The sequence below is a fragment of the Argiope bruennichi genome, chromosome 6, assembly GCF_947563725.1.
Source record: "Argiope bruennichi chromosome 6, qqArgBrue1.1, whole genome shotgun sequence".
In the NCBI taxonomy this organism is placed as follows: domain Eukaryota; kingdom Metazoa; phylum Arthropoda; class Arachnida; order Araneae; family Araneidae; genus Argiope; species Argiope bruennichi.
In genome coordinates this window covers 100,906,181-101,025,845 of record NC_079156.1, presented here as the reverse complement: position 1 = coordinate 101,025,845, position 119,665 = coordinate 100,906,181, and the positions used below count along the sequence as shown (strand labels likewise).

The following is a 119,665-nucleotide window of genomic DNA, read 5'->3' as shown; positions in this document are numbered from 1 at the left end:
AAAAACATGCAATAAATTAATAATTTATGTTAAAAAATATATTTAATATAAAGAATATAAATAATATATAAGAAGTTAAAACAATAAAAAAAAACTTGTTTTCCTTTTCTGGCATTCTTTTATTATATTCTATTCCTTGAAACCTTTGCCTTCTTCAAACATTTTATAACCCCCCCCTTTTTTTGGAAAAAATATGATTGATTTGGCATCACTATCAAACATATCAACAATCATTAAAGAGTGATATTAAATGCGTTTCATTCCTGATATCAACATATGTATTGTGTCGCCATCTATTAATTGTTATTGAAACCATTGTGCATTCTTAAAATTGTTTCATTGGCGCGATAGCCAAGTAGAGTCTTGAGAAATTTGTGAAAATGTTGCCAAAATTAGTAACTTAAACAATCGCAAGGAAATTATTTTCGTTAATAAGTATGCTAATCTTAATATATTATCGATATTTCAATTTGAGCGATACTCTGAAAATTCGAATTTGACTCGATTCGATGTTACTGAAATCTTAATTTAAATAGAAAAAAAAATGATATTTGCATGAAAATATATCATATCGAAAAGGAATCCTACGCCGAATTTCATGGAAGCTTTTAGTACAAGTCCTATTATAATAAATAATGGTCTTCATTTTCATCTGTCAGATTCATATTCTTGGGCTAGTTTGAGGTTCGAACTCGCAACGTTAGGGTCCATAGCCGATTAACATAACCACTAGACAAAAGTAATCACTTTTGTCCGGAGGTTGTTATCTGGCTTATGAAGTTACCACCACATTCTCATCTCAAATTCATGCGTGTGAGGAGATCTTATTTTCCTTAAATATGAATTTGATCCACTTTAGAATCAAGCTGGAATTAATCCTTACTTGTAATTGGAAATGAGCAGTTGCTTCACATGGCAGTGTGTGTTTATAGAATAAACAATAATATGAAAGAATCTGATTTAATTATATCTAAAAGGTATATTACTTACAATATACATTAATGATATGAATCCAAATGATATCACTGTTACGTAATAAGCATTACGCGCATGCTAAATAACTTTTTTACTCCTTGTCGTGACGTCATTCCTGTATTAAACAATGAATTTCGAGATCATGATGAATATTATTTAGGGAATTGATTCCTATTGAATTAATTATTATTAATATTCAACTTCCAATATTAGATTAAATATCCGATATCTAATATTAATAATCCCATATCTTTGTATAAGAAGCAGAGAGAACTATTATTTTAAAGCACCAATACAAGAAAAAAAATATTATCTGAGTTCTTGTGAAACCGTTATTAATAATGAAAACGAAGCACTAATTCTTGTTCTGATGCCTATTCAGAATCTTTTCATATAAAACTGAAAATAAATAATTGTACTATTAGGTCACAAATAAAACAATTTAATATCAAATACCGAATATTCATTTTAAATAATATTGTATACTTAAATATGCACAGTAATCTCTGTTGTTAGTGTATTCGTTTTATACCCGCTTCCTAGGTCTTCATCTTTGGGCAGATTTTTTCCACTGTCTTCATTGCTAGGGAAATTCCAAGGCTGTACATCTGCAGATCCAAAAACACAAAATAATATTCCAGAACTCATGATGACTGCAATGCATAATAGAAAAATTTTATTCCATTGTTCCAGAGATTCCTGAAAGGGGAATAATTGACTTAGTAGTAATATCCAGGTTAGCACAAATTTATAAAAGCAGTGATGATTATAGCGGGAAAATTAATGCAGAAATGATTATATTGTATAATTTCATGAAATAAAATACTGCTTATATATAGTAATGATGACAAATCTAGGAATTATTACAAAGGTTAACTTTAACTACTTAAAGGTTAACTTAACTTTAATCATAACCAAATAACTACGTTCTACTTCATATTCTAAATACATACTACCTGTTGCAAAAATGCTTTAAGAGACGGAAAGAATAATATTTTATGTATTTTTAAGCCAAAACAATATGCTGTTGAAATAAATTTTAAACAGTCATCTGGTTCTATTTATCAGATTTAGTGTAATAAATTTGAGAAACTAGCATTTTGAATTTTAAAAAAATCACTATCTACTTTCTAGAATACGTAGTATAGAGAAAGTACAGTAATTGTCAAAAAATTCGAAATCGAGATCTTGACGAAACCATGTTTTACATCTCTCTGTATTCGAAAAACACATTTTTGGGAAATGTCTGTTTTTCTGACTGTCTATGTCAAAGGTAAATCTAAAACGCTTTGAGCTAGATGGTTGAAATCTAGTATACGGGCTTAACACTAATTATGGAGATTTCTATCAATTTTGAGTAAAATCTATTCGAAGGAAATCCATCTTCTCTTCTTTTCGAAAATATTTGCAATTTACTATGAAAAATAGTTTTGTAACTGTAATCACACTTCATGTTACTTACATCTAAGTAAATCCATGAAGTCATGATGAAAGATTTATGTGGAGTCATCAACTTTTGGTCAAAGATATTTTAAGCATTAGGGTAGGTTACCTACTTACAGGACTTTCAGGGGAAATTAATCTCGATTTTTGTTTCGTTTTGATAGAAAATCGGAAAACTTTTATATCCGTCAACCCTACCACAACCAGCAATCTATACTTATATAAAGCTCGATGTGTGTGTGTGCGTGTGTGTTGGCGCTCTACAGGCCAGATCGTACGACCTACAACTACCAAATTTGGAACACGCATACCTTGGAAGTCGGGAATGTGCTCCTGGGGTCCCTTTTTTTGAATTTTTAATTAAAATTTTAATTATTAATTAAAAACCGACTTTCCCGCCAAAAAATCTTTTCATTTCCCCACCGCCAAATGAGTAAGGCTTCAGTTTTTTCCCACGCTAACAATAATAGGCTTAACATATTTTCGGCCGATTATTTCAAATGATTCTGTTTATTTGTTTAGTGTTTGATGCATTTAAAATTAAATATTGTTAATTAATCGATCTTTCAGATTCCTTCTGAAGTACTTTTGAATTAAAATAAAACAGAATAAAGGAAATTAAAAATTTCTAATCTGCGTAGCATTGCCCCGTCAGACGTATAAAATTCACGCATTTGCGTTATCATAACTGGCGTTGAAAATTCACTCATGCGCATTGTGTTCTGATTGTTGACAACTATTTTCAACGGATGCGGACTTGATTTAAATTTATTTTTAGGTTAGTTTTATGCTTTTGTAATTAAATTGTATTTATGTTAGTCATATACATTTTTGTATACTCTTATAGTTTTAAGTACATCGTTTTTTAAGTAGTTTTTTTTTAAATCTGTTTTCAACCGATTATTTTAAACGACTCTGTTTATTTTCTTAGTGTTTGATGCATTTAACATCAAACATTGTTAATTAATCGATCTTCTCATGACGATCAGAGAAAATTTTGTTGACAAATTCTTGAGATATTACATAAATTAAGAAATATATTCTTCAGTGCCCATAAGGTTTAAATGCTCAGTGACTGTTTTCAGTAATTATATTATTAAAAAAAATGCTTTGTTTCAGTAAAAAATATTATTATATTAATTGCAGATTATCATTTTAATTTTAATTTAAAGCATAAATTCTACGGGAGCTAATAAATAATTAGACAGGTACATATTACGTTATGACCGAAGACCTTTATAATAAATTATGAGTGAATTATATGACTATCAAAATTTGAAGTTTCGAAATATTTTAATGAAGAAGCTATTAAAGTAGGAATTACTTCAAATATTTAATTATTAAAATTTTAACGAGCATTAAGATTGGAGAACCGGCTGGTCGCCAAAGGCGGCTAGTTATAAATAAACTTGAATACTTACTGTGTCATTTAATAATATTGATGCGACTTTCTAAGCATATATTGAAGTTTACAAATTGGCTATATTTGTCAAATTACTGATACAATTTAATCCAATGTATGATGCGCTGATACAATTTAAAATAATTCCGATGCACTGAAATATATGAAAATGTGTAAAATATGCAAAAACTCACCTCTTCATTTAACATCAATCCAGTGATAATGGGAAGCAAAAATGATGCTGAACTTGCAATGGTATTCGACAACCCGAAGAGACTTCCTACATATTAAAAAAAGTAAAAGTTTAAATACTTTAATACTTTTAATTCTCTAATAAGAAAGTATTTCATTGTTTTAGCTCATTTTTCATTGAACATATTCTAGTGGAAATGAATGATAATGTTCATTATTTTTTGCAGAAGAATAGACGAATTTAATAATTCATAATAAGAATAATTTAAGAATATTTTAAAAAACAATATTAAAATAATTAGTTAAAATAATTTTTAATTAAATTTAATTTTTATTATCTTTTAAAATAAGCCAAAATATACTTAAAATGCCTTTAAGTGAGGTAATACGTATTAACTGCATCTCACTGTAGAAAACTTTATCACATAACTATAAAACTTTGAAATTCTTAAGACACGTTATAGGCAAAAATTTAAAAAACTTCAGTAGAAATTATCTGAAGAATATAAAGTAGTAGCATTTTAAGAATAGATTAATTACTCCAATAATTTTTATAAATGAAGTTTTTAAATTTAAAAATTAAGAATCAGTTGCAACGAAAATAATTCATTTTCAACTCTCTCCGACCCTAAATTATTATTTTTAAGTGGAAAAAATTAAATATTTATCTAAAAAAAATAGAAAAGAAGCTTCATGATCAAAATTATAAATTTCCTCCTAATTAATTGAATAAAATTATTCATTCGTTAACAGACCATTTTGCCACGCTCCAATAACGAGTATCTGTAATAAATTTTACCATGCCATCATATGCTGCTTATTAAAAGCATGAGCGTGATTTACAAACTTCGAAAATACAAAATGCATCACAGAGACGGAAAGGGTTAGATGTACAGTAAAATAAAAGCTAAATATCTTTAAAATAATACCAGCAAATGTTGGCGACATATCAATTGGCGCAACCATGCATCCTGGAACAGAAAGTCCAATGAAGCTCATAGCAATTATCGAAAAAATATTACTCCACATTCTGTCGCAACCAGCAAAATAGATCCCCAGTACACCTCCAGAATATCCCAGAGCATCTGCAAACATAAGATAAAAAAAGATTGGAAAACTTAACAATTTGATATTCAGCCCAAAATGGGAGCAAAATGAAAATTTGGAACCAGCGGGAATGGTCTCCCCAAAACTTTCCAGCACACTGTCATAAACTTGTCTTGCCAGAGAGTAAAATTGGTAACTTTTGACGTGAATGTAGCATTTGTACTGAATCTATCGTGTCCTCCTTGGCGAGTAAATTGGCGATTTATCCCTAGAATGTGGTTAATCTATCGTGCCCTCCTTGGCGATTAATCCCTAGAAAGCGGTAAATCTATCGTGCCCTCCTTGGCGAGTAAATTGGCGATTAATCCCTAGAATGCGGTTAATCTATCATGCCCTCCTTGGCGATTAATCCCTAGAAAGCGGTTAATCTATCGTGTCCTCCTTGGAGAGTAAATTGGCGATTAATCCCTAGAAAGCGGTTAATCTATCGTGTCCTCCTTGGCGAGTAAATTGGTGATTTATCCCTAAAATGTGGTTAATCTATCGTGCCCTACTTGGCGATTAATCCCTAGAAAGCGGTTAACCTATCGTGTCCTCCTTGGCGAGTAAATTGGCGATTAATCCCTAGAATGCGGTTTATCGTGCCCTCCTTGGCGAGTAAATTGGCGATTAATCCCTAGAATGCGGTTAATCTATCGTATCATCCGTGGCGAGTAAATTGGCGATTAATCCCTAGAAAGCGGTTTATCGTGTCCTTCTTGGCGAGTAAATTGGCGATTAATCCCTAGAATGTGGATAATAGCATCCACAAATCGATTATAGTACATCGGATAATAGCATCCACAAAATTAGCAATAGCATTCTCAATTAGCAATAGCAAACAATAATAGCATTCTCAATCTATCGAAACGAAGATTTGTCACAAAACTATACTTGCAGTAAAAAGAAACCCACATGAAATTTGATATATTTAAGTGAATACGTTTTTGAATTATTACGTTCTGAAAGTACAGATAGATAGACAGACCGTAAACGGATTTGGCTAAAAAATGATAGGTGTTTACACAACTGTAAGTATAACATCCTTATATTGAATTTTTTCACCTAGCTCTCTTCTGTTTGTAATTATCGCGTTAATTTATATTCGAATAGCTAGACAGACGATTCAGTCTTCCTTTGAACAGATTTTACTCAAAATCTGATAAAAAGCTGCAAAATTGTTGTAAAAATTGTATGCCAAATTTCAACCGCCTAGCTCAAAGCATTATTGAGTTATCTTTCTCACAGACAGACAGATGCACATTTTCTAAAAATATGTTCTTTAGTACTCGGAGAGGTCTAAAACATGGTAAAAACCTTGAGTTCTAATTTTTTTGATGACTACTATACTTTCTCTATAAACTGCTTACCGAAAAATAAAAAAAAATCATTGCTTAATTAATTTAATCAGACTTGAGTAGAAAAGTATAAATTATTTTACATATGCAATTACATAAATGAACAATATACTATATGTTGTTGATTGATTGATGTTTCTGTTTTATAACAACGTACATTATTCTTTTCAACTGTCATTCCCAGATATTCCTTTTATGCCTCGCTGATGGAAACGGGATGGGGATGGTTTGCTTTCAGTAAGAGATCTTCATATAAATGTATGCAGATGATGGTACAAAAATTTCCCTTTAAAAGTATAGTAGGACTATATGGTGTTCACAGACTACGATTTTAATTCTTTTTCAGGCGTTTTTACAGAGAAAAAAAAGTATTTCTAGTATTGTCCAAATGATGCAGTGAACGTCGAGGTTGTAAGAAAACTTTCTATTTTTTTGCACATTTATCGTATATAAAAAATTTAATAAAAATCACCTATTTCTTGAGCATTTTTATTTCAGTTGTACCATATTTGCTTGCCACTGAGTTTAGTTGTATCGTATTTTTTTTTTTATTTCTGATATGGTAGAATTCACTTTTTTTTGCATTTTTCGTATTGTAATCCTATTCGGCATTTTGTAAAAATTAAAAGTATTTATATTATTAAACACTTTTATTTAATTTGACTTATTTGATACATGGGAAAATGGAGTTTTGATTTTTTTTCTTTCTAATATGCCAGAGATCAAATTTTTTAGCATTAGAATATTATCGAGAACAACACGATTTCCTAAATGTAATGATCGGGCATTCCATATTTTAATTAAATTTTAATTCAATTCGAGTGACATCATTTGGTATTAAATTTGACAGTAAAATAATCTCGAAATTTCACTGTATCTAAATAATGAATGAAAAGCCCAATATTAAAAATATTTAAAAGGAAATTGAATGAAATTTTCCTTTTTGGTACATCAATAATTATATGCTTTTGACAGCTATTTTTGCTAAATTTATTTAAACACTTATTTAATTCCAATTGTTTCATGTTTGTAAAGTTATAATTTTGCAATAGATTTTCCACTCATTTCCACTGATATGCTAGAATTTAGAAAGTTTACCTTTTAGTAAATTTTGGTTGATAATTTACCATTTACATTTTTTCAGATCTTAGTTATCAAATAGTATTTAATTTTTATCTTTCTAGTGACACCAACTAGTAATGAGTTTTAGGAAAATTGATTTTAAAAAATGGAAGAAAAAATAGAATAGTTTTTACTACCGCAAGCAAATTAAAGTATGCTTCCAAAAATTATTTTAATTAAATTTATTTTGCTGTAATACATGGTAATCTTTATATTGATAGATCCAAAAGAAATGAATTCACAAAAGAATAAAATAACAGTCAGAGGCAGGCATGATTTAATTTAAAGTTTTAAAAATATTAAGTATTCAACAAAAATTATGTAGTTGTTAACGAAATTGAATAATTGGCAGAGGCATTTAGAAATATAAATTATTTTTTAAGTATAAAAAAATCCACTATTTTTTTGTTAGTGTGGCAATAAACTGCCAAGCATGGCAATATAAAAATTGGCAAGTGTAACAAATTTACAGAACAAAATTTGTTAAGTCTGTTGCAAACTAAATAAATAAAAGTTTCCTTTTTATTAATTTATCATCAAATTATTTTTTTCGAAGCAATGTTTTTATTTGGGGACAGCAGCTGTTGGAAGAAATACTAAGAATTATCGTCTTATTAAAAAGATCTAATGCTAGTATACCATGAATTATCGTCTGATTAAAAAGATCTAATGCTAGTATACCATGAATTGTCGTCTGATTAAAAAGATCTAATGCTAGTATACCGTGAATTGTCGTCTGATTAAAAAGATCTAATGCTAGTATAAACATCAATTATCATCTGTTTAAAAAGATCTAAGGCTAGTATACCAATAATTATCGTCTGATTAAAAAGGTCTAATACTATTACACCAGAAATTATCGTCTGCTTAAAAAGATCCAAGACTAGTATACCATGAATTATCGTCTGATTAATAAGATATAATACTAGTATACCAAGAATTCTCCTCTAACGAAAAAAATGTAATACTAGTTGTTTTTTTTTAACTTTCTGTGCAAAAAGAAAAGTGATACTTACATAGCAGTGTACACCATTTTCGAGCTTTGTCTATTCCTATGTAGTTCTGTGTAATCATCCATTTTGATATCCAACCACCAATGAATATGAACAAAGCTTGAAATATAAACGGAATGGATGTTAGAATTCCATTCTGAAATAAGAAACATTTTTTAAATACACATCTATAATAAAAATAAAACAAGAAACGTATTTAAAATAACCAAATTCAGGAAAAATCATTGTTATAACTAATTTATATATTTTTATTTTTGTGGAATTAAAACATTTAGAATGAAAATATCGCTTTTCAGAGCTCTACACTGAGAGTAAAAGATCTTTTAAAGCTAGTTAAAATGATAAATTAATAAAAAAAATGAAAAATAAGAGTAGCCGGTGAAAATTGCAAATTCTAGTCCGAAAATGGCCGTTGCATCCTATAAGTAAAAAAATATTAACATTCCAATTTGCAGGAAGAGTGATAGCCTAAAAACAGCATCCTTTTAATGCATTGGAAATTAATTTTCGGTTTGAAGATAATGTTCCAGATAAAGATTGTTTTTTAATTACATTTTTAGCATACCAGAGGAGCGAAAGGAAAAGATTTGTTTAAACATTAACATTCTTTTTTAATTTTATTTTAGAAATTAAAAAAAGTTATTGCTACGGATTGTATTTTAAGTAAATTTTATAAAAAGTTGCAAAAAATATAAATTTTAAAAATTGCAAAACTTATGAACTGCACAAAAATAAAACTACTATTCCTGAAAAAATACACCTCTAAGTTTTCAAAAACTTTCGTGTTGTAAAATTCGTTTTGTACGCTAACAAGTTCTGATGTTAATGCGGAAAAATATTTTAAAATTCCGCTTAACTAAGTCAATTTGCTTAACCAAAACTCCGATAAATAAAGGGGAAGCTTAATAAAAAAAATTAAGTTATTTTCTAAGTGAGCACCTTCTAGCTAACTTTTATTTACAGAAGGGCTTAAAAAACACTCCCGACCCTCTATGACACATTAGCGGCCTCTCCGCTCAGTCAGTCGAGCCAAAATTTCAGACATGGTCGTTTGAAGGTATGTGCTCGAGATTATGATGATTTAAAAATGAAGAACTCAAAATTACGGTTAAAGAATTCAGAATAGATGCACCCATTTTTTTCCTTGAGCAGATTTGATCAATCTATTGAAGAAACCTTAATGGCGTCGGGATGATGAGCGTGTGATGAAAATTGCCTGCTTCAAGCACATACAAAGAAAGGCATTGTAAAGAACTAATGAGAACACAAGAAAGGAAAGGGAAAAAATAAAAAACTTTTAATGCAATTACAAATTTTCAATGTATTCACCTTCGCAGGTGACAACTCATTACATGCGAGAGATTATTGGCAGCAATGAAGAACTAACATAATAGGAGGAATCTACTTAATTTCGGGTTTTATGGCATCTTTCAATTATATCACATATCTCGGACCAGACGTGTACACTTTAGATTTCAGTTAATCCCAGAATCAGAAATCGAAAGGAGTAAGGACGAGGGATTGCAGTAGCCACGAAAATGAATTAATATTACAAATGTAATTCTGAATTAACAGTACCTCTTGTATTGGGTAGTGCAAAACGCTTTCAAGATAAATTGGCTGCACGGAAATTTGATGAGTTATTGCCCAGAAGTGTGAGAAAACTGCATAGGTCATCGCATAAACTGGAACAGACGTCAGAATTTTTTTCCATGGAGTTGGAGGACGCTAGGGCAAGAAAAATAAGGAATTATAATGGTGTATTTTTATTTTGTTATATATTGAATTGTAATTAAATTAAAATGAAGGAATATCTAATGGAAATTTTTTTCATAACAACATCGATGTATAAAATGCAATATGGAAAAAAAGACTTTTTAAAAAAAAGCAGATGATTTTGTCGTTGTTGTCGTGCCCATGCATACAGTGCTAGTGCAAAAGATTAGAGTCCTCCAAAGCAGATGATGAGCTTATGAATTTACCTTCAAAGACAAATCCGTTTCTTGATTTTGTACAATGTAGTTCAATTCTGACTTTCCTATCCTCGGGTGTACTCTGGGAGACTCAAACAAACAAATTTGTACACAGAGACAAAGAACTAATCCTAATCCTCCTGAAAAAGAATAAATTAACCATCAATAATTAAATTTAAAAATTAATATGCTTTAAAATATCAGTTAGCGCATACAATAAATCAACAGCATTATCAAAATGTTTGAAAATGAATATTCATAATATACGAGATATTTGATTATTTATAGAAGTTAAACATCGAGCCTTCGTTATATTTTTTTTATTTAAAATGCTCTGAATGATTACTTATATTATCAGCCCGTTTTGAAGCAATATCAGTTTTTTAGGGACGGACTTAGTAATTTGGAATAGCAGTCAGATTACTATTACGACACTTAGTGGCACTCAATTTCCAAACTTTCGCATTGCAACAGTAGAAGGCATTTCATCCATTACATCAGATTTAATTTGCACCAAATCATATTCTGGTTTAATGGGGTTTTGAGTTTGAAATCAGTTGACGTCGAAGTTGATATCTTACCACCTAGCTTCCATGGTTTCTAAATGTTCTGAAAAACATTGAAAATATCAAGTGAATTTTCCTTGTCGTTCCAGAACAGCAATGATTAACCAGTAAAACAGTATTTTCAACAATGAAACCTCAGAACCCTTTACATACCGCTGAAGATTACTAATTACAACGCTTAGTGGCACCCAATTTAAAAACTTTCGAACTGCATCAACTGGATGGTGTTTCATCCTTTACATCAGATTTAAATCGTCCCAAATCATATTCTGGTTTAATCGGATTTTGAGTTAAAACTCGTCTGGAATCGAAATCGATATCTTACAACCAAGCCTCCGTCTCTTCTACGTATTTTTAAAATATTGAAAACATCAAGAAAATTTTTCTTTTCGTTCCAGAACAGTAATGGTTTACCGGTAAAACAGCACTTTCAAGAATGTGCATTTCACGATCGAAACCAGTGTGCTCTCTAGATACCACAAAAGATAATTGTATTCAAAAGAAAAACCAAATGTTGGAAATTATCCCAGTTTCTATTGTGTGTTTCACTCCCTTCGAAGGACTTAATCCATTCGTTATGGGTAAAGAAATATAACTTTAATAAACATAATAAAAGATTAAAAAAACTTAATTAACTCTAATATCTTGTCATTAAACATATAGAATACTGATAGAAAATGGTTACAGAATATACAGTATTTTACATTTCCAAATAATGCATAGCGCAAGTGCAAAGTGCACGGTGTCCTTTAAGGCGCTGTTGTGAGTAACCCACTTGCAATAAAGATTCCAATTACAATTAAGTTCGGTTATCAAATAATTATGGTAACTAATATCAATTTTCAACAAATTATGTTCTTCATCCTAAGTCCATGTTAAATGAATGAATTTTGTAAAATCAAAGCATTATTTTCTGTTTTCTGTAATTATTCTATAAAAATTCCATTTAATTAATAAAACATCCATGGAAATTTTTGAAAAATTGATAAATATTTAATGAGCAATTGAGATAACATAACTATCTTTCAAAAAATAATACTATCTTATCACTCAGCATATGTATTACTTAACATTTTTTTTCACTACTTTATATTTATTTCTCCTTAGGGAATAAAAAAATAAAAAATAAAAAAAATGATCTTTGATAAATACATGTTTGGTTCAAAAACATAATTAGGTTATCTCGATTGTAAAGTAAGAAATTCATTGAAAGATGATAAATATTTCTTTTTTAATTATTGTATTTTAAAAAAGAATCTTTTGTAATTGAAACAGATTTTTAGCTAGACACGATGTCTTTTTGAAACTATACTTGTATGATGCTTATCTCAGTTTCATTTGCTTCCTAGTAATGATTTAATATACTAAACAAATTATGGAACCAACAGTTACTAGTGAATTGCTCTTGGATTCACCATAAATATAGTAGACAGATGGCCATCCTCCCAGGACAGACGAAGAACACAATGCACCAGAGGAAAAACAGCTTACTAGAGACCCAATAACTGAGCCAGCCATAATCAAGCCATTCAAGAAACCCCTTTCTGTACTCGGAAACCAGTTGGCAGAAAGAACTGAATGTGCAGGTGGCAACAGCCCCTAAAAATATAAATGTAATCAGTTCCATATTTATGAAATAGTTTTTAAGATTGCTTTTGTTCAATTTCGTATTTGCTTTTTTTTTTAATTTCTTTTCTTTTTTGTTAGCATATTTATAAGTAATGCCTTAGATGTTAAATATTTTATATAACCTTTATAAACCTTTTAAATCTATACAATATACATTTCATTTTCAAACTAATGAGTTTTCACCGCATTTTTCATTTTATCACTTTCATATACAAGTGTTAGAAATTTATAATTACAACCTTAATACTATCTTCAAAAATGTACAGTCTTTTAATGCAGTTACTCAGGTTTGTGTGCAATATGCTGCAAACAATGCGGAACTCATAGTCCAGTGCCCAAGAACAGTTACATTGATGATTTGAATAGAACCTTTAATATTGTTGTATCGCTTTATCCCTTCTTTGTATGCTAATGGAAATTTTCATCGTAACATTTAGTGAAAAAAATTATACTGTACAAAACAGTATACTGTAAATTGGGTTTTGTTTGCAACTGTTTTCACGACTATTGCGTAATAAGAAACATAGCTGTCAAAAAAAAAAATCAAATGTCACAATCTTATAGCAGGTTTGAACTTGCCATTCAGCTATTTGTTGTAGTTGGAAGATATGTGCGATTTCTTGAATATTTTTTATAACTAATCTGATATTTTTTTGTGTTAATAAAAGCGATAATGAGTGGAGAAATTTAGAAGAGAGGAACATTGAAGATTTTGTACTGAGTTTTACATGCAAATTTGCATGATGATGGATATTTCCATCATATTGCTTTTTCATTATTTTACATTATATATTTATTCTAGGAATTTTTTAATGTTTTTCCTTTAATCTAGAGCTTGAATTATATCATACTAATTTATTTACAAAAAAAAAAAAAGAAAAAAAATCATGCAAAGAAGGGTTAAGCATCTTGAGCAGTTAGATAGCCTACTCCAAGGAATACTTATTTATTTGTTGGAATCAAATCATAATCACAAAGGCTTAAATCCTAAACTTAGCAATTAAACAAAGCCCTCACACATTACTACAGAGATATTTTTCACTGCCTCCTTGTTTGAAAGTCCCAAACAGGAATAAATGTCCTGGTTGGTCCTGCTTTATAGTTAGCAGCTATAAAAACATATTAAACATTATGTTTTCTTAAAGTTTATGAAGTTAGTTGCTGGAGAATTCTTTTCCCTTTTATCAAATATAAGAATAGGGAATTCTTATAATGACTTTATGAATAGGAAAAAAAGAAATAGTAAAAGTAAATTTTTTTGTTAAACTTAGCAATTAAACAAAGCCCTCACGCATTACTACAGAGATATTTTTCACTGTCTCCTTGTTTGAAAGTCCCAAACAGGAATTAAATGTCCTGGTTGGTTCTGCTTTATAGTTAGCAGTTATAAAAACATATTAAATATTATATTTTCTTAAAGTTTATGAAGTTAGTTGCTGGAGAATTCTTTTCCCTTTTATCAAACATAAGAATAGGGAATTCTTATAATGACTTTATGAATAGGAGAAAAAGAAATAGTAAATATAAATTTTTTTGTTAAACTTAGCAATTAAACAAAGCCCTCACGCATTACTACAGAGATATTTTTCACTGCCTCCTTGTTTGAAAGTCCCAAACAGGAATTAAATGTCCTGGTTTTTCCTGCTTTATAGTTAGCAGTTATAAAAACATATTGAACATTATATTTTTTTAAAGTTTATGAAGATAGTTGCTGGAGAATTCTTTTCCCTTTTATCAAACATAAGAATAGGGAATTCTTATAATGACTTTATGAATAAGAAAAAAAAGAAATAGTAAAAGTAAATTTTTTTGTTAAACTTAGCAATTAAACAAAGCCCTCACGCATTACTACAGAGATATTTTTCACTGCCTCCTTGTTTGAAAGTCCCAAACAGGAATTAAATGTCCTGGTTGGTCCTGCTTTATAGTTAGCAGTTATAAAAACATATTAAACATTATATTTTCTTAAAGTTTATGAAGTTAGTTGCTGGAGAATTCTTTTCCCTTTTATCAAACATAAGAATAGGGAATTCTTATAATGACTTTATGAATAAGAAAAAAAGAAATAGTAAAAGTAAATTTTTTTGTTAAACTTAGCAATTAAACAAAGCCCTCACGCATTACTACAGAGATATTTTTCACTGCCTCCTTGTTTGAAAGTCCCAAACAGGAATTAAATGTCCTGGTTGGTCCTGCTTTATAGTTAGCAGTTATAAAAACATATTAAACATTATATTTTCTTAAAGTTTATGAAGTTAGTTGCTGGAGAATTCTTTTCCCTTTTATCAAACATAAGAATAGGGAATTCTTATAATGACTTTATGAATAGGAAAAAAAGAAATAGTAAAAGTAAATTTTTTTGTTAAACTTAGCAATTAAACAAAGCCCTCACGCATTACTACAGAGATATTTTTCACTGCCTCCTTGTTTGAAAGTCCCAAACAGGAATTAAATGTCCTGGTTGGTCCTGCTTTATAGTTAGCAGTTATAAAAACATATTAAACATTATATATTTTTAAAGTTTATGAAGTTAGTTGCTGGAGAATTCTTTTCCCTTTTATCAAACATAAGAATAGGGAATTCTTATAATGACTTTATGAATAAGAAAAAAAGAAATAGTAAAAGTAAATTTTTTTGTTAAACTTAGCAATTAAACAAAGCCCTCACGCATTACTACAGAGATATTTTTCACTGCCTCCTTGTTTGAAAGTCCCAAACAGGAATTAAATGTCCTGGTTGGTCCTGCTTTATAGTTAGCAGTTATAAAAACATATTGAACATTATATTTTTTTAAAGTTTATGAAGATAGTTGCTGGAGAATTCTTTTCCCTTTTATCAAACATAAGAATAGGGAATTCTTATAATGACTTTATGAATAAGAAAAAAAAGAAATAGTAAAAGTAAATTTTTTTGTTAAACTTAGCAATTAAACAAAGCCCTCACGCATTACTACAGAGATATTTTTCACTGCCTCCTTGTTTGAAAGTCCCAAACAGGAATTAAATGTCCTGGTTGGTCCTGCTTTATAGTTAGCAGTTATAAAAACATATTAAACATTATATTTTCTTAAAGTTTATGAAGTTAGTTGCTGGAGAATTCTTTTCCCTTTTATCAAACATAAGAATAGGGAATTCTTATAATGACTTTATGAATAAGAAAAAAAGAAATAGTAAAAGTAATTTTTTTTGTTAAACTTAGCAATTAAACAAAGCCCTCACGCATTACTACAGAGATATTTTTCACTGCCTCCTTGTTTGAAAGTCCCAAACAGGAATTAAATGTCCTGGTTGGTCCTGCTTTATAGTTAGCAGTTATAAAAACATATTAAACATTATATTTTCTTAAAGTTTATGAAGTTAGTTGCTGGAGAATTCTTTTCCCTTTTATCAAACATAAGAATAGGGAATTCTTATAATGACTTTATGAATAGGAAAAAAAGAAATAGTAAAAGTAAATTTTTTTGTTAATACATTTTAGTTCTCTTTTTTTTTTCTCTTTGAAAAGTTTTCATCGTTCTTCACTTCACTTGAGTTCTAGATAAAGCACTTGTATTCTAAAAGAACTCGAAATGAAGTTTAGAAGATTGGTCACCTGAATTCAGACAAAATTTAAAATAAGAGTCGGATAACTCTTTAGAAATGTTTTTACAAGATATCAGGTATTTTTTAGATATCGCATAGAATATAAGGTACTTAAAATCGAATCATCTAAGCTATCTAACTACCTATCTAAATTATAGATGGATACTAATATTGATGACCAACTATTAGTAAAAGGCATAAATTCTATATTCATGCTCAAAATTTAAATATAGTTTAAAAAAATCCTTTGTATCAAAAAAAGTTCTTTGTATCAAAAAAAGTCCTTTGTATCAAATATCGCAATAATAATAAAGTAAGTCAACTGCATAAATACAAAAATGAAACGCAAGATATTCTAAGATGTATGTACACACTTAAAACTTCGAAAATCGTTCAAAATATCGAATATTTTTTTATTGCTTAATAATGTTCTCTGATCCTTTAGCTTTCAAACGATACCAAGATGTTGTCAATATTCGAAATATGTCTCAAGTTATAATTATTTTTCTTGAGGTGCTTTCATTAAAAATCCTAGTTACGGTGTTTTTAAAACTCATTTTATGAAGAATGATATTTTTCCACTACGTTGCTTCATTCAAACAATCATAACTCAACAAGAAATGAACCAAATACTGTTATTTATATATCAAAATTATCTGTATTAAATAGCGGATGTTTTGTGCCTCAATCAAAGTTATATTTATAGAAATAAATGTTTAATAGCTGTTTAAAACTTAAAATTACAGAAAAAATCTCGCTTTTTCTATTTATCGTTGATGAAAAAGTTGTTTAAAAAAACTATACATTTTTATAAATTGTTTGAGGCAGACAACATGAAGACTCATATTAGGCATCATTTCCAACTAGAATTGTGTGTCCGTACAAATTAGAATTTAAGATATCATGTTTCAAAAAACATGCTAATTAGCTCATTAAATATTATTTAATTAATTAATAATTAGTATAATATGGTTTTTTCTCACTGAAATGAGTTTAAACATATATTAATAACCTTCTGTGAAAAAACTGGATTTTTAAAGTAAAATTAAAAAAAAAATCTTCAAGTGTGTACGTACACCTTAAAAAATTGTTCACTTATTTCAATAGTAAGTAAATCATACAGAAATAAATAAGTTATTAATAGAACTTGGGATTTCAAACGCAAAGAGGTGACATATATAGAGTTGAATATTTCAAAGGAATGACAAATCCAATGGTAAATAGAAGCTGTATCAACAAACTTTTAGAGTAAATAAAGTAAGCATTCATATGACTTGCTATCTGAGAAATACGTGCTTTAAATTATAGAGTTTCTATGCATTCGTATTGTAGTATTTCTATGCATTTGTATTTCAGAGTAATTTACAATCTATTAAACTCTTTTCATACAATTTACCTAGTTTATCATTACTTTTTTAATTCCTTGCCATGAAGTAGTGTAGTGGTCATTCTTTGCATTTGAGATCCCATATCCTATTGCAAAAAAAATTCATTTCTGTATACTAATTAAAATATTTTGCATCTAAAACTGGTTTACTTTTAAAATTTATAAATGACATTTTGATATGCTCTTTAGATTATACAATTCTCATTTTCCTCATCTAGTAGTATTTAATCTCTGGTATCAACAAATTACTACCATTTTCATGTACATTTCATTTGTTCAGTAGCTATATTAAAAAAAAATTACCTGGCCCACACCTCTCAGCAATTGCATGGCAATCATTAAGTAGCTGCTGTGCCAAGCTGCAAATGGACAAAGTATATGAGCCATAGACGAGAGAAAAAGTCCACCAACAATGGTAATCTTAGCTCCATAGGCTTCAGCTAGTAGTCCTCCAGGTATCTGGCTTATAACGTATCCCATGAATCCCGCACCTAATACGTAACCTTGTATTTCAGGACCCCAATTAAATTCTCCGTCATTCTAAGAAAATGTTTTACAATGAGTATTTATATGTATTAGCACATTTTTTTCCCATTTCATTATTGTATGCAAATAATGTTAAACATATACAAAAGCTATCTAAAAAGTATCCGACCTTGAATTTTCCTGTTTATAATAATGATTCTAGAGCGGCCCCACTGTGCACAGTAGAAGTACAGGGTGGTAAAAAAAAAACTTCCCCTATATATGAAACCCTAGCGGCCTACCCGCTCAACCAATCGAACCAAAATTTCAGACATGGTTGTTTGAAGGTATGCGCTGGAGATTGTGATGATTCTAAACAACGCAGAGCTCACGGTTACGGTTACAGTGAGAGAATTTTGAAATTTTCGAATGGCAACACCCACTTTTTCCTTGCTCAAATTGATCGGCGTATTGAAAAACCACAAATGGCGTTGGAACGATTAGCGTGTGACAAAAATTGCCACCGTAAAGCATTTGCAAAGAAGAGCATTATAAAGGACGAATGACAACACAGAGAGGAATGAGAAAAAAAGTTTTTATTGGAATGGAAAGTTATAATTACAGGTTTCCAACGTGTTCACCTTCGCAGGCGACAACGCATTGCATTCGGGAGATTGTGGACAACAATGCCGAACGTAACACGAAAGGAGGAATCTGTATAACTTCACGTGTTATGGCATCTTGCAATTCTGACATTGTTGCAGAATTCCGTTATTCCTGAATTGCAGCAACGAAATGTCATTAGGGACATTGTATGGATGCAAGATGGAGCTCCTCCACTCGTCGCCCAATGTGTTCGACCAGTGCTGCAACAACACTTTGGTGATAGAGTAATCTCTAGTAACTTTGCAGTTTCGTGGCCACCGTGATCCCCCGACTCACTCCTATGGATTTCTGGTTCTGGGGTTATCTGAAATCTAAGGTGTACACGCCTAGTCCACGAGATGTGTCAGAATTGCAAGATGCCATAACACTTGAAGTTATGCAGATTCCTCCTTTCATGTTACGTTCGGCATTGTTGTCCACAATCTCCCGAATGCAATGCGTTGTCGCCTGCGAAGGTGAACACGTTGAAAACATGTAATTATAACTTTCCATTCCAATAAAAACTTTTTTTTCTCTTTCCTCTCTGTGTTGTCATCAGTCCTTTATAATTCTCTTCTTTGCAAATGCTTTACGGCGGCAATTTTTGTCACACGCTAATCGTTCCAACGCCATTTGTGGTTTTTCAATACGCCGATCAATTTGAGCAAGGAAAAAGTGGGTGTTGCCATTCGAAAATTTCAAAATTCTCTCACTGTAACAGTAACCGTGAGCTCTGCGTTGTTTAGTATCATCACAATCTCCAGCGCATACCTTCAAACAACCATGTCTGAAATTTTGGTTCGATTGGTTGAGCGGATAGGCCGCTAGGGCTGCATATATAGGGGAAGTTTTTTTTGGACCACCCTGTAGATAACTAAATGTGCATGCTTGATTTTTCCCCCCCTTATTCGGGTGCGTCAGTCGCTGCTTACTGGTCCCTGAGTAAGGTGCTGTCATGAGATTTTTGATTTCTCTCAAGATAACTGAAGGTGTTGAGCAAAGAAACTGCATCAAATTTCGCCAAAAGCTTAGTGATTCTCAAAGGAAAACAATTCGTAAGATTCAGCAAGTGTTCGGTAACGATGCTATTGAGATAAAAAAAAAGGGAAGCAGTGGTTTAACCGATGCAAAAAGGACCTCACATCTTTGCAGACGATCACGAATGCAATACTGATACGCACCGGAAGGACAAACAGTGACAAAAGAGTATTATCACAAAGTTCTACGCCGACTCAGAGATGCAGCTCGGAGCAAAATAGCAGATCTCTGGAAGAAGAAAAACTGGCAAATTGCATTATAACATAGCTCCGGCTCATTCGTCATACCTGATCCAATTCTTTGCAAAACACGGAATTTCAGTCATCTCCCAACCTCTCTATACCCCAGATATGGCTCCTTGCGATTTCTAGTTGTTTCCGAAATTGAAGATGCCATTGAAAGGATCCTATTTTGAGAACAGCGAAGATATAATGCAGAATGCGATAACGAAAATGAACACCATCCCAAAAGAAGACTTCCAGGAATGTTTTCGGCAGTGGAAGGATTGGTGGGCTTAATGTGTGATGGCGCAAGGGACCTACTTTGAAGGGAATTAGGATCCAAATTTCGTCACGTAAGTAACGTTTCTCCTGGCCAAAAGTGGGATACTTGTTATACAGCCCTGGAAGAATGCTAGACGTAATTTTTATTTATAAAATAAGGCGAAATGTACGAATATGATATTCCGAATTAATAGATCATATTATAAAAAAATATTATGTAGTCACATGACATTTTCATATGAAAATTATATTTTTAAAGTTCTTTCCTTAAAATTATAATTACCTCTTATGAACTCTTTATTTACATCTCAAAAGTTAAATTAATTCTTTATTATGTGATAAATCAATACTTTAATGTAATTTTATTTGAGTTAAAATAGATTAAATACTTATAAAATAAATTTCTATATGAATATTTCATTAATAATTTCTGCTAATTATAGAAATCATTATCATCAACTACAAATTTGTATGCCGGCGTCCTGGCATAGGGGTAGCGCGCCTTCCCCGTGTTCTGGGCGTCCTGGGTTCGAGTCCCGATACGGGCATGGTTGTTCTTCCTCCGTTCGATGTGTGAATGTGCCCCCCTGTAAAAAGGGGTTGTGCAAGCGAATGAGATGTGTGAGTAGCTAAGACGTACTCTTGGCCCGAGTTGGCGCTACTAAAAACAAGAGACGCTCCCTTGGCTTAAAATCGCCAACTTCGTCAGCGAGCTTGTGCATGGCAAGTGCCATTAAAAACAACAACAAAAACACCGAATTTGTATAATTCGATACTAAAATGCTTACATTTAAATTACTTTGTAACGGTGATACAAAGCAAATATTTTAAAACTATTTTTTACTTTGTTTCTAGCTACGGTTTTTAAACTTACATTCCGAAAGAGTTCTGTTTCACTTTTAACGAAGAATTTTTTTTCATCATATATTTCAGACTTTTATCCGTGTAAACTAGTTAAATGTACTTGTAACTGCAAGAATTTCAATGATGCTAATTTAAAAATTTGAATTATCTTTCAGAATCTTAATAAATTTTGGCGTGCATTCAAACTAAATTGATGAAACAGCGTTTCAGTACGAAATTCTTCTTCTCAGACAAGGCTTAGTTTTTCTTCTTAACACTCTCATACATTCCTAGTTGTTCAATTTTTTTTCCATTTAAAAGCTTTCATAGGAAATACGATTCCGTTTAGTTTACAGCTACGAAAATTTCCGCCTCCTTGATCATGTAACTGCCATTAAGTTAATGTAATGAAAGATATTCATCAAAATAGGACTCGCATTCCGTCATTCTTCCTTTAAGTTTTTCTGGCTTTCAAGATGATCGTGGGAGCGATATTAAAAATTTTTGCTTGAAATAAATAGCTAATTTGTGCTTTATCTCACCAATTTGTCACCTCGTTATTGATTCAGTGCATGCTTATAAATTAATATTGTTTCTCCTCATACCAATATTCCCTCGGGGAGCACCTCCAAGTGAGGGTGAGATGATTCCGGTATGGTGGTTGGATCACCCCACCCTAGCGGGTACACAAAAAGGTGGGGGATCTGGTTCCTCCCATCGATGACGTGACGTACTTCCTTCGGGAAGGGTTGTACCGTGGCCGGATATGACCCTTTGGACTCAATCACAGTTCCCGCCAGTGTTGCTGTTGCGGCGGTCCGGTCATTTCTTTATCCGTGTGCCTTCGGGTGGGTCGGAGAGTCAGTGATATGACTTATCCTTATACTGATTGATTGACTTTTTTTTGCAGCTGATGTGGAAAACAATGGCAAAGAAACAAAAAGGAAGCTAGGGGAAGTATTTCACGATTTTCTTGATATTTATGAACAGACATATGCAATACAGGATTGTCATAAAACGCCCTTATGTGTTTGAAAACATTTACAGCATAAAGAAATGAGTGGTATAAAATGAAATTTAATATGCAAGCTGTGGAAGATATAGTGGAATAAATTCCACAAAATGAAAAAAAAATGCAATATTTTGTTTCACATAGCAGAGTATGGCATAACATAAATATTGCAAATGACTTAGGAAATCCCGATGTTGATTTGCAATAAAATACACTATCTACCGATAAGTTTCTGAACACCCATACAAATGAGGATATCTGAGATCCTCCGGATCTACATCCCGCCTTCTGTACTTAAATATCGTGTAGAAAACAGCATTGGCATTAGTCCCATGCGGGATACCACGAATTTTGTGAGCTGTCTGACTTTGAGAAAAGCGTGATCATCCTGTTGTTGTTTCGAATGGCACTTGCCATGGACAAGCCCGCTGTCGAAGACAGCCGATTTAAGCCTCAATGGGGAACGCCTCTTGTTTCAATAGTAGCGCCATCTAGGGCCAAGTGTACGACTTAGCTACACACACGTCACAACCCTTTTTACGGGGTGGACTTCATTCACGCATTTCATTCACTCAACCACAGATCGTAATTTAGACCTGAATCAGATAACGATCACCCCTGATCCAGGACTTTGTGACCACGACAGATTTAACGCGCGTCAGCCACCAAGCACGCGGGGAATCTTCGGCCCGGCGGGGTTCGAACTCGCAACCTAAGGGACGCGAATCCGATGCTCTACCAACCAGGCTATCCCGGCCTCTGATCATCCTATATCATAGAAATGACCGATCCTTAAAGGACAAATCTAGTGAGTTAAGCATTCCAAAATCGACAGTGACTTTTGTGATTAAGAAGTTGAAGGTGGGTGGTGATTTTGGAAATGTGTTTCGATCCGACAGACCCACGAAATTAAGAGATAGAGGCTGACAAGTGCAGTCGAAAGAAATTGGGTAAAACCGCACCAAACCGATGGCCCATATACTCTAGGAGTTCCAACAAGCATCCAAGATTGTTTTTTTGATAAATACCATTCGCAATGAAGTACATTTGCTTGATTTCCATGGTCGTGCTGCCATCCATATGCCTTTGACTACAAAATCCAATCGCCCTTTTTGGTTGATGTGGTGAAAGACATATTGAAATTGGACATTAGATAAGTGAAAACAGTTTCTTCGTAGTGAGGAATCAAGGGTTAATCTCTACCAATCGGACAACAGAGTCTGAGTTTGGCATGCATTCGCATTATGGTAATAATAAAATGTGGAGGAGATGGAATTATCGTCTGGGGATGATCCTCGTGCTGTGGTCCGGGAGCCTTGATCCCAATTCATTGTTAGCTCAACGCCACCTCTTACTCCACTTTTATGGATAATCCAGTGCTGTGGAAATTTTATGGGTTGGATCATTGGATTGCAGGATGACAAAGCCATTTGTCATGTCGCAAGGTCCACCATGAATTGGTATGATGATAATGGAATGAACCAACTGGACTGACCAGCTCACAGTACAAACTTGAACTCTTTAGTAAATCTCTGGGACGAGTTGGATCGCCGAATTAAGGAGTGCAGCAACCTTCCAAAGTCAGTGAAAGAACTTACATGTCTTCTCCAAGCCGATTGGAAGAAAATACCACTATTTATCATCCAAACACATGTGGAAAGCATGCCCCAGTGGGATAAAGATACAATTGCCTCAGGTGAAGACTCTACCAACTATTGAATATGAATAAATAGTATTTATCTCTTTCATCACAGGTGTCCAATTACTTATTAGCAGATAGTGTATTTTTCACACGGTATGTTTTCTTTCCTCTGTGTGCATTTTTAGCAATCGAACAAAAATAAAATATTGCATAACTCATTCTCTGTGATTTCTTTATAATTTTGTTTTACTTATTTTAGCTAAGATAACGCTAAATTTTTTATTATCGGTGACTCTTGAGGATAAATTACTGCTGCAGATTCTTTTCGCGTCTACCTCACTAGGCTTCCTAAGCAAATTGATTTTTATTTAACATATGCTTTTAAATAGGAGTAGTTATTTTATAACCAGCCTGTATTAGTATATGTTTGCATTTGTATAGATTTTATAGATAATATTTGCTAATACCTACAGTTTCATATGGTTGTAGAATTATAGTATGTCAAAATAATATTATTTTCAATATTATGATTATTTCTAATATTATAGAATGTACTTTCTAATGAGACTCTGTGAAGTTAACATAAATAACAGCAAGATAATAATCGTTAAGGATATCAATATTTTTATTTTATAAATTTCTATAAAAGAGTCTATTAAGTAGGTTAAATGCTGATCTACAATTTCAATTAGAAAATTATTTTAAGATAAAACTTGATGGAATGGGAAAATAATTAGATACCACGACTTAAAACACATGAAGGCAGTTGTTAATTAATACGAGCATTATTTGTTTTCAAGACTATGACATCACATTATGACATACGACAAAAATGACTTTAATATATCCATGATTATGATATCTCATGATGAACATTCAACAAGACTTACATCATGATTATGGCATATGGATTGACTGCATTATGCTAAATCTGACAAACTAAATAAAATTTAGTTATTTTCTAAGCAAAATAACAAGGCAGATCTCATGGGAAATGATTTCAATTAAGAAATAAGAGAGGAAAATAACATTTTGGAAATGACACTTTGTTTATAAATATCCTAAATATGAACGAAATATTTTTTTGTTGATTTTAATTCAACATTTCACAATATCTTATGAAGAGTAATTAGGAAAAATCCGACTAATATTATCATGCTAAATTCATACTTACATTTGGAAGTGAAGATTCGGCAGCAATAGATTCATTTATAGGACAAGATCCAAAGGTCAAATTAAAATTTTTCCTTGAGTTGGCAGCAGTATTGTTCACCATTGCCACAACGCTCATACTCGTTGCCAGTCTATAAGCATCTATCTCAAAGAACACGAAGAATTCTAATAGCGTCACTATGTAACGACATTGAAGCAGTGATTGCCACATATCTGAAATGGGAATTTCTACGCTCAGAGAGTGGTTTCTAGTCGTGAAGATAAATAATATTGTTACAAAATTTTTCTTCTACAAATACCGCTAATCAATCGCAACACATTTAATCGCTAGTTCAGCAGCTTGCTTGCTGTCTAATCCTCTCAAAATCTTATTTTGTCGGCGACTCCTACTGCTCTCACACACGACTTTTGACAATACACACCACTTCCCTCCAGCTTCAGAGTGTCTGTCTTTTATAGCTCCGGGAGGCGGGGCTAGAATCTCCAGACCAATCAGGACGTATCTGAGTGTATCTTGTTTCCTACTGGATGGATCATGAAACTTCTCGAACTTTCCAGTATGATCCATTTAGTCGCCAAACTCGCCAAATTCATCGCCAGGCCGCCAAATGCTCGCTGTCTATCGCCAAGCTCTGAGTTCATTGACGCACAGGGCAGATCTTACACAGGGTTTTAACGGTTTTTCCCAGGCTGATACTATTCGTGCCATGTAGCAAAATTACAAATTTGTAACAATATTTATATTTACAGACAAAAAGAACCATTGAGTTATTTTTAGAATTAGGAAATGAAATGATCTCATTTTTTTCATCTTTAGAAAAAAACTACCATACATTTTTCTTATATTTATATGTAATGTTCTACTTCATACACTAAGAAATAAATGATAACTCATTTCTAAGTTCATATGCAGTTAATAATGCACAAGTAATAATAAGACATGTTTCCTGGAAGATCACTTCCACAAAGCTGGAATGCCTGTCTGAAAGTTTATGAGCATAACTCAAGAACAGTTAGGAAATTTCGACATTAAGGTTATAAATTCCAAATTATTTTGTCTCCCGTACTTTATTGAAAAATGATGCAATGCATTTTGAACCTGCTGTTGTGCGTCATTAGTATGAGTAAATCACTTCACGTGACATTAAACATTTAACTATTTAATCGGTATCGTATCTGACATTTATTTAACCTGGCGACTGTAGCTAATATACAAATTTTAGAATTAAGACATGATATAAATACGTGTCATTTTGTTTGTAAGATGTTTTGGTTCGGTACTGGTCTCAGGTCCTGTAATGACCGTTTATGTTTTTATAAGTTATCTCCGTCATATCTGTAAATAGTTCATCATGTGCTCAATTTTATTTCCACTTAATAAATTGTGTTTAAATTAAACCTTTCCTTTTGTCGGACCCAATTTTTGGAGACTTTTTATTTGTCATCATTTCCAATGCAATACTCTAATATCAAGCGGCTGAATTCCCAGCCGTTTTATAAAATATCATTTTATCAAGAACTCCTTTGAGTTCAAATCATTTTATTAACGGTTCGTTTTAAGCAATAATAAGGCCGTTTTGAAACGCCATTTTGAACCACTGTCAGATGACTAGGACTAAATCTGAGCTGACACCTCACTCTCCAAACTTCTCTATACCAACGGGAGGACGGCTGTCCCCTACTGATTTAACGTGCATCCGACCCGCATACACGACGGTGTTTCGGTGGAATCGGGTTTCCCTCCGATTCCGAAACCGAGACCTTACCACCAGGCCACCGCAACCTCAAGAATCCTCTGAGATAGAAAGATCAAATCAAAACATGTTTTTTTTTTTTTTTTTAAATTGTGAATTTCTCATAAATTTGGAGTGAAATCCACATATAGGAAATTTCGGTTTGCTGATTGAGTGCAAAAAAATAATATAACTGCAAAATATAAAAACTAGATGGATTAAGTTTGGTAGACATATTTAACATCTAATCGCTAATCTACCTGAAATGAAATAAATCCGTCAACGGTTAAATGTCTGTAGATAGTACATTCACATGTAAACACGATAACTCAAAAACGCAGCGTCTCGTAGAAATGGAGTTGAGCATATACTAGCTTGTGACTAAATTTGCAGCTTTGTGCCTTAGTTTGGTTTCAAATTCTCGAGAAAAAGGTATCTAAAATGCATACTCGAGTTTCTTCAATATTCCAAAAGGTGGAAAACTCTTATTGCCAGATAAACATCTGAGCACTCATGGTATTCTCAGCCTTACCCAAGGTCTTAAATTTTTATGAGTAAGGGAAGAGTGCAAACTATTAGAAAGTGCGTGATAATTTAGTTTAGTTATAGTTATATTAACGTTCTGTTTTAAAGCAACACTACGCTTATTTTGGGACGGACCTCGTAATTTTGAACCACGGTCAGATGAGGAGGATGACACCTGAGCTGGCACACCCTCACCAAATTTCCATAGCATCGAGAGGAAAATACATGGCAGAGTTTCGGGAAAATATTCTCCGAAACTTTTATACTTCTTATAATTTATAAAAGATTTAAAAAGAGATATTTCCATCACACTATAAGAGGCTGATTAATATTTTTGATAATAATTAATAATTTTCAATAATAATTCATAATAAAATTCCATAAAGAAAATTATTCATAAAGATTTCATTTTCATCTTACTAAGATGCATAATGACATAATTATTGAGCATGTATCCACAAGATATATACAATGGTGGCCAAAAGTGTGGACATTTTTTGAAAGTTTCATGTTTTTCTACTTTGCGTGCTTGTAGAATATATTAATTTTCACTTAAATACAAATGTTTATATATCAAATTGAAGGTAATTTAATGTAACACTTAATAACAAAAACAGTATTACAATATCTGTATTACAAAAAAAGTTACGCTCATTTTAGTAGAGCAAACAAACACAAATAATTTTGAATAATGACGTGTTTTGTAATAAAAGCGTACTAGCTAATCACAAACACTGTTCTGAGGACCAGTTAAATGTCTGTAACTATAGTTTAGGTTATTTGGATGGCGAAAGAGTTATTGTTGTTGAAATATTTTGCAGAATGATGCATACTAGTACAATTAAATAGAGTATTGCTGTTTATGAATATTTTAAGTCCTTTTTTTTAATTAAACTAATTTTAAACAATGTCACCAACAAGAACTGATTGGACATCTACAAAAAGAAGCGGAATTGTCATATTGAGAGAAAATGGTCTCTCTTATACTGAAATTGCAAGACAAGTTGGTGGTTCATTGACTTGTTCTGGTGTATGAAAGTTCTGTTTACATTATGAAAAAACGAAATCAGTGGAATATAAGGCCAAATCAGGCCGAAAAGAATGCACAAGTGCTACTGCCGATAGAAAAATTAAATGGCTATGCCTTCAAGATAGAAAAATTTCATCAGATGCCATTAGATGTGAAATGAATGCAGCGGGTATTGCAGTAAGTTCAAGAACAATAAGAAGAAGATTATCAGGATTTGGACTACAAGCTAGAATTCCAAGGAAAAAACCATATTTAAATCAAAAGCAACGCGAAAAATGAGTTAAGTGGGCAAAAGAACACATTAAATGGTCAGAAAATCAATGGAAGCAAGTAATCTGGAGCGATGAGACTAAAATATCGCTCTTTGGTAGTGATGGTAGAAAATACGCGAGACGTAGAGTAGGTGAAGTGCTTCATCCTGATTACATTGAAGCAACTATAAAATCAACAACAAATGCCATGATTTGGGCATGTATGTCTGCAGATGGTGTGGGCCGAATTCAAGTGATTGACGGCATCCTGAATGCCAAAAAATACATCGAAACTGTCCTGGAATCAAAATTGATACCTTCCATCAGGGATTTCTTCCCCAACAAAGCACCATTTATTTTTCAGCAGGATTCAGCTCCATGCCACAGCAAAAGTATGCAAAGCATGGTTTCAAAATAAAGGCATAGATGTATTACCATGGCCAGGAAACAGCCCTGATCTCAATCCAGTTGAAAATTTGTGGCGACGTTTGAAAATTCTTGTACGAAAAAAACGTCCATCCAATAAAAGACAATTTATTGAATCTATAATTGATTCTTGGCACCATGTGATTACGAAAAATGAACTCCAAACACTCATTCACTCGATGAAAAGACGCTGTGAAGCTGTCTTAAAAAATAAGGGTTATATTACTAAGTATTGATTGTGTAAGTATCACTTTAAAAAAATGCAAATCCAAGATAGATTTTACTAAAATGAGAGTAACGTTTTTTGTAATACAGATATTGTAATACTGTTTTTGTTATTAAATTCTACATTAAATTACCTTCAATTTGATATATAAATATTTGTATATAAGTAAAAATTAATATATTTTACAAGCATGCAAATTTGAAAAACGTGAAACTTTCAAAAAATGTCCACACTTTTGGCCACCACTGTATGTTGCATATATCGTGTATAAATCGTATACCTGTAAGTCTGTACGTATTAGCAGTATAAATAGCTTCGGTAATTAATTTTTTGGTGTTTCATTAAGAAAAATTACTTTCTAAATTAATGAAAACTTACTTTTATGTTTTTTTGTAATTGCAGATGCATCTGATTCTCTAAGATCCTTGGGAAACGGAGTATTCTTCTGATTACAGCTCTTTGCAACGCTGGATTCATTGGGTAAATTAGGCCCTTCATTCATTTTAATATCCGTGAAATGTATTTACTCACTTCATTAAATGTTGTTATTTATGGAAATGGGAGCCTAGAAATGAAAACAATTTTTGAAATCTACAAGAACATAATAATCCTACTGTATCTGCGCATACTACCGTCGCGCCATCTGTATGAAAAACGTGTTCTTATGTAAACAGTCAGTTGAGTGCGAGCAGCCGGGAAGAGATGTGTGTACCATCGGCGCTCGTCAAATTATTGAGTGTGGGTTAAGAGTGAATTACAGTCCGCTAAATGAGCATTTATTTATTGAGTTTGAGTTCTTTTCATGAGCATCGACGACACCTAGTAACACTCACACATCATCATGAACATAAAATTACTACTTATCTTACAAATTGAATTTTAGTTTCTAGAAATTGATTTGATTGCATTTAAAAAGAAAATCTCATGAATCTGGTATTGAAAGTAGAAATAAGATCTAATAAATGCGTTTTCAAAATAATACTTAAAAATAACTCCCTATTATATAAATACTCATACACAGTTTATAAATTCGTTAAAAAAGATGACTATGTTTGTTTTGAAATGGTAAATGCATATGGAAATGAAATTCATGATGCATAAATATTAAAATACGATATTCAAATTTTAGATTTCGTTTTGTTCTGCATTTCTATTAAGTGACGTCACTTTCAGATAGCTCTACTAATTTATCGTTTGGTTTCTTATTTTTAATAAATAATCTCGCACCACAAAGGAAAACGAGAATATCGTTTGGTTTTTTTTCCCCGAATTCGTTTTAAATTTAATTATCATACTCTTGTAATATGCAATTTATGCTTATTCTTTGACGACTTTTTGCATACTTTATAACTGCTTTTTTTGGACAAAATTGCTTCTGAAAAGATCTCTATTATATAAATATTAGAATATAGCTTTAAAATCAAACTGCTCAAGAATCATTGGATTTTACGATAGCATTCAGAATATTCTAATTGTAGCAAATTTGCGACCGAATTATTTGCTACTACATATGTTATTTTCAACTACCGCAACATAAGCGATGCGTTTTAAAGAGTTTTCGCTTCAAAACAAATAGTCAACGCACGTTTCAATAATGCATCCTTGTTTAATGAAAATCACTATTACATACACTTTTGCTTTTACACACTTATTCCGATTTTTTCAGAAGCACGAAAAGAATGTAGTTGACAAGCTGATAGCTGTTTAAACAGACGCAATAACCGGATTTAGCTGAAATTTAAAATCGTTGTTTAATTTTAACAGCTGTTTCTAAATAGTAAATCTAGATTGCAAAATAGTTTAACTAGGATTGAAGGATATAATAAGATTTCTTTAAATAGAACTATTGGCCTGCTGACGCTTCTACTGACTATTAAAATATTTGACTAGATAGAAAAAGTGCTTTTCAGTGAAAACCCTAAATTTTATTTTATGATCTAAAAATAAAGACGCGACATTTTAGATTCTAAAGCAGCTTTAATATGTTTTAAACAGAAATGCAGATATACAGCCTGAGTAAAAACTTTAAGGCCAGTAACATTTTTTGAGAAAATGGAAACATATAAACTGAGGAATTAAAATACCATTTTATTGATAATTGTTGAGCTTAAATAAAAGTAAAAAAAGTAGAAAAATTAATTTGCAAATATTTTATTATTAGAAAATATTACAGAACACACAGATGAATATTTGAGCCTGAGTAAAAACTTTAAGGCCAACATAGAAAATAACATATAAGAAAAAAATTACAAATTCTTAGAAGGTTGTGTAGGAGCCATTTCTTCGAATTACTTCAAATATTCTTGTTTAGATGGATGAAACGAGGTTTTGACAAAGAGTGGGGTCGGTTTTATACCATTCATCTTCGATAGTAGATTTCAGCTCTGTTGTTGATGTAAATTGTCTCCCATTTGCATAAACTTTCTTGCTAAGTCACCCCAAAGGTTCTCGATTGGGTTGAAGTCAGATGATCTAGCTGGCCATTTCACAGTTTCAACATTGTTGACTTGGAACCAATTTTTTTGTGCTGTTACTCGGATGGATCGATGCATTGTCTTACTGATATTTCCAATTTTCTCCAGCAAGACATTCAGCATTTGACAAAAGACGATTTGTTAGGACATTTTGGTATCCTTGTGAATTCATTTTACCTGAAACGAATGCAATTGAGCCCACACCATTGTAAGCAAACCAGCCCCAAGTCATTACAGACCCTCCACCTAATTGGCACTTGGAGAATATTTCTTTTTCATTTCTTATATCATGCCAGTAGAAATTCCAGCCATCTGGTCCATCCAAATTCCATTTTTTTTTTCGTCAGAAAAAATAATTTCTATCCATTGGTTGTCCCAGGTCATGACTTTCTCGTCAAAGTTCAAACGCTCCATTTTGTGTCTCTGCAGTAACTGAGGCTTAGTCAATTTTGCTGTATAAGTGAACCTACCTGACCTTCTAATTGTGTTATAAATCGTTTTTTGACAAATTTTTAAACCTGTCGTCGGAATCAGTTTCCTGGTTGAGTAATTTACAGTAGATGCAAGTTGGCAAACTCTTCTTTCATCACGCGAAGACAAAGCTTTAGGTCTTCTCCCAGTATTTTTTTTACCATAATTGTCTTTCAATTTTAAAAAAAAATGTTGACTACAGTCTTTGATCTTCCTATCTTTATCGCAATAGCACGACTACTCATTCCTGTTGAAGACAAAGCTTCGATCTGTCCTCTTTTACGATCAGTTAACTTCTTACTTTTCGCCATCTTCACAAAGATCACCAATACTTCGAAGAAACGTATGTCAAATATGAAAATTGCAGCGTTGTCACAAGCTAGTAGTTGCAATGGTAATTACACGATTATATTATATTTATTTTTAAAAAAATGACTGGTGGCCTTAAAGTTTTTACTCAGGCAGAAATACTAGCTTTTTAAATAACCACATGTTTCTCATAATTATGTATTTACAAATTATGTTTATGGCATTTATTTCTTATCAATGAACTTTAATAATTAATATTATTTGAATCCCTTTTATTTCCTTTTACATTTTCTCAAAATTTTTTACTGGACTTAAAGTTTTTACTCAGGCTGTAAGAACATAATACGTAATAGCTAAATACGTAACAGCTAAAAACGAAATAAAAAATGATATTTTAAGCCAAAAGTGAATACTTTAGTTTTTTTTTTTACTTTCAAAAATATCAAAATAAAATATCTTAAACTTCTAAATCTCTACCAACTTAGCTACATTTTGCTTATTTCGGACAATTCTTTTAAAAATGACCGAAAAGGTATTTGTCCCTAGTAATATAAGTATATTTTTAAACGTCTTAAAAGGGGAATTTGATATTATGTTGTGCATTGTTTTGGTGTCATATGTTTTCTTATATTGAGAGCACAAATTTGGTGGAGCATATGCGCTCAATATTGCTATGATATTATAAAAGTCGTTGACAATTTTATTTTTTAAAAAAAAGATAAAGTAGGAGTTTCTTTTGCGAAGTAAGTTGATTTGCAGCCAAAATATGGTGATTTAGAGAAATTTTAAAATTTTTTTTAACTGTAGCAAAATATTGCATAACTACTAAGAACTTTAGTTACAATAATTATTATTTAGTTAATGATCTTTGCATATCTTCAGATTCAGTTGGTGCTAATTTTATTAATTATTATTTGAAAGTATATTTCATGTTTCTGAATATTTGACCATATTTCTTAGTGCTAAAATATCAAAGGATTATTTTACCGTACCTTTATGTAGATAACTAGGCTCACAATTCTTTCAACAATTTCTTTGGATTAGCATTTTTTTGAGGTACAATATCGTTTTTTTTTCATTTCCGGTAATTTACTCCAAATTTACTTCAATGAATTAAAATAAAAGGTAACTATTAACACATTGCGGACCACAGTCAACTGAGTAATATTTACCAGGGAACCACCAAAGGTCTTTTTTGTAATTAGCATTCGTTTGTCATATAAATGTTGAGTGACGTAATATTTGATAAAGTTGTTTTAATTTCATCAGCTTTCTGCAAATCCAGTTACATATTGAGATATTTTAAATTTGTATTATATTCGTGTAAGCCAAAAGAATTTAATATTTTTTATTCAAATTTATTTCAACTTGAAGAAAAGCATTTCCGATATAAAAAGAAACATTAGAAATTAGATTCAATGATTTAACAAAACAAAATTTTAAAACAATGTTTTCTTGGATAGAATTCTTTTGAATCCTTTTTCAAATTAACCTTAAATTCGCGCTCTTCAAATTACAAAATTTTTTTCACGACCTACTTCTTTGATAGAACTCCCAGTGTGACTTTTTTATTTGTCAAAAAAGGAAGCATCTTTGCCTCGCAAGAATTCGACTTTTCCAAACTTACGGGTCAAAACTCAAACTAAAAGCACAAATCAAATCAATGATTTTTATTAAGAGAAAATCAAAATCTTCTTCAAAAAATTTAAGGCAAACTTTTGAAAAGTGCAAATTAATGGAAAAATATACCTACAGTGCAGACGAAAACACATAGCTTTCAAAATTTTTTGGGCAAAAAAAGGATGAAACAATTTTTATAATTCTGGGAAAGTGTATATACAGCTATAACGGTTTGATCTTTCAGTACTGTAGGATTTTAAGATTTGAAATTTACAAAGATGTTGGTGAGTTTAATTGCTCAATACGTTCTGGTACGACTCACAGATTGCTACTGTTGTAAAAGCTTTGTGAACTTTAATTTTGTTTTCTTATATTCGTTCAGTAATATTCGATATTTAAATGATTTGTTCAAAGTCATATGATGAATATTTAATCCAATTAATTTATATACTATGCTTGATGGTTTGAGTAGAAAAATTTATGTCGAAAGAAAAAGTTGCAAAAGTTTCCGCGTTTATAGTATTATCCTGCTCGAATTTCTAAGTTAAAAAATGAGACTTAAAAGGTGATGATTTACCTGATTAACGTCGGCAAAATGAACAAATGCCCACACAGAGGAATGAATCCTTACGAACGTTAGTCTATACTCACTTTGATTCAGATGTTAATGGCTATACCACAGAAGCATCTTCTAACACTAATGTCTGACACATGATATTTGGAGCTCATAAATCGAAGTTCTGCGATGCGACCCTACAAATTATTTAATGTCCAACGTTGAAACGTATTCGCAGAAATGTATAGTGCCAGCATTACTCATTATTTTCAGAGGCCAACAAATGTGACCCATTTCTAAAATTTTCATTTTGTACTAGTTAAGAAGATTATATTGGTGGACAATTTTAGCTATTTGGATTTCAGAATTATTTAAAATGGTTTAATCTTTACAAATTGTTACTAAATCCTTTGTTTCTCGTTTCCAAACCTGAATTTTCTAATTCTTATTTCTATGTTTTTTAGGAGAGTGTATGGAAGTTAAGTCGATCCAGTACTATACACTCATGCGCTGTGCTGATTTAAATAATGTAACCGGAAAAAAATTATCTTGTAAATTCATCTGTAAAAAATGAGTTTTAATGATTACAAAACATTTTTAATTGATAAGATATAAGTTTCTGTATAAAATTTTTCCATTATAATCTTTCACTGTATGTAAGAAAAAATGTAACTGATGATACATTGTAGATAAAATTAATTTTTAAAAAATTGAATAAACTATGAACATTTACAAATATTTAAATTCTGAATAGCTCTTCAAATAAAATTTTACTTTTTTTCTTGACGCATAAGAGAAACTTTAGGATTATTGCCATGAAAGAAATCATTTGAATTTTCATTTCATTGTCCAATAAAAAAAATCATTTTTTAGATGCGAAGGATGTTTTAACTGTTTTGGGGTATCTTGAAATTACTTTATTAAAATTTGGTGTTAATTTTATCGATTGGTTCTTGTTTTAAATAATATTCAGTTTTGTCTGCAGCCGCTATTGTATGTTACTGATTTTAGTTTTTTATATTTGCTTGAAACCATTATTGTATGTTGCTGATTTTAGTTTTTTTATATTTGCTTGAAACCATTATTGTATGTTGCTGATTTTAGTTTTTTTATATTTGCTTGAAACCATTATTGTATGTTGCTGATTTTAGTTTTTTTATATTTGCTTGAAACCATTATTATATGTTGCTGATTTTAGTTTTTTTATATTTGCTTGAAACCATTATTGTATGTTGCTGATTTTAGTTTTTTATATTTGCTTGAAACCATTATTGTATGTTGCTGATTTTAGTTTTTTTATATTTGCTTGAAACCATTATTGTATGTTGCTGATTTTAGTTTTTTATGTTTGCTTACTTTTACATTTTGCCATTTTAATTGTATTTCAAAAAGATTATAAAGATTGGTATTGACTTTGCGAAGACCGACACCTAAATCAAAATTGGCAACCAAACTTTAGATTCCACTCAAAATCTCTAGCACTGCTTATATTGTTTAGGGCAATTGGCTAAAAGATAAAAATAATGTATGCAATTGATTGTACCATTAATTTGAACGATGAAGAAAGAGACTGTTAATCACCATGATGATTACTATTTCTGTTTTACTCAAATAAAAAAAATTTAATCCTTAAAAAGAAATCAATAAGAACGCCTTATACTGTAATCAGTAAAACATACGATCAGTAATGATTATCTATAAAAGTTTAAACATCATTGCCTGATAGTCCTCCATCAAACAATGATGCACAGAACTCTGAATTTAGTAGAACTTAATGAGAATGTTGATACCGCTACTTGTCCTTGAAGGAGAATTCAATGATTTGATGCAAGAACTTGGGTTGTCAAACAAAGTTCAAAAGTTTTGTCTTCGAGATTTATTGGGGAAATTAATTTGAGCATAAAATTAATAACTTATTTAAAGTAATGACAAATAGAGCCCGAAAGGAGATTTTATTATATTTTGGTCAAAATAGCGTAAATCGATAATCTTCAGGTTGTTTTTTCTCTTTGAGATAAAATATTAACCAGGAGATTAGAAATTTCTTTTTATAGATAATTCAAAATGGTATTGTATAGGGTGGTTATAATTAAACTTCCCCTACAAACAGCATCCTACAACGCAAACGGGTGAACGGATTGCTACGAAATTTGGTATGTAGACTGTACACGAAATGAGCTCACCGAATTTCAAAAAAATGTCCACCAGAGGGCGCGTTTTCTGGAAAAGCATTAAATTCAACACAATAAATGACCAAAACGGAATACAGAAACAATATTAACAATCCAGAATAAGAATTATGAGTTATAAAATGTAAAACCGGGAAAAGCTGTCAGTTGTAAATAAAAAATATTGAGATTTGCATGTTTGCGAAGAAGAGGAAACTTTATGCAGAAAGGTTAGGGTATGAAAAGTTTGCAGTTGATGCCATGTTTTATGCCCGTGCGATTTCTGGTTATGGGGCCACTTAAAAAGTCTGGTGTACCGTCAAGTGTTACGGCGTTGAATGACTTAAAGTACTCCATAACGCTTCATTTGCGAAGCATCACAACTGATCAGTTACGATCTGCTGTTGAACACATTGTCCACTGAGTAGAAATTTTGCAAATAAATGAGAGTAGTTACATGGAGACCTTTTCCTACATCATCCTAGACACGGTTAACAGCTACTTCTCCTGTGCAATTTGTCCTAATCTGTCCTTGTTTCTGCAAACTGAACTGTGTTTATTTTCCCTCAAACAGCATACTGTTATTTTTTCCTTGCCTTTAATTAATGTGGTTCGATGACAAGATGATCATAAACTAGTCAATAAATGTTAGTATTGTTTCTGTATTCCGTTTTGGTCGTTTATTGTATCAAATTTAATGTTTTTCCAGAAAAAGCGCCCTCTCGTGGAAATTTTGGAATTAATTTTTTTCGAAATTCCTTGAGCGCATCTTGTGTACAGTCTGTATACCAAATTTCATTGCAATCCATTTGTAGGATGCTTTTTATAGGGGAATTTTAATTATAACCACCCTGTATAACGGTATTCACCATTCTTCTACGACAATTCTTCTTTTCATAAAAGTAACGATGGAATTTCAGTTTTTAAAGATTATTTTAAAGAAGCTTTACTATCAGGAACGTGAGAGATATATTCCTGTTGATCCAAGGCCAACAAAATAGATGGTTTCTTTTGATGATTATAGAAGCAGTATATATTATCAGGCAGCCATTAGTTGACAGAAATAAGAATGCTCCCATCACTTTATATAAATCTTAACCTAAAGAAAGAATTCGTTAGGCCATTCGATAAAAATGACAATTGATTCCAAAGCATTTATAAAACATTTCTAGGCAGAAGCTACAGGCAGGAGTTTTTAATGTTTCTCAAATTCGAAATTTCGCTGAATTTCAAAATGTTTAGCATGTGTGATGAACACGGAGATTCTTCTGATAGTCATGCTTCATCATAGATATTCGATAACATAGTCATGCTTCATCATAGATATTCGTTAACATAGTCATGCTTCATCATAGATATTCGTTAACATAGTCATGCTTCATCATAGATATTCGTTAAACTCAAAGTGGAGAATTAATGCAAAATAGGCTTAAAAAATTTGAAAATTAAGTGTTAATACTAATGCCAAAGTAGATTTTCTACATAGTAATTTGAACAGATTTGCGGATAATCTAAAACATAGACATGAAAGTTTGTCAAAGACACATATGGTAGCAAGCTACTTCGGGATCCTCCAATGCGAATCTTTCAATATCTTCCATCAAAATTAGATCGTATTACAAATGATTTTCCATCGCGTAACTGAACCAACTTAGTTTTCAATTTATTGCACTTAATACAAGATCATGAAGTATTTTCCGCATTTCAAAACTGTATGCTGCTTCTATTAATCTGTTTTGATTTGTTGGAATCCATTTCTACATCTTATTCATCAATATCGTTTTAGTGCTTACTTTTCTTATATTTATCATGATATCATATGATATCTATATTTATTTATCCTTTGATTTATATACTACTAGCCGCCTTTGGCGACCAGCCGGTTCGCCAATCTTAATGTTCTTTTAAATTTTAATAATTAAATATTTTACGCAATTCCAACTTTAATAGATTCTTCATCAAAATATTTTAAAACTTCAAATTTTAATAGTCATATAAATCACTCATAATATTATAATGGCCTTCAGTCATAACGTAATATGTATCTCCCTAATTTTCTGTTACCTGTCGTAGAATTTATGCTTTAAATTAAAGTGGAAAGAATTAATCTGCAATTAATATAATAATATTTTTACTGAAACAAAGCATTTTTTTATAATATGATTTCTGATAACAGAGTCACTGAGCGTTTAAACTTTATGAGCACTAAAGAATATCTTTCTTAATTTATGTAATATCTCAAGAATTTGTCAACAAAATTTTCTCAGATTCATCATGAACAGATTGATTCATTAACAATGTTTAATTTTAAAGGCATCAAACACTAAGAAAATAAAATGAATCGTTTAAAGTAATGGGTCGAAAACAGATTTAAAAAAACTACTTAAAAAACGATGTACTTAAAACTATAAGCATATACAAAAAATATATAACTAACATAAATACAATTTAATTACAAAAGCATGCAACTAACCTAAAAATAATTTAAATCATCCGTTGATAATGGTTGTCATGTCAACAATCAGAACACAATGCGCATGCGTGAATTTTCAACGCCAGTTAAGGTAACGCAAATGCTTGAATTTTTTTACGTCAGTTGGGGTAACGCTATGCAGATTAGAAATTTTTAATTTTTTTATTCTGTGTTAATTTAATTCAAAAGTACTTCAGAAGGAATCTGAAAGATGGATTAATTAACAATGTTTAATTTTAAATTCATCAGACATTAAGAAAATAAACAGAATCGTTTGAAATAATCGGCCGAAAAATGTTAACCCTAGCCTCATTACTGTTGGGGAAAAAAATGAAGCCTTACTCATTTGGCGGTGGGGAAAATAGAAGATTTTTTGGCGGGAAAGTTAGTTTTTAATTAATAATTAAAATTCTAATTACAAATTCAAAAAAAGGGACCCCAGGTGCACATTCCCGACCTCTAAGGTATACATGTACCAAATTTGGAAGCTGTAGGTCAAATGACCTGGCCTGTAGAGCGCCAACACACACACACACACACACATTGAGCTTTATTTATAAGTATAGATTTGCACATTAGGACTAAGATGATGCTATGTATTGATTTACAGTTGAGACAATTTTAATAGTAATTCTGTGTTGTGTACATATTATCGCCTAAACTAAATTTTCAGTTCATCTAAAAAATTAGAACCGATATTACAAGCATTATTGCCAGATTTGGATTCAGTAAACGATATAACAGTGAAAGCGATAGATAATACGAAAAAAAAATTACTGAAGAATCATTGACAGTAAAATGTGTTGCGCAAGAAACTTCAGATTATATTGTTATAATTTGATCCGAATTATAGTATTATAACTTCAGAACATATTGTTATAATTTGATCCGAATTATAGCATTATAACTTCAGAACATTTTGTTATAATTTGATCCGAAGTATAGCATTATAACTTCATAACATATTGTTATAATTTGATCGGAAGCACAGCAGAACATTTAGAAATGAGAATCGCCTTTCTATAATTATTATCTGCTTTATTTGATGATCAGCTTGTTATCTGTAATATTAACTTTTATGCTAATAAACTTCTAACTCGAAATAAATAAATAATCAAATGCACACTTTTCATTCTTTATAAGGCTAAAAAACAAGAATTTAATAAAACCTAAACTTTTAAAATTAATTATCCATTTCTAGACATGCTTTCAAAAGAAAATATTTTTGTGTTAGCTGTTTTGGTTTAAATACCTACGCATAACAGAATTCCAACAGCAAAAAAGAGCCAAGATTTGTAAATTGCAAGATATTTATAACAACATCCACGTTAGATGAAAGAATAACTTAATTAATATAACACAAATATGACCTGAAAATAATACTAAATTTGCAAAATCAATAAGAAAATATGAAATATATCCTCCAAAAATGAACTTATTATAAGAATAATACAAATATTAAATTTTTACATTGATTTAGACTTTTTATGTTATATTTTAAACAGGAAAATTCATTAAGTGTTTCGATTTAAAAAATAGACTGAGAAAATAATTTACCGTAAAAAGCTTTCCATAGGGATTGTTTTCAAATCCTAACTTTTATTTATGCAAAGAGCCTGAATTTAAAATAAAAATCAAATTTGAAAAACGCATAACATCCAAAAGCAGTAAAAAAAAAAAAAAATGCTTAGAAGTTGATGCACCTGATGTATGAAGGAATGCAAGAAATAGATCAGAGTATAAACAGATCAGATAGTTAAATCAGACAGTATAAACAGGCGATTCTATGCTGAAGAAATTTTGAAAGTATCAAAATACACTGATGATTATTTACATATAGAACAGATGTTCAAAATAAAGGCAAAAATGAGAAGGAAAAAGTATAACGTGAAGTGGAAAGGTTTCGATAATCGGTCAAAATCGTGGCTAAGAGCCGCATGGATGAAGTGAACGATTATTATATTACCTGATTTAGCAAATCTAGAAGGATTACTTTCCAAACCAACTGGAGTGACCTCAATGAAACTTTCTAGTATACTCACCAATTCATACCCTCTATTCATAATTCAACCAGGCCTTATACCCTCCCCCGTCCCACATAAAATTATGAACCTTGATTAAAGCCACCAATGCCTTGCATGGCCTTAGCGAACAATAGTTGTGAAATATAACTATCTGACGAGAAGCTAGCATTTTAAATAAATCCATCATCCGAATATGCATTTTGAACGCTTTTTTGCCAACCGAATGAAACCGAAATCATACACGGAACTACCATTCCGTGTATAATTTGGGGTTTCATTCGGTTGATAAGGTTGATTCGGTACAAAGTAAGGTACCGAAGTCATACATGGAACTACCATTCAGTGTATAATTTGGGGTTTCCTTCGGTTGATTCAGTACAAAATAAAGTACCGAAGTCATACATGGAACTACCATTCAGTGTATAATTTGGGGTTTCATTCAGTTGATTCAGTACAAAATAAAGTACCGAAGTCATACATGGAACTACCATTCAGTGTATAATTTGGGGTTTCATTCGGTTGATAAGGTTGATTCGGTACAAAATACGGTACCGAAGTTCATCGGATTTTAGTCTGTTTAGTACTGAATTTACAATGTGTGTTCATTCTGTTAGTTTTTGGGCTTACATACGAAAGTACAGACGGTCAGCTCTTTCGGATAATTAAGCTTATCTAATTTTATCTCTGAAATACTCGCGAGATAAAGATTTCGTGAAACATACAAAAAATAAAATATGACAATATTCACAAAATCTAGAGTGGGTTGGGTATAAAAGGAAAGAAGGATTTTCATGTTCGAGACCCGAACGCCCTCCCGCTGGTTGGTGCGGAAGCTTAGAAAGGGGAATGCCAGTCCAGGTGTCATCCTCATCATCTGACCGTGGTTTAAGCTCAGTCCCAAAATAGCCTTAGTTATTCTTTAAAACGGGACGTTAATATAAAAACCAAAACCTTCAATAAAAATCATTCGCGATATATCAAGCGAAGCCGAAAGAAATTAAAGGAAACAGACATATTCTCGTAATACTTACCCGAGCGTGAGCATGCGTGAAAAAGGAATAAGACCTTTTTTAAAGTAAGATTTGCACGATTATCAACGGAATATAGTTCATTTATTGAATTTTTTCCTGCCGCATCTCTAAGTGATTAAACACCAATCGAATTTTAAGCAAGCAGAAGTGGCAAACCCTATCTCGATTTTACCCAAACACATCATTTGCACGTGGAATTAAAAAGAAAAATGGAACAGCAGGTGTTTGAGCTCAGGTGTTGTCCTCGTTATCTGACCGCGGTTCAAAATTACGAGTTCTGTCCCAAAATAGCCCTAGTGTTGCTTTAAACCGGTCGTTAATATAATTAATCTAAACTAAATTAAAGTAGTCATATATTTAAGAAAGAAAGTAGCCATGAGATCAAAAAGTATTTAGTACGTTGCTTTCAGCAAAACACTCGGGCTATATTTGAAATGCTTCAACTTTCCACATATATAGCTTCCAATTTTAATAAAAATTGTGGAAGCAATGGTTAAGTACATAAAAGATCATTTGTCTAACTAAAAAATTATTCGGTGCTATTGTCAATTAGTGTCATCTTTGATTATTGTCTGAATTAGATGCGAGGATAGTCTTAATCCTATGTAGTAGTAATCTAATCCATAATCCTTATTTTGAGAACAGAAGCAGAGGGAAAAGTAATGTATCATTGGTGCGTCATCTGGGTAGAAAAATGGATTGCTTATTTACGCTTAAGTTGTAAAATGAAGCAGTTCTTTAGATACAATTTAAATTTCAGGAGAAGCTATTTATGGAGGTTTAAGTGGCAAAGTCTATTTAGTAATAGACTAAGGAAAGTATATTTTCCATTCTAGTGGGCATAGTTAACTTGTTCTTTGATGGTGAAATTTTCGTGAGTTTCGAATTGATTAAAAATTTGTTTGAAAGTTCTTCGATCAAATCATTGAGTTTACGACTTTTAAGATCTCTGTGTAGAATATCATTCCGGATAAACCACTGAACACTGGTAATGATACGAAGTACTTTATTTTGCAAAATTTGAACTTCGTTTTGGTTGGTTTTAACAGCAAGACCCCAAATTAGAGCAAGATAAGTGAAATCAATGATTATAAGGATTAAAATCATTACAATACCTTTTAGAAAATACATACGGAGTTCAATGGCACAGGAAACTATTTTGCGCAAAGATGCAAGGAGCCACATTTATCAAATCATTAATCATTCATTTCATTAGGAATTCGTTTAATATTTTATCTGAATGTAATTTTCACACGATATACTGAAAATAAGGCACAGTAATAAAAGAATTTTATTACTATTCAAAAGCATAAATATTACTCTTAAGGTTCCAAATAATGAGGTTTTCGTTAAAAACTTTCAAAAGAATCAAACTGGTATAGGAATTTTACTGAAAATGGGAATGGGTGGACAATTAAACGCATATCCAGTTCGGTAACTGTAGCGGAAAACGTGGAAATTGTGAAAATGCTCATTGACGTAAAAAGTTTAAGAATAAAAAACGCTTTAGAATATAAGAAAAAGCTCTGAACATAAAAAGAAGGGAATAAATGAGTTTTACGAAAATTGTCTGATTGGTTTCTAATGAAAATTGAACTTATCGATCACTATACAAACAAAAAACTGCTCGAAAAGTAATTATACCTGCTTTAGAAAAGAATAAAATTCAATTTAATAACTTTTCAAAATCTTTTTATCGCTCATTTACAGTATATATCAATTTTGAATATTTAATTTCACCTCTTTCTAATTGTTTACCTCGAATACGGGTTTACAGTTTTCGTCGAAGAACACACAGGCATTACTTATAATATAATTTTCTAAATAATACAGATAAAATCATTTTTAATCCCTATTGTTGCGATGAAAATGGCGATGGAAATTTTCTCGGACATTTGAAAAAAAAACTGTGTGGTGATTTATTCGAACAGATGCACAACATCGTCCCGATAATTTTTACTGACAGTACACTTAATCATAAATGTCCCATATTTGTGGAATCGGATATAATATCACTGTCCGATGCCATGTTTAGAGGCTTTACTCATAATATATATAATTTGCAATATCAAAAACAATATTTCATTCTTATAATAAAATTTAAATTAAAAGGACAGGATTCAAATTTGATCTTAAGTTAATTCGCCAATTCCATTCGCATCGTTCCAGTGAACTCACGGAAATTCACTACACTGCAAATCCATCAAATAAAGTTCCTTTATGGTTTCCAATTTTTAAGCACGTCTTTGTCAACCTTAGTTAAAAACTTAAAATTTTCAATTCATCCATTTCCGATCTTAAAACAATTTTACTCGAATGAAAAAAAAAAAAAATGAACAGGCGTTTTTTTTTTACTTTTGCTTTTTTTTAATCTCGATATTATAAAAGAAACAGCATTTTCTAATTATTTAATAAATACTTACATTTCTGACGATGATTGTAACTTCTCTTCATTAGTTTCCAGAATATTGCGATGTAAAAAGTTGCCAGATTATCTAAAACTTCATCAAGAAATGGATGTCATTTCAGGAGCAGAAATATTTACGTCCTTTCAGCGAAAAACGTATGTCATATTCTAAATTAGATTCGTGCCATTTTATTATCAAGGCTGACCTTATTTTGAAAGTTGGACTGAAATTTACAAAAGCAGAACTAGAACTCATCCCAGAATTCCACAATGTACTGGTGGGTAAAAAAAAAAAAAAAAAAAAAAAAAAATAGAATAAGAGGGAATATTTGTTTCGTAGATAAACTTTATGCTCGTTCAAATAATCCCTTTATTTCTCACGATAATAAAGAGAATAAATAAAGCAGATATCGTTACCGTAGATCTAAACAATGTAGGTACTTTGGGATTATCCCGACTACCATTTTCGCCAAACCCGATATTATCGCCAAAAGGTAGCTTTGCACCAATAACCTCAAATCGCGCCAATAAAAGCAAAATATCTTTTCATTATAATGGCGCAAAAGGACGCATTTTCGATAGTTCTTTGGCGCATTTTCACGAGCGTTGATAGGTTGACGGGCTAATCCCAAAGTACCGCAATTTATATGGGCTAGCGATGTCCGAACCTCTTGCTAGTGGAAACTTTCTGGTTATCAAAAGAAGTAAATAAAACAGTTTTGACATCATCAAACTTTCATCAATTGATCAGCTGGTGTGGTCATCTTGCATGGCATTGGCGTACAATAGTTACGAAATATTAACCTTCGGCGGGAATTTAACCTTTTTACTGAAATTATCGTGCCATCCTTGGTGAGTTATTTGGCGATTACTCGTTGGCACACAAATTTGATTTTCGGATACACCCATGCAAGAAAATAATCTCCAAATAACTTGCCAAGGCTGACACGATAGTTGAAATAAAAATACTCAATTCATTCCAAATGGTGATATTTCGTAATTTTTGTACCCAAATATCATGTAAGATGTTCTCTGGCATGATAAGTTTATTAGACAGTAAGCGAGAAAATTTTAGGGAGACTACTTGCGGTGGTTATGATAGAAAATATTTTTTTTTTAAACTATAGGGCCAATTGTTACTCGTATGGACACTACAGCACTGATGATGCTGACAATGCAGATTTATGGTTATAGAACATGTGCCTGCTTCTGATTATATTATTATACAATAACCTATATTTCAGTGTAAATTATATAAAGAATTGTTATAAATTCAGTGTAAAGACTGATTTTTATGAGCAGCCATCATTGTCATATAATTGATATTTATCTGAAAAAATTCTTTGGAGTTCCCAATCAATCCTTTTGTTAAGAAGATGTGGCTTGCATATTTAATTCTACATTTGGATGAATTAATAAAATGAGTTGTCATATAGTGATTAAGCAAAATTTTAAAATTTTACTTGCATAAAATAAAATGAGTAAGGATTTATATTAATCGCCTTGATATAAATGACTATTTTACAGAATATGAACTCTCAAATCAAGATTTTGAATTTTTTCCACTACTATTAGATATACAGAGTACAGAACGATCAAGTTTTGCAACCATTTCATTTGCACATGAAAATACGAAATGTAAATATAGCAATTAAATATAGTAATATTATTATTCTTTACATATTTGAATGAATATGAAACTAACTAAAATTGTTTCAAAGTTGTATCCAAAATTACTTCTGAAAACTATTTATTTATTTAATAATCAGCGCCTGAATTAATCAGTAGATATATAATCTTTCAGAAAGATGTATAACAGTAGTTAGAAAAAAAGTATTACTTACTGGGTTTCAAACATCAGTTTAGAGAGTATTTTATATAAAAGAATATAACAAGAAATGTAAAACTGATATTTAAGAATATCAGCATTATCATATTTTATGTATTTGAATGAGCGTGAAAACGAATAAAATTTGTTTTTTAAGATGCATCGAAAATTATTAATGAAAGTATCAAATGTGTATTTAATTTAGTCAAAAAAAAATTGTTTCAGAACACTGTATTACTGCTTTTAAAAAATAATTCCTTGCAGAGGTTTTAACTTAACAAAATTTTGTAGATTGACATATATCAAAAGAAGGGTTAAATATATTTCAATATTTCTTTCTGCCTTCCATATATAAAGGAGCTTCATCTTGTTTTTTTAATCATGTGAGAACATGATATTGTTTTGGTTTGGGGTTCCCGAAGTCTCAAAATGGGTAGGAAGAAAATAAAGTGGATGGGTCGTAAGAAGTTATCGCCCGAAGAACCACAAAGAAGAAAGCGGGAATCAACGCGAAACAGCAAACAAATGCCTAAACCTAAAGAAAAAATTATATTAGAACACAGACCAAAACGTGATTTAAAACGAGAGGAACTTTGAATCAACAAGAGGGATGATGATAAATCAAAATTAAAAGCTGATCGAATGAAACACGGAGACAAAATAGCTTTACAATGGGAACGTAGAATGCATAAACCTTTCTACAAAGTGTTGCTGATTCTGAATCACAACCGTCAACTTCCAACGAAAAGCATATACGTTTGGATCAGGACTAATATTAGATAAAATAGGAAGATGATTATCGCCTGTGAAAATGCAAAATAGAGGTGTTTACAGGATGAGTGCCTGTCGTAAAATAAGCTCCCGCTCCAACTTTCGAGCCTCTTATCCTGTTGGATTGATACCACGTGACTAAAAAAAAATAATGTTCCCATCTGTTAACTTCAAATTTGTGATGACAGCGGATTTCATTTTTTTTTTCAATTTTATTTATTTATTGCTTTCTAAGAAATGAAGATACGATGGGGAAATTTTGTAATCATTAAAATAATTGCAACTAAAGAATTTGTTAATTCTGTCAACTTTTGAAATTGCTGATTCTGAAAAAAAAATGTCTGGTTTTAAATCTGTCTGTTAATGGGTATTCAATAAATTAAACAAGAAGCGAGGTAAGCAAATGAACTTTTTTCTACATTTACGACACAAAAAAAATGTGGTAATGTATCATATTTTTGAAGAAACGCATGAGTGACATCTATTTTTTGGTCAGCGTATTTTTAATGACGATACAAGGAGTCGCGAACAAATATATTTTTTTTTCAATAGAATTGGCGATTTGTACGAGTTTTGACAAACATTTATTTTCTTATTGATTGATTATCGGAATATTTTTGTGATTGTGATCAATAGCATATATATATATATATATATATATATTTCAGAAAAGTTACTAAAATGAAAAATTAAACTAAATTGGTTAACCGGATAATTTTTGTGGATGTGATCGATAGCGCATTTCAAACTAAATCTAAATTAGTCATTATTAGTTTTCTGAAATATATATATATATATTTCAGAAAAGTTACTAAAATGAAAAATTAAACTTAATTGGTTAACCGGATAATTTTTGTGGATGTGATCGATAGCGCATTTCAAACTAAATCTAAATTAGTCATTATTAGTTTTCTGAAATATATATATATATATTTCAGAAAAGTTACTAAAATGAAAAATTAAACTAAATTGGTTAACCGGATAATTTTTGTGGATGTGATCGATAGCGCATTTCAAACTAAATCTAAATTAGTCATTATTAGTTTTCTGAAATATATATATATATATATTTCAGAAAAGTTACTAAAATGAAAAATTAAACTAAATTGGTTAACCGGATAATTTTTGTGGATGTGATCGATAGCGCATTTCAAACTAAATCTAAATTAGTCATTATTAGTTTTCTGAAATATATATATATATATTTCAGAAAAGTTACTAAAATGAAAAATTAAACTAAATTGGTTAACCGGATATTTTTGTGGATGTGATCGATAGCGCATTTCAAACTAAATCTAAATTAGTCATTATTAGTTTTCTGAAATATATATATATATATTTCAGAAAAGTTACTAAAATGAAAAATTAAACTTAATTGGTTAACCGGATAATTTTTGTGGATGTGATCGATAGCGCATTTCAAACTAAATCTAAATTAGTCATTATTAGTTTTCTGAAATATATATATATATATATTTCAGAAAAGTTACTAAAATGAAAAATTAAACTAAATTGGTTAACCGGATAATTTTTGTGGATGTGATCGATAGCGCATTTCAAACTAAATCTAAATTAGTCATTATTAGTTTTCTGAAATATATATATATATATATTTCAGAAAAGTTACTAAAATGAAAAATTAAACTAAATTGGTTAACCGGATAATTTTTGTGGATGTGATCGATAGCGCATTTCAAACTAAATCTAAATTAGTCATTATTAGTTTTCTGAAATATATATATATATATTTCAGAAAAGTTACTAAAATGAAAAATTAAACTAAATTGGTTAACCGGATATTTTTGTGGATGTGATCGATAGCGCATTTCAAACTAAATCTAAATTAGTCATTATTAGTTTTCTGAAATATATATATATATATTTCAGAAAAGTTACTAAAATGAAAAATTAAACTAAATTGGTTAACCGGATAATTTTTGTGGATGTGATCGATAGCGCATTTCAAACTAAATCTAAATTAGTCATTATCAGTTTTCTGAAATATATATATATATATTTCAGAAAAGTTACTAAAATGAAAAATTAAACTAAATTGGTTAACCGGATATTTTTGTGGATGTGATCGATAGCGCATTTCAAACTAAATCTAAATTAGTCATTATTAGTTATAACAGATTGTCATTATTAGTAATTTCAATTGCTTGAGTCATTATTAACATATTAAACAATATATATTAATAAATAAAACATATATGTTATTACAGAAAAAGGTACTTAAATGAAAAAATTGAATAAAAAACTTTTAAATGTTGAATAAATCTAAAATATGTTGAAATGTGACACAACATTTGTTCGTTATTAATTAAAGTTAATTAAATTAAGCATCAAAATGCTTAAAGTCCGCTCAAAGAATGAGAAAGAGTTATCGCAAAAACACAACTAAATTTATAAAAATCGACACATTTTCTTTGGTCTAAATTTTTTTTAAATTTTATTAAATTTTAATCCAATTGGTTAATAAAAAGAGTTCGAAAATGCATATTAGAATGTCTTCACTATACAATGGTATGAAATATAAAACAAACTAAGTTGAAAAAAAACACTAAAATATTTTTTGAATGGTGCTACCATAATGGTGAATTTCATTATGCCAATTCAATCAGTAAAACCTATTGAACCCAAATATATATCGATAATATAATGATTCCACGTGCTGTTAAAATTTTTTTTCAGTTCAAAAATGTTTCTATAATTATAGACTTAAATCATGTACAGAAAAGGATTACATTTTTTTTTTCATATTTCATCAAAGAAATGTATCCTCTGTGCAAGTCGTACATTTTGTGTTGAAAGCTTTTTAGCAGCTACTAGATATACGATATTACTGTTTTAATAATCTCTGGTTCTCATAAGAATATGGCCCCGAAGCATATACGTGGACGAGTCTATTTTTACAAATTAAGAGACGTCAGCATGATTTTCATGTATTACATTTCAGTTCTCTTCTCGGTATCTCCCCCCGCTCCTCTCTCGGGAAATATACTTGTTTACCTGGATTAAAAGATATCGCTACTTCGAGGAAGTCAAGTCACCAACTCTTGACATCTGAATGATAGTTTTCATTTTGATATATGGATATCTCAAGACAACACACAAAATAAGGCGAGTTCGCAAATTGTACAGACTAAGTCTATGGCAAAGGATACCGACGTGCTCTGATTGGTTTAAGCCTTGGCATCTTTTTGGCAATGTTTTGCACTCATAATAGTGTAGTTTTCGCTTATTTGGCTCAAACCTTGTACCTTTCATTAGCTTTATGGAAGATACGAGTTAATATCAACACGATCTAATTTTTATTAATATAATTGTTTTCTTTAAATATTACTAGTAATACTACTAATACTAATTATTATTAATAATAATAAATATTACTAATAATACTAGTAATACAGGTAACTAATGTTGTTTATGAACAGAAGTATAAAAACTAAATGAAATAATTACTCAACATATAATGCAGCAATTAAATAATTCTTATTCTTCTATGATTTTCGTACCTTTATTAGATAATTTATGCAGTCATTGAAACTTGTTGCTGAACGTTTGTTACTTTCCCATCAACTACATATGGGGAGATGAATACTTAATACCCAAAACGAATAAATATGTAAGCTTTAACGGAATATGTGATTTCGTAGCTATTTTTTTTAGTTATATAAAAATAATATTAAGAAGAAACACACACAAAAAATATTTTTAATAAATTCCAATTTTTATATTTCCTGAATTTAGGTTTCAGGATTTGATCTTTTCTGCTGTATATGTGTTCCAGATTAATATTACATGTAAACTGTAAAAAATAGGGGGACGGGGATAAATTCCCAAATTTTATTTATTTTTATAAAAATATATTTCGGTATGGCATCTTTTTGGCAAAACATTGCCAAAAAGATGCCAAGATGCCAAGGCTTAAACCAATCAGAGCACGTCGGTATCCTTTGCCGTAGACTTAGTCTGTACAATTTGCGAACTCGCCAAAATAAGTAAGCTAATGCAAATAATACGAATAATAGGACTATCAATAATATAAATGCCACATAAATATTTTTTGAAACTATTATTTTATGCTAAAGTTTCATAAAAATTTTTAAAACTAAACTTCATTTTTTTTAAAGATTATGCTTTTCTTCCTCGAGGCAGAACTATTATCTGAAAAAAATATTGTTTCAAGATTTGCTTTAAAAATTACTTTTAGGAATAAGCCTAATATTTTAGAAAAGCTTTTAACATAATAAGAATTAGTTTACAGCATCAATTATTATAATAGTTAACATATTAGATAAAATTTATCAATATATTTATTTACTTGATATGTTTATATTAATTTCAAAGACAATCATTATACTACAGAAATTTTGTATTTACAGAATTCTAAATAAGACGGAAAAAATAATGGTGCAATATTGAAAGCTTACTCAGGTAGTGCAACGAAGAAGCGATAAAACATTTTATTATTGAACTTAGAAGTTGTGTAACAACTCAACTCTACCTTGATTATTGTCTTGTGTTCTAAAGATTTGAAATACGCATTAACGTTAGCTCTGTTAATCTACGATCATATATTTAAACGTTTAAAATATAAATTAACTGTAAATATTAAATGTTTGTATCGTCTTACTTTGTATTGAATTATTTTAACAAGAAGACACTTAATGTATGACAGCACGACTTCTTCAGTTTCGTTTTAGTCATACCATAAGGGTAATAATGCTTAAATACAGTTAATATTTCCTCCATCTCAAATCATAAAAATATTCTTGTGGTATAAATACTTTTAGAAAAATCACTTATTTGAAAAAAGCACCTATTTATAAAGCAAAAAGATTCAAAATTAAATATGTCATTTTTCAATATATATTTATTAAATAAATGGGAATAGAATGCAATTTGAGATGCAAAAGTATATGGATGGGGAGCAGATATTAAACTTAATTTATCATCACATAATACCTGCTTATTAGAGAAAAAGTATGCAACTAATTTTAATATTATTTTTTTGATAAAAATAATTGAATAAAATATTGAATTTCGTATCTATAATTTATTTATTCATATGAATGGGTTTTTTTCATTCAGAAACAATTAAATATGAATGGCTTGCTTTATGACATTTCCCTGACTCAGAAGACTTAATGATAAGCTTTCGATATGAGGATTGGTTCCCACTATATTGGAGGGTACACAAATGGTGTAAGGCCAGCTTCCCCCTACAGATGATGGGACGTACACCCTATGGGAGGGCGTGTGACGCGGCCAGAGGTAGCCCTTAGAACTCAACTTAGTTCCCGTCTATTTTGTCGCAACGTTCGATTATTTAGATTTATTTATGTGGCTTCAGATCGAGTTCTGTTTATGGTTTAAGACAGTTCCCCTAATATTTCTTAATATATTCATTATCTCACATAATTAAGACAAACAATAATAAGAATTAACAAAAATTTACATCATCTTTTAAATCATCTTTGTGGCATATGATAATATGTTAATTCTTAATATTATTTAGTTTTTTTTTCAGAATAATAAAATATAATATTTTCAAAATTTCCTGTCGTGGTTACTTAAAACAAATATAATACATTAAAATATTTTAATGCATTTTATTGTATTAAGAAATTACAACATTCTGCAATTGTTTGTGTCTTGTTGTTTTTCTTTTTTTTTTTCTTTTCTATAGGGCTTAAAAGTCTTACTATTATATTGAATTCACAGTTAGTGATTGTTAGAAAAATTCACGCATGAAAGGTTATATATATTTAATAGCACATAATAACTAGGAAAATTTCTTCGCGCCTTTATTAAAGAAAAGAATAATTTCAATTAGCAAATTGGTTTTCAAACAAGCATTATATATATATATATATATATATATATATATATATATATATATATATATATATATATATATATATATATATATATATATATATATATATATATATATATATATATATATATATATATATATATATATATATATAAAATATAGACCCATTAAGAAACAGCAATTCTTAATTATTTTAGTTTTGGCTACGATAAAAACAAAAATGTATTTTTATATAAAACTATCGAAATTCGATGATCAGCTTGATCACTTGGAATTTTTACTTTCCTGGATATTAAACAACTAATATGGAATGAATTTATGTAAAATTATCCCTTTTTATTTGGCAAGTGCAAAAATATAAATTTAGAAATAAATTAGTAGTGCTCATGCAAATCAAAAACTGTATATGCAGCGCAATAAAAACTAAAATGGAAATCCTACATCACATTTAGCGTTGAAAACGTGCAAAAAAAATTAGATTTCTTAATTGATAAAAGCATGTGATGGAATGGTTTGGTGGAGTAATGAAAATAGTTTTCATTTAATTTCATCATAACGACAAAAACATTGTTACAAAGTGTGTAATAATGTTCAACAATCATGACGTCAGAATTGCTCATCAAAAAATAATAATGTTTCCTGAGTTACATCAAACAGCTGTTGAGTGAGGAGTTTCATTTGAAAAAACTTCCAGAATTGAAATGTCACATTTATTGAGCATCTTGTAAATAAAAAAAAATTATTTTTGATTAAAAAAGAACGCATATATTACAATTTACAAGGACACTACAATTTTAGCATTTTATTTACAAAACCTCTTTAAAATTGTACAGAAAACAAACATCAGAATTCTATTTTGTGGTGGAATTATGATTCGTGCTGTGGAAGCAACAGGACGTATGTTTTTGGGAACATTTTTTTAATGATCACATTTCATACAAAACAAACACAAAGTATCAAACGACAAGACAAGATATTAATGCCCGCATCTCTAACAAGAACATCTCATCTCCTTATTTACAATCGCAATGCCCCATGGGATGCGTAACTAATCAGACATCGCCATCTATTATCCAAAAGAGAAGATACAGTAATGCAACTGTTACAATTTTAAAATATATTCCAAATAAGAATTGAAGTTTGCTCTTAATAAAATTATAAGTAACTCAAAAAATGGTATCATTCAAAGAACCAATTTTTATTTCTTTAAGTTGAAATGCAGAATTTATTCATTCCATTTATTTTTCATGCAAATAGAAAAATACAGCAAAAAAATATGTTATTAATAAATTTTAGGTAATTTAAATAATGTGAGAAACTTTCCTCCATACTTTTATTAATAGTTCGTTAAAAGCTGTTGCATGAAAAAGGGCAACCATTAGGAGTTGTCTCTCCAAAATTTATCTCATTCCTTCTAATAAACTTTTCATGCTAAAGCGCGCTTTGCAAAAATTTTGTACAATAGTTATGAAATAATTTTTTTCAAGAATTTAGCGTTTTTACTGAATTTATTATTTTATCCTTGGCGAGTTATTTGAGAATTAATCCCTCACATGCTTTAATAATATCCCAAAATCGAATGTGTGTTTTAGACACATTTTTCTGAACCGATTGAAACAAAAATGTGACATAAAACTGTACTTGTAGTCACACAATTTCATACCAAATTTGACATATTTAAGTCAATGAGTTTTTGAATTATCGAGTTTCTGAAAGTACCGACCGACAGACAGCCAACCAATGGTTTGATTTGGCTTACAATTTCACAGGTGTCTATATTATAGATGTTGAATCTATACACCGAAATTTATTTATCTAGATCTATTCGTTTTGTAATTATGGTGTTACATTGTTTTCGACCAGCGGGACTAACAGATTTCCTCTGAATGCATTTTACTCAAAACTTGGCAGAAATCTGCAAATATGGTGTAAAGACAGAATATCTAATTTCAACTGTCTAGCTCAGAGTGGTCGCATTTGTCACAGACAGACAGACGGACATTTTCCCAAACTCGAACTCGGGGAGGTCTGGAATGGGGAGATTCGTCAAAATCTCGAGTTCGAATTTTTTTACCATAACAAAATCTCTTCTGTGTTATGTATATGAGAAACTAAAAATGATTAATTGCATGTGATTCTTATTAACATTATATAGTTAATTTAATTCTTTGAAAAAATGTGAAACTTGAATGTCAAAAAAGATTCATTCAAACTTACAATGACATATATGACTACAATATTTGCAATTTTAATCATGCTTCTAAATTCATACGCATAAACATATAAAAACAAAATAAATTAGAAGAAAAATGTGAAAAAATAAAGGCTTAGTACATAAATAGAAAGTTAGCAACATCTAGAAGACTAATGAATTAAAGTTATAATAAGTTATTGATGTTTAATTTTCGAACTAAAGTTTAGCATAATTAAACTTTTAGATGATGAATCCACTAGAAATCGAAGCATCCTTTTTATATTATTGAAATTTAAGTAAAATAATTGAAATAAGAATAAATAGCATAAATACAACAATAAATAAAAATGAAAATTCTTCGTTTTTAACCACTCTTGTTTAATTAGACAATAAAAACAGCTTTACTTTAATATATTTCATACATAATATCTAATTTATCAGTTGAGCATTGAAAACAAAACTTTCTATTTTCTTCTTGAACTGTTGCCTAATACATTCCAACCATTTTTATGAAATTATTTAATATTTCCAAAGTTTTTCAAAAAAATGTATTTAAAAAAAGTTATAGGGGATATTTTTTTGTTTGTTTCTTTAATGCATGAAAATTTTCACTAAATATGAACGACTATGTGTTGGTTTCAAATCTAAAAATCTTTTTTCTTCTATTCGCTCTGCTTCTAAAGATTTAATTTAGATAAATTTAAAAAAATATGTTAGTTTTAACGTGCAAGTTATCCTTCGAACAGAAGAATCCCTCAAAGAGAAAAAAAGAATAAAATTAATATTTTATACCATAAAAAAGTTTTGAAATGAATAAAAATCAGTATGTTACCATACGTTTGGAGATCAAGGAAATTAAATTCATGGGTAATTTGAATGGTTCTGTAGTCATAGAGAAGATATCGTTTATGAAAATCAATAGGTAATTTATGAAGACTTAAAAATATTTAACTATATCTTTGGTTAGCAAGGCAATATCATGAACTGTCTTTACTTTTTATACTGGAGGGATAACAAACCTAAATAATGTCACTAAATTATAAAAATATATTTTACCTGAGAGAGCATGTTTGCTGAAGAAAAAAATTCTTGAACCCATAATTGGAAGAGATAAATTCGTCTTGCCACAGCTACACATACAAGTTTAGCATGACAGCTTTTGATCAAATTAACCCTCGATTTGCATTTATTAGACAAAAGTGTGCTTGGTACAAGTAGAGAAAAGTTTAAAATAGAAATTTTGTAAGATCGTCAAACCAGAGAGCTTACAAATTATTTCCACTTCTATTAATGAGGCGGTGTGAAAAATCGCATCGTATTTATCCTAGCCGTCAAAAACTTCTAGATTAATCAATCACATGGCTGTGAATTATGTTGGTTTAGCAACAAGCTTAATGACCTCAGTCGGATTGGTTTATTACTCTCACAAATGGTTTTTTTTCTGTAATTCTTGGCGGTGCTAGAAAAGAAATCGAAAACTGATTTTACCAAGATATAGAAACAATGAATAGCTAAAATGGGAATATTCACATAATGGCAAACTTCTGTTGGAATTCGTAAAAAGAATTTACAAATTGAGATCAAACAACAGAAGCTTCAGCAGCTCAACAAAAACAGTTATTTTTGTTTGGTTTCTCTCATTTTTAATTTTATGTTTAATAAAAGCTGAGATGTAGTATATTAAGAAATTTTTTTATGTATGTAACAAACATACATAATGATGATTCCAATCATTTATACGCTTGTTGAAGACATTCTCTGGAATAACCTCCAAATCGTTCAACAAATATTGTTTAGAGGATGCAAATGAATTCAAATGTTTTTCATGAAGTGATAATTTGATTTCAAACTGAGATCAAACAACAGAAGCTTTAGCAGCTCAACAGAAACCGTTTTTTTTATTTGGTTTCTTTCATTTTTAATTTTATGTTTAATAAAAGCTGAGATATAGTATATTACGAAATTTTTTTTATGTATGTAATAAACATACATATGTAACAAACATACATAATGATGATTCCAATCATTTATACGCTTGTTGAAGACATTCTCTGTAATAACCTCCAAATCGTTCAACAAATATTGTTTAGAGAATGCAAAAAAATTTAAATGTTTTTCATGAAGTGGTAATTTGATTTCAAACTGAGATCAAACAACAGAAGCGTTAGCAGCTCAACAGAAACAGTTATTTTTGTTTGGTTTCTCTCATTTTTAATTTTATGTTTAATAAAAGCTGAGATGTAGTATATTACGAAATTTTTTTATGTATGTAACAAACATACATAATGATGATTCCAATCATTTATACGCTTGTTGAAGACATTCTCTGGAATAACCTCCAAATCGTTCAACAAATATTGTTTAGAGAATGCAAAAAAAATTGAAATGTTTCTCATGAAGTGGTAATTTGATTTCAAACTGAGATCAAACAACAGAAGCTTTAGCAGCTCAACAGAAACCGTTATTTTTATTTGGTTTCTTTCATTTTTAATTTTATGTTTAATAAAAGCTGAGATGTAGTATATTACGAACTTTTTTTATGTATGTAACAAACATGCATATGTAACAAACATACATAATGATGATTCCAATCATTTATACGCTTGTTGAAGACATTCTCTGGAATAACCTCCAAATCGTTCAACAAATATTGTTTAGAGGATGCAAATGAATTCAAATGTTTTTCATGAAGTGATAATTTGATTTCAAACTGAGATCAAACAACAGAAGCTTTAGCAGCTCAACAGAAACCGTTATTTTTATTTGGTTTCTTTCATTTTTAATTTTATGTTTAATAAAAGCTGAGATATAGTATATTACGAAATTTTTTTTATGTATGTAATAAACATACATATGTAACAAACATACATAATGATGATTCCAATCATTTATACGCTTGTTGAAGACATTCTCCGGAATAACCTCCAAATCGTTCAACAAATATTGGTTAGAGGATGCAAATGAATTGAAATGTTTTTCATGAAGTGGTAATTTGATTTCAAATTCAAATATCCATGTTTAATCACAAGTTTTCTTACGTGTAATAAATTTTTTGTGATTAAAATTTTACAATCACACAAAAACTTCTAAATGTGTAATAAATGTAATGTGTAATAATTTTGTGTGATTAAATTTTTACAATCACACAAAACCTTGTAAATGTGATTGTAAATTAGGTGTAGAATCGAAAATGTGTTTGTAAATTTCAATAATTTTTTGCGCTGCTGTAATTGAAACAAATATAGTTTGAATTTTATATAAATTGTAATAATATTTATTTAGTTATAAAATATTTAAACATTTTAACTCTTAATATATTCAATATTGCTTAATTTTTCAGCCCACTGTATCACTCCAAATTGAGTTTCATCAGATTGTCCTTTCCCATTTTCTCCTGCAAAACACGGAATGAATCCCCAAATTTCATGAACAATCACACAAATTCAAAATAATTCCACAAAAGTCATATAACTTCATTCTAACTTATATTAAACTGTGGATCCTTTTTCCTCCCGTAATATACATAATCGATTTTTGAATTCATTAGAATACATTTACAAGATGGTAAAATCATTCAGTCTTCCAATGTTACACAGTACGATGCATATTAAAAACTTTCATTGTGATTAAAGTCTAAACTTCCAATGTTTGCTAATGTTGAAAATATAGTTAATATTTCTATATATCTAAATAATTAATAACTAATAACTAAGTAAATCAAAATATTAATAAGAACTGCTAAAATCTGAAGAACGAATTAAACTATTAAAAAATATATTTTACCTCACCATTCCTAGTTATCAATCTATTCGAAATATTAAAATTTAGTAAAATAATAATTTACCATTTTCATCGTATATTAAACTATTAAACATATTATTTATTTATGCAAATTGTTGTATTCACAATCTATACTTATAATAAAGCTCAATGTGTGTGTGTGTGTGTGTGTGTGTGTGTGTTGGCGCTCTACAGGCCAGACCGTTCGACCAACAGCTACGAAATTTGGCACGTGTATACCTTGGAGGCCGGGAATGTGCACCTCGGGGTTATTTTTTCGAATTTTTAATTAAAATTTTATTTATTTAAAAAATAAGCGAAATTTTAGTGTGTTTCTGCTATAACTTCCGAAAATATTACCGCACAAAAAAGATTTTTACATCAAGTTAAAAATCAAAAATTTATCTTTTAAATGATACCAATGTTTTGACCTTAAAATTAAACTTCTATTTTTAATTAATTTTTAAATAAATAATTTAACTATATTTTTCAACAATTTTTTTTCGTACAAAATAAAAATAAAATTTAAGCTGCACGAGCACGTTTCGCATTCATGGGGAAAAAATTAGCTTTTTTCAAAGTGTTGCCATCATATCGATTAAAGCTCCATTTAAAAATAAATTAAATCTTTTTGGAAATAAAATCTGCAAAAATATGATTTTCGTCACGTGTCTGTAGGAAATGAAACAAATATGAAATATTTTTTCTAAAAAATAAATTCAAGAAAAATTATTTTATGATCTTTTACACTATCTGTATTATTAATCCAATAAATCAGTTTTATTTTAAGGCAAATTTTGTTTAATATGAACAGGATATCCATTCAAATCAGGGCCACACTGCTAATTTGTAAACCTTTAGTAATAGACACAGATCTGCTAAAATGGTCTAAATGGAAAATGATTATATTTTATGTAACTTGATCCAATAAATACTCTAATATATAACGAATTTTTGATTTTACATAAAGCTTCTGCTGTGGAAATCACGTTTAACAAAATGTTCCTGAAACACTAATATTTTAAATAAAGAATTAATTTCCAATCAACAAAATCAATCACTTAAACTGACTGATTCATAAAAATTTAAATATCACTATTCAAAAAAAAAAAAAAAAAAAAAAAAAAAAGGATAATTTTAGATTTTCCATCGATCGTTTTAAAGAAAATACGCCAATCAGAGCGCAGGTTTCTCAAGATTATTTGGCCTAAGATTATGAAAATGTTGAGTTTTTCTAAATTTTTAACATCCAAAACTTCATAAATCAGTCTTAATTAATCGTGGAAAATAGAAACATTCATTCATTTATTTAAAATTTGGTGTGTCCAGAATATTCCTCAGAATATGATACCTTACTGCATTAAATTTAGACTTCATAATTTTTGAAATATATTTATAGGCCGGAACAAAATATTATTATTGATTTCATTTCAATCCTTTTGAAAGCAAAACTAAAAACTGAATTTTATGCTGAATCTGAGAAATTTTTGTTGAATTATTCTTTGAGATATTACGCAAATTATGAAAAATATTTTGTAGTTCACATAAGACTTAAATACCGAACGATTCTGTTTGCAGTACTCATATTCAATAATAATAATAATAAATAAATAACAACAAAAATGATAAATAAAATAAAACGCTTGGTTTTATTAAAAAATATCTTTACATTAATTGCAATTTCAGCATTTCCACTTTAAATTAAAGTTGAAGTTTTACCTTAAATGACAACAAATTAGCAAAATATATATAGTATATTGAACGAAACGATCTAAACAACAGTATAAGTTTGGTATGACTATCAAAATTTGAAGATTAAAAATGATTAGTTTGAGAATCTATTAAGAGACCAGTTACTTAAAATATTTAATTGAAAATTGTAGCGAGCGGTAATACTGGCGAACCGGCTGGTCGCCAAAGGCGGCTAGTAAATGAATAAAAATAAGTTTTAAAATATTATTAGTAAATATAAAAGTAGATTTGAAAAAAAATATGGTTTCATAATCTATATTTTTTAGGTAATAATATTTTATGAACATCATACAATCCTGAAATCAATTTTTCCCTTAAATTAGTGATTCGATGGTGTAATTAGGGATAAATATTTTAATTACTTTAATTTATTGAAATTAACTAATAATTAAATTCTGAAAATATAAAAAATGGTGTATTGTCATGCAGAATATATTAAGATAGAAAACTTCAAAATTTTAGTCCATCAGAAGATGAGTATATAACCCATCTTTACAACATGAAACAAATAAAATTCAATAAATGCGCATAGAAAAATTAAAACAATTTCCGTTTAAATTAACCGTGATACATTTTAAACATTGCATGACATTAATTCAACCTATTTTTGCAATTCAGTTTCTCTCCTAAAGTATATAAATCTTACATTTTGTAAATAAAAATTACTGAAAGAATATTTGCTGCAACTCGCATAACATATCAACACAAGCTTGGAGTTCATACGATGATCTAAAGCATTATTTTTGCAAACATAGAAGTTGGTTCTTACGCTGGCATTAAATATTTTTTTTACCAATCTTCTTTATCACTCAAGTGATTGAATTAATGGAACTCATGACAGTTCTAAATGAAATATTGGTGCCTGCATCTTAATTAGTAATTGCTATCATATGTATTGAAATCTCACTATAATATATTCTACTTATGTTTGTCACTTCTAACTGTGAAATAAAGCATTCGGAAATAGAATCATCTGTCATAATGAGGTATTTTCTAATTCTACAAAACTGTGACAGTGACTGAAGGTATAAAGTAGATAGTGATAGCTTTTCAACTGTGAAAATAACAGTACTGTAAAATATATTCATCAAGATATTATAATTTTAAAACATAATTACTATACGTATTAATAAGAAGAAAAAAAATCTTAATTATGATGTCATCTACAAAATTTTGTTTCATTGCTAATGTTAAATATCAAGCAAAAATATTGTTAATATCGCCATGTCAGATGATAGTGCGCCAATTCTGGCAACCATTCTTCTATATAGATTCTGATTTTTGTTCCTCATTGCTCTTGTTCATGGTTGGCGTTCTATGGTGAGCGTTCAGGCATGAATAGTATGGAACTCTTAATTAAATATTGTTGATTACAAATTAGTTTCATCATTTAAGAAACTAACCAGCACTCGTCGAAACTTTATAGAAAAATTAATGAATACAGTCCATTTAGTAATCTATATTTAATATTCTACAGCTAACATATAGTTTTAAGTACAGAATATTATATAAATTCTTTGTATTTTATATCAATAGGAAATTATGTAATTAGTGATTTGATAATTCTAAATATAAAAATATGATTCTGTCGTGTTCCTCTATCATGTTTTTTTCATAACTTTGGAACATAATCTTTCCTTTTTCCGAATTCGTTTTTCAGGAAAATGTTCAAATTACGCTAGCACTTTCGCTTCGTCGAAAAATGTGTTAAAGTTTGTTCTTAAATTTTGGATTTCAGTCTTTTATATTTCTCTTTTATATTTTTCTCTCATGTTACTACTGTTGCCATATGTTTATCCTCTACAATTCCTAATATTTAAACCAAGTTCAGTAAATCTTTTCAATAGAGTTTTTGTTAGTCCTTCTCCAGTCACATTAGTTACTTCAATAAACCCTATAAATGACTCGTTTATAGTTAACCTTTTCTCTTCAAATTTTACATACCTAATAATGATTGAAATTTGTTCCTTATGGGGAATATTAGGAGTACAATTCCTTTGAATACTAAAGTACATGGCTGCTTTTATATTATGTTTAATTTTGTTAAGGACTTCATTATCTAATGCAGAGATAATTTGTTCATTTGAATTATGTGTTACATGATGCACAATTCTATTTTTTGAATTTATTATTTTGTTTATATGATCCGTTAGCACAGTGTCGTATTTATTTAATAATTTGATAAAATATAAAAAAAATTCCATTATTAGGCTATCTTTTTATTTCGCGATTTCCTCGAAGTGAAAGATTAGAAAAATAGTACCATTTAATTTGATTTGTTTTACCAATAGTTGAACGTAAATTTAGTCATTTTAGTAATTCTTCCCAAGAATAGACAGATTAAAATGAAAACTAGAACGCTCAAAACTAGAACTTGGATTACAGTTGACAGGTTTCTCCAGTTATTATATCCACCTATAAATCTAGTAGTTTGGTCATATCTTCTTTTTGAGTCTTGCGTTTTTAAATAAATTAACCAGCTGCGAAGTTGGGTTTCACCATTTGGCATTTTTTTGAAGTAGTATGTAGTGGAAAAGGATCTACCTTCAGCCTTTTTAGCAAAAACTCATCTGTGTTGCACAGGTCCGATTTTAACACAAAATATTCTAAATTTATCAGTTATGATACTTGGCCATAAACCAGGATCGTTTATACTCTCTTGATCATATTTGTTATTGTTATTTTCGACATTATTTTCTGATTCGATCACATTTGTATAAATACACGATTCTTCAACAAATTTCACCGTTTCAACATTTCTATAGCTTGACTGTGTACTTTGCACGGGACTTTCTTTTCCCAGTTGAAGTTTGAATTGTAATTTCTGAAGTTGAAGCCATTTCTTTGCCATAATTACTTCGTAGCCAAGAAAACAGATCTACTTGTGATTTCTTGAAGTTTAGCTTTTTTTCTTTTTCCCTTTCTGATAATTTTCTATTTTGACACCCAGAGGGATATTTCCTTGGCGTGGACATGGTTATTTCTAACAGTATTAAGCAGTTTATCGAATGAATTATCAAATTATATATATGTAATGATATTTTAAAATTTAATTTAATTCTAATTAATTTCATGATTTTTTTAGCCTCATTCAGCTCATGTCAAAGTCATTCTAAAATATTCTCTTATTTCCCGATCCCATTCCACATTTTCTATTTAATTAATTCAACTGAAGCTTTGTAAAAATAATTGCGTCAGCGGTTCCCACGTGCCGAGTGAAGGGATAGAGAATCGCTGATGTAAATAAATTCTTCTAAGGAATCCCTTTGTTTCCCTTGCCAAGGTCGACACGTGTGAGAAATTCCTTCAGAACCGACACGTGTCAGAAATTCCATGTTTTTTAGATCAGGGATAAAATGTTCTGCCCTCTCACATTTTTTTTTCTTTTCGCTCTGTGTCGTTCTGTGGTGTGTGTGTGTGTGTGCTTGCTTGCGTACGTAATGAGTGTCTCTTTTGCATGAAATATAACGACGTCAAAAAATCAAAAGTCTCTTCACTGTCTTCATAAAAAATTATATGCTTTATATATATATGCTAAACTATAAGCTATTACCTAGTAAGTGAGGCAAGTGATCATGTTGGGAACCCCCTAGATGGCCGGCCCTGCAGATAAACGCTAGCGAATCTAGGCTGCAAATGGTAGTAAATGAATAAATACGATATTTCTTAATTAATTTTGTTTAGTCAAGTAATGTAAATAACTGAAATCTTCAGCTTGTGTAAACTATGTTAAAGGTCCAATGAGATGTGAAACTAAATTGATGTTTATTAATACAGGGGGCTCATTATGGACTTTCTAGGGCCCCAAAATGTTATAATCCGCCATTGATACATACTAAAGGCTATACTATAGAATCATTATCGACTGACCAGAATTTCAATGAAGAACGATTTAACTGTATATTTTTTTTTGTATTTCAATAATTAGCATGAATGTCTATCTGTTGATCAAATTTCAATAAGGAAGAATTTAACTGCATATTTTTTTATATATTTCAGTAATTAGCGTGAATATTCAATATAAAATTGTATTGTATCAGTATTGTAATCAGTTGCTTTACAGAACAAGAAAGAGGTAAAATTTGTATTAACATTCGAATATTTATTAATGAACATAGAAATTGCTGTGATAAATACAGTTATTATTGTTATAAGTATTCTTGTGATTGTTATTCATCAGAAATATAAAGGGGACAGTAGACTTTGAAATAAGACAGTGGAATTGCAAAAAAAAAAAAAAAAAAAAAAAGGACGAAACCTTGACATTTTATTTTTATCGTTTCAGCACCAAAACATATGTTTATATTCAACTTAAATAGTATTATAAAATAAATATTTGAAGTGCCTAGAAAAAAAAAGTACATTTAAAAGACTTTTCTAAAATTGATATTTTAATTAGACTGAACAATCTTTGAAATGTTCTAGGTGTCTTAATTTTTGAAGAAATGAAATAAAATTGATAGTAAAGATTTTGGTTAAACATCAGAAGAAAATAGGGTATGTATCTTATATTTCGAGCTTTTTTAGATAGTTAAAAGTCAATTTCAGATCAAAAAAGCATAACATTTTTATGAAAATCCCATATGTGTGCATAAAAATATTTCTAAAAAAATTGGCACTTAATTGGAATTACAAAATCATTCACAGATTTGTTCGAAATAAATTTATATTGGGTAATAAGGACAAAAAAATAAGTCGCCTGGAATATTTAAATTTTTTTTAAATAATATATCTTTTATATTTTTAAAAATAATATGTTTCGTTTTAAAAAAATTTTTCCTGAGAAATATGACGTACTTGTATTTTAATCAAAAATGCATAAAAAATTTCATAATCCTAAGTAAATAATTCGCAAAAGTGCATAATAGAGTTCACCGTCTCCTTAAGAATTTTCTGAAAATTCTTAGTTGAAATTAAAGTATATTGGTTTAGTAATAAGAGTTGATATTCAAGCTTAGGGTAAAGATATTAATTAAAATATTTTAACGCTACTAATATAATTACGCGTAAATTTAAAAAAAACGAAATTAAGATCAAGTAATCACAAAAAAAAAAATATTGTAAAGCTGTGTAGTTTTATTTTAGAGGTTTGAATCTTCATTTAATTATTTAATAAAACTTAAGTGTGATATTTTTTGTTTTGCATATGTTAATAAGATTTATTCTGCGCAATTATATTTTCTCTGATACCAGCTTCCAAACATTTATGAACAAAACGAAATAAGCACGCTGTAGAAACTACTATAATATATACAGTTATAATAGCAAGTTTTCGACTGCAAGTAATAAAAAGGTTATATAGAATCTTACCTGAATTTTTCACATAATTGTTATCCATCACATTATATAAAAAATTATCTGAAAATTCTCAATTGAATCCAAAACGTTCGAATCCAAATAAATTCACTGGCATTTCGCCTTAAAAACTTCCTAAAACTGCATTTTCACAAAAATGATATTACTCAATGAAATATATAAATGATTTCTACGGATAATTTCTAATATATAAAAGAAAATTAAATATTTCCTTTAATTTATTGATTTGAAATAACGATCGACTATGGAATGAAATCAGTTGCATATATAAAGAACGTTATCTTGAGATTTTATTTTAATGAATTCCAAGCAATCATTCCAATGTTTATTCTTGGGAATATTCAGAGATTAGATAATCATGCTGACATTAGATAATCATCTATCCTACATGTAAAAAGCAAATCATTTTTCTTTCTTCTTTTTTTATACATTACCATATAAGAAATATGTTTACAATATTTAAAAAAAAGTTTCAAAACCTGTGTTAAATGCCGAAAAGCTATACACAAACAATGGCCTGATATTTTTAATGATTGGATCCAAGGACAATTTTAATGTTGTCTACTCAGCAATGAAGAGAAAGTGACGAAATCGGTAACTATGAAGAAAGCAATTAAATATTATTTTTATTCTAAATTAATAAATTTGTAAACAAATTTTTATTTTAAAATTTATTGTTAATTTCCTCTATTTTTATTTAAAAATAATTAAATGAATTATAAATTTATTCGGTATGCTATACCTTCTGATAATGAGTTTTAAATACTTAAGGGAACAAAAAAATTTACAATAACTATAAGCGTCATGAAAGAAAGCTAGAATTTCAGTAAAAATGAGCTGTAACGAAACGTATATTTGTACTATTATTATGTACCATTATACCATTATAATTTACAATTTATAAGAACGGTTTTTGTTGTTGTTCTTTCGTAGTGTTAAAAAACTCTAAGACGGTACTCATGGAACTGTGCCTCAAAAAAAGTACGCACATTAATCATACAAGATAAATTTAATATTATCAAAACAATATACGCCGAACGGCTTAATAAATGAATTATGTGCATTTTTAGAGGGAAAATTTTTTATTTCCCACCCTTAATGAACCATAAAACAAAAATAAAAAAATGTTATTTAAAAAAGAACCAATTTTAATAAAACATGTGGAATAAAAATACTCTATTTTTAGCTCCTTTTCTGCTGAAAATATTTATACTATAACAAAAGAAAAATCATACATGTGAATTGCTAATAAACAACAAATGAAAAATGTGTCATGTGAAATGTATATTTGCAATTTTTAAAAACAAATGTTTCTAATATATATATATATCAATTACGTTTAGAATGAAGGTAAAAATCAAAAATTTAAACAAACTGTAATATGGATTTTTTGATAATCGAAACTATAAACTACTCTTTAAAGCATAATTAATTTATGAGTGATTAATTTTGAATATATATCATGTTTATGCTTAATGTTTTATAATGCCTTTTAATAAATGCGGTCAAAAGGAAACAATTTTGTGAGGAATTTTTTTAAAACATGAATAAATTGATGAAATATAAATAATAAAATAAACAAATGGCAATTTCAAGAAATAATAAAATTCACAAATTATGATAACAATTTAAATAAGGTTACATATAATGTAATCTTATTATTTCTTTTCTATGAAAGTGAACATGAAGCGATAAATGATCATGCTACTTAATTACAAATGTGTGGTGCTTTTTTTAAAATCTGACGAGTTCCCACTTGTCATTTTCTCTTTGTTATTCTTTTCATCGCCTTTTTCAAATTCTTTTAATACTGGAAAGTTCCAATCCTGTACTTCAGCTGAACCAAATAATGAAAATATTATTCCTGAAGTCATGGTAACGCCAATAGAAATGAAGAACACTTTGTTCCATTGTTCTAGAGTTTGCTGGAAATAAAATTAAATAAACTGATTAGCAAAACCCAGAGGAATATCATTGAATAAATACTATTAAAATAATAAATATTTACATTAATACTTGCCTAATTCCAGAAGCTTACTTCGGTAATTTATAGCTTCATTTGAGCAATTAACGAATTTATTGAGATTTGGAGCCCATATTGGAAAATTTAGCTTATAACTGATATGTGAACACCAACATTTTGTTACGAATCTATAATATTTCTTCTTTACAAAATTCGTCTCATAGTACGGAAGAGAGGTTTAAAGATATTTTAATAAATGATGAATGGAATCAGGTGAATGACACCAAGTCTTGGACACTATTTCAAGAGTGATTTGGCAACGAATTCGGAAATTAAAATGAAGGCTCTCGAAAGTACGGGAAACAATGTGATATCTCTAATAGGATGTGGAATTTGAGGATTCTTCAACATTTTTTAATGTTCTGTCGTCAAACCCATATAAGAGAGATATTAAAGTAAATGAAGTAGGTCGAACGAATTCTCCTTTCGGCGTGCGGATCTGAACATTATTTTTTTTTATTTATTTAAAAGCTAAATTATCAGAAATAAAAGCTTGTGGAATTCAAGAAAATCAAATATGGTAAAAAGGTGTATACAATTTCTCTGCATGCAAGGGTGGGTATTTCTGTAAAAATTTGACACTTTAATCATTCAGTTTTCCAGATTGGAATGCAAATTCAGCTTTTACAGATGAAATGTCCGCGAATATAAATTTTCCTCTTAAAAGTAGCGACTGATGAAATACATGCTGTTGAAACTTAACTTATTGTGAAATAAAGGTTGCAGCTTTTCTTTATATATATGTAAACATAATTTTTTTTTTAAATCAGAGAGAGAAGACGATTTCGAATTTTAAGCTTCGCTTTTATTCAATCCCGGGTGGCATAGTTTATGTACAAGCAGCAGCGACGAGGCACATCAACACAGAAAGACACAAGAGTGAAAAGAGGAAAAGCTAATGAAATATTTATTCCCGTGATTATATACTGTGAGATTTTGATAGAGATTTTTTTACACGTGTCGATTTAGGTAAAGGAATTATAGGTATCTTTTAAAAGACTATTAAGCACTAAAGCGAATGCAGTGCAGCCCATTATTCCCATTCGACCCCCATGAAGGGTGTAGATCCGATATCGATATGGAGGTATCTCAGCCCCACATCACTTCTATAAATGCCATGGAAATGAGAACCCGTTTATTTATATGGCAACTTCTCATAACAATGCAAGTTACCCCTCAGTGGGATTTATGGTGCAGCATTTCAGCAAATTTAATAATGGAGAACGACACTATATTTCACAATAAAACACGAAATACAAATAGCAAAACGCAACAGAAGTATACATAAACACAGTATTTGTAAAAGTCAAGAACATACACTCAAACAGCAAATCATTAATTAAATCGCAGTAATAACACAATAGTGTTCGACGCATGCATTTACAATGCATAATAATAGTAATAATAATAATTCTAAAGAGAGAAAATTGAATCCTTATGTAAACGCTTCGATTTTTATACCAGTAGGACACGGAATTATCTAGAAAAATCTCTAGGTCTTGGCTCTTAATAGATATTGCCGAGATTCTTGTTTTTCCAGAACCATTCAAAATATCTGTAATCTCTTTATTCAGCAATAATACTGACATTGTGGGAAAGTAATTTTACAGATTCTTAAATTTCATTATGCTAGAATTTTTGATTCTTAGAAAAACCTTTAAAATATCTAAAATCCTCTTTCGAAAGATCATCCAGATTTACAGATCATTTGATATTCAGATAATTATAAATAAAATTACAGTAAAATCTAAAAACGTTGTGTTTATAAAACAAATAAAATTATACCAACCAGACTATTTATCAAATACTGATCTAACATAGAAATGAAATTTGAATTCCATGATGTTTCTGATATATTTAACTATCTGAAATATATTAATCTGCTTTCAACACGGCTCTTTACTTCAATAAAATGAAACTAATTGTCAGGTATAAATTTATTGCTCTTGATCTAGAAATTGAACCAATTAATAAGATTTTTCTAATGTTTCATCATTACTGATACTAGAAGATAGATTGATGCATATTCTGAGCATTGTTCGGTATCATTCTTTAATTTTTTGTAGAAAAATATATTCTATAAAAATATTTATTTTCTTGGTCATTCAAGAAAATAATTAAATTTTAAACAAAAGTTAAAGCAATCTGTTATAAATTATTTGTTAAATATAAATATAGAAGTCATATTTTATAATAAGTTCGATCCAACCGAGAGCCTTGACACTTATTAAATTCTTGAAGGTAAATGGTACTTTTCTTTCATAAACAATAGGAACAAAAATGATGCCACTTTTATAGTTAATGGTGAGAAAACATGATTCATTAAAATTGAAATTTTATCATCAATCTTTTAGGATCTTTATTACATTAATTTCAATGCTGAGGCAGTTTTTGTATTGCTGAAAACTAACCTGAATACTTTTCAATTTAATTTGAGTCAAAAAATTACCGACCTTTCTTTTTCTCTTAGCAAAAGATTTTTCATATATTTTTCTTTAGCTTTTTGTCATTCTATATCAGTAACTAGTATCTGATCTTAACGAATTATTTCTTTATTTTAATATTTGTTCAATGCCATTTTCAAACATTGTTCCTTAACACTTTCGATTGTAGTTTTCAAATGAAAAAAATGTTATGCCTCTTTTTCTTTTTCTTAAGTTTTTTAAAGCAAAATTTTGATTATTATATCGTTATAAATACATGAGCGCGAGCTGTACGTCTTACAGTCTCACTGCTCAACTATCGTCTGCCAATAATGGCGGGAAATCATCATGTGATACATGACGCAACAGGACATGACGCAACAGGGCCAATATGGCATCATACAGTATACGAGGTATGTTAGCAGTTCTCACACATCTATACTTATAATAAAGCTCAATGTGTGTGTGTGTGTGTGTGTGTTGGCGCTCTACAGGCCAGGTCATTTGACATACAGCTACCAAATTTGGTACATGTATACCTTAGAGGTCGGGAATGTGCACCTGGGGTCCCTTTTTTTGAAATTTTAATTAGAATTTTAATTATTAATTAAAAACTAACTTTCCCGCCAAAAAAATCTTCCATTTTCCCCACCGCCAACTTTTCCGCCAAAATAATCTTCCATTTTCCCCAACGCCAAATGATTTAGGCTTTAGTTCTTTTTTTCTCCCAACAGTAATGAGGCTAGGGTTAAGATTTTTCGGCGGATTATTTCAAACGATTCTGTTTATTTTCTTAATGTTTTATGCATTTAAAATTAAACATTGTTAATTAATCCATGTTTCAGATTCATTCTGAAGTACTTTTGAATTAAAATAACACAGAATAAAGGAAATTAAAAATGTATAATCTGCATAGCGTTACCCCAACTGGCATAGAAAAATTCACGCATTTGCGTTACCGGAGCTGGCGAAGAAAATTCACGCATGCGCACTGTGTTCTGATTGTTGGCATGGCAACCATTAACAACGGACGATTTAAATTACTTTTAGGTTAGTTGTATGCTTTTGTAAGTAAATTGTATTTATGTTAGTTATATATTTTTTTGTATATGCTTATAGTTTTAAGTACATCGTTTTTTAAGTAGTTTTTTTAAACCTGTTTTAGACCGATTATTTTAAACGATTCATTTTATTTTCTTAGTGTTTGATGCATTTAAAATGAAACATTGTTAATGAATCGATCCGTTCATGATGAATCTGAGAAAATTTTGTTGAGAAATTCTTGAGATATTATATAAATTAAGAAAGATATTCTTTAGTGCCCATAAAGTTTAAACGCTCAGTGACTCTATTATCAGTAATAATATTATTAAAAAAAATGCTTTGTTTCAGTAAAAAAATATTATTATATTAATTGCAGATAAATCCTATACACTTTAATTTAAAGCATAAATTCTACGAGGGGTAACAGAAAATTAGAGAGATACATATCACGTTATGACTGAAGGCCTTTATAATATTATGAGTGAATTATATGACTATCAAAATGTGAAGTTTTAAAATATTTTGCTGAAGAATCTATTAAATTTGGAATTGCATAAAATATTTAATTATTAAAATTTTAACGAACATTAAGATTGGCGAACCGGCTGGTCGCCAAAGGCGGCTAGTATATATATAAACCCATTTTAACTTCATTCTAAAATATTCTCATACTTCCTGATCCCATTCCACTTTTTTATATAATTCATTCAACAGAAGCTTTATAAAGATTCTTAAGTCAGCGGTTCCCACAGTCTCGGCTCGACCTTCGTATTACCGCAGACACTTTCGCAAAATGGAGTTATGAATCTTGCACCGTAACCCTACAGACGAATTTCTGCAGTACTATCATTGAAAAAGCGCCAAGAGACATATAAACATATAAATGAAACATATAAATCCCGTCATGAAACATATAAATCCCGAAAAATGGAATATCTCACCCAAGATATATAATGATTTTATTTTCTAATTTTTATCTTAAAAATAATCCATATTACTTTATTCTAAAATGTTCCCGTATTTCCTGATATAAATCCCATTATTTTATTTATTTCTAATACATGGTTTTAAAAAATTGCTGACGCTTCACAGACTTCGAAAAAAAAAAAAGAATAAAAGTACCTACCTTGTGGTATTTTTTTAAAGAACCTAAAATCTTTCCCAAATCGGTATTTGTCAAAAAAAAAAAAAATCCCCAAAAGAATCTTTTAGTAAAAATCATCACCTTACTCTTGTGCCGCGATGTAAAAAAAACAACATGTGACGTTGCTTCTCCTCGTTTACAAATTAATACCCCCCGTGGGGGAAAAAATAGAAATCAAGTCCAAAAGAATATTCCTTTCGGCCACGCATCTGTAAAATTATGTTATTAACTTCATTCTAAAATGGTCTCTTATTTCTTGATCCAATTCTACTTTTTATTTCATTAATTCAACACGCGTTCTGTAAAACTGCTAATTCAGCAGGTTCTCACTTTCCGAGTGAATGGATTAAAATCCTTATTGTTTAGCATTTTCTTTTAAAAATACATAAATTTTCCTATTTTAAATCGACGCATGTCAAAGAAATCCCTATCAGAATCTCATTGAAGAAAACATTGAAGGGAAATTTCGATCTCTTTTGCTCTTCTGTTCTTGTGTCGCGATGTAGACTGACCTATTTTTGACCACTTATTCCTTGTACATAAAATATACGTCCTCCCTATTCTTATATTCAAAATTTAGAGAAATATAACATAATAGTGGGAAAATGTTTGATCCAATAATGTTTTAGAATCGGGGATGTGTAATAAAAAATCGCCTTCATTAAAAGAAATCGCCTTTTTTTAAATTCAAATTAAATTTTTAATATTCTTTTCGAACGGACATAGACTATTTCCTTATTATATTAAACGTCTTAAAATCCCTAATACCGCGCTATCATTGAAGCAGATCATTATGTTTTTGGTTATTTCTTATGGAAAAATGTCTTGTAAAAAATCTTCAGATTTAAATAAATGTTTATAATAAAGTTATTTGCAAAAATATTCTTTTATAAAAATGGAAGTCATAAAATTTAGAAGATATTCTAAAATTAATTCTGATCTCTCCGAGTTCAGAAAGAGCATTTTTGGAATTACATATGTTCTGTTTGTGAACATAACTCAAAAAAGCTTTCAGCTTGATAGGTGAAATTTGGTGTATAGTTTTTACATCGAATTACAAATTTCTATCACATTACCAATAAACACATTCCTGTCTGTTTATCTAAGAACATGCGTCTTTATATGAATATAAACATGAAAATTATAAAACATAACAAGCCAAATGAGAATAGTTACACAGATTTGCATCTGAAGTTTAGATTCGTATTAAGTTTAAAAATGTCGGTCCTAATCCGTCAACGGGTTGATTTCGAGTTAGTCTGTACATTCGTATGCGTGTACAGACATTAGTTTTAAAATATTGCAATTTAGATAAATCAAATTTGTTTTGTGTTCGTCTTTGTGAAATTTTAGTCCTGTGATAAACCTTAGTTTCGATCGATCGAAAACGAGATGTCTTACATGAATGCTTGGGTTTCTTCATTATATTTAGAAGTAAAAAACACTCATATGAGAATCTCTGAAATAAAAATCTGAGCACTCTCGGAGTTCACAATCTTGCCCAAGATCAAATATTTTAAGTGGGTAAGAAGAATGCTAACCTTTTTTTAAGGGAATTCCAGAAAGTTCCAAAGTGGCAACTGAATATTTGTTTTTCTTTTTCTTGAATTTTATTACGAAAGTGATTTTCTTTTTAAAAAAAATTGGATTATACTTTATTATTATACGATAACACCTAAACATCTAATACGTACGATATCGCCACAAAGGTATCCGATAAGGAATATCGTCAAATATCATGAAGCTATTATTGAACACTATGACCTGATAAAGTAAATACAGTTTGCTTTTTCTTTTCTCAATATTCTTTTAAAAGACACCTTTTCTTTATGAAGAAATTTAATATCAAATGATTTTCGCTTCTTTTAAGGGATATTTATAAATTTGTGATTTAAATATATACCCTAATTCCTTCATTTAAAATTTTTTCATTGTATTTATTTTTAATTTGCTTATATGTCTGTATGGCTATTCATTGTTCCTTTGCTTTTTCTATTATGTAAAATGTTTTGTTCTTCTTATGTATTAGTGATCTTTTGAGTGCTATTGCATACATAATTGTTATTTAAACTATCTCCAGCTTTAATGAATATAGTATCTATATATCCATAGAAATATTTATCCTGTCGATTCATATTAAGCTTTGGGTAAGCTGCATAGATATGGGGAAAGACATTTCAGTTAGCTCTTAGGAACTTTATTCTCAGTTACGTTTAGCAACTGAAAGGAAGTTCTTAATGTTTTTACGAGGGAAAAAAGTTGTCGTGGCTGGTTCGTGAGTGCTTTGAAAAAAATTAGGCAAATAGAAAACATAACAAATTTATTGCAGATTCGTTCGAGTTACTCTGCTCAGTAACTCCTTCTCCTCCAAGAGCCAACACTCGAATGACCTCACTCTTTGAATTACACTCGCGCTAGTTGCCTAGCGCCATCTATGAACGTTTATTTTCTTAACGCTTCAAAATCCAATCACTACAAAAGTATTCGCTTCCTTTCACAGTGTTTCACATTCTACCTATTCAGGATTATGTCCTTTATTTTCTACTGATGAATAATTCCTTCATCAAGAATATATCTTTCGAAAACAACGTTTGGATTTTTTCGCTTCAGGAAATAGATAAAATATTCTGCATATTATATTATATATATATATATATATATATATATATATATATATATATATATATATATAACCAATCTTAAGTAAGAAAAAGTTTGAAAACGAAACAAAAACAGTTTCGAAATCGCAACTAAAATTTATAACCTATTTAAACTAAAACCAAAAAAAGAACTTCATAGTATTTAGAGAGCGCAATTGCAGCTACTTCTAAAACACAGATGAATGGATACAATTTGATTTTTTGTTTTTCCTATTAACTTGATTCTAATACTTTTGTATATAACAATAGAAATCTTTCTTTACAATTTTACGAAACAATGTCTTTTCTCCTGAGATTATTATTAATGATTCTTATATTTCTTTATGATTTAGCTGTGTTTTAATTATTTTCTAATTTTCTCAGATATAAAATTGCTTTCATTTTAACAGCCAATATTGTATTTCGCCGATTAATCTTCATTCTCAATGATAGATGGCGCCATGGTACATTAAAATATCGTTTTAATGAAGAAATGCTGACACCGGCATTCTGCCAAACTATTCAAGTGTTTTGAAAAACACAAATTACTCAAGGCCGTTCTTGTAAATTTTCGCAACTTTGTACTAGTAATTCCTCAGCAATCATGTATTAATTTCAACATTTTGAAACACATTTTCAGGAAATTAAACGGCGCGTCAGCATCCTCCTTATTGCTTGTCTTAACATCAAATAGTTAGAGTTAGTTTCACCTAATTTAGAAAGATTAATAAATAGCTTCGGAATTGCGAAAAGCCTCGTTTGGAACGCACTGCTCTGTCTTGACTAGTTATTACATGTCAAGGACGACACCCCCCCTATCTCTATCAAAATTCGAAGAAGCTGAAGAACACCAAATTTCAGATCTAGTTTTTCCTGATTGAAGCGATTTAGTTTTGGGGTTCAATTATCGTGCTACCGCCATTGAATACTATTGAATGTTCGAGGGAAAATATAAAGGTTTTTCCATAATAAAAGAATAATTTTCTAGTAAACATCACCTGACTTCATTATCATTTATCTTCGTATTTCAATTGTTGTATCTCCATATCATATTTTGATTGTTTCCTTAATTTTTTTTATTTGAGATAAAACTTATTAAAACGAGACTGAATATGTACAATCTTTATATATAAAAAATCTTTCTACCCTTTGAAATTTTTTTCAAATATCCTCGAATTCATTAAATTCCACTGACTTGTAAAAGTTATATACCCAGTTCTCCTCAATTTAATTGGATGAAGCTTTATCTGGAATTTTTAATGAACTAATCAAGCAATGAAATAAGGTTTTGAAGAGACTAATTAATTTCAATAAATCTTTTGAATGCATATTCCCGATTTGTTCATAACTTTATAAGCGATATGCTGAATTATATGTTAAAATACTGAATTAGACTCTATTGGAGCTCTGCGTTGCTTGAAATATCAGGTTTGGTTCAATTACATTGATGTTGAAGTTACGTAAGAGTCATTTATAATTTTAAATCCCGATTACATGCTTAGAACGACAGCTGAGTTGGCATTCGCCTCTCTAAATTTTCACACCAGAAATCTTGATATTTGATCTTGATGATTTAACCTGAATACTTAAACAAGCTCCATAAATCAAACGGCCCTTTTTTTAAAAAAAAATAGAGTTTCTGATTACAAATCAAAGTAACTCAGTTTAGGAGATATGGGAATTGTTTTGATGAGACTGATTTGGAGAGAAATATATTTCTTTGAACTCTTGAACTGAGTAAAACTCGTGCATTTACGGCCCTAGTATTTATTCAAAAGAGCATAGATATATCACTTTTGGTCATCTGTATGTTTTCTCGGTTATGTTTGAACCTGAACCATTTTGTTCTAAAACATCAACTTCTGATTTACTTCAATTGTAATCCATAATGCTGCACAGTTTTTGAATCTGAATATCAAATTTTGCTATCGCCATGATCTTTGTACAATGATAAAATAAATTTAATTAATTTTACTTCTCTTAAATCAAACTCAATAAACAAAAATATTTTTGTTGCTAGGAAATATTACTAAATTATATTACAAGAAAAAATGGTCATTAAAATGCTTAGTTCTTCTGAAACAGCTGCAACTTTCAAAATAAGCAAGTTGGCACACGGAATGCGCTGCCGTAGAGCGTTTCATTTATTTGCAAGGACGACAAGATTGAAGTAGCTACTTTAAGTTAATCGAAACTATTTAAGTAAGTATAGACAATATTAATTAGAAATTAGAAGTATAGCTGACTTTCTTCTTTACCAATGCTTATTTGGCCTAACGATATATGCTCATTGTCGTACGATTATGTACCCCGTAAGCAAAAGCAAAGAGCTCATAGCATAAAGAATTAGTGTAACTTTAAATAAAAAAAATCAGTAATTAGTACTAATCCCTATAAAAAGGCTATAATTAAAATCTTAAGAGCACACATTTTTCCGAGAAAGAAAAGCAAATTGTCAAGACTTATTTTTTGACAGTCAAAACAACACAAAATTGGATCAATTACAGTTATTTTTTAAAACTAAAACTAAGACTCACCTCGTCATTTGTCAAGACGCCGACAAGTATAGGCATAATGAATCCCGATAAACTTGATATGATGCTGCTGACTCCCATTATTGTACCTGAAAGAGATAGGCCGGAACTGAATTCCAAGAATAATATTCTATGAATATTATTTTTAAGTTTATATAATTTGTTAAATTTATATATATGAATATACATAATTTTATATTAATTATTTACAAAATTGTGGACCTTTGGTAATACTTCAATACCGTAGCGAACAATAGTTATGAAATATTCATTTTTTTTAATGAATTTCAAATTTTTACTGTATCTATCGCATGCTAATTGACGATTTCTTTTTTACCGATTACATCCTGGCATATAGCACTAGGTATGAAAATGAATTTGTAATTTAGACGCGTTTATTCCAACCGATTGAAACTAATTCTAGCACAGAATTACAATTGTAGTCACAACAGCAAATGCCAAATTTCATATATTTAAGCTATTACGTGTTTGAATTATTGCAGTTACGTTCTCGTGAAAGTACAAATTGTCAGAAAATCAACCTCTTGATGGATTTGATTCCGAGTTTATTAAGTATATACATTTTAGATCTAGATTCTATGTACGAAAGTAAACTCTGAGATGATTAGAATATTTTCTCTGTACTTCTGTATACTTGAAAGTAAAAATGACATGTTATACTTTTAATGTACTTCAAGTAACTGTTTACACAGAATAAGGAAAAATACTTCTCAAATTTGCACTAACACTCCTTCTTGAGAAAAAAATATATACAATCCAAAATCAAAACGATTCTATTTTGAAGATTGTCTTAAAACTGTACAAAAAGTTGCTTTGATTGACAAGTGCAACATATTTTTCATATAGTAGATATCGCAGTATTCATTTAAATAGTTTCTCCACGAGAATTATTTTCGTATAGATATAAAAAAAAAATATAGGAACTATTATTATTTTTTCGTTAACGAAAGGGATAAATTAAGTAAATACCTGCGAATGTTGGAGACATATCAATGGCGGCAATCATACAACCGGCAAAAGAGAGACCAACAGAGCCCATAGCAAGAATGGAGAAGGGAGCACTTGTTGATTTGTCGCAACCTGCGGCATAAATGCCTAACAAGCAAAGGGAATAGCCCACACAAACTAGGAGAAAAAAAAGACAATAATTGAAATATTTAAACAAAAAAAAAGATTTAAGAGGATTATCAAAATTATTAATATTTACTATAACGGTCTTGAAATTTGTAGTAGAAAACTAAGTATAACATTCTGTATATTAATATGAAAATTTTAATAATAAAAGAATTCTCCTTCTATACTAAGATTCTTAGCACAGATGAGCAGAAACTAAAGATTTAGACTATCTTATTAAAGAAAAAGAAAAAAGTTTGAAATTTTAATATATAAATGAATTTTATACTTAGATTATTTTGAGTGTCTGTACTCAAAATAAAATGGTAATAAATTACCTATTATTAATTGTTGCTGTCAATCTAAGCTAATATATCGTGTTACGAATTAAGATATCAAAGGAGGGGGGGGCAGAATTGCACGTTTATTTTATTTGTATATAATTCCAAATTCTTTCTTGTAAATCACTCACTCTTGTAATGACCTCATAGAATAGCATTGTGCGTGTAAGAGTTTTCGAGAACTTTTTTTTTTGTAACAAAGATAAGGAGGCATATTGCATTGAGTGAATATCGTTCAAAACATATGTTTAAGAGTACTAGGTAATCAAGTCGTATTGCCATAAGGGTTTTACAGAATAGCTTATTATGGGGGAGGGGAATTACATTGTTTGAAACAGCCGGAACAATAACGATCATTCATATGATACAGCGTGGCAAGAAACAACATTCTTTGTTTAGAGACATCTGCATCTAATAAATGTTAGTGATAAATGAGATTTTGTTGCTTTTGAATTGAAAATGATTCGAAAAATACAATGAACGTATGGTAAATGGATTATTAAAAATTCTATCAATCCTAGAATTTTATAAAATATGCACATACAGAAATGCGTGCTATATAATATAGTACTTGTGTAAAAAGTCGGTTATTTATCACTTCTAATGTTCCCAGGTGACTTGCAACACTTTCAGAACGAAGAATTCTCTTGTGTACAAGATAGAGCGGCGATTAGAACAGTTTATTTATTGAAGAATTCATCTCCTTACCAATGAACTCCTTTTAAATGAATTTAATTTCATCCCATTCATTAGTTTTAACTACAGAAACTTCTAATCAAAGAAGTGTATTTATGACAACTTCATATGTCCTCCTTATAAAACTAACGGAAATGGTCTCCCTAAAGCTTTCTAGCATACACTAATCCAGAGAACGCCTTATGTCAGTGGCGCACAATAGATACGAAATATTAACATTTGGCGCGAATTTGGTATTTTACTGAATCTATCGCGTAATCTTTGTCGAAGTTTAGGGCAATTTATCCCAATGCGGTTAATAATATCTAAAAATAGAATTTTTGTTTTAAACGCGGTATCCACAGCCGATTTTTTTTAAAAGGACACAAACTACACTTGTAGTCACAAACTCCCATACCAAATTTGATATCATTAGAATTAATACTTTAAAAAAAACTGTTTCTTTAATAATATGTTGTATCAATGCTTTTCTAATTCTTTTTACTGTATTTAATTTTGAAGAATTTACCAAGCCCATCATATAAATGAATTAACATTTCTTATATTCATAATTTTTTTTAAAAGAATCTAAATTATTAGAATATCAGAATAGGATAGAAAAAAATTACATAGAAAATTGCATCCTTTACGAACTTTGTCCACTCCAGCATACTTATGCTTGTTTAACCAACCAGAAATCCAGCTGACCAACAGAGCTAGGAAAGTCTGAAGAACAAATGGAACGGAGGCAAACAGTCCATTCTGCAAGGAAACATTTTGGAATTTCATAATGAGGAATTAAAATGTATTATTATTGTTTAATGCCAGTTACTTAACGTCATAAAAATTTTTGTGAATTATTTTCATTAAGCTGCAACCTATGCAGAAGTTAAACGATCTTAAAACAGTCATGATTATAATTAAAGTAAAAATTATTCTCATTCTTCCTTCTTCTAATTTATTATCACATATTACATATGATCCAAATGACTTAATATGGCCTTGATTATTTATATAATACGACTGGGCCGCGGTGACCTGATGGTAATGTTTCGGCTTCGTGACTTGATGGCTCCAGGTTCGAGACGAGATTCCACTGAAAAACCTCCCGTGCAAGTGGGTCTCATGCACGTTAAATCCATATGGGCTAAACTTCCTCTTTTTGGTGTGATACGGAAGTTTGGAGAGGGGGTACCAGTTCAGATGTTTTTAACGTCATCTGACTGCGGTTCTAACTATGAGGTCTGTTTCAAAATATCTTTAAAGTTTCTTTAAAACGGACGTTAATATAACTAAACTAACTACATAATGCGATCTTAGTATTTCTTTGTCTTAACAAGTATAAATACAAATATCTCTAGGGTATTTGTATCGTAATCTGCTTTAAAAAGGTAAAATAAACGGATTATTGTTCTTGATATTCCTTAAAATTGTCGCACGAGTTATTTATGTTCCCTTTGCCCCCACCCCCTACAGCATGAGCAAATGTAAATGAGCATGCACAAACTTGATAACACTCTATTTCAAAAAAATCGCAGATTTTGGGTGAAATAATTTTTTTTTTTACTTTCTCGTATACGTAGTAGAGGAAGAGTTAAGACAGTTTATTTTATTAAAGAAAGAAATGCAAGAAAATCTGGTGAAAAATGTTTCCGATTTTATTTATAAAAAAAGTGTGCGTCAAAATAATATCACAATCGCATACTTTTAATGTGGAAATATGATAAAAACTACTTGGCATTACTTAAGATTTAATTTTAAAGAAACGGCGAAATATTTTTTTTATGTACGTCCGCGCCGCCAATCTAGGCGCAGTTTCTCAGTCTCAATTGCTGTTTTAACAAGAATAGATAGACACATGAGAAACGCCAAGATTAGAAATGAGAGGAATAAAGAAAATTAAAGGATAAAAAAAAAGATAAATAACCAAAAAGAAAACTTAATAATTATGACTGGTGTGGATTATAACAAGATCTTAATGTCTTTAGAAGGAAGTCCTTTTGGAATTGTAAAAACGATTTACTATGGGATTTCGAGAGGAAGGGGCTATTTTATGATTTTGTAAGTAGGCAAACAGATTTCTAGGTTTTGTTGTGAGCAAAGAAAAAGAATCTGAAAATGAAACAGTGGATCTGGATGATCTAAAGAGACCACATAAAATATTTCTAACTTTTTTCAAGAGTGATCATTTTCTTGTATTTTTTCTTTTCTTAGATTAAAACCGATACCAAATTCTTGATGCACCAACAACTCAGCTCCCACTCTGGCTCTTCACTTTTTAGATTCTGACTTTATTTACTCTCTTTCTTCGTCTCTTTGGTCCTCTCTTCATCCACTCTGGTTCTATTCCTCGTAGGTTCTCTTCTTCTGCACTCTTAGCTTCCCTCCTCTTTGATTTTATCTGTATTCACCTGATTATTTCATTTATTTTGTCCTGTCTTTATACATTTTCTTCGTTCTTTTGGCACTCCCTCTCTTCACTCTGGTTCTTCTTCCATTTTCAGCCTCTACATTCTAGCTTTTCGACTCTGATTTTTTTATTTCCTCTATTACTTCGCCTTTTTGGTTATCTCTTTATTCACTATTTTTCTTCTTCTCTTTGGTTCCCTCTCTAACCACTCTGGTTCTTCACCTCTTTAGTTCTCTCTCTCTCTCTCTCTCTATTTTGATTCTTCTGTTTTTGGTTCTTCACATTTGTTATTATACAAAATACATGATTGTTTTATTATTTCTATCTTTTTGTTACTAACCGTAACTATCAAGCTCCGAATGGAGAATTTGTGCTGAAGAATGGGTTTCTTTATATTAAAACACTTTGTTTTTAAATGGTAACAATGAATATCTGCCAATAAAGAACAGAGGTGAAGGATTCAAAATATTTCATTAATTATGATAGTAAACTATAAAAAACATTGATATCAATTTGATTATAAAAAAGAAATAAGTATTTAAACATATCAGCCCAGTGTTTAAATTACATATATAAAACCTGATATTCGGCAAGCTTGAGGGTCCTATATATAAAGATTTTTCTGCATGACTTTATTCCAATGAATTTGTTTACAAATATACTACTCACCTCCTGAATGGGATAACGCAGAATTGTTCCCAGGAAAGTAGGGTGAACAGTAACAAAATGTGTTGATGCCCAAAACTGGCCTGTCATGGCAATAGTCAAAGCATAAAATGGAACGGAAGTGAAGAGTTTTCGCCAAGGAATAGGGGGACGCTGAAACATCATCAAGAGATCTGCTTATGTTTTTAAATATTCAAAAACATAAAAATCAATAGAATTGATTCTTTAATTTAAATAAAGTGCGCAAGGGAAATTTCAAGACAGCAATTTATACAACGAGATTATTTCATTAAAATCATTAACATCACATAATGTTAGTTCTGCTAAAGCCTCAATCAATGTTTTTGAAATCTTTTCGCAAACCTGTCTTTTTATTCACATTGCAAAGTTATTAGTGCAAATTACATTCAATAATCTATTTTTAAAATATATTTTTGTATTTTCAATTTTTTAACTCGTTATTCTTAGATATTTTTAAAAATTCTATTAAGGTTACTGATCGTAATTTTTCTTATTTTTTAAAACATGGGCAATAATCCTAAACTCTCAAATAATTCTTTAACTTTTCAAAGTTTTAAACACTAATAAAAATATCTAATAAATGTTTTGTTTTAGAGTTCTTAACGGCAGCTTACGGCTCTTATATAAAATACCATATAACTTTTAATTTATTGAGTTAGATTTTAGAAATCTTAAATACATTAAAAGTTTACTCACAGAATAATAAATTGATTATTGACTCTTTTCATTCCAAAATTGAGGAAAATTAGGTATAATTGTTTAATTTCCCCCTTAAATTTCTTGATTTATGTAATAAAAAAATAACAATTTCTTCGTATGAATTTAAGAAACAAAAAAAAATTATTAAAAAATATTGTTTTAAAAATGGACACGGACTTAGTTGCAGTTTGTTTTGCCTGTATATCAACGACTAAGAAGCAAAAAAGAAAATAGCATACATTTTTTTTCATTTGTAGTGAGATTTTCGGATAGACGATTATTGACTTGTAAATTCATTTCAAGTAATATTTCCTATCAAAAAGGGAGTATTACAACCAAATACATGAAATATGGAAAAATGCAAACAAGGCCCCATAATGTTAGAATGAGAACATACTAGGCAATTGTATAAAAGATTTCTAGATGATATATACAATTTTAAAATGGATCACAAAAGAAAAGTTCACTTCCAAAACTATGCAAACATACGTTATTTTTCAAGCATCAACATGCGTTATAGAAAACTTGGCCTGTAAAATTTTCATTTTCCAATGACATTTTGACTATTGTTTACTAACAATATTTAGCTCTTGGAGATTTGGATATCCCTCTCAAAGAAAATGTTTCTGAGAATTAAATTTGACTGTTTCGATTCCGAATCGGGTAATATTCCTCTGTTTGGTGGTCTTCAGAATATTTCAAAAAATATTTTTTTTCGTAATAACAAGTCTTTATTGATAATTTAATAATGAAAATTTCGTTCATAAATTGCCAAGAATCTTTTACTAGAAAATTATTAAGTAAAATAGGAAATAAAAAGGTTTTTCTTCCCAAATCCGAAAGAGCATGAATTGAATAAGATAAATATATCAACTTTTGACATTGGATATTTTTATACTACTTATTCAATTTCGAAAGTGCGCATAGGTCCAAATTAATTAACTGATACTTCTTTAGAATTTCCCATATTTTAAAGACTCTTTTTTGCTATTTACTAAATATGTATTTGTAATCATATTTCTTAATTTAATTTAAATCTTAATAGATTTCCTTTTATCTTTATTTAGCCCATGTTAACTTCATTCTAAAATTTCTTTTATTTACTGATCTAATTCCCATTTTTTTTATTTAGTTATTTCTAACACGCGCTTAACAAAATTGCTGACTCTACCGTTCTCAAACCAGAAAAGAAAGGATGAAAATCCTTAATACCTGCACATATTTTTAGAGGATACCCAAGATTCCTTCGATATGTTGCAAAGAAATCTCTATCTATCGTAAATACAATACAATGAAGGGAAAAAAATTTGACACTTTGCTCTCATATCGCGATGTAAACAGATGTCTATTTTTCATCGTCTCAACTCTGTACAAATTATGATTCCGTATTAAATAAATTGAAGTTAATTCCAGAACTATTTTTTTCGGCCATTTAATTGTCAAAATTATGTTTACATATACATATTCGAAATAGGACAACGATACTTCTGTATTTTTTTTAAATAAAAGGAAATTCCTAGAAAATCAAGTAAAAAAATCATTTAAGCTTTTTTCGAAAAACCGATTTTCAGCTACTAAATGGAAGAATTAGTTTAATTATTAAATTTCAAATTATAAAAACTTTGATCTTTTTCCAAAGTATTAAAAGAACCTTTTAAGTTAATGAAACACTTTTTTTTACAATTACATGAACATTCATTTGATGAATTTGCTATTCGATTTGAAATTTCACAAAAACAATTTGAAGTTATTGCTGATTATTCAGATTTGTGAATCAATATTGATTTTTAATATAATCTTTCATGAAAGAGAGTATTTAAACCAATATCACACTCTCTCAATTCTCATTTCATTAAATTGAGGATATTGGTTTCGAAATAATTGATGTAACTTCATTCAACAGTTTCGACGGATATTTGTACCGTGCATGCGATCCTTTAAACTCATTCTGAATTTTTGAGTTACCACATTAGGATTATCTTGAAGTATTTTTAGACATTTTCATTAAACTGGCAAACACAAAGAAGTTTAGTCAGAAATATATTCAAGATAAGTAAAGATTGTCGTAGAAAAAAAAAATCACCTACCTTTCCTGATAAGTTAAGTTCTTGATTAAGTAAAATATATTTTAATTCTGATTCTGTTATTCTAGGATGCGTTTTAGGAGATTCGAACAGAAACATGTGAAGGAATATGGAAAAAATAATTCCTAAGGCACCTAAAAAAGAAACTACAGTTATGTACGTAGAAACGTTACATTTTCATTTCATCATTTTTTATAATATTATCCTCCATACAATATAATATTTCAGGTTTAAATACACTGTACAGGATGTACCAAAAAAAGTTGAACAAGCGTTTATTTTCTTAAATGCTACACCCATAAAAGATCTAAAAACTTTTTGTCTTCACTTGTTTTCTTTTAATTAGACAAAATTGCTAAATGGAATATAGAAAAACTTGCTCAGTGACATTCACTTTTGTCTTCTAAAAAGTATGAAAAACTTATGGAAAATATCTTTAAAACAAGAAGTTTCATTAAATTTGATAGATAATAGGACGAATATGTTTTACATTGTTGATAATATAAAGTTAAAGAAAATAAATATTTGTATGGTTCTCAGTAAAAATATGTCCACTTATCTGTACGAACGAATTAATTATTTAATCTGCAAAATTTTCCGAGATATTAAATTAAAATTACTGATTTAAACAACTTTTTCATACTTCTAACTGGTATTAGAATGAGTCTTTCGATTAGGGAATAATTTAAAAACTACAATAGTCTATTAAAAAGGCGATATCAGAAAATAAAGCATACATTATGTTTTGTTAAATTAAAAATAGAAGTTAAATAATACATTAATTGAAATGTTTACAAATTTTGTTCAAAATAAACACCTTCGATATCTATGCAAAATTGCATTATTCTGCTTAGTAGCTGTTTTACTATTACATACAGCATAAATCATCACTCTTCAAAATTTTCAGGTTGATTTTTAAGGAAAGTACAATATTATGCGCTTAATTGCAAAGGAAGAATGTCATTTTCTTGTTAGAAATCTATTTTTCTAAAATATTTTTAACTTTCAATTTCTCATATTTCTGTTCTCTTCTTCATTGAGTCGAAGTTTCAACTATTGAGACCAATCAAAATGAGGCAAATTTAAAATGTTAAATTTAATATGTTTTAAATATTTCCATTTGTCAATTTTTGTGTACTAAATAAATTTGAATTTCTGTAATAAATGTTTCCATTTAAATTGGTGTTAAGTGCCTATAAATTTAGAAATGCATATATTTCTGCAATTTCGTAGACAGAAGCGTCAAGCATTTTGTGTGCATAGAAAAAAAGAAGTAAGAGAAATATTTTCTAAACAGATAATTTACACTGTGAAGGTCGTATAAAAATTCACATTTCTGTAACTTATTATGAATTCCCACAGGAAAGAAAGCGTATTCTCATTATCCACCTTATTCAATGAAACTTGTAAGTGAAATATATGCTTACGATTATTTGGAGAAATAAACAGTTGTAGCACGTCTTTGGAATATAAGGAACAAAATCAACCTTGTAAAATTATAAATTAAGAAAATAAGCTGTAATCTCGTTTCTCTAATTAGATTCTAAAGTGGTACAATCAGCATAATAAAAATTTATGCAGGCTCTTTTATATAAAGGTTAAATAAAAGTTATATATATTATACACTTTGTTATATTATATTTTGAAAATTTTAGATCTGAAGAATTGGAATCCTGACTGCCTGTGTGCACAAGGACAAATCAAATCAATTTATTCAGTCTGAATATCATATAAAATGAAGCTTTATTGCATTCATAAAAGTCAATCATTCGAAGGTTCAGCAGGTGCAGCAAATAATTTTTAATGTATTTGCGAGTAATATCATATCATTCTCATGACATCGAAGAGTATTTGAATACATGATTCACAGAAACGTAACACGTTTCTATGAATCATATTATAACGTAATATGAGAATCATATTTTAATATAACGTTTTGAATACAGATTCAAATGTAATAATTACATATTAAAATTACATATCTGTTATATGCTGTGGTTAAATTCATAAATTTTGACAGCAACTATGGGCTACACCATTCTGTTTAATCCGTTTCCTTTCTTGTTAATTCTCTAATTTTTTTTTAATTTGTCAATTTTCAAAATTACTTTCTATTTTAACTCATAAATCACAAATGTATTAATGTAAAAATAATTGATGTTTGTTGAAATAATTGATGTAAAATTGCATATCTGTTATATTTGTTATATACTGTTGTTATACTGATATTTTTATACAGCCTCTATGGATTGCACCATGCTGTTTAATCCGTTTGCTTCTTTCTTAATTCCCTAATTAATTTTTTTAATTTAGCAAGGTTAATTAATCAATTTTCCAAATTGCTTTCTATTTTAAATTGTGAATTAAATAATAAATTTATTAAAGTAAAAATTTTTAATACTAGATTTATTTTTTTATAAATACATATTTAACTCTCAGTACTAAATTTCACAACTTTAATCAATTTTATGTTAATTAACATAAAATTTTATAATAAGTTTTATGCATATTTGTTAGAAAACGCGATGACTTGTAATCCAAATTTCTCTCAAATTCAAAAGCATTACAAATAAAATATTTTTAGCATTTCAAAAAGAAACCTTACATGAATTTTATAGAGAATGAAATTATTATAAATTTAAATGAATAAATAATTACCAAAAATATAATAGACAGACGGCCAACCGCCAAACAGAGAGGAAGAACACAGAGCACCAGTGGCTATACCTCCTAGTAACGCCCCAGCACAGAAACCTGACATCATGACAGTATTCAGTAAGCCCCTTTCCTTGATTGGAAGCCAGTTAGCAGCTAGGACGCAAGATGCTGCCGGAATGAAACCCTGAAAAATAAAAACGTTATTTAAGCATTTGCAATCTCATGTATCTAAGAAGTTATTTAAGGAACCAAATGATTTCCAATAATTATTGAGTGTATAAATATGACTCCGTATATTTTTAATTAAAAAAAGACATTTCCTTGTTATAAAAAATAAAGATTGATTTTTTTTCAAAATATTTTTCTCCAAAATTTACAACACTTATTCATCTTTCGAGCAATAAATGAATTCCACGAAGAAAAAAGTCTGGTTATTTGGATGTAATCTAGTTATCAAGTGAATTTTCCATATCTTTGTGAGAATTGAAACTCTCTGCTGAAAAGGTATTTTGCATGGAACGAAGCAAACTGTAGTCTGAAGGAGCAACATCAGATGAATAAGACTGGTGGGACAACACATCCAAGCGAAAGGATTTTAAAGTAACATATGACCGAGCTTTGTCGTGTTAGAATAACCCTCATCATATCTTTCACCATATTTTGTACGTTTCTTCTTCAGTACCTTGTTCGAATTGATCAACTGTTGCTTATAACTTTCACCATTGATGGTTTTATTTTTCTTTTTTCAATGTCAGTAAAATTCTAGAATATTCATGATAGAACAAAATGTCTTTTCCACTGAAAAATGCTGACTGTTTATTTCCCATTTCTTGTTTCTCGCCCCCCTTCCCCTCCCCATGAAATGCAGATTCAATATTTATTGTTTATTTGTCCATAACTATTCATCATGTATGATTCTTATCTGAATTTACTATACATTTGGGTTCTTCTTATAACCTCTTCACTTATTATATTCACCTCTTTTTAAATTGGAAAATTCTGGCTGTTTATTTTAAATTTTTTGCTTCTCTTGCATCTCTTCCCTCTTAAATGCAGAGTCAGGATTTACTTTTGTCTATCCATAGCTACTCACCTTGCGCGATTTTTATTTGAATTTAATATATATCATCTTGTTTAATCACACATTTTTGCTTTGATCTACTTATAAATGAAGAATATTAAAAAATAAAAAATAAAATGTTATTTTTAGAATAGGAATATAACTAGGAATAACTAAGAATTTAAAATTGTGGTAAAATACTAAATGTATAGATTACGTACAAATAGAATAGTTATTTTTAAAACCATCAATTATTAATAGAAGCTAATTTCTTTCTGGATTAAGTTTTAAAATGACTGTTTAGAATAAGGATGTAAGCTGAAACAAACAAACAAACAACAATAGTCAATTTTGTCTATTCTTTTTTTAGAAGTAGAAAAAAACTTATGAAGCTCTAGAATTCAAAACGAAATCATAAACGTGTAAAATGCGAAGAATAGTAGCAGAACACTACTCTACTACGAATATCGATCCCAAACATTCCATATATAAAAATCAAAATGCCCTATATAAATGATTCTGATTCTAAATTACTAAAAGATTTTCTATGTGTGACTTAAAGCCCTTACGATTTTTGTTTTAATTTCTAGATCTTCGATTAAAACACATTTTTCCTTTAAAAAGCACAAATGAACGCGAGTTTTTCAAAGTTTTTTCCTTGTATATTTATTTTTAGAATTATATTCATCTGTTTACACGACCTCATATTTTTATTAATCGATTTTGTCCTAACAAAGCTCAGGAATTCATTGGATTTGTTTATTTAAAACAGCTGTTAATGAAAGATATGACAGAGTAAGCCCCTAAAATGGATACTAACCATCGAAAGTCACAATGTGTATAAAGGAATCCTCTTTTTTTATAGTAAGGTTATGTCTCGATATTGCTTACCGGTTAAAGACTGGGAATTTAAATTGAAGTAAGGTAGGAATTACACACTAAAATTCAGTAAACATAAAACATTATTTTGATCGCTGTTTTTATAAATTTGGTTTAATGAATGATACACACACATACATAGTAGTACTTAATGAAACCGCAATAAAATTTTGTACATTTATTCCTTATTTTGGAATAGCATTCACAAATATGTCTTTCTATTTTTTTACATTTATTTATTCGTTTAAATTTTGAGAGACTGATGAAACTTGATAGGCAGCCTAAATTTTTATAAGATTTAGAATTAATTGAAAAAAAAAAACTTTATTAAGACCCTCAAATGAAACAATGGCAAGAGCATTTGATTTCGATCAATTAGATTAGAAACGAAATAAATTTAAATAGAAATTGTACATAACTTTGATTAATTATTAACTGAAAAAAAGTCATAAAATATAAATTTTACAGGAAGTAAAAGTAGAATTTTTTAAACTCTCCTCTCTTGATAAAGAAAACTGGAATAAAAAAATATTTCTAAATATTTGAAGTTATCTTTTAAAAATATCACCATTTCCTTAAAAAGGTTTTCTTTTTATGGTCAATAGCTTTTTCCAGTGAACGTAGGCTTATTACTTTAAAAAAAATGCCCAGATTTGGCAAATATATATATATATCCTTACAAAAATGATACTTCATATGAAAGGACTACAAAAAATATAATAAATACGTTTTACAGCTGCTAAAATGAAAATTAAAGCTATTTTATGCCCACAAGCCAGAAGGCAATGTTACTATAAAATTTTTTTACACTGACCGGGCTTTTAATCAAAGATTCTTTAGTAAAATGTTTATAATAAAATGATAAGATTTTCAGACTTGTGTGCTTTAATGTAGAAATTAATAGATTTGTTTTGGTATTTCTGGGAAAGATGGCCATTAATGTTGTTATAGCATTTCACTTTACAGTTCTTATATATGAAACCAGTTTATAATATTGAGAGATTGCAACGATACATTTTTTTTTACTCTTAGGTAAAGTTTTCCTTTAGACAAAAGGCAAGCTTTTCCTTAGAAAATCTGTTAATCCCACTAATGGTATATTATGTTTCTATTTTATGTGCTCTCTTTTTATAATTACGAAATCCCTGAGAATAATCATTAAAGAATATTCATATTAAGGAATGACCATTATAAGAAATATTAGGCAAGTTTTCTTAATTTTTTTTATCTTGGACATAATTATAAAGCATAAAACTACTGTGTTACTTCTTGTCTACATCCTACCATCCGACATCACTGAATGAAATAGTATCGACAGAATTTATTCTGACCGACAGCTAATTACAGTGTTATTTTTGGATAATCTGAAAGAATCGTCTCCTGGCATGTTCAACTTACTGACATCTATATCAATTTTATATTGATTATACCATCGAATTATTGAACAAATCGCGCTACATCCCTTTCCACTATCACATTCTTCATTCACAAACACGTCATTCAATCAATTAATAGATTATGAATAACAAAAACATTAATGGACAGCAATCAAAATAGTACATGCGTTACATTAGTATTACAAAGCAAAGAAATATTTGCCACCAAATCAACATTAATCTCACAATTATTATTATTTTTTTTTTTTCATTTTCAAAGATTTGCCTAATTTCTTCATAAGTCATAAGTCTTGTCACGGAACATGACATAACTTATGACTTTATTCTTAACCCAGAAATAAAAATAAGAAGATACCATCCACTGATAATCGAAAGTATGTCAGGACATAAGCCGCTGTCCTGGCATAGGGGCAGCGCGTCTTCCCCGTGATTTGGGCGTCCTGGGTTCGAGTCCCGGTTCGGGCATGGTTGTTCTTCCTCTGTTCTATCTGTGAGATGTGTGAATTTGCCCCCCTGTAAAAAGGAGTTTTGAAAGCGAGTGTGATGCGTGAGTAGCTAAGACGTACTCTTGGCCCGAGTTGGCGCTACTAAAACAAGAGACGCTTCCTTGGTTTAAAATAGCTGACTTCGTCAGCGAGCTTGTCCATGGCAAGTGCCATTATAAACAATAACACCAATATCAGGACATGGGAGATTTTCCGCATATTTCCAAAGATTTGGAAGAATGCGGGAAAATAAATATATCTGAGCAGAAATCGGAACTGTTCATTATTAATTGAAGGAATTCAGAGAAATTTCGAAATTAAGAATGAATCTGAAAGATGAAAATGAGGACTTAAGTACAGTACTGATGACACCAGCCAATATTAAAACACTGAAGGACATAATGTTAAAAAATGACTTTTTTTCCCAGCTATTAGAAAGTTTTGAAATGTTCGGAGGTCTTTTGTTGTAGAACGAGAATTTCAAATAATTTTGAGAATTTCGAGGCGATTTCCTTAAAGTGGTGGCTTGCTCCTTGTTTAACAAGATGATAGGTGTACGGAAGATGAGGAGGAAGGTCAGAGACTGACCACTTTCTGACTGGGGCCAACTCCCTCGAAGAGCATGACAATTCTGTGAATCGGCCGGTGTTATGGACTGGTTATGTTAAAAGCAGTAGTCGACCAGAACAAATCCTGTCGATACTGCTTAGCTCAGTGGTGGAGGGGTGGTCAGCTGAACACGAGAAACAGAAGTTATAGAACATGACATTCACTGAAGATTGGCAAAGAGTCCAGGAGTTGTACCTATTATGTTGTCAAAACAAAGTCTTTGCTTTCAGAACAAAATAGTTAGTTGTATAAATTTATTTTCTACAAAAGAATGCATCCCTCCATCCGAAGAAATTTTCTGGAAAAAAGAAAATGAAAATGTTGGACTTGATTCCTTTTTGCAATTAGAGAATAAGCTTAAATCTGACAAACAAGAGAATTAAATAATCGTTGAAATTACATGGATCTTCCAAGTATCTCGCATTGAATTGTAAAGATTGCTTCATATATACCATTGGCTCCCATCAGGGGGCACTTCAGAAATGAGGATGAGAAACGTCCAGTATGGTGGTCGGTTCGCACTACCCAGGTGGGTGCAGAAATGGTGGGATTTGCGTACCTCTTACCGATGACGGGACCTGCTTCCCACGGGAAGGATTGTACTGTGGTTGGTGATGGCCCTTGAAACTCAACCTTAGTTCCCGCTAGTGTAGTTGTCGTAGCGGTCAAATCGATCAGATCATGTGCCTTAGTGAAGGGTCAGAGTAGCCGTTAAGAATAAGTTATATATCATTGATATTTTATTTGAAATATAATAATTATTTAAAGGAAACCTTTAAAATTCAATAGAAATATTTCAGTTAATTTATTAATTTTATGATTCAAGTGATATTTATAAAGTATTTATAAGGGACTTAAAAGTTTTGTACTCACTTGACCTACTCCTCTGGTGAATTGAACTGCAATTATAAAGTTGCTGCTTGACCATGATGCAAAGGGTGATATTAAATGGCATAAAGAGGAAATAAGCACCCCCGTGATTATCGTTATTTTTGCACTTATCTTTTCTGCCATCATTCCTCCTGGCATTTGAGTGATTACATAGCCTAGAAAACTTGATCCTAATATATAACCTTGGATTTGGGGACTCCAGTCAAATTCTCCTTCGACCTGAAATATCAAATCCAATATAGTTAAAAATAATTGATCAATGAATTTTATGAAATGATTACTTTCATAAATGATCAGTCATCAATATTTTTTAAAAAATAAAAGGAACAGAAGAATCAGTGACCTAGCCAAGACCATAAGTCTGCTCTCGCTAAATTTTGATTTATATAAAAGCTAATAATTATTAGATATGTCATCAATGGCCGCTTGCCTTTTTAACCCTCCATTTTGTGAGACTTGAAAAAAAAACAGGTTCTCTATTCGGAAAACTTTTGACAGAGTTCCCCAGCCATAACCATTTTATTTTGAAATTTCATATAAAAGTTCATGAAATACATATATTATATACTCTTACATCATTCAGTGATCGGCTGCCCTACACCATCCTCCAGTTTCGGAAAATTTCATTCAATTTAAATCTTTTGCATTACAAAGCAAGAAAACCAATATAAATAAACATTGTAATATTGTATTGTAAATAAACATTGCATTGCATTGCATAAAAACGGGGGGGGGGGAACGTTAATGCCAGCCACACTGGTATAGACAGCTGCATCTATTAATTCAAATATGGCCAAGGTAAAGAAGGATTCTGCTTAATAACTGTATAATGAAATAAATAAAGTGAAGCTAAAATATTGCGATATTTAGAAGATAGACGAATCAATTATTTACGTATTTAATTACCTTATAATGTTATGAGACTCTTCATTAGAAATGTGCATGTACATGATAAACAAATCAGAACATTTATCATAAAAATGAATTTTATTTTAAAGGTGAATCTTCTTATCTACGTTTTACTTTCAGTTTGCCTAGTTAGTGGTGTAGGCGAGATTTTCATGTGTTCGTTTCTTTTATAAGGTTATAAGTATTTCGATCGATTGCATTGATATACTAAGCTCTATGATTTCGCTGTACTTGTAAAACTTTTAAGGACCCAGAATACTTTTTCAAATGGTTATTTTAAATTTAGTTATATTGACAGGTTCACTTTGTATACATTTTATAAGATTTTTAATAAGGTCTCTGAGGAACTTGATATTCATCATATAACTTCTAATGCTTTTAAAGCGACTTGTTCTCAACTCTCATATACATGACTTTATTTTTTATTGACTTAACTATATTCTTTTTTAATGCTTTACTAATCATTATTTTTAACTATAAATAATATTTTAATGCTTAGCTAATCATTATTTGTAATTATATATATTGAGATATTTATGTGTGTTCGCGATTTTGTCTTGATATTGTACTTGCGTCTGCTTTACGTTTTTGACCTTTGCTTGAGTGCTTGCATTTATCTAAATATGATTTTGAGCTTTGTAATTCTGTATTCTCTGCTGTTACTTTTTTTATGTGTGCTTTCTGACTTGCGTTCTCAGTGTATTTTTAACTCATGAACTCTGGGTATGCACTCATATCTATAATGCATTTTTTAAATAAATAAACAAAGCAATTGAAACAATACGACTTTAATGCCTGACAATTTAACGGAATCCTGAATATGGAGTTATAAAAACGATTAATTGAAATCCAGCATGATCAATACTCTCAACGAGCCAATTGGTCGCCTGAGAGGACTAATTTTTAATAAAAATGAGAATTACCAATGCATCAAATAATTTTTATGTATAAAAAATCTTTAAAAAATTATGAAAGATATGTTAAAAAATGATAATTTTATCCTTTAATTTATAATTAATTTTACAGTATGACAACATTATTAATTAAATAATACGAGAGCCGGTAAGAAAAATAAATAATTAAATGATTTAAAATTACTATAATATTCTCATTCAAGAGGAAATACAACACTCAGAACAAGAACAAAACATTTCTACTTTTGGAAAGATAGTTTTTGATTAAAATTTAATTAATCACTTATTTAATTATAACGAAATTTTAACTCAAGTCTTCCTTATAATTCACAATACTTATGAAAAACGTTTAAAAGAAATATTTTCTATAGTTTGGATTTCTTTATTTTTAAAACTATTTACAAAGTTTCATTCTTATATTTAAAGATAAATTACTTACCTGATGTCTGGAGTTCATTTCCACTTCTTGAACATTGGAAGGACAGGACAGAGAACTAATGTTCGCAGCATCACTTGTACTGATGGCGGTATTGTTTACCATGGCAACAATACTGATGCTGGTGTTCAATCGATAACAATTTATTTGGAAGTTTATCAAAAATACCATTAATGTAACTAAGTAACGGCACTTTAATAAGGGTTCTTTTATGACTAAAAAGAGAGAAAAAACACAGTAAAATTGATATGAAAATGTGAAGTCAAATTAATTATTGTATTATCCATTTTTAAAACATCTCAACGCCGGCATCCTGGCTTAGATGTAGCGCGTCTTCAACATGATCTGGTTATCCCGGGTTCGAGTCCTTGTTCAAGCATGGTTGCTCTTTCCCCTGTGTTCTATCTGAGGTGTGTGAAAGAGCCCCCCGTAAAAAGAGGTTGTGCAAGCGAGTGTGTGAGTGTCATTTTCATATGAGCTAGAAGTCAGTCTTCTGCCCTCGGATGCTCAGAGGTCTTTACCCTCAAAAGCTACTGCACCTCCTTTCCGCGGTAACACGGGCAAGACATCATCAAAGCATATGAACAGTTTATAAAAATATTTCATTCTTAATTAGAAAAAAAATATGCATAATATTACATAGAATATTTAACAAGATTCTACGTAACAAATGAGTAAAATTATTAATTAAATAGCAAGTAGTGAAAATTATTAGAACATTTCATACTTTTTTTTTCATTTTATCAAACGAAAAATATTATCTTAGTATTTCTCAGTCTTTAACACCGCTTTTGGATTCATAGGTACCATAAAAGAGAAATTAAATGTGTTATCTGGCTTTATTGAGCTAAAATTGCCGTTTTTACTAATAGAAGGCTCAGAGAAATTAAGGCAGAATAAAGGTATTGTAGAGAAATTTCTTATTCAAATAGATTAACAAAATATAAGACCAATTATATTAATATATCGAAATTACTATCCCATATAGCAGCAATAGATCTAAAATAATTAAATTTAATATAAAAACTCTAAAGCAACGAAAGCTTTCTAAAGCATTGCCCGTTAGAACTGTAAACCCAGTAATCTGAACTACGTCAAGATAGAGGACAGCCCGATTGAATAAATTGCCGGGTTAGTGAAGATTTATGTAAAAAAGCTTTTAAAACGCAAAACTGATATTTATTGCACAAATGATGGAAAATTATATTATTTAGGCGAATCCAGCTGTTCGCTTATCATATTAATAGAATTAAATTCGTCAATATCAACAAATTTTAATGAACTACAGCTTAGCATATCAAATGAAAGTCCTATATAAATGAATTATTCTTAATTACAGTATTCTGATTGGTTAGCTATTAATACAAGAATTGATGAAATTGTTTAATAAATTGGCGAAATAGGCCCAGTTGTCGCGATATCTTATGAAAATAGATGGCAAGCACTTTTGCGCAAGCGACTGTCACAACCTCAAAAAAATTAAAAAATTGTGAAATCAGTATAATGGTTAGTGCTACAGAATTCCTCAACTCATACTCCCCACCAGACACTCTTTATAATCATATTATTGTATATAGTTACTTCTTTTGTGTACCGTATGTAAACTTAATTTTTTTCTTATTAAATATTTCCACGTATATCCTTTCAACCGACAGGGAATCCTAACGATTAAAAGTTCGGGGATATTCTGTGGCGAAAGAAAGAAAATTCTATGGTTGTTTGTCCTGTTTTTTCCCATAAAGAATATACAGTGAACTGGTGTTTTGCATATTCTTGTCATAAAAATGTACGGTAGCGGAGAACAAATAATCATTGATGATTTATCTAGGGATCTTGTGCTTTCTTACGAAATGAAATTTAATGAAATCGGGACAGTAGCTGCGCCTAGCTGACTGATTAATTAATTAATTATTCTACATATTTTAAATATATATTGATATCCTAAACTACGAAGTTTTCGAATTTGTCTTGATAACCATTTTACCATACAGAACTTGCTTCCCCTTTAACGCTTCCTCCGCGTTCTTCTGAAAACGCCTTAAGAACAAGGCGTTTTCAGAAGAGGGAATGGGAACGAGAGGGATACTAAAAAAGCCGGTTTGGCGCAGTGCTGAATTAACGAAATTCTACTATTTGTTTTCTATTTACTTCAATAACAAAAGGAATATACCATTATTCAATATCAAAGATATACCATTGTACATCCCATCGATGGTACTTCAGATAGAAGAGGCTGCTTCCGGTATGGTGATTGGCTCTCGCCTGTAAGGAACCTACTTCCTTAAAGTACCTGGTAAGTACATTAAGAAAGTAGGTTCGAGTTACCTCTACTTTCATGAGAGAATATTCCTCCTACGAGAGAGTTAGTACCATTGTTTGTAATGACTAATACAACTCAACAATGGTTCCCGCCTAAATGCTGTCACAGATTGGTAATCCAAATTACTCCACTCGCTTTGGCATTTCGAGGGTAACTCCTGCATATATGTGTGTATTCATATATTAGAATGCATCGTAATCTCTATGCTTATAAACATCAACCATGCCTTTATGGGCTTAAAATTTACATTTTTACCTATTTTATAGAACAATAAAAACGGCCCTTGTATTCTTAAATATTCTTCAAGATAGTCTTATATTAAATATTCAACTGCTGATTAACAAAAGGACAAAATAGTATATCCATGGTGATCACACACACACATATATAAATATATATATTAAATTATACATATATTATAATTATTTACATATATATATTATAATTATTAAAATTTAATAGTATACATTCTGAGAAAACACCAAAGACTATGATTACTCAAGACTATGATTATGCATATGATTATTCAAGAATAGTTATTACAATAAAAATCCTACTTCTGAAGAATAAGTGATGTTAAAATATTTCGAAATTGCAATTTTTAAATATTTAAATCTTTTTCCATATGATTAGAATTCGATAGAATCATTACTAAGTTTTATTAAAAATTAGATTTAAGTTATCATTTTTATGATAGAATCTAAAGTTCATGATTTAGATTCTATCGATTTTAGATTGTTCTTTTTATTGTTCTTTAGATTGTCAGCTTTTTATTGTAGTGGAATCGGAATTGTAATGTTGACAACAGCAAAAAAACTAATGCATCAAATTCTGTCATTGTGTGTCACAGATTCTGCCTTTCATGTATTTTAAACTATAGAAATCTTTATGAAAATAGCATATACAATTGAATTAAGAGACAAATAAAAAATTGTATTTTCAAAAGTAATACCTATTTTTTCATTTGCTTGTTCCAATTTTTCATCAGGAAACTTCAATTCAACCTTTGGAGCTGACTTTTCAGACGAATTTGAAAAATCACTGACGTTTAAGGACACACACTTGCCATGATATTGGTCATCATTGGCCATATAATTTTCAGCTGTCATCTTTCTGCTGTTTCAATTGATATTTTTGATGACATGAACTGTAAAGGTGGCTGTATCTCGATTCTGAAATAATGATAAAAATATAGTTAAAATCGCAATATCTATGCTTTAATTTGTGCACAAACACATTATTTGAATGCTAGATACGCAAAAAGAAAAATATTTTCAATCTCTTTATTCATTTTATATATTCAGCATTTTTGTTTCATATTCCATATAGATGAACGTTGTGCGATATGTCAAGTTTTAATATGTGAAATGTCTGAAAGATCTTAACTCTGTAAAAATTGTTGATATTTCGGAATTTCGCAAATAAGTGCACTTTATATAAAGATGTGACAAAATTGTTTGCACTTTTAGGAAAAGCGCAAAGAATTTTGGAAAAAGTTAAATTAAATTTTCTTTTAGGAAAAGATTAAATTCTTACAGATGAGTTTGAAATCACTCTTTTCAGAATTAATCCCTCTTTAATGTAATTTTCATGAAACTTATTCCCATAACAAAAGTTTGTAAATCTGAAAACAGCAAACATAAATTATACACATTTTTAATTGCTGCGGTCATTCATATATACATTCACAGTCTACCCAATAAAAAGCATCAAACGCAGTTAATTACGATCAGACACATGATGACACATGTTCTAGCTTATAATTAAAAATGAACTCATTTATTTAAGACTAAATTTTCAAATCCATAAAAAAATCCAAATAATATAAATCAAATAAATTTTAAAATCCATAAAAATTATTCAAAAAGCCTTTAAAATTACTGCTGAAAAATATTAAGAAATAAAAATAAATTTCGAGCATTAATGAAATACTTTTCAAATTGTGTTTTTTAAAATTATATTGAATTCTAATTATAAATAGAAAATATTTTTCTTTATATTTTTTTTTAACTAAGCAGTCTGTGAGTGGTGGGGCTACTACTTATAAATAAATTTACTACTTACTACTTATATGTTTTAGTTGAAATATAGTATAGTTTATATAAAATATAGAATAATTTACTTAAAGATTTCTTTGTGTTTTTAAAAATAAAAATTTTAGTTTCTATTTCTTAATTTTTTAATTTTTTTACATTATTTCTTTTCTATTATTTAGTCTAATTATACCATGAAGTAGAGAATGTTTGTTAATATTTGCTTTATATTGATTTAATATTCAGTAAATAAAATTTGACTAACCTTGCATATATGTGTCATCTTATATTTGTAAAAGTAACCAAGTAATCAACAGGTGTATAAGTATATAGGTAATATACATATATATTGTCTGTGTATAGGTAAAATTAACCTAGGCAAAAAAATATAATTTGATAGAAAATGCAATTGAAAGTTATTGGTCATTAGAAGAATCAAGTTTCAATAGTATTCTTCCTATTAAAATATTTTTCTTTTCTTTGCAATTTTTACTTTCGATGTCTAATAACAATTTTAATGAGTTAAAGGAATTTCAGAGTAGAGATTTTGTTTTCGTTATTTACTCATTCTGGGTTCAAAAAGCTCATTTTTTAAATTTGTCAACAATTAAAATTTTGTTTTTAATAAAGAAAAATGTTGAACAGCATATGGAACTCCGTATGACAAAAATCTCTATGTTTCGTTCTTGTTCCAAAAACTGTTGTATTTCAAAAGAAAAGTTTCTGTATATAGAAGAAAACTTCTGAATATCGAATAAAAATTTTCGCACAAAAAAATTTTATATATCACCTGCAATCAAAGGCTGCCTTTGGATTTCAGTCATGAGAAAAAGTATAGTTTAAATATAAGAGAAAAATTGTTTTACAGATTTTTAATTCAAGAAATTGAGGAAAAACAAGATGGTAATTTATTAAAATTAAATATTTTCTAATGAGTTTGTAATTTATTGTCTTAATGTTTGTTCTTCGGAACTTTTTTTATGATTTCAAATGATATTTTTACTTCAAATTTAAATTAAATTTTTTATATCACGATCATGTCCCCTAAAATAGTATTTTTAAGTATGAAAAATATAAGTTCAGTTTAATAAAGAATTTAAAATATGGCCAAAAATAAATAAAAAATTGTTTTCGTATCCTTTTCCATTCTTTTCATGTAATTTAATGAAATTTCAAAATTATATAATATATGTATATTTCTTTGAATAAATATTTTTAATAATTTAATCCTTTTAATCTTCTTTTATCATAAAAATAATTACACGGAATTTTTTTAGTAAGAAAGTGATGAAATATGTGCAGTGTATTTTTCTATATATCAAATTTTTACTAGGAATTTTCGAATTCCATGTAAAAGTTTGATTTTTGTTTATAATATATATTATTAATTATTTGTTTTAATTATTTATAACAAAATTTAATATTGAATAGTATTAATTTATAAGAGAATTAAATTAAATTTATAATAGAAAATATTATAATATAAAAATTATAAATAGAAAACTTGTTTAATATATAAGAATACAAATTTCCCTTGGCATTCTTGTTTTATCATAACAAATATTCCAACAACAATAAAGCAATGAATTAAAAAAATTATACTTTAAAGAAAATCAAAGGAAAACTACAAGATAAAGGATTAACAACGAAACGGCGGGTCGTTAATTAAAGCAGACAATCAGAAACATTCAAGTGCAAATCTTATTAAAATAACTACTAGTAAGAATCTTTCCCCTCTGCCTAAAGTAAAAATAAGAAAAACAAAATTAATTTGCAAATTTCTTCAAATTTTGTGATAAAATAATAAATCAAAAACAAAAAAAAATATTTCTGAAAAAGAATTATTTCTGCTCTTCTTGTAGAAGCCAATAGTCGTATAAATGTGACCGAATCTATTTAATTAATAGCATGTAATTAATTATATAAACAATTACAAATTATCAAATTTATATAACTTATATTTAATCTATCATTCTAAAACTACTATCATAGGAAAATTGTCTTTTAGTGGCAATCATTTTTATCTGTAGGAATATCATTCTTCAGATTTGATCAGTATTGCTAGCATTGTTAGGATATTAAGTTCAGATATTAACATATTGATGATTTCTGTATCATAGATATAAAACATATAATTTGAGCTCTTGCAAGTTTTGTTCCTTTGATTATCATCTTGACTTGATCGGCTATAGTATAAGACGACATGCAGTATTTTTTTTCACTTTTACAGCTTTTAAGAGATCAGAAAAATAGTTGATAATGTGAGGAAAATATAAAACACAGGAAACCAGTTATGTAACTAATAATGCTTTGAAATTTGAATGAAAAATAAAGAAAAAAGTACTATATAAAATTCGGGTAAACGTTAAAGAGAAAGATTAATCTTCTGTAATTTTATGAAAAATAACTATATAATAAAAATGTGTAAATATACACATTCGTACTTAAAACATAATAAATAAAACAAACCATTTTAATTAGAAAAGCAATATTTATGTAAAGCAATATTTTGCTATATATGTGCAATTTATTTTCCCTAATTATATAATTTTCTGTTATGACATCCAAGTAGCATAATTTACCAAATGAAATAATTTCTTTTATTTAACTTTTTAAACTAAAAAGGAAAAATATGAAACTAATATATACTTTTTGAATACATGTAAAACTTATTCAAATTGTAAGATTAAAACCTTTCAAGTTTGGGAGTAAACCAGTAAAAAATGGTATTACTAAAAGTCATTGACGGATAAATAAGAAATATTATGAGCAAATATTTGGAAATACATAAAAAAGTAACCGTAGAAATCTCAGATCTTATTTTTATTGATTTGTAGAAAACAAAAAAAATAAACCCTAGACAAATAATTTGAAAAGAAAGCATAAACATAATAAAAATATATAAATACATAAGAATAAATTAAATGAGCTTATTAAATTATATTTAATAAGAAATATTTCATTATTTTTTTCTTTCAAATATTAATAAATTCTATGTATAATTGAAAAATTCATTTTTTGCGTAGTTTCAATTCTGATTTTTCAGCAAATTGGAAAGTTAATAAAAAAAAAAGACTTTTATATTCTTATTCTCACACAAAACATAATAAAGTATAAATAAATAATTTACCTTGCTTTTTTACCTATTTTCATACACAATCGATACGTTCAGAAACATTACATCTGTTTCTGTACCTCAAAATCCTTGTTTTCATGCTTTGAACACAAAGTTATAAGCGCGGATTGTAAATCATCTGGCACAGGGTGAAACGATGTCGACTTGGGTTGTAAAAGTTAATGAATAAAATGTGGTGGCGCGATACTAATTTTGAGGAATCGTCTGGTGGGAGTCCATCAAGCATATAAACATCGCGCGATACCACTTCATTAAGGTTAATTTTTAATTTTTTTCATCTTTACAAGTGGATGAAATAGAGGAAGTCGGGCTGTTTCGGCGAAATGTAAAAGACCTGGATTTCGAAGAACATGCGTCCACTTTGAAGAACGAAATTATTTTTTATTTATTACATATGGATTCAAATCATCTTTTTAAAACGGTGGTTCCGGTGGGGGAAAAAGCAAAAAAGAATATCTCTAGCGCTAAACCGCGTAGACTAATTTAGCGGTCAAGTGTTTTTCCAGCATCGTATTAATTAAGGTCATATCATAAGGGTCAAGACCATATTGCGATTTAAACAATTGCACGCCCGTGTCTTTCTTTCTTTTCTTTTTTCTTTTTCCCAATCCAAAACATGAAACGTTTTAGGTGAATGACATATTAACGGCCTAGAATGCGAGGATCCAAAATACATAAACATGCTTCTGGCCATTTTTTTTATATATCACTGCATTCTGCTAATGGATGTGAAACAAAGTATCTTTCTTATTTTTAAGGTTGTTTAATGAATGAATGTTTCTTCAAGCCATATTATTTATATAATATTATTTATTTCATCGATATTATATTATTAATTATTCATATTTATCATTATATTATTTCATCATAACATAATTTAATCATTATGGTTTAAATGAATCATCGAGCTTTGCTGTAGACGAGTTTTCTGTTTGGCTTATTTTCAGAATCTTAAATATTCAGTGAACCCATCAACTAAATCATAAATCGTTCGTTTTATGTAGGTCTCACAACTGTCAGTATATTTTCTGAAGGCGCAAATTCGGATTTAAAAGTTTCATTTAACTCTTGAGCATACTTTAAAATACCAAATTCGGCATTTTTCTTAGTAATGTATATATTTTTATGAAGATTCAATGAAAAACGAAAACAGAAAATCTTTTTGGCTCTTTATATCTATTAACCAGTAAAACATCCATTGACGAATTATATGATAGATTTTTAGAACCGAAACTCAAAATTTAGCCAATTTTTTAGCCATTTTAAATCTCGAATAAATTGTAAAGTTCAATCATGATCTTCAAACTAAATAAATCTTTGATATGAGTACTTAAATCTCTAGCAATGTTTTCTTAGTAATGTATATCTTTTTATGAAAATTCTATTGAATAAACTATCACAGAAAATCTTTTGGCTCTTTATATCTAAAACATAGAAAAAATTCCATTGCCAAATTATAAGATTAAATGATAGCTTTTTTACAACTGAAATTCAAAATTTAACCATTTTTTATCTTGAATTAATTGCAAAGTTATATCAAAATGTTTCAACAGTCATGATAATAAATAAATATTTGATATGAGCATTTAAATATTTAAATACATGGAATTATTTAAATAAATTTAATAGCATTTAAATAAATAGAATTTCTAGAAAAATTGAACTAATACTTCTCCATAAGCTTTTGTGTTGAATCAAAATAAACAGGTTTTAATAATCTTAATTTAACTTTTCTGTATTATTTTAACTTTATAAAACTAAGAAACTTTCATTTTTTTACATATTATAACTTTATGTATTTAAAAATGTTATTCAAATATTTAAATTTAGCTTAAATTAAAAAGTATCTTCAACCTCTTTGAACACAGAAAGAAGAATTTTTTACTTTGGTATAACATTAAATTGATACTATTACAGTGACAAATACCCATATTGTGAAAATACATTTCATTAATCTAAAAGATTAAGTTGAACCAAGATAAGCATTCAAATCTTCTAAAAAATAAATTTGGATTTTTTTTTGTTTTTTTTTGGGGGGAGGGGGGTACATATTCTTTCACATTATACATATCCTTTCACACAATATTGCCATGGCTTGTCGAATTCAAACGAAATTTTCTCTAACACAGCATTTAACACAACCGATGGGTTTTTTTTCACTAACAATTTATTTTTGTTTCATAATTTGAGAAAATAATCATAGAACAAGTACTCATATAATTCAAGAATCCCAATTTTTTCTTGTTATTTTAGTTATACAAAAATGCATTTCATATAGAAAAAAGGCTTAATTTAAAAATATTTTTGCACATTCACACTCAATATATATTAAAACGGATGAATTGAACTAATAAATGATTTAAAATGAATCAATTAAATCAAATAGATTGATTATTGAAATAATTTAAAATATTGATCATTATATACGATTTAAAGAGCAAACTTTTGAATTTAAATATTGCAATACGTTTAAAAATTAATTTTTTTAAGAGTGCGAGGAAAATAGAATGTAAAAATAGATTCACATTAATAATGAAAATATATTCATAAAATCAAAATAAACAGCATAAAATTTCACAAAACAATATAAAAAAATTTGAGAAACGTTTTCTAACATTATCATTAATAATTCAATCTGCAATGGTTTTTATCTACTAATTCTACCGAATTATTTTATGTTCAATATATAACTAAATGAGAACAATTTAACTAAATTTTCCTATTATTTCTAGTATAAAAACAGCAATTTTAACATTTACTTACAAAAGTTTTGAGTTTTTCTTTTATATTTATTGTAAAATAAATAACATTTACAAGATTAAAAGAAACTCCATTTTATAAGATTTTTTCATATAAAAATATAAAATATTCGACAATAATATTCCAAAACTCCAAATATTGCCATACTTACTTTAATAAATTTACATGAATTAAATGATAAATAAAATCGTTTGCATTTAATTAATTGAAACATAATAAACAATAATTGTTTACAACAAATAATTCCAAAAATATTTTATATTGATATTTAAAAATACCACAAAAAAATCGTTTGCAGTTCTGATTGCCGAGATATGAAAATAAATAACGAAATGAATAATTAATAAATTAATCATTGAACTATTTACATTATCACTGATTTTATTCATTAGTTGTCATTCAGTGTATATTTGGAAGTTTCAAAATATTTTATCAGTATCTTACATTTACCTTATACCTTAAAAAATAATAAATTAAATATAATGATATTTACTTTATATAAATTGGAATTGTTATCAGAATGATGTAAAATACCTCAAAATCTTTTATACATCTTCATTGTGAAAATTTGCTTCTGTTCTAATGCGGACAAGCATTTTTCATCATGAGATAAAACCTCAGCCATTAATTCTTCGGTATAACTGATTCATCATTCATGGGAGAGTAAGTTCATGAAATATAGCTAGATAGTAAATATTTTTTTATGATAACTTAATATTTTACAGTGGCTCTATGGCAATTTAATAGTTCATAAAGTTTAATCTTAGAACAATATTCACCATACGGACCGTTTATTTTGAAAGTGGTGCAAGTCCATTTTTCCCCCATGAAAATTAAAGGTTACTATATTAGTCAATTCGAATATATAAATTAAATAATGACAAATCTGACGTGTTTCTTCCAATTTATCAATAAGTAATTTGTTTTCATAAATTTGTTTTAAGTGAAATTTAACTAAAGTAGTAATAAAGTGCTACTTCTAGATCTTCCTATGTCTAAGAATTTTTAAATGAATTTAAACATTTTAATAATTAATCAACTGTAAAATTAATTTAATTTCAATTAAAAAATTAAATATTGTTTGAAATATATTTTGTATTAATCCAATTTTGTTTAAAAGTAATAACAAGAAATAAAAGTGGATTTTTTTGAGCGTTAATTATATTTACATATTGTTAAAATTAACATAAAATATTAATATTTTGAGTTTAAATTGTTAAAAAATAATATTAATTTATTATTTCTTCTTAAATGTGCCACTATTTGATGTTAATATGAAATTATATATTTTGATAGAAACTAAAATGAGTAACGTTATCGTTAATATGTGAAATGAAACAAACATAATCCCAAGTCTCCTCAACTTATGTCTATGGAAATTAGACTTACACCATTTTCACAATCAATCGCTAAGCAGTATTTTTTATTGGCTCCTTTTATATAGAAAAAAAACGCATTGCGATTTTTCTAAGATATTAAATATTAACTGGCTATAAATAAGACGCTTACACTAAATTAATCATAAATCATGTCATATCTCATTTTTTAAATGGACATAAATTATTAAAAAAAAACTTCTGTATATAAGCTAACATTTTGGAAAAAGCTACAAAAAAGAAATAAAAGCATTTACAATTTCACAACCTGTTTCAGATTTTTTAAAAAATGAAGTAATTTTTATCACATTTTGTTGCTGAAAATAATCTGTATCTCCCTTTTCTATTCTCTTCACCCCTATTTTTGATTTTTTATAAAAGTTAATGAAATCCTGATTAATTAATTTATTATTTATCATTAATCTAAACTAAGAAATATTTGAAATTTTCGGAATATATAAAAACATTTTGTCCTAAAAACAAGTTTGGCTTTTCAATTTTTATTTCTTTTTTGTTACTATATACATTATGTTGTGGTGAAAGCTTATAAGCCAGTTAACAGCTACGAAACACAGGCAATTGCTTTTGTCTTGTGGTCTTGTTATTCGGCTACGAACCACAAGGTCCCAAGTTCTATCCTCGCTCGTAACAATCTGCCACATTGTCTAGTACGGAATATAGGTGGCGTCTATGATACATTTATGACCAATAGAAGAACTATACAGTCGACGACGAATCACAATAGAGATAATTTTTAGCAAATAATCAAATTTGATGCATTGCAAGCACATCGAGGCTCGATGTTACGTAAATAATAAGCAGTTTTAGAGAAAGTGATTTCGTTAACAAGATTCGTTTTGTTACAACATTCGAATTTATGACTTCTTTTATCGTCAAATGATGAGAAACAACGCAATATTTTAATTAAGGAACTTTTCGTCAATGCTTTTATTTCAACACACTGACAATCCGTTTAACTTTAGATAAGCATTTACCAGAATGACATGGAAACATATTAGGTATTTCTTTAAATTTCTTCTTTAAAATGTTTGGAAACTGCTATAATTTTCTTTTACTTCATTTTCTTTTACAATTTATTTAATTTAGTAGTTTGACATACGGTGTTAAAAAAACTAGTAACAGCAAAAGCATTAGCAAATATGTTTATTCTTTGTTATTAGCAAAGTTAGAATGTTTGTTTATACAAGTGCAAGCGCGAAAAAAATTCTACCATTCAACTTTACGGAGTATATCGTTCAACTTCATGTTACTATATCTGATATAAATACACATTGGAAGATGGCATGTATTGCAAATCTTAGAGTGATTTGTTTTTCCAAACTTTTAATAAAATAATTTTTTTTCACGATGAATTCCGAAACTAACATTGCACAAAAATTATTTTCACATCGTATTTACATTCAATAAATTATGTTTTTCGTGATAATCAGTTTTAGTTTTGCATCTTTCACCTAATTTTAATAATTCTAAAAAATATTTTATGTGAAATTTATAACAATACTTTTTCCTTTTTACTTTTGAAGCAAAATTCAAACAGTTCTTACTGTTTCAGCAAATATTTAATCTCATGTTTTTCTTCCATTGGTAAAAGCCAAGGAATGAAAATACTCTTTAGATTTTCGTATTATTTTACAATGTGGTGATGAAGTTTTACTTTCTAAGTTAATTTCAAACAGTTTTTTTTTTGTGTGGAATTTATTCTTTGAATAGTTCCACAAAGTTTCGAGAGATGGTTCGAAATAGTTCCACAAAGTTTCCCGATTTGTTTGCAAGCCCTGCTTGCTTGCAAACAAATCGGGAAACTTATAATTGAAAAGTTTGACAACATACTTTAAAAATTAGTGTGAACTATAAATCCTTATAATTAATTATAAAATCATTATAATTAATCATTTGGTTAATGATTAAAAATAGTTTTTAGTTAAGAAATCACATCAAGGTTTGTCTGAAGCTATTATTTCATTTCAAAGGAAATTACAGCAGAAAATATTTGTCGTAGGACATTTATGGTGAACATACTCCATCGAATGCAACTTATAAAGAGTTATTTCGATGGTCTAAAAATGATGGTTTCAATTAACATAACAAGGAGCACGGTAAATCACAAATATTCAAGAATCAGAACTGAAACTTGGATATACTTGATACAACTATCAATGGGGAACTATACAAGGAATAATTGATTCAGTTGAATGAAAAATTGAAGGTCAAATGTCCCTAATAAGATGAAAGACATCATAAGGTTGATTTCAAACATGACAATGCTTATCCAAATGTTGCCAAACCAGTGAGAGAAGTCATATCACTGACTCTTCGACCCTCCCGAAGGCGGACGGATAAAGAAAACTGAATGACTGGATTGCCGCAACAGCAACACTAGCGGGAATTGTATTGATTCCTAAGGGCCATCACCCGCCACGGTACAACTCTTCCCGAAGGAAGTACGCCCCGTCATCGATGGGAGGAGCCAGATCTCCCACTTTTTTGGGTACCTTCTAGGATGGCGAGATCCAACCACCGTACCGGAAGCATCTCCTTTTTTCGAGGTGCCCCCGGGGGTCAAAAACAGTGAGAGAAAGAAACTTTAAATCATTTCGCTGAAATTTGTTCATTTACCCGCTGTATTCATCAGATATTTCTCCTTCAGACTAAAATCTGTTTCAATTCATTTAGTGCCCTTTCTGGAGAAATGTTCAATTCCACACACACGTATCAAAAATTGATTTGATAATTAGATAGCATCGGAATAACCAGATTTGTTTTCATCACGGAATTCGTGTGCTGCTAAAAAATGAACAAATGCTATAGTTTTTAAGGAGAAGTTTAGTTTACTTACATTAACGTCCCGTAAGTAACACTAGGACTATTTTGGGGAGAACCTCGTAATTTTGAAACCATGGTAAAATGGCGAGGACGACACCTGAGCTGGCACCCCCTTCCCTCTCCACCTTGCACCACAACAGCGGGAAGACGTTTGACCTTGACGGATTTAACGTGTAACATACCTACTTACACGAGGGTTCTTTGGTGGAATCGAGTCTCGAACCTGAAATCCCACGGCTCACGAGTCAAGACCTTACCACCAGACAACCGAGGTCCTATTGAGGAGAAACATTCTGAATTAAACGACCATGAATTTTTAATTACAAACGATTGCTTTTTTTTAAAAAAACAAGGACGGAATCATATTTATGCACCCAAAATAAAGAAAGTTCATTATGGTATTAAGTATATCAGAAAATTAATCCGGTATGTTTAAAGATTTTGGTTGCTATTATCTCGTATTTTATTCAGAAGTTTCAATACAGCTAATAAGTTGTTTCACGTGTATTCATCAATTGCACCGCCGTGATTTTATTCCGGAATTATGAATATATGAATAATACAAAACAAGTAAAGTTATTTAATTTAAGTTCAAAGTGTAAGAAAACGTATAATTAGATGTTACATGATGCAAAGATATACAGTTTTCATTTAATTTTGACATTTTATTCCATTAAGAAAAGATTTGAGCATATGAAAAGCAGAATAGGTGTTAGACGGCTAAAATTACTTTACTGAATTTCTTCTCTGAAATTTAAAAATACTTTCCAGAAGACTCCGTGAATGTCAAACAATGCTTGGAAAGATTAATTAAAATCAAATACAAAAAAATATTACAAAATATCTAGTGGTTAGAGGTGGCTAATTTACCAACAAAAGCGATGATATTATTTTTTTAAATTTTCCTCGAAACTAAAGCAATGTTTATATGGAAATAGCATTTAAGACATCAGCAAATGGTATACATAGATGCATATTGAACGCTTTTGATGAGCAAAGTAATGAATCTCCTATCCTTCTAAATATAATAGACCAGCTTTTGCCTTTAATTACATAATATATTTGAACCAGCAAGAGTGGTCTCCCCAAAACTTTCTCGCATACTCAGTTATATCAGAGAATGGCATGCAATAGTTCCAAAATATTAATTTTTAATATGAATTTAGCATTTTTACTGCATTTTTTGTGTCTTCCTTGGCGAGTGATTTGGCGATTAACCCCTAGCATTCATTAAAAGTATCAAAAAATCGAATTTGTGTATCAGACACGTTTTTCTGACCCGATTGGAAAAAAAGATTTGACAAAAAATACTCTTGTAGTCACAAAATCCCATACCAAATGCGATATATTTAAGTAACTGCGTTTTTGAATTATCGTGTTTACATGTTTCTGAAAATTCAGATCGACAGACAGTCAAACCATCGTTGGATTTGTCTCAAAATATGACAGGTATCTACACTATAGATGCTAAGTATGTGCACCAAATTTTACTTACCTAGCTCTATTCGTTTTGTAATTATCGTGTTGGCTTTTATTCAAATAGACGGACTTCTTCTGGACAGATATTTCTCAAAATCTGAGAGAAATCTGTAAACGTGGTGTAAAGACTGTATACCAAATTTCAACGACCTAGCTTAGAGCACTTTTGAGTTACCTTTTCACAGATAGACGTACATTTTCCAAAAATGTGTTTTTCGAACTCGGGGAATTCGAAAAACACAAATGTGGAGATTCATAAAAAAATCTCGATTTCGAATTTTTTGACAATTACTATACTTTCTCTATACTACGTACACGAGAAAGTAAAAATTGCTAAATGAATCGAAACAACTAAAGAACTGTAACGTATTAAGAGACCACTTTCTGAAGGTAGAGTAGACAATTGTTGAATAATAGTTATATTTACCTTCAATGTGAAGAATTTACTTTAAAAATCGAAGTATAATAAGACAATATTAACTAAATGGTGAAAATAGCCGATTATCTTTGGCTTTAAAAAGGAATATTATTCAATCACTTCTTAAGTTAAAATCAATTAATAATCTAAGTGCAGAATGCATTTCGTTTATTTCAACGATGGTGAACTTCTTAGAATAAAAATTGAAAATTGCATTACAATAAAAGCATCATGAAAGTTACTACTTTTAGAAGTTTAATGTTTTCTCCAATGTCATCCTATTTTTTTCAAAAAATTATTCTCAGATTTATGTTTTTCAAATAAAAGGGGGAAAGAAAGATTTGTATTTATTATTTTTTTATATATTTCTTGTCGAATAGCAAGGTTCAAAGAGCAAATATATAACGTTTTGATTAACATTCAGTACCTTGATTTTTATTCGAATATTGAATTTTTAAAGTTTAAAATGGAAGAGCAAAATATTGTAATCAGCTTTACACCTTACTATATGCACATCTAAATATGTGTAATTTCTACTTAAAATAAAGGAGAGTTTGTATGTCTTGAGTTAACTACAAATCAGATTGTTCTATGCGATGTGTGCACTTTCGGGAGACTTTTTTTAAATTTTCCATTAGAAGTTTAATGAAAAAGTAAATTATATTTCCGAAACATAAAAAAAAAAATATTCCCGCAATAATCTTCGAAAGTAATAATACACAAAAATAAATTTACACCATTTTAAAATTCCAAGCAAGGGATTCGCTATCGTCTCTTATGTACCTTAATTTTATGCGGATACAGAGAGATAAGATATTTATGGAAGAGTCTGCGAAAAAATTTCGGAGGTGACTTTCCCGCCGGTTTAGAGAAACTTTTTTTTTTCACAAAAGTTCTCCCACTGGAGGATACCTCAGATATAAAAATGAGAAGCTTTGAAAATGATTGGTTCTCGCCATTCTGGTGGTATAGAAATGGTGGAGGTCGGTTACCTCCTATTGATGACGGGATGTGCTTCCCAGGGAAGGGTTGTACCGAGGCTGGTAATTGCCCTCAGGACTCAACCATAATTCCCTTAGTGCTGCTATCGCGGTACTCCTGTCAATCAGATTCCCCCGTGTGGTTTTGGGAGAGTCAGAGTAGCTGGTTATGGTTATAGTTCATGTGAATGTCAGCATGACATAAAACAAAACAAGCTAAACGGATTAAATTGCATATTTTGAGCCAATGCTGTTCCAGTGGTCTGATCAGTTAGATTAATCCATCTGCCTTACGGGCGGATCGAAGTAGGGCAGATAGTAATTCTTCACAAAAATTACTATCTGCATTTATCTGAAGTGGATCAGTGATTAGTTCCAATTCATGATTCATTTCACACCAAAAATATTTTCACTCATAATGAAGATACAATTCCTCTGATCGCTTTAAAATCACTCTAAATTTAGAATTAATTTGTCTACAAGATTAAATTTGGAAACAGTACAAAATAGAAACATTCTAGAAGAAGTAAGAAATTTGCTTTAAAATATATACGCAATAATACACATGAAACAAATGTAGGATATTCAAAACAACTGTCCGAAATATCGTAACATAATAATGCTTTATGTTTGATTCGTCTCTCCTTGCAGTTATTTTATATTTCTAATTTACTCCTAATTATATGTCAATGGTAACACTCAAGAAGAAATGATGCATTTTTATCATCAGAACATGTATGAATATGAATCTAACACTTAAACGAGTAAAAAATATTATTAATAAAATTATTTTTAAAAATATATTTAAATTAGAAATGAAAATTCAATGAAATAAAATTAGCATCATTGAAAAATTAATATTTTGAATTTCAAAGTAGTGTAAAAATAATATGATTTGATGAAAATTATTAAAATCTTGATTACGTTTTGGTTAAAAATCTAATCAAATTGTTTTTAATGCCTTCTTGTTCAGCATCTATTATCTTTATCTGCTAAAATAAGTAGTTTCAGTACCAACTATCTAGCTTATAGAGTGCTTTAAATGATATTTTCATCGAAGTAAATCATGAGATAATTTGCAGATAATACGCGAAATAAACATTGTTATAACTATTCTTATCATTAGTTTAATAAATATATAAACTAAAACAATATTAAAAAGTGAAATATTTCAGACGAATTTCGAAGTTTAGTTGAAATATACACACAATAATACAAATGAAAATTATGCATTATTTCCTAAAATACACTATTAATTTATGAGTCACAAAACTTAAAAAAAAATTTATCCTAAAATACCTAAAAAGTTATTTTATCTTTCATTCATTGTTAAGATAATATTTGCGAAATTCTTATATTCCTCTGAAAAATTTCAAAAATTTTCTTTAATAATAGTATCGAAATAACATGCATAAAATCTTAAGCTGCATCATCAATTCAATTTTTAATTAGACACTGTCATACAATATAAACACAGAGAAAGAACACTTTTGACCTACTATTCTTTGCATAAAATTAAATTATAAGATACCTTTCAATGTTAATTATTTCCAGTTTGGTTTGCTTTGGTTTGGTTTAGTTATATTAACGTCCCGTTTGAAGCAATTGGGCTATTTTGGGACGGACCTCGTCATTTTGAACCGCGGTCAGATGGCGAGGACGACACCTGAGCTTGCACCCCCCTCTCCACATCACACCACACCAGCGTGAGGACGTTTGGTCAGGACGGATTTAACGTGCAACTGACCACCTTACACGACGGTTCTTCGGTGGAATCGGGTCCGGAACCTGAAACCCTCCGGTTCCGAAGCCGAGACCTTACCACCAGGCCACCAAGGCCCATATTATTTCCAGTTATTGAAATAACTATTGTTTACCAACGGAATCTAAAATCTTCGCTTTTGCGCATGCGTTAGGATGGGTTTAATTCAACAAAATAGGGGAGAGAGGAAAGATGAAATGAGGAGATGTTTGTATTTAACTATAAATTGAATTCCGGAAAAGCACACATCCTTCTCACCCCTTAGTGACATAGAATCGTTGTGGTCATCTCAGGATACTGAAATGAGCAGTACCTACTTCCCTTAAAATATCTTCATATTTTGTAAAGAAATATTTGATTCTATTAGCGTATCTAACCATAAGTGTTTTATCGCGATCATTACAATTTGGAACATAATATCACGATTAAAATAAAGCTCTGTAAGAATACCTGATTTCTTCAACCAAGCACTAATCCAGACATGTTTGCTTCTGATGCATCAACTTCTGATTTCTTTTATATCACAATTCAAACTATCCATGAAATTTATTTCTTCTTCCAACAGCTCAATTTTTATTTATATATTTGGACATCAGTTTTTCAGAATTTCAAATCTTTGAATCATACGCCTGACATTTAGTTATTCATTTAATCATAGCTCGCCGTTTTGTCTCGATTTGATTAATGCTGTTTTCATGCAATAGCTGCAAAAACAGCTAATAGCTCTGTTTTAAAAATATATATTATATTGGTCGATTTCGCAATGATTTACAATTCTTTTTAATTTTGTTTCGCTAGCTATTCTATTTTATACTCAAATTATGGCAATGAATCTAAAATCCATAAAATCCCGATTGCGCAACTGCGTATAATTATACTATACCCTACAAAATATCATAATAAAAAAACATTGCTCATTAGTTTCCTAATAAATGGATTCTAAGAAAATAAACATCAATTTTATGGAAGCATGATAAATTTCTAGAATAATATCAGATATTTAAAAAGTAAAAAGTGAGAATAGAGTTTACTTTCAATTCTTAAATTCAGCAGACGGACCCGAATCATCCATATTTGCTAATAAATTTAATATTAACCCTTTGCACATGGAAGAGAAATTCGATGCATAATTTTTCAATACAAAAATTTGTCTATTGCTCTAAAAAATTAATATACACAATTGTTTTAAATCGAATTTCTTTGAGAAGTTAATCTACATCCTCTTACCATTCTGCAGGCGTTTTTAACAATCAAAATTGAAAAATAAATAAAACACCAAAATGATGCATCGTCTTCAATGGCGAGTGAGAGGCACCAACCGAGGGCAAAGGGTGACATTTTTAATATAATTCATTATAATGTTTTGTTTCAAATATGACGGAAGTTTGAAAGTCTGTCGGTCTATATTTCCATTTACATTCAGTTACATTCATTATGTTTGGCATGATATTCTTTATTTCGCCAACAGAGTATTTTGTTTACCATCAAATTATAACAGACGTTAAAACCTTGTTATTTTAATAGTCTTAGATTGATTCTGCTTATTATATAATGAACCGTTCTAATGGAGTCGTGATCTATAACATCATAATAAAAAAATCAAGAGTCTGAGTAATCTATTATAAGTTGCAAGTTGTCTTTTTGTGGTAATGTACTTTCACTTTCCGATTCCTCATGTAAAAACTATGTAGAAAATAAAACAATATTTTTTCTTTTGGTTTTGACAATGATAAATAAATGCGATTAACTGTTTGACGAAAAAATGAAAGCAGTATTTTTAATGCAACAATGAAATCTATTGCTGAAAATTATGCCAAAAAATGATTTAAATATTTGCCCAATTCCGGGAAAATTTGTCGGATGGCTTTATTAATATCGTTAAGAAGACGTTTTTAAAAAATATTTCAAAGATATAATTTTGGAAATATTTTTGTATAACACTAAATTTTTTAAAAAAATATTTAAAATATATAATTTTGGAAACATTTTTGTATAACACTAAATTTTTTAAAAAAATATTTAAAATATATAATTTCGGAAACATTTTTGTATAACACTAAATTTTTTAAAAAAATATTTAAAATATATAATTTCGGAAACATTTTTGTATAACACTAAATTTTTTAAAAAAATATTTAAAATATATAATTTCGGAAACATTTTTGTATAACACTAAATTTTTTAAAAAAATATTTAAAATATATAATTTCGGAAATATTTTTGTATAACACTAAATTGTTTAAAAAAATATTTAAAATATATAATTTCGGAAATATTTTTGTATAACACTAAATTGTTTAAAAAAATATTTAAAATATATAATTTCGGAAATATTTTTGTATAACACTAAATTGTTTAAAAAAATATTTAAAATATATAATTTCGGAAATATTTTTGTATAACACTAAATTGTTTAAAAAAATATTTAAAATATATAATTTCGGAAATATTTTTGTATAACACTAAATTGTTTAAAAAAATATTTAAAATATATAATTTCGGAAATATTTTTGTATAACACTAAATTGTTTAAAAAAATATTTAAAATATATAATTTCGGAAATATTTTTGTATAACACTAAATTGTTTAAAAAAATATTTAAAATATATAATTTCGGAAATATTTTTGTATAACACTAAATTGTTTAAAAAAATATTTAAAATATATAATTTCGGAAATATTTTTGTATAACACTAAATTGTTTAAAAAAATATTTAAAATATATAATTTCGGAAATATTTTTGTATAACACTAAATTTTTTAAAAAAATATTTAAAAAGGTATAAAAATTAGTGTTATACAAACATATTTCCGAAATTTGAAACGAAAAAGGAATACCGAATCTTGTTTGATTTTTAATTAATAAATTTTCATAAACAAATTCTTTTTAAATTATACTATAACAAATTGTAGAAATCTTTAATATACTAATGTATTAATAACATTTTAATTATACTAATTTACGCCGTACAAATAAATCTTATTTTATGCGATTTCGAAAAGAACAGACTATGGCGCAATCTAATCAATTTTTCAGCTTAGTGCAAACAGTTAAAACTTAGGAACGTTTTACTTTTCATGTACTCGAATCCTCTATAGAGATGGTTTTTGTAAATTTAAATGTGAATTTTTACATCTTTTTTTAAAATTATACATTGATAGTTAGAACTGAAATTTCGAAAATTCTAAGTAATCCTTTCAATACGAACTATATATTTACACATATCTGCAATACAATTCGAGGCATTTTTTTTTTTATCTCGGATAAAAATCAAATTCCTGAATTGAATGGAGTAACTCAGGAAAGATTATCACATTTTGTAAATTAAAACAATTTTCTACAGATAACAATTAAGTTATATATAATTGCGGCGAACTAAAATTTTTAAGATCAAATTTAACACAAATTTCAACCTTGAATCTTTATCACAAAACCGACTTACTCAGAAAGCAAAAAAGAAAAATTACTGGATTTTTTTTTCATCCTAGAATAAATATTCAGAATTCTATGCTGTTTCACCTAATATAAGACATTTGATCCCTTTTTTCTGTTTAATGGGAACTATTTATCAAGCAAATGCAACATAATTGAAGATAATTTCCAATCTTGGATAACAGTCAAATTTCTGGACTGACTTTGAAAGCATTCTAATTCCAGTATAATTCCCTTCAACTAATCATTATATTTTCAGTTACTGTTGGGAACTGAAAATTTAAAGATTAAATCGAGTAAAAAATTCTTAAATATAAATCTTTTTTAATGAAAGCTACTTACTAACAAGCTGAAAACATCGAAATATGAGACATTTTTCAACCTAGGGCAAACAGTCGAAATACGAGTCTAACTCAACCATTCCAATTCGCCTGGTTACCTTTTATAAACTCTAATACCACTTTTTACAACGAGCCTTTGATTTATTTGTTATTGGTTAGGCCAGAAAACATTTCTGCCTTAAGTTTTATCTTAAATTGTTATCTCTGTGTTTTTGTTGTCTTATCTTTTTTAATAAATATAAGTTGTCCCTTTATAGGCTAAAAATAAGCCATGAGATAAGAAACGAATGCTATGATTCAAACTCAGAATTACGAAAGAATATTCGAAGAAAAGCATTTCAAAATGTTGCACTTATAATTAGCTTATATTTATCTATAAAGTGATTTTGTACAATCTCCAGAGAAATTTATGCATCGTCTCATCATTTATTTACAAATGAATAAAAATA

General features: G+C 29.3%; 2 protein-coding genes across 4 annotated transcripts; both read right to left on the bottom strand.

Moving 5' to 3' along the window:
• Positions 1 to 1,461: 1,461 nt before the first annotated feature.
• On the bottom strand, positions 1,462 to 67,372 carry LOC129971868 (putative inorganic phosphate cotransporter). The gene is made up of 11 exons (XM_056085845.1): positions 66,253 to 67,372; positions 29,618 to 29,804; positions 25,050 to 25,261; positions 18,031 to 18,267; positions 12,546 to 12,729; positions 10,574 to 10,704; positions 10,170 to 10,319; positions 8,595 to 8,727; positions 4,942 to 5,097; positions 4,015 to 4,100; positions 1,462 to 1,674 (listed from the first exon to the last, which is right to left on the bottom strand). The coding sequence occupies exons 2-11, from the start codon at positions 29,739 to 29,741 to the stop codon at positions 1,462 to 1,464; spliced, it is 1,626 nt and encodes a 541-aa protein (XP_055941820.1). The 5' UTR covers positions 29,742 to 29,804; positions 66,253 to 67,372.
• A 242-nt stretch (positions 67,373 to 67,614) lies between these two features.
• LOC129972199 (putative inorganic phosphate cotransporter) lies at positions 67,615 to 119,349 on the bottom strand. Of its 3 annotated transcripts, none has more exons than XM_056086230.1 (11): positions 119,218 to 119,349; positions 99,606 to 99,825; positions 96,337 to 96,548; positions 94,057 to 94,293; positions 88,754 to 88,937; positions 86,099 to 86,229; positions 83,295 to 83,444; positions 80,845 to 80,977; positions 79,056 to 79,211; positions 78,069 to 78,154; positions 67,615 to 68,183 (listed from the first exon to the last, which is right to left on the bottom strand). In XM_056086230.1, the coding sequence occupies exons 2-11, from the start codon at positions 99,760 to 99,762 to the stop codon at positions 67,971 to 67,973; spliced, it is 1,659 nt and encodes a 552-aa protein (XP_055942205.1). In that variant the 5' UTR covers positions 99,763 to 99,825; positions 119,218 to 119,349; the 3' UTR covers positions 67,615 to 67,970. The 3 variants fall into 3 exon arrangements, with proteins under 3 accessions (XP_055942205.1, XP_055942206.1, XP_055942207.1); XM_056086231.1 differs by lacking the exon at positions 119,218 to 119,349 and adding an exon at positions 107,117 to 107,217; XM_056086232.1 differs by lacking the exon at positions 119,218 to 119,349 and adding an exon at positions 103,817 to 103,996.
• Between the last annotated feature and the right edge of the window lie 316 nt (positions 119,350 to 119,665).

What these genes read in the sequence shown, in the direction of transcription:
- LOC129972199 (XM_056086230.1), bottom strand. Translation starts at nt 99,762, where the DNA reads ATGACAGCTGAAAATTATATGGCCAATGATGACCAATATCATGGCAAG. An exon ending in TGCGTTATCCCATTCAGGAG is followed by an intron (nt 80,978 to 83,294) that starts GTGAGTAGTATA and finishes GTTTCCTTGCAG; the next exon opens with AATGGACTGTTTGCCTCCGT. An exon ending in TAAAGGATGCAATTTTCTAT is followed by an intron (nt 79,212 to 80,844) that starts GTAATTTTTTTC and finishes TTTTTCTCCTAG; the next exon opens with TTTGTGTGGGCTATTCCCTT.
- LOC129971868 (XM_056085845.1), bottom strand. Translation starts at nt 29,741, where the DNA reads ATGAATGAAGGGCCTAATTTACCCAATGAATCCAGCGTTGCAAAGAGC. An exon ending in CCGAATCTTCACTTCCAAAT is followed by an intron (nt 18,268 to 25,049) that starts GTAAGTATGAAT and finishes ACATTTTCTTAG; the next exon opens with AATGACGGAGAATTTAATTG. An exon ending in TGCTGAGAGGTGTGGGCCAG is followed by an intron (nt 12,730 to 18,030) that starts GTAATTTTTTTT and finishes TTATATTTTTAG; the next exon opens with GGGCTGTTGCCACCTGCACA.